The sequence below is a fragment of the Psittacula echo genome (genome assembly GCF_963264785.1).
Source record: "Psittacula echo genome assembly, chromosome: 14".
Lineage (NCBI taxonomy): Eukaryota > Metazoa > Chordata > Aves > Psittaciformes > Psittacidae > Psittacula > Psittacula echo.
Genome location: NC_137750.1, coordinates 7,417,549 through 7,561,064, shown reverse-complemented (window position 1 = coordinate 7,561,064; position 143,516 = coordinate 7,417,549). Strand labels below are relative to the sequence as shown.

The window sequence follows — 143,516 nt, the reverse complement described above, 5'->3', positions numbered from 1 at the left end:
TTGGTTTACTACATGTCCACATGGGTCATGTCTGGGCAGGCAGTCCTGCACTGAGCTCTGGGATGGAAGGTGAGGACTGCCGGTCTCCCACCATGACTGCAGTGGAGTCTCCCGGGGATGAGGCTACATCCCTGGTGATGCTCCTTCCCAAACTCACGTGCATCAGCATCTCTTAGATTGCTGATCTCTCCATGCCTGAGACCAAGCTCTCCAACCCTTGCAGCTACAACAGTTAAAGAGAAAATAACCTGGTGTAACCAGGCATCACACACTGTGCAAAATTAAGGCTTTGTCTGCTCCTTCCTAGCGTGCTGGTGTTCATGACTAATGCCATGCTCTGCCCTGTGCCTCCTGAAGAAAACCAGGCAGCAGAGGCTCCCCTGGGCTTGATGAGATTTTCTTTCTTCCCATTTATCTCAAGTGTCTCACTACGACGTCATTCCTTGGATTAGCTGTCATATCTGCTGGAAACATGCACCGGTGAATATGGCCATTATCCACCCAGCCAAGGCAGACCAGAGCCCTGTCACTCCTGCATGAAAGGGGCACTGTGGATGGGGAAAAGCAGGACACTGGCCGTAGCGCATGCTAAACCCAGAAATAAATGATAAATAGAGGGGATTTACAAATGGATTTCTTACTGGCCTTACTAATCATGAATTTCTGAAATGCTTTCATTTCGTACCTTAGGAAACACTGGGAGTTATGAAATGCCAATGGCACTTTATTAAAAAGGCCCCAAAGAAATGTTCTAACTTCTTTCAAAGAGAACTTGTAGGGGATAATCACCAGCCCAAGGATTAGGACATCCTGAAGAATGGGGGGAGAGAATTGCATCTCTGCTAGAGAAATCTATAAAATAGTGTTCAGAAACCATGCAGATACAGAAAGGAATTTATTCCCTATAAATTATATATACGTGAGCTCATTTCTACAGATCTGTATTATGCTCATTTCAGCTGGCCTCTATTCCTTTCATCCAGGTAAGGTTTTATTGCATGGTTGCCTTTGGGAATCCATCCCACTTTTGCAATATAAAAGACATCCCTGGAAGTATTGAGCTTTCCCTGCTCAGACAGCCCCTGCCTTTACCCTGGCTCAGGGTGGTTTTCTTGTTACACTGCTATCATCCCTTATTGTTCAGACTCCCTCTGCTTTCAGCTTAACTACACCAACACACACCAGCTGAAGTCTGGCTTGGGGAAAGTTGTGTTGCATCAGGATAATGCTCTTGATTTCATCCAGCCTTACATTTCATAGCCATCGTCATGACTTTTCTCCTCAAGGTGACTCTCACCCACCTTTTCCTGGAGGAAAACTTAGGAGGACTTTGGGGATGACATGGCAAGTAAGGAGGCTAAAGGGATTCCAGGTTTTTGGTCTATCTTTCCAAATACCTGTTATAGGAGATTCCTAACAGCCAGATCAAAACTCAGCCAAGTGTGGTAGGCAATTCAGCAGTCCAAATGGTGATTCCTAGGGAGAAAAATGCCAGCATTGAAAATGCTGTTTTCCACATCATATTCCCCTCTTATTCCTCTTTGGCTTTGTCGGAGCATGAGCAGGCTGTAACAGGGTTTGGGTGCCAGCCAGGCAACGCACACAGGCTGTGCTCTGGAACTACATGAACTCCCCATGCAGCACCACAGCAATTACTGTGCTGCACCATGGCATACCAGCTAGATAAGATTTAGTGTCAGAATGATTCAAACTGAAACACTTCAGTTGGAGTTTCCTAGCAGCAAATCAACACGTGTCAGCAAGAGTCAAATCCCTAAGTTCATTGTGCACAAATTGGGGAATTAAAAAGCGATTCCTCCAAGCTTGGCCCATGGTTACAGCAGGAATAAACCAAGTTATAAACACTACTTAGTTCACAAGCAAAGCCCTAAATAAGAGAAAGTCGGGTAAGTTACAGCTCTGCATAGTTCTGATGCTAAAGCACTTGTGGGTAGAGCAGAGGGAAAGCAGTTCCCCGAGGGGAGGACTCAGTTAATTTTCCCTCATTTCACCATGCTAAAGGAATCTCATTCCAACTAGTGTGAAGTTATCAAAGCTGGAAATAATATAGGAGAAATTGTAATAATAATGATTATTACTACTTTGAAAAAGAGCCAATTCCAGCAGGAAAGGGCCTCTGATGAATTAAAAACTATTCTTGCACTTGTCATATATTTCTATCCGAAGGAGGGGAAAGTTATTCTTAAAGTTATGATGTTTCAAAGGATCATCCAGGCCTCCTTGGACATCACTGATTTTAGTGAAAACTGAGGGAAAATTTAAGCAAACAGTGGCCAAAGGGGTTTCTGGGCCTCAGGTTAGTAAAGCTATGCCCACCCAGTGCTGAGAACACTCAGATCCTGTGCCATAGGCAGGTCTCCTTGCAGGCAGAGACATAGAATAGAACGTATCAGTTGGAAGAGACCCTACAACAATCTTCTAGTCCAACTGCATGACCACTTCAGGGCAAAAATAGAACGGGAAGGACATGGAATAAAAATCAAAATAGTAAGGAAAAAAAGGTTAGTTTGAGATAAGAGTTCAACAAAAGCAAGGACTACATGGAGTTGGTGGGAGATAATTACGGTAATCCTACACCTATGGAAGGGAAAGAGGTCCACACAGACAGCTTGTCCTCCTTAGCTAATCAGACATTCTGCCATGCCATGTGAAGGGGGCACATGTGTCTGAGACCCCTAAGAGGAAGAGTGGCCCTAAGCATGGTGGATGAAGCAGGAAATAATGGCATGGTGGGCTAAGGAAGTATGCCAGGAGACTCCGGTTGGAAGTCTGAGTACATAAGGAAGAGAAGGCACAGCATGGAGGAAAGGGTGGGACGATGCTGGGGTGGGCATCCATGGAGGTAAATAGGAGACCATAATGTGTGAACAAGCTTTTGTGCTCAGTATCATGGGAAAAATAATATCTTTAATCAGTGTATTCAGGAGGAAAGCGAGACCACCTCTTTCATGTCAGCATCCCCTCAACCATGTCCCTACCTGGGTGTCATTCTGCAAAGCGCTGCAAGGCAGCAGCACAAAGGTGTTGCTCTCACACCTTCCCTTCGCAGTGGGTAAACAGAGCTGTCAGACACCAGGGCTCTATTCCCACTAAATATTAAGTGTGAATATTAAGTGCCCCCAGATTTCCCGTGTGCTGGCTGGAAAAAATAGTGCCAGTGTTAAAAGGTTTGGCACCACCTCTGAGGGCTGCAACTGAGGCTTCAGCGAAAAAGTAAGACACCTACTCTTGATGCTGGCAAAACATCTCTGTCATGGGGAGGATTAAACACAGCCTCAGCTGCCTGAGGTACATAAGCTGTTCTCAGGCAAAAGGCATGGGATTGAGCAAACCTGAGAGAAGTCAGGGTTTGAAGCAACAATGATGTGAAACTCAGCCCCTGGCCTGCCAGTTGGAGCTGGTGAGACTTCTAAGTCAAGGCGTTTTTAAATCAGACTCCTTGAAACCAATGGAAATGCTCAGCCTGATGATAATCTGAGGGGTTTCGATCGAAGCACAAATCTTTCAGGATTTTGAAAACAGTTGAAAAATGAAATAAGCCTACCAAAGGAAAAACTGAGAAAAGCCCATTTATTTTAACCATGCAGCTAATCCTCTTCTATTTGAATTGCCAAAGAACTACTTGAAATGCTTAACTTGTCAGATGCCAAAACCCAGAAATGTTTGGTCTTTATCGTTTAGACAAAACTCAACTAATTTTATCTACAATTGATTAACTTCCCCCCATCCCAAGAAATTGTCTTCATCTCATCTATTCTGAATTGAGCTGTGGTGACTGCATCTGCTTGAGACTGTAAAGGCTTTAATAGTACTTATTTGCAGAGGACAGTAGCTCGCATGGGGCAGATCCTTCCCACACACTTGGGACACTTGAGCAGGCAGAAATGTACGTACAACATGACTTTGTTCATAGCAAAAAGCAGGACAAAAGTGACTCTTTCAGGTGGCTGGCACTGGCAGAACATCAGCTATGGACAAGTGCTTAGAGGTGTTGTATCCAGGGAGCAAAGACCTCAGTGCTTAGAAACCTGTGTAGGATGGCTCAGTGGATAAGGATGGTTTGCTGATTTTTCAGCACAGAGATGCAAATGTTGAGCCTGCTGCTGCCTGACCTAAATAAAATCAGTTAATCAACATTGCATGAAACATCACCAGGAAGTACACAATGGGGTTAAGCACTTGCAGCACTGATTTGGTGCGGAGAGACCCTGGATCAAGCCCACAGACCTTCCAACCCCAGAAGGTGCCCCATGTGTTCAACCCCAGTGAGGTCTCTTCTGCTATTTGAGCAAAAGACCTTGAAAAAGCCTTTTAAGTTTTTCCAGATCAGCTGAATTCCCATTATTGTTTCAGTGAAAAACCAAACTGCAATCTCCATCCTGCGCCTCTTCAGCAAAGCATGCCTATGGTCGTAGGGAATCAGTAGGAGCCTTCACCTGCATGAGGACAGGACCACAGTTGGGCTGATGGAGACTATTAAAGAATAGTTCTGTACCAGAGATGGAGGCTGCCCACCATGGAGGCTCTTTGGGTAGTTACCTATAAAAATGCAGACGATGACTTCTTGCCTCCTCCCAACAAGCTCTGCAGCGGCCACACAGCCCCACTGCAGTTCCTTTGGCTGAACCAGCTCTCTAAGATGCAGCTGCTGAGCATCCTGAACCAGCAGCAAGACCCTCTCCTGCAGATGAAGCTGCCCTGCTCTTTCACTCTGGTTTTCTCCTCTAGGAGAAGGGGAATGGTTCAGCCTGATGAGGCTGCTGCTGTTTGGCTGATGTGAGCTGGTTTCCAGGGAGGGAGAAACTCAGAGCTCCCTGTGCAGAGGTTGCAGAGGAATGTGGTCCAAAGCCAAAGAGTTGTCAGGCTCTCTCCCACTGCAGATTTGCCAGGAGGTCTATAAAAATGTCATTGTCTCTCAGCTGCTGGTGATTATATTCCCCTTTACTAGGGCTGCTGGTAATATGTATGTGTATATCTAAGGGGGAATATCATTTCTGCACAGTCTGGCCTCCCCCTGGCCTTTTTCAAACAATAATAGACTAAATATGAAGAGACAGAAGCCGTTCCTTGGCTCTTTAACCGGTGCCAAGGAAAATGAATAATTAAGAGCATATTACTTGCAATGAATTTATACTGATGCTTTTAAGTTAGGACCCACTAAGATCCTTTTTAAAATACATCATTCCCCCTTCATCTTTCACACAGAGTTCATACTCCAACCTAATACTTCATAGCAGCTACTGTTTAGATCTGAGTTATAAGAAAAGCAGGCTTTAGGTTTCCATTACAAGCCAGGAAAGAGCTTGGGGTTAAAGGAACGAGGCAGTTAATCTATTTTGTCTGTATTTTACCTGCCTGCAACTTCACATCGCAACAGCCAGAAAAGATCACTTCGGGATCTTCAGTGCAAGCTGCCAGAAATGTTGTCCTGAAGAGAGAAAGAACTAGCAAAGCTCATTACATTGACACTGGTTGCAGATATGAAGGTGCTGGGGAGCAGCTAGTCCTTGGGAAGCACCAAAAGGTGATGAGCTCAACTGATGGCGTTATTTCTTTACATTTAGGAGCATCCCAGTGTGAATACAGTGAGTTTTATTAAAGAACTAATGCATTGCTCTGTCTTCTGATGCCCAGTCAAGGTTAATACTGGCAGCAAACCTGCCTGGTTGCAGACGGAGGCTGTCCCTGTGCCTTTTCTGCTGTACAACCAAGGCTGTGCCACACCAGCCTAGGAGCATGGAAAAGGGGTTTGAGCAGCTGTGGAACCCCAGGGGACCTTGTTTAGTGAAGGGCTGAAGTCTTTGGGGCCACCCTTTTGGAACCAACACAGAATTAATTTCTCAAGGGGAGAAACTGGTATGTATTAAGGAAAAAAATAACACCCTCTGCTACCTTGCACTAATTGCAGGGCCAGATGAGGGTCTGGTAGGCAGCTGTCTGGTGTAGGAAACTTTGTGATGTGAAACAGAGATGACAGCAAAGGACCAACAGCGGGAGGCTTAGGATGCTCTATTTACTGAGACCAGAGAAGTGATCTGATTGCAAAACCTTCAGAGAAGGCTCTGAAACCAGAAGGACAAAAGATGCAGCGAGGTTTTGTGGCTGTCATCCGAAAGTTAAACAAAACTGTCCAGAAATAAGTGCAAATTCAGAGCTCTCGGCTCTCTCTACACATGTTCAGTCCCACACAAGCACCTTAACACTGAAATGATCTGTGGGAATCTTAGACCTGAATTATGCAGAAGGTCACAATGGATCTTCCCTGGGCTCCATCTGCCCTTGCACAGAGAGTTTTGCAATAGGCACCCTGTTAGGTTTATTCCAGATGGGAGAACCCAGCTATAAGGTTGTCAGTGACACAAACACAAGGTGAATATGTAGAACTCAGTGCCAATACAAAGCAGTGGCCCACACCTTTGTTTGGTTGACAACTCAACATTAATGATAGGCCTTCTCAAACTCATGTTTGCCCAGGGCACTGAAGGTGTGGTAAAAGCTGTAGGAAAAGGACAGAAAAGTCCCTTTTTCATGGTCAGTTCAGCAGCAGCCCCTTGGGATTGCTGCTCTGTGGTGCAGTTATAACTGCCATTAATTAAGAGCCCTTTGTGGTATTTCTCCGGGTAACTCCCTTGCGATGCTCTGAGGAGGTACATGTAAATAGCCATCATTAGAGGAAGCCACAGAAAGCTGTAAAGTTAAAGTGGATTTGTACTGGCAATCCGCAAGGTCTGAGATAATGTGTTTTCATGGGACCCAAAAACCCTTCCAAAGTTTTCCCTCTGAAGTCTACCACAAGGCTGATGAAGAGACCACTCCGCTACTGAGATTTGTGCTTGCACATGTGTGGTGACTTAGCTTACAGAAATGACAGGGAAAACACAAGGTACAGCAGCCCTTCCAGAACAGCAATGAGATTGTTCCAAGTTAAATGTGTTTACATTTGTGGAGCATCATAGGTGACCACCAGACATCTCCCATTCACAGCTGCTTTGTGGCAGTTCTGTTAGAGCAGCCAGTAAAGTACATACATTTAGTGGATATATGAGTTCAGCAGGTCTCATGAATAAAAGGTTCCTCATGAATCTCTTGCTGGAAAACACAAGTTCATTAAGCCCCCAAAAGTTTTGTCTAAAACATCTTCTATTTGAACGAGCTCTTACTGAGATTTTCTTCCTTCCATTCAACTCCATCTTTCATCCACCCCCATTCAGCCCTGGGAATTGCCTGAACCAGAGTAATGCTTCCCTGGCTATTGAGTGGATACGTCTAACCTAAATCCTTATCTTTTGCCATCATCTCAAGGAGAATGTGTCATGCAATAGGCTGGACAAACAGGGATGTCCCCCTCACATGGGGCACTGGTAAGAGCAGGGGACTAAAAGGGACAAAAGGGACACTTCTGGGTTTGATACTAGCTTGGTGCTGTTTAAAAACGTCGATCTCCCTGAAGCATAGTTTTCCCTGATGAAAATCAAGTTTAAAACAGAAAAAACTTCAGCCAAATTCTCCTGCAGCTTAAACTGCTCTGAATATCTTTGCTCTTCAGGTCCCACAAACATCCAAGGACTTATCTGTGCCCAGGATACTGGCGCAACCTCCCACGGACGTGGCATTTAGCAAGAAGAATTCACCTCTCCTCATTCCTTGTGGATCTTGACCTCCCTCAGCATCACCAGATTAGCTGGGTAAAGACACTCTTTGCTGCTCAGAAAGCCCCACATCTACCAGAGGGAAAGCATGTCTGGGGGGTAAACCCTGCTCAACTCCAACAGTTGCAATTCTTGTCTCTTCTTTTTTCCCCCCAAAGCAACTCCATAATAAATAAGGTCTTAAACTGAAATTGCTCTTTAGAGAAAGGCATTTCCACTGGGTGAGCTCGACACACAGGAGCAGTATTTGCAGTGCTCGATGGCTCTGATCCCAGAGGCGTTAACCACACGAGCAGTACCAGGGCAATTTGGAAGTTCTGTTTGAATATTCCTACAAGTGCCACTCCTGAGTTGATTTAACACCGGGGCTGTGGTGTCTAATAGCTCTCCAGTGATTAATAACAGCCATTTGTTCAAAGCTAACAGCCCCAGCGTGACAGTAACAGATAAATTAGCCACATTAAAAATATGCTAAAAAAACACATTTATGTACTGGCTCAGTGTAGTATGTGATAGTAATACACATCAGTTGTGCCAATAACAAGCTATTAATGATGAGTAGTAGATGTTTAAGCAATTTTTGCTCAGTTCTTCTGTAATCGTTTTGACATTGTTCATATTTAGCTTGATAAGATGGGCCAGTTCTTATGGGCATGAGCATTTTGTACATGCTCGGGCATGAATATTGCAAGCAGATGGTGGCAGGAGGGAGAAGAAGGTACGGCATTGTATCCCTATCAATATCATTTGTCACGGAGGAGCCAATGTGCCAAGGAATATTTGGGCATAAATTACAAGGCTGTTTACCAAATTCCATCCCCTGCATTAGATGACATGCAAAACATTTTAATAACGCAAATTAAAACTCTTCTGTTGAACAGATCCCAAGTGCTTCGCTTGCCTATCAGAAATCACTGCAATACACTGCTGTCCCTAGGGATGAGCAGCAGCCAGTTGAGGGCAGCCAAGCCCATACCCTGGATCCCAGACATACCCTAGGCCAGAGAAAGGCTATTTAACCTTAAGTCAGAGGGAAGCCTGAAGCTGGCCCGAGCCTCAGGACAGGCTGAGAAGAGCAATAGGGCATGTCTTCACTTGATCACATGGAGCCTGCCGGAGTAATCCCAGGACATCACAGCACCCATGATATAAAGAAACTGGCAACCCAACTGAGTGCCCCTTGTTCTTATTATCTGCTCATGACATTAAAGAAAAACATCAAACTACCGTGTTTTCAGCTGTGGAGGCAAGAAAGGAAGGTACTTTTGCTGAAATCACACATTGCAATAACCAAAACCCTGTAGAACTTTGTGTATTATTGGGATGGATTGGCTTTTACTACTTTTGTTTCCACCGCTGATATTCAGGTGCATGCCATGGGACAGCACAATCTTCAATTTTCCCTGTACATATAACTCACAGCATGCAATTGCTGCTGCCAGTTGCCTCAGTTTTGGTGCAAACAAAACTGTGCAGGTGACAATAATCCTGAGCAAATCTTGCAAAGCAAGCATAAAACCTGAAATTTAGGACTAAAGAGTAGAAAACCTTCAAAACAATCCAAATCCTGCTCCTAAATCCATACATACAGGCTCCAACCATGCGAGAAACAACCGCTCATGCAGTCTGAGAGTAAAAAGTACCTGTAATGTGCAATTCTGCATGGCCTCTCAGGAGACATGCCTCCAAATGGCTCCAAATACATTACTCAGCATGTATGTCAGCACACACACATGCATGCAGAAGCTGGGTGCAGGGGTGGTGCTGACAGACACATGAGCTCATTGTTTTGAGCAAGCTGTTATACAGAGTTCAGCCTCCACTCAACAGGCCAATTGCAGCTGAGATGCTTAGGAACTATTTCTCTCTCTTGTCAAAAAGTAATGGACCAGTATGATTAGGCTTGTTTAATTTCATCTAAACACTGCCTCCAAGTTACAGCTTGCTTGTAGGTGTTTGTTTAAACATTCCCATTTTGAAAATACTTTCGGGGAAAGGAAACCCCAAACCATTTTCAACCATAAGCTTCCCATTGAGCCAATCATTGATTTCTTATTAAGAATATTACTTCAGTGCAGAACTTCCAGCTACCTTCTACCTGGGATGGTGTCTTCCTTGGATCTCTAGTGGCCTTAGGAAGGGAAGGACTAAGTCCAGGATGGGGAAGAGCACAGCCTGCAGCCTATCCGCATCACCACTGTCAAACAGAGCCACCTGCTCCCCATGCACTTGCCAACTCAGCCGAAAATGAGCTCATGGGACAACCATCCCCTTTGCAGCACGACCTCACATGAGGTTTAACAGCTCCTTGGCTCCAGCATGTGGGAAAATGTGAACACCTCCCTCTGCTCCTCATTTTTAAAGTCACAGCAGCCAAAACGACCCCTGATGACTACCAAGGAAGTGGCATGGTCTGGTGAACAGAGAGACAAAGACCTTCACCTGGGCTTGCTGTGATTTACAGCAAGGAGTTTCCTATCCCAAGGCCTGATTTTCCCACCTGGTCACAGTAGAAGCTTCATCACAAAGACTTTGCAACCTTGCCCTGCTTAATGCCTCAATACTGTCATTTACAGATACAATGGATTGTCATTGCCTGTTCCAAGGCTGCTTCTGCAGAGACATGGAGATGTCACCTGAAACTCACTCTTGAGCTGCATATGAAGACCTGAGGCCCCACAAACACCAGCTTGGACCAACAGAGAAATATCAATGAGTCACCCCAGAGTCAATGCTTGCATATTTTTTATTAACTCACTCTCACAAGCAGGAGAATCATCTTTGAGAAGATCTGATTTGAGGGAGAAAAGGGCAAGGAAATACATTTACCTAAGGAGAGAGCAGGGGAACAACAGAGCAAACAATGGCTGAGTAAATGAACACTTACAGATCACTGTGCTGGACAGTATTAATCTTGCAAACAACATGTTTTGCACAGTTTTTCTTCTCAATTACATGACTCCAAGTCTTTTCGAAACCGGTGGTTCTGTAGCTTTGTTTTCCACTAAGGGCTTCTGCCCAGACACAATCCAGCATGTCGAGACTTTGCAGTGTGCAATAGTTTGCCATCTACCCAGAGCAGAGCCTCTGCACTTCCCCACCCCTCCCAGCACTGAAAGGGGATGCCCTGTGATTCAGCATCTCTGCTGTCATGCAAAGCTGCTGTCTGCTCCCATATTTAACCCCACCCCAGGCTGTTTGCACGCAGTTGAGCTCTTCTTTTACTTGAAAGATACCCCCTTGGCAATGCATCCCTACAAGTCCTGAGCTGCAAGGAGCTTTCTGACACATCTCACAGGATGCCTTTTGCAGATTAACGTGGGGCACATGTTACGTGTTGGCTGAGGTCGTTTGTTTGCTGTGGCAGATGTGTGGGAAAGGCAGCTGTGATCAAAAGGATTTGGAGGGGGTATACCAATAGTGACAGAACCTCCTCCAGATTTAGTGGACATGAGGAACTGCACTGAAACTTGGCAGTTTGGGTTTGCTTTGAAGGCATGAGTTACAGCTCATCCCAAACAAGCAGGGGCAGATGTAGCTCTAGATACAGATGGTGCCAGAACTCAACCCTAAATAACTCAGTGCTGTTACTGACCACGGCTTTAGCTGACGGACACTGGGATAGAAAGAGCCAGCAGTCCTGGAGGCCACTGTTGTGCAAGTGAGACAGGCATGGACTCAGATGGCAGATGTCTACCTCGCTCTCACACAGCCTGGTCCTGCTATGCCTTTACTTTGTCTCTGCTATCAACCCAGCCAGAAGCTGCCGCTGGCCATGCTGCCACTCAGGAAAGAATCCCAGATTTCATTCATTCAAGCCAAATCTCAACCTGGCAAAGAAAACACGGAGTGATGCAGATTGGGCCTATCAATCACTTGGGTTGGCTTTCACATGTCTTGCAGGCAGCAAAAGCTTTAATAAATATCAACTGCTGGAGATTTCCAGCATCTCTGGAGAAGTTTTCCAGGTTAACCAGAATCCAGTACATATTCTGGAGCCTCAAGGCTGAGGAATGGATTGGACCGCAGGGAACTGAGCTGCAGCCAAGTGCACATAAACCACCCTCATGGTGTGCAGGAAGGGAGAGGAAAGTGAATAGCTTAGAAGGCTGGAAAAAGCAGCCCAGGGAATTGCATGGTGGCATTCGAAGACAATAAAATCCCAAAATGTGTTGTTCAGATTCAAGTTAACTCTTCATTGTGAAGGAGACGGAGTCAAACTTCTCCTGCCTCCTCCTTGAAAAAGGAGTCTGTTCTTTAACCCTGAGCCCTCAAACAGTGAATTTAAGCCCTTGTGAATAGTGAGTTTTAGTCACCCAAGCAGAAGCTCACTCAGCCCAAGCACAGACTCAAAGCACAGACCTGTGCACCCAGCCAGGATGGATTTTATGCCGAAGCTCCAACACATGCATGGGCAAGACCTGTGTTCGGAACACCAGGACTGGAGGAGCTGAAGCAGCCCCTCACCACCCCCATCAGCCCCGTCTCCCTCCTCTTGCTTCACACACAGGCATTGTAACACGGCTGATCAGCGAGTGCCCAGACATTTCCTTTAGCATTATTAGGCAGGAAATCTGCCTATATTAGTGCTGCAAGCTCATGTTGCAGACCTTTGCCCTGACGGTGTGAACGTTGCACGTTCCCCTCTTTCCCTGTCACTAGTTCTGCTCCATATGTGAGCCCGTGCAAGATGCTTACTCTTTTCTGCCTTGTTTCAGTCCGAGACTCATTTGCAAGAGCTCAACTGTCATCACATTTATTTTTCTTCCTCATGCTTTTCTTGGCCTGGCGTGCCGGGCAGTGATGGTATGTGGACCCAAGGGACCCCAGATGTGCTATGAAATGACGCGGAAGCATCAATATTTTCACTTCGAACGGATGGGGCTTTCTGATGATCGCCAGCTCCTTGCAGTCAAGGTTGTTTAAGGGCTTGGGAGAGAAGAAAAGCACTGGTGGAAACAAAAGAGGGGAGAAAAGCTTGACTGTGATGGTCTGGGGGAGATCGCTTCATTTTAACAAGGCTGATTACGATGCAGAAATGGAGTTGCTGAAAACCAGCTCCCCCGGCTTCATTGCTGATAAATCTCTGTGCTTCACTGTGAATGACTCAGGCAGCAAATCTGACAGAGGCACGTTCCTTGTAGCTTTATTTTAAAGGCATTGCTGCTACAAAGTGCACTCTGAAGGCTCTGCAAAGGGGCCTGATCCTGCCCAAACAGATTCCTGTGCTGATCTGTGAGCCTGGGACTACCCCCATGGGGGATGTAGATGGGTGTTTTCTGGTAGGAAGCCCGAATCAGTATATTAAAGGTAAAAGGAGGTAAGGGTGAGAGGCTCGAGGGCAGGTTTGGTGCTCTGGTAGCTAGGTGGTTTAAAGACCAATGGCAGCAGCTGTTCAAACTTTATAAAGAAGATAAGTCATTCCCCTGCACAGTATTGATGGATTGACCGGAATAAAAGCAGAGTAAGCAAACCCAAAACCCCTCAGGCTCACAGTCACGCTAACCGCCTTGTTTATGATGAGACCAGTTTGGTTCAGCTAAGGTAAGGCTCATGTGTGCCAGGTCCTGTGCAGACACACCAGGACCCATCCCACCCCAACTGATTTATGCCATCAAGACAGAAAGGAGGTGGGAGAGGAGGAGCACACGTACCCTCCCAGGCAACTTGACATGCAAAGTCTTTCCCATGCCTCAGTTTCCCATTTAGTAAATGAGGATAGCAATACCCAGCAATTCTTAGCAGAAACCAAAAAGCAGTGTGTTTGATTCATGTGTTTTTATTGTCAGTGCAATAGTGTCATATGCAAGGAAAAAAGCTATGCTATAATTAATTAAAGCAAAACCTTGGGATCAAGTCTAGCTTTGATATAGCTATATAAGATATTCTCTCTTGAAAGAGGAATTGATGTTCATGTAATAGAGCTCTGCTCATCTTCCAGCTGTCAACTGTGTGAGGGACCTCAGAGTGAGCTGAGTGATGTTTTCCATCTCCAGCACTCCCAGGATTATAAACCATGGTGTTATTTCTTTTGATTTACCTATTATAGAATTTGCTTTAAAGCCTCTGATAGTTTGGGGTTTATACATCAGGTGACAGCAGCTAAGAGAAATTGGGGCTGTGCAGCCTACTTCTAGTGCAGTTCCAGGACACATTAACACCAAGGGCGCGAAAGCATTCCTAAGTAGTAATAACTGTTAAATAAAAGGGGGAAAAATGCAAGTTGGAAAATGGAGAGACAGAAGTCTATCAAACATATCATTCAAAAAGGAGAATAAATACACTGAACAGCCTCTTTCAAAAGGAAAACCAGAGACACTGCGGGCACTTTTCCTGCTTGCAGTAAATGGAAGGTGTCATGAATTGCTACATGCCATCAAGGGGAGCACTGGAGTACACTGAAAGCTTGAAGCCACTGGATTACACTGAGAGAAGGCTTATGCCCAGAGCCAGGTGCTGTGGACAAGTGTTAATAATTACTCACTCATTGTTAAGCTTTTCCATTTCTCCCTGCACTGGCAAACTCAGACTTCCATGGGAATGGACCAGACATTAAGGATGCTGGGGATGGACTCTTCATCAGGGACTGTAGTGACAGGACAAGGGGTAACGGGTTCAAACTTAAACAGGGGAAGTTTACATTGGATATAAGGAAGAAATTCTTTACTGAGAGGGTGGTGAGGCACTGGAATGGGTTGCCCAGGGAAGCTGTGAATGCTCCATCCTTGGTGGTGTTCAAGGCCAGGTTGGATGAGGCCTTGGATGCCATGGTTTAGTGTGGGGTGTCCCTGCCCATGGCAGGGGGGTTGGAACTGGATGATCTTGAGGTCCTTTCCAACCCTAACTGTTCTATGATTCTATGATTCTATCACCTACTTCACAGACGGTCTCTGAAAGAAACTTCCCCTTCCCAGGCTGGGGCTTTATAAAATACATATTCTAATAAGAAATAAATACAACATTCCTGTGGAGAACAAAAAGCTGGTTTGAGCTCCCACCTGGAGACAGGAGACCGGCAGTCAGGTGAACAGCAGAGCAAACTACTCTGTTTTGCTACGGATGCTTGTCTCTCCCTCGACTGATTTTGAAGCTGAATTAGGCTGAGGTTTCTGTCATCTCTGCCCATGCCTATAAAATCCCTCTCTTGTTCCTTGTACAACTCCTCTTGCAGAACAAGTTGGCTGTGATCTATCAGCCACAGGAACCAGGCCAAAGCGATTACAGCAAACTCAAGGCTGTCCAAACCTCAGCAGGGTTTGGGTTCTTTCCCCCCTTCAGCAGCCCATTTCCCATATAGGTACACAGATTCATTATTTAAGTATTTACCTTCCTGTGGAATTTGGTTGAAATCATTCGGCCCATTCAGGCGTGAGAAGGGGCACAAGGACAGACAGAAATGCATGGCTCTCAAACAACTGACCTCCCAGATGTCCTGTCCCTTTGCCAGGCAGACTCAAAACATGATTTCATTCTGATATAGGGAGATACGTTTCCAGAAAGGCCTCTGGTCTCACTAACAAAACACTAACAGCCATAAGCATCCCTCCTGGAGCTCCAAAGGGTGCTCCCTTGGTTCCCAATGTCAGCAACACCTTCAAGCATTGTGGTAAAACGCTCTTTATCTGCAAACAGCATTTCCCAGAGCTGAGACTGTTTCAAAGAGCTTAATTTTTCCCAAATGCTGAGAATCTGGCCTATGGGGCAGAAAAGACACCTTTGTGCACTGGAGCCCCATCCTGCCTTGTATGTGGTGTCCAGCAGTGCCCAATGCCTACACCTGGGGAAGGATTATAGGAAACAAGACAAGAATAGAGCTCTGACTCTCCTGGACAGGCCTCAGCTCCCAGCTGTCACTGGGATGGGAATTGTTGATCTGGAGACTGTCTTTGAGCCTTGGTCCCTGCATAGGAAGAACTCCAGAAACTGGGCTGCTCCCCTTGCTATAGAAAGAGGTGAACAGCTCTTATTTTGCTTGCCAATGTGACCAGCTGGGGATGGAGATGAGAAGGACCCAAAACCAGATTTGATGTCTGGCTTCAGCAAGCATCCAGACAACATGCCCAACCTCATCCCACAGTAACTCACAACATGAGATTTTAATCAACAGTGTGGGATTTTTTTTCTCTGCAACATCATTTTGCTTCAGCTCAGCTTAATCTTCATGACCAAAGAAATGGCAGTGGGAAAAGCAAAGCTTCCCCTTTGAGTTCATGCCTGGCTTACCAACAAATGTACTGAAATCCAGTAATATTCATCATAAAACTACAGAGGAGGAAGTGGGAAGGAACTTGGGGACATCATTCCTCAAGCATCTTAAGCCAAAGTTACAGGTCACTTCCATGAGAATAAAAGAAACTATTGACCATTTGGTGGCTCCCCTTTATAATCAATTCAGAATTAGCCTTTGAATATTCATTGGTTATTTCTGCTCCCCACATTTTGCTTGCTTGAATGGAAATGCATAGAGAGGACTTCTGTGTTGATTTGCAGTCCCTTCACAAAGCACCTTCTGAAACCCTACGACCAGCAGGTAGCCACGCACCACCAGACTGGGAATACCTGAACCAGTCTGTTCTACCTTGTCCCAGTCCAAGATTGACTTAGTACAACCCATTCCTGGCAATAAAGGTAAAAGTCCCCCACTGCCAGTTGCTGGTTGAGGCAACTTCTTGTTTCCCATCCATTCACCCAAACCAGCCTTTTCCATAGTCTCATGCTGGAAAGTATCCCAAGCAGCCAGGTTTTTTTTGTGTGGCATGAAGCAACATCATTTTTTACATCATGCAAATGAGGAACAAGATCCATGTATAAGCTGAACAGACAACCCATTTTTCACCTGTAATTGTTTCTTTGCCACATTAATAAAAATATGGTGTGTATTGTGGTTAATGAATATGTAAATGAGAGATGATTAATAACTCATTTGAAGAGAAATGGGAAGATTCATTCATTTACCTTCTGTAATTCCTCAGTGCTTCCCATCCTCTGTTCGACGTCCTTTCAGCACCTTAATGCCTGAACCAGGCCCCTTTGACACAACAACCTGGTAGAAACAATATTGGCAGCATTAAATGCGAGTCATGCCCAAAGCATTTGGGGTTTTTCACCTCTTCAAGGGCATCTATATTGTATATGGAATAAATCTCCAGTCACCCCAAAACACTTGGGCTAAATAAACTGGCCTGAAGGTAAAGGCCTAGGATCTGCATCCCAGATGGATAAATAACTCCCTTGCCAAGGTGTTCTCCCATGGGAGAACCATGGGGTGTGAGCATGGGCTCGGCAAAAGCTTTTCATTGACAAGCTCCTTTGATAGGTGTCTTTTTCCATCCTTTATGAGATCCATGTCTATGAGCAATACCCCTATTTGACAATATTATGGGGTTTTGATTTAACTCTGGAAGTTTTCTCTAGAAAATACCTGGTGGTGAAACATTTCCCTCTCTCCCACCCCACTTTTGTACAAAATGCCTCTTGTTTGTACTACCTGTCCTGCACAGACCCCTTTCAGCCTTGTTCCGTGATCTCTGGAACTGCAACCACAACATGGACCTCACCAAAACCCTTAGCATTTGCCCTGAAAACACCCATCTCCTGAGAGCTGGGGGTGAGATCTGCGCCCTGGCATGCAGATTGCTTCCCTGGAGCACCAGATTGCATTTATTGGGCAGCTGACAGCCCAAAGGGTGTCTAGCTAGACCACATTGACCCTCATGGTCGTTATCATCTTATATGTGAGGCTGCTTGGCCATTCATTTTTTTGTTGGAATAAAACATCCACACTGAGATCTCCCTGAACTGCTCAGTTCAGAGCACTCGAGTGCAGGCAAAGGAACTTTCCTTTGTTTCACCACACTTTGGTGTATTCAGCTGGGTTGAAACCAGTGGTTGGCAGTGATTTTTTAACACTCTTTGCACATTAACTGACTCTGCAGAGTGCAGTTGAGCTGGTCGGGGTCTTGAGCTCCTCAGGCCACACAAACCCCAGCTGTGCAGCATTTCCAAGGGCCTTGCACTAATTCCTTTGAAGCTCTTCATGCACCTTGTAGCTCAGCTCCAAGGACACACACACCCTCTCCTGGCAGCAGTTTAACCTTCAAAGAATCCAGACTCTGCCTTTGGACCGGCTTTTGTGTTGCCTTGATGCTACTCATGCGAAGGCACCAGCGTGGGACATCTCCATCTTTATACCCATCCTCCCCAGTGTCTCCGCAGCCCCAAGAGCCTTTGTAAAGTTAGGGAAGTTTTCCTGGAGCTGCTGGGAATGGCTGCTGCATGGTCGTTTGGAGGAGTTACTGAACTGGGTGTTCATTCCCTGCAGGACTGTGGGTGCTTCAACTTCTGTAGAATTCAGGGCTTGATTCTGTTTTGGAAAGAAGCCTTCCAGTGCACATTCACATCTTTCCACCTAATCTCAGGTGGTCATTCATCCCTACAGAGCCTTTAACCTTTTCTCAGCCTTCTCACACCTCTCCGCCCAACACTGCAGGCTTATCACAGGCCTCCTAAGTGCTTTCTTCATCTTCCAGAAACAGGGAACCCGTCAGCTTTTCACAAACACACAAACCCTGTTTTTAGTCCTCCTAATTATTGGAAAACACTACCCAAAAGTCAGCTCCCAAACACTGCTTGGAAAAATGCTGTTTGCCTGAGCAGGGGTGATGGAGCCAGCCCTCCCTGCAGCTCCTGGGCTTGCTGGGGTGTCCCCAGCTCAGGGGCAGCAGGACATGCCCAAGCTCACAAGGTGAGAACAGAGAGGAGACTCAAAATGGCTGTTCCGAAGCCCTCCACCTGATTCCCTTGTTCCTCCATCCCATCACCTTTCCCCATCAATACGTCCCCCTTTTGCCCCTGTGAGGGCAAGGGAATGGACTGTGACACCACTGTTTCATGAGGGTTTCTGCCCAACAGCAAGCAAAAGGTCCCACACAGTCACTGGAGACAAAAAGCATGAATAGATGTGATAGGAAGGTTTTGCCCGAAACTTGATTGAATGTTCTCAGAGATACACACAGAAGGAGGCCCACATTAGGGCTTCCCTTCCCACCCGGCTCCATCCGTAATAGATGAGGCTTCAAAAGCCCATAAGGACCTCAGAAGCTAGGTGCTGTGAACCCCGGTTCCCATGCTGCTGGCAAAGGAAGCACGCGATCCAAGCAGGGGAAGGAAACAGGTCTTTTGTCCATCCCATTTCAAGGTGGAATCCCTTTGAGGGGAATAAGACAATTGCAGTAACTGAATAGATTTCTGATGTGTCACACTCACCCATCCATGGTGCTCAGCTTGAGCACGCTGCTCCGTATGGTTATACGTTTTTAGCTGGAGCAAGCAGGCACAGGCTCTCCCTTGTGTAACTGCTTGCACTCTGCTGAGCCAAGCAACATGCAGTGCCCCACACTGAACCCAGCCATTCCCAACTTCCTGGGTGAGCTCAGGCAGGCAGAAGCTCAGCAGCAGGGCTGGCTGTGGCGTCGCCATCAAAACAGGAATTTAGGTGGAGACATGTCACTGGAAATTAGGATTTTTGCAGGAAAAAAGAACCAGCAAACCAACAAAAACCCCCTGTGATCAATCATTTGTTCCAGCTTTTTCATTGGAAGCAAGAATTTTCCTTAGAGTAAATGCTGGTTACAGAAAAGCAGCTGTTTGTTTTGTTTTCTGTAACCAAAACCAGAAGATGGGGCTTGAAAACGTTTTTGAAGACCAACTGCTTTGGTCAGTAAAGCAAAAACAAAAGGAAACTGTTGCAATGACTAAAACAAATGTTTTCCTCTGAACCTCCAGGAACATAAAGACAAGACATGATTCGATTGACTGCAGTCAGTATTTGAGTCACTTGATGCTGCCAAAGGTGATGAGTATTTGCTGCCTGCAGCATCATAGACCTCCACAGCCCCTTCCTGCTCTGGTGTGCAGGCATTAGGATGGGATAACTGCATTACAATGCATATAATAATAATTGCATTAGCAGTTATTATTAGCATCAGAATTAGAACATTTTGCTAATAATTAGAATTATTATTAGCAAAAATAACTCCTGTGCCCAGGCTTTCAAGGACCAAACCTGCATCAGGACAGCGATCGTCTCCTGCAGGTATTACATCTGAAGCCCTTGCAGGCTGTCACCCAGCACAGTGTGCATGGGGAGCATCTGAATGGCTGCTGGGTGCAGAAGGGACCCTTGGAGCCCCAAGCCTGGCTGTGGTTGGGCACAGCTGGTGGAAACATACTGGGGAAGAGGCTATAGGACAGTTGATGTGATCACTTTGTGTTTTCTCAGCTACCTAGACCAGTGTTTCCATCATCCCACACCTTGCATGTGGCTCTGTCTTCCCAAGGCTGATGGAGATAAGCAGATCACTCCAATAGACTTGTCCTTGCTTGGAGCAATTCAGCCATTAGGAAAAGTGAAAGGGAAGGAAGGGAAGGAAGGGAAGGAAGGGAAGGAAGGGACGGAAGGGAAGGAAGGGAAGGAAGGGAAGGAAGGGAAGGAAGGGAAGGAAGGGAAGGAAGGGAAGGAAGGAATTAAAAATCAAGGTGTCTCTCTGGATCTTGGGTTATTTTTATTGATTTTCCAATCTGGACAAAGAAAGTGTCATTCAAACCCCAAACTCTTCCTTGTTAATGCACTTGTGCTGAATCAAGTTCTGTAGCAATCAATTAACACATGAATAATTAAAACAGCATTTTAGCCTCAAATGTTCTGCCCATAAGAAGGCTTGTGTGAATCACAGGGCATTAATTCATACCTGGTTTTCTTAATGGACTTTGACCTTTGGCCTCATGTCTAGCAACAATGAACTGTGAATTAATCCACCGTATTTCATGCGCTGTCAACTCATCCCATCTAAATGTAGCACAACCCCCCAAAAGGTCACCTGAATCTGTGGGGAGAGCAGATGTGGATGGTATCAGCTTTACTGCAGGCCTTGGAAAGGTTTGGGGTCTACTGCATAGGGTGCCCCAAGGCACCAATGGTACCAGGCAAAGCCTCAGACCATCTCTCCCCTGCACAGCCTTGGGCTTAAATTAACTCAACGCCAGGCTCAGGATCCCCTTGCAGGGTGAAAATGCCATCATTCTGCTTAGGCAGAAGCTTGCTTCATACCTTAGCCTGGTCTTACCAAAGTCCTGCAGGATCCAAGCATAGGCTTCTCCTTAGAGATCTCCCACCCTACATCTAGGGCTGCACATCCACTGAGGGCTGGGTGAGCAGCAGCAACCTGTTGGCTCTATGCCCCGTGCACTGGGTCAATAACCATCACAGAAGGAGCAAAGTTCCAGAGCTCAGACCTCCAACCCCTAGAAAACCCACATAGAATCATAGAATGGTTAGGGTTGGAAAGGACCTTAAAATCATCTAGTTCCAGCCTTAGAGGACACTGACCCTATGGACTTCTCCTGGCAGGAAGTTCACTCAGCCTCATTGGAGGGATGCTTCAAAGGAAAGGATGCAAATTCTATTACCCAGCCCTCAAGGTTTCCTCTGTTTAAAATCAAATCTGGGCTGGGAATGTGTCTGTGCTCCTGCACTTTGAGATGAGCTTTAATTAAGAGGTAAAATTATTAAAGCTGCAAGTTATTATAGCCTCAGGACCCCAGCCCAGTGATATGAAGCAGATGGTCCAGGGGCAAGCGAAAGCCCTTTAATAAAGAAGCGTTTGCAATTCATGAGCATTAATTATGTCCACTTCTCTCATTTTAAAATGTTCTGCTTGTCAGGCCTGGTATTGTGTGGAAAGCAAGCATGATGAATTAGGCAAACCCCTTCTGGTTCAGGACATATTCTTTGTGTGCCGAAAATTAAAAGTATTATCTCCCAGAAGATAGAGTGATTGGAATATTTGAGCACTTGGGGTCCCCTACCCTTTCTCCCTACCACCTTTGATTCCTCTTTCGGGTTTTGGAGGGCGCTGCTGGGATGCAGCATCCCCAGGAGGCAGTGGAGGATGCATCACCCCAGTCCCTGGAATGCTGACAGTGAGGTGCTCCAAGCAGCTGTTTAACGGGTAACCAGTGCCACCCTGGGCACTTATCCTTTTGCTTCACCCTCTGTCCACCCCGTCTATTATTTATGAGACTGTAGCCTTTAAAACAAAGAATGAGGGAAAGGGTTGATCCCACTGAAGTCTCTGCTCTGCTGCAGTTTGCCATCACCACCACCATGTTTCCTCTCCTGATTTCCATGCATGTTAAGCGCTACACTATAGAATCACAGAATGGTTTGGGTTGGAAAGAACCTTAACATCATCCAGTTCCAACCCCCTGCCTCACAGGGGACAGGCACAGGGACGCCTCACACTAGACCATGTCACCCAAGGCTCTGTCCAACCTGGCCTTGAACACTGTCAGGGATGGAGCATTTATCACTTCTTTTGTCAGCCTGTTCCAGTGCCTCACCACCCTTACAGTAAAGAACTTCTTCCTTATCTCCAACCTGAACTTCCCCTGTTTCAGTTTGAACCCATCACCCCTTGTCCTATCACTACCGTCCCTGATGAAGAGTCCCTCTCCAGCACCCATGGTACCTGCTTGCCAGGTGCTCTGTCCTGTCACCAGGTCCCTCACTGGAGCTGCAGCATTTCAACAGGACCCTCCACAGCCAGACAGAGCCCTGCCTGCCCAGGCAGGGCTGGGATGAGAAAACCAAGGTAACACCCTATGGTACAGCAATCAGGAGGCCAAGATCCCAGCCTGAACCTTCTAAATCCACACAGTGCCCACCTACCCTGCTCACCTGAGTGATAGAGCAGCTCCAGAGCTAAAGGCAAAGCACCTGGGGGCTGTTAGGAGAGGGAAGCAGCCAGGATCCAAACACATGGATCGCCTTGGCTAAGAGCTCTGCAGCATTGCTGGCACTCTGCTTTGTGCAATGAGAGACATACCTTTAGCTTTTGCTGGTTTGGGCTCTGATATCCCTGCAATAGCACCTGAGTCTCAAAGTCTCAGCACACTTGCACAGGAGAGAAAGGTGAAGGTTCACGCCGTGCTGCCCTCAGGCCAGCTCAACTCTATTTGCTGCTAACACAGCATCCTACAGTTGAGTAAACCCAGCTTTTGGTCTCCAAGAAAGGGAAGAAATACCAAATCAGTGCTACTCTTTTCAGAGAACAGCCATGGCTGTGTGATTTGGGGTAAATGCATATGAGACCCTTATTTTGGATGCAACAGGTAGAGGGATCTTACTGTCTCGGTGGGATGAAGCTCTGACTGAATGCCTGGACCTGTGCTAGGTGGGCTCTGGTTGCTTATCACCATTATTGGTAGACTGAGAGAGTTGAATCTATTTGCCTTGGTGGTAAGATGTAGGTTCAACACTGGTTTGGGCTGGAAAAAGATGGAGATACAGAAAGCACAGGGTGCACTTCAGAAAACCTAGCAGGATGCTCAGCCACCAACAGCACTGCCCATTGAAGCTCAAAACTATGGCATGAATAACTGATCACCTGGCACGTCAGGAAACCCTGCAAAGCCCCATGAAAATGCCAGTCTGTCTTATTCATGTCCTTTGCTTTCCCCCCTCATCTCTTTTTCCCTCTGAGCATTTGAAGCATCCAGTAAGACCACTGAAAACATAAAAGCTCATGATTCCTCCTACCACCCTCAGGAAAGAGGACTTCTCCTTGCTCTGATTCACAGCTTAAACTGCTCTCCTTGCATTTTTCTAGGTCCAAACTCAGGTTTTCCATGCAGAGAAGGTCTCACACCATGCTGCGAGCCTGGTGGGAAAGGGCAAGGGCTACTAATGTGCTCAAACCACTCCCCAGCCCCAGAGGGCATCAGTCTGACCTCACAGCATGAGGCCGCCTGCCCTCGCCATAATAACTGCACCCATGACACAGCCTCCTTAAAGATGACATAGTTTACATTCATAGAGATTTATTGGCTCTTGCTTTTACCCTGAGTTAAGACCCATCCTGGGGCCATTTGGTTTTTCCAGGCCTTAGAAAAGCCCAGGACTGGAGGAATTGTGCAAGTCCCCTGCAAAGTCTCAGCAAGGGCACCAGGCTTCAGGAGGGCACGAATCCACTCTCAAAATGGACCAGCTCATCCCACACACTGTGCTAAGCACCAGTCTGAGCTGGTCTGAGTTGAAGTGAATCCACAGCCTAGAGTCAGAAAGTCAGTGCTTTAAAGTAAAACTGGTCCTGCCTGTGAATCCTTCCACATAATAAGCAAAACCAAATGCTTGGGTTCGGCTTTATTCAGTCAGCCTAGAGGAGGAAAAGGTGAAGGATGCTATGAGTGCTTGTTGAGTGCAGTGATGGCTCAATGCAATGGGTGGCTTGTACCTTGGAGCCTGGGTCAGCCTCGTGCCACTCTTTGCTTCCCCATCCAGCGATCCTAGGGGACAAGTCCAGCTTCCCACCATGCAACACAGGCTGGCAGGTATCCACTGCTCCCACCCCTGCTTTGCAAGTGGGGAAACTGAGGCAGCAAAGGCTCGCCCACAGAAATGCATTGCCCAGCACTGCTTTTAGGCTGACTTTGTCAAACCAACCCAGAAGAGCCTGTGTACGCTCAGCTCCATCCCAAGACGAGCTCTCTAGGACCCTGATCCCAGCAGCCTGCTGCAAGTGCAGTAGGAATCTGCTGCCCTCTCCTGCACGTTCCCAGGGATTTGATTTGCCTGTCAGCTTCTTGGGGCTTTAGTTTTGCTCCATGATTTAATTTCGCCGCAATTTATTTATAGCCACGCTTATAAAACATGTAAGTTCTGAAACCTCTGTCCACATGGATGCTTGCGGGGACTGGCATAATCGCCACACGCTGCTGGGCAAGAACATCCCCAAAGGTAACAGGTAGTGCTGCCAGGCTGCTGCAGGGCTGCAGAGCATTCTCTCCCAAAGCAGCACATTCAGTCATGCAGTCCTTTGGTATTGACAGAACATTTCATGCTTGTGTTCCCATCCCTTCACTGATCATGTCCGGACATTCTGGCTCTCTCCCTGCAAGAAGAAACGCTGCTGGTGCCACCAATGGAGCTGCAAGGTCTTTGGAGACTATTGCCACTGCATGAAGATGTCCCAGCACAATGGCAGTTGTCCCAAGGAGGTCCCCAAGGTTTGCTCTGAGACCTCCCAAGAAAAGGGGTGGGTGACCCTGCTGCAGGTTTCACTACTGAACCCCAAAGCGCTGTCAGTAGCTCAGGGGCATTGAAACAGGCTTTAGGTGTGGGAAGCATCTAATGCAAACTCCTCTCTAGCATGGATCCTACTGAAAGGACCATGAGCTAAACCTGCCAGGAGCACAGAAGCAGAGCTCAGCCCCAGTGTCTGCTCCCTGCTCTCTCCTGCAAGCAACCAGTCCTGTACCCATCCTTTGAAGGATGCTGAATGTCCCTGGAGAAGCACTAACAGACCATGCCCAGCAGGCACCCAGGGCTGGATGCAGACTTGAGGCTTATCCTGGTGCCTGAGACATCCAGCCAGGGCTGAGGATGTGGCTCAGGACCTCCAGTGCCTTTCTGGTGCAGCACCTGGAAGGCAGGCAGGTCTCCAGCCAGCCCACAGCACAACTCTCCCAAGCCAAGCATCAAAGCATAAGCCCCTTCAGCCCAAATATACACTTACCTCCTGCCACCAGTGAGGTATTGTTTTCCTTGCATGCTCACACCTACAATTTGCACATGCAGCTATCCCGTGACACAGGTATCTCTCCATTGTCTTGCTGTCAGCCAGCACAGCTTGCATGTGCTGCTTTCATAACCTGACACAGAGGGCAAAAAGAGGCTTAAATCCCCCCTCACATGCAAACAAACCCCACCATCACCCCCTTTTTTGGCCAAGTTAAACACCAGCATATACCTCATCCCAGTGCACGGCCAAAGGCAGCTCCTCCAGCCCCGGGTCAGGCACACAAAGGGAAGCATTGGGGAAGCAGCCCCCTGCAGAGCTCTAACAGGGGCTCAGGAACCTCTCCATTCACCTGCCCCTCTGCAAAGGGGTCAGGAGCAGCTCCACCTCCACCAGCATGGCCAGGGGCATGGGGGCAAGGCTGGGGTGCCCTTGGGCTCAGGGGGTATCTCATTAAGAGAGATAAGAAGGAATTAATGAGCAAAAAATAATCAGATCCTGACCAGGAGGAAAGGGAGGTGGGAAGCGATGCATCCTCCCAGGCCGATTCAGTACTCCCCATCCCTAGGTGCAGGTGGAAGGAGACCCTGCCTGCACCAGGGCAGATGGGATCACCTCCCAGTCACCTCCAGGTGCTTCACGGTCAATTAGAGGCAAGAGGGGAGCCAGGGAGAGGGGTTAAAGACTAGGCAAAGGGCCAGGCCAGGGACCCAGCGGGGAGCTGCTCTGCCCATCTATATCATAGACACTAATTTGGTTTAATTTACTTCAAAGACCTTCCTGTAGCTGTGGCGTGTGCAGGGTTGGGGTTTATTCTTCTCAAAAGAGGTTTGAAAGGGGGCAGGGGCCTTTTCTCTTGCAAGCATCCCAGGGAGAGTGCTCTGGGGTTGGATTTCTTTCTTGTTGCTTCTTTTACAAGGGCTGTCTCCAAAGGCAGATAAGAGGGAGCCCTGGGAAATGAAAGCGAAAAAAGTCTATATGAAAGGAAACACAAGCGACAAGGACTGAAATGAAGCAGTTAAAGCACTGTAAAATAAAGCCTCTCCCCAGCCAGTGCCTGCAGAGGGGCAATAAAACCATCCTGCAAAGATTCCCCCAGGAAAGCACGCCTCTTGGGGAAAGTTAAAGGTGTTGAATAATCCCCCAGGAAGCGAATAAACCAGGGATAACTCAGTGCTTTTAGGCTTTCATCAGTCCAGGGAGAAGTGGCTTTTTAATGCTGGGAGGCTTAAGGAGAATGTAAACCCAAGCAAACAGCATGGGGCAGGATGACCCCTTAGCAGGGCGGAAGCAAAGTGGGAGGAGCAGGTATCAAAGCGCCATCACCAACCTGCTCCTTCCTATGATGTGGATGAGGCAGAGCCCAAGAGCTCTGCTGGCTTCCAGCTCATCTCTGAGCATCCTTTGAGCAATCACAGCAGCCCTTTCTCCATCCCAGTCCAGGGAAGGGGCATAACCTGATTGGGTGGAGGCAATGCAAGAGCTGAGGGGTGTGAAACCACGCTGGGGGCAGACCCTGCAGGAGCATCCCCAGAGCTGCGCCCTTTCAGTCCCAGCATAGATCACACTTGGCTGAAATCAGGGTTAGACACACTAAACACTCCTGCAGTGTCTCAGGCACCTCCTGACTTCAAGGCAGGGAGCTTCAATGCTTGTACATGGTAACTCAGTGCTCAGCACCTGGGTTAAAGAGCCTGACCACTGATCAGCCCATCCCTGCGAGGAGGGAGGGAGCTGAGCAGAGGAAGCGCTCCATAAATCACTGCACAAAGAGGCTGTGTTCAGGGAAGCATCAATAATCATGTTAAATAATTATGGGGGGGAAAGTTGACCAAGTGAGAATAGGAGGGCTGCGGGGTCAGCGCCGGGGGGCAGAGAGGAGGGAGAGGTTTGTGGGCAGGCTGGAGGATGAGGGCAGCACAGAGCTGGGAGGGCTCAGGGGATGGGAAATGTAGATTAGATCTAAAGCAGAAGCTCTTCCCTGTGAGGGTGCTGAGGCGCTGGCACAGGGTGCCCAGAGAAGCTGTGGCTGCCCCATCCCTGGCAGTGCTCAAGGCCAGGTTGGACACAGGGGCTTGGAGCAAGCTGCTCTAGTGGAAGGTGTCCCTGCCCGTGGCAGGGGTTGGAACTGGATGAGTTTTAAGGTCCCTTCCAACCCAAACCAGTCTGGGATCCTACTAATCTATGGGTAGTGGATGCAAAACAAAAAGCGTTGCTAGACTCTGAAACCAGGCTGAAACTGCTCCAAGTCCTGCATTGATCTAAACACACACTCACTAAACCATATCCTAGCTCCAACACACCTGGGGAAAATTCATCCTTCAGCACCCCTTGGTGCTTGGCAGTTTGGCAGGGGAGGGCTATAGTGGATGGGTTTTAAAGCCCAACTGTAGCAGTGGTGCTGTTATTACATTTGTTTTGATCAACCCAACTACACAGTAGTGATAAAGCCTGGAGGGGTACCCAGGAGGAGAGCAGGGCTGCAGGCTGTGTAAGGAGACCTGGCTATCACCCCAGCCATTCCTACCTGCATCTACAATCAAGGCCAGCCCAAGCACCCTCAGCCTGCTCAGGGCTGCAGGGACACCCAACAGCTTTGCAAACCACTTTCTCCAGGACTGAGCTGCTCCTGCCTGCCCCAGTTCAGAGCCTGGTCGTGCACAGGGGGCACATGGCCCTTGAAGCAGGGTTGGTGGCTCCCAGCTGACCCTGGAGAGCCATAAGCAGAGAGGGAAAGGTGCTGTGAGCAGAACAGCCGCTCCCAGGCACTGGGGTTCTTTATCCCCACCATAATCTTTTCAATTTACAAGGCAGTAAATGAAAGGGGAAGATGAGACTTGCTCAGTGCATTTTCCAGAAGTATTTACTGCCCAGAACACTAGAAAAGCCATTTAAACAATAGCTTTTATGATACAACACACATTAAAGAAACTTCCCTTTTTCACCCCTCTGCCACTCTGTCCCATACTGCTGCTTTTCCATTCAGCTAGCTGGTTTATGGGCTGCTGTGATTTTAATTGGGCTCTAGCCCTAGGGTGCAATGAAATTTTGGAGTCTCATTTAGCTCCAAGTGTGCTTATAGCTAATGGAGCAGAATGCTGGGTCCTGCCTCAATGTCTTCTATCACCCTTGCGAGCAGGGAAAGCCGTGCATGGGGAGCAGGGACGTCATGCGGGTGATGTGTCCCAGTCCGGGTGCTGGTGGTCCCCACTTCCATGTGGGTTTCTGGTGTTGATGGTTGATGGTCACCGGGACACGCTGAGGCCCGGGACGTTCAGGATGGTGGTTGGGAAGCGCTTTTCCACCCCGAGCGAGTGTTCTCCTGCATCGGTCTTGCCTGGTGCCTGCTGTACCGTCTGCAGCCACTGGGAGGCGGGCAAGGACCGCGATCGAGGCCGGGACCGGGGCTCCCCGCTCCCGCTTTGCCGGCCCGGTGGCACCAGACGGGGATGCGTTGAAGGGATTAAAGCAAAAATGGTCAAAAAAGCTCGTCCTTGTCTTGCCCGGCAGCTCCACCAAAGCGTGGGGCACGTTTGTAACCACAGCTGAGCAGCGGGATAACGGAATCTGGCGTTTTCCAACCCAATGGAGTCATAGAATCATAGAATGGTTTGGGTTGAAAAGGACCTGAAGATCTTCCAGTTCCAACCCCCTGCCATGGGCAGGGACATCTCACACTGAACCATATCATGGAGCATTCAAAACTTCCTTGGGCAACCTGTGCCAGTGCCTCACCACCCTCACAATAAAGAACCTCTTCCTTAGATCTAACCTGAACTTGCCCTGTTTCAGTTTGAACCCATCACCCCTTGTCCTACCATTACAGTTCCTAATGAAGTGTCTCCCCAGCATCCTTATAGGCCCCCTTCACATATAGGAAGGCCCCTATGAGGTCTCCACACAGCCTTCTTTTCTCCATTCTATGGTTTAGTGAGGGGGACACAGGGATACCAGCTCTGGCGGCTCCCCTTTGGACCATCTCCAAAAGGGATTCAAAGCTTGGCATTGTTCTGAAGTCATCTTGCACTGCATGGTCTCAAAAATGCATCCAAGATGAAGCTGAGCGGCCCAGGAGGCGCAAGACAGCTCCTGCCCCCTTCCTTTGGGATGTGGCTGCTCTGAGGGCTTTGGGATCTGGCCTGATGTTAATAACTGGCCGCAACAGGCGACCTCGCAAGAGCCATTGTGTTTCTGCCAGCACCAGTTGCTCCATCAGCTCGGATATTTAATAGCCAAATGAATGAGTGAACGGAAGCATCAAGGCTTCCGTGCCAGCCATCCAAGCTACACACGCTGTGCACAATGTGCTAATCCCCCCTGGCCACAATTGCACCCCCAGGCTCTGGGTGCTTTGGCACACAGGACTGAAAAGCTTCTGCTGTTTGTGTGGGGTGGCAGAGCCAGCAAGATCCCCCCGGAGAAGCGATGCTGACCTGAACCATCCCTGCTCCGGAGATTGGGAAGAGTGGTCCTGCCTGCTGCTGCCTGGCTGTGCTCTTTGGGATCTGCTGGTCACATCACAGAGCATCTTAGCACAGGCAGAAAGATAAGCATGCACCAGTGCTATGGCATGAGGCCCTGACCTCCGTTCCTGGTCCTGGCAGTAACCCTGGGGCAGTCCTAACCCAGAGCACACGTACATCTGCCACACAGATGCCCCAGCAAGCTCAGAGCCTCTCTCAGCAGCATGAATTAGCCGGCAAATAAGCTATGTAGCATCATGGAGACCTTCCATGGGCTGGATGCAGGCAGACTGGTGGCTCTGACCCGCAAAAATGCCAAAAAGCAGAAGCAACTGAGTTATTCTTTTATTTCATTGCTTCTTAGTCCACACAGTCGGTATAAAATCAGAAAAGCAAAGCAAAGAAAACAAAAACGAAACAACAAACCACCCCAAAAAACCCCAAAATTAAACAAAACACAACAGCAACACAGTGTCTGGAGTCCTCAGGAGGCAGCCTGGGGTCTGTGCAGGTGCCTGTTCAATTCATGGCCAGACACAGCGCTGACACACAGACAGAGGACAGACATCTCGCTCCGGCAGCAAAGACCAGCACAGGGCTCCAACCAGAGCTGTTTCTGTTCCTCTTGACCACGGGGGGGGAAGAAGGAACCTTGGTTATAAATGCTTTATTAAAAATAATAGTAAAAGCCAGTCTAAGTACAAAAGCAGTTATAGCTCATTTATATTACACAGAATTATTTCTCACTTCTAGCTTTCTCGTTTACCTCAAGATTGTTAACTGAATTTCCAGTGAATAAGGTTAAATGGCTAGCAGTATAAGGAATGGTAAATAGATAGCACCATGTCATATATCTGGTATTTGATTTCATAGATATAACTGGGTTTGCTTCTTTCTCATTGGTAGCTTAGCTCCACGGCAAGGATAAAGCACGTTTCACGGTTGGGAGCATCACTGCCTCAGTGCTTGGCTCGGCATGGCTCAGCACACACCCCAGCCCCACTGGCACAGGGGGCACCCCTAAAGCTGGCCCGGCCGAAGGAGTACAGCCTGTGCTGGATTGCAATTCAACCTAAGTGATTTAAAAGCCCAAATTCCCAGCGGGTGTGGAGGAAAGGCAATGGGATTTAGGCACATAAGTCATTTAGGCACTTGGGGCAAATCAAAGCCTTTGCTCTGAAATCCTTCAAACCTTTCGGAAGCATCTCCCGTCAGATCTGGACGTGCACTTTGGTTACCAGGATCACAGCATATGGCAGGAGCGGGGACCAACCCCTTGGCTGGCGTAAATTGGCGTAACTCCGATTTATGCCAGCCTATAAACCACTCAGAGCTGGGGTTTTCTGATGGTTCGACAGGGGCTGGGATGGGGAAAGGAGAGTTCAGGTCAAAGAGGACTTTGCATAAGAGAGAAAAAAAATCACTGCGCTCTTGTTACACTGTTAGGAGTAATAGTTCCTTAGGCACTTGCTTTAGGCTTTAAAACATAGCGTAGGGTCAACAAAAGCAAACAATACTATGTACATATATGTAAAAAGTGTTATAAATAGGTTTTTTAAACCATAGATACTATATACATCTTCAATTAACAAGTAACCCTTTGAGTGTTTCCTTGGGGGGCCGGTTGGGTTTGGTTGTGGTGGGAGGGTTTATTCCTTTTCTTGGTTGGTTAATTTGCTTTTCCGTTTTCTCGTCTATTTTCCCCCGCCTCCGTCTCCTCCATGGACATCATGAGTGCCCCTTGTCACGCCAGGCCACCTCCCGCAGCATCACTCCCGCTTCCGTAGGATGACGTAGATGATGCCGCTGGCCAGAGCCAAGGGGAAGGCCAGCCACGCCAGGATATAGGCAAAGCCATAGGAGGTGTTTTCCGAGGCTTGGTGCCAGTCCGTGTGCCTCACTGTGAAGATGGCAGCGCCGCTCATCACGCAGAGCCCTGCCAGGGAAGCACAGAGGAGGTTTAGGTTGGATAATAGGAACAGCTTCTTCACTAAGAAGGTGATCGGGCATTGGAACAGGCTGCCCAGGGAATGATGGAATCACCATCCCTGGAAGCGTTCACAAACCATGCAGACAAGGCTCTCAGTGACATGGCTTAGTGCTGGGGAATGGCTGGACTTGAACTTAAAGGTCTTTTCCGACCTACATGATCCTATGATATAGAAATGACACCATTCAAGGAGCAGTTCCTTGCTGGAAAACCAGAGCTGGAGAGGATAGTACCCAATGCCAGCATGGGAACTGTTTTTATTATTGCCTTTCTGTATCCTGTCTCCTGGAAAACTATGGTATGATTGTGGGGGGTGATGCTTTGGGCTCTGCTCTGGCTGCAGGTGAGTGGGGATTGCTCCGATAAGCTCAGCCAGTAAACCAGAGCCCCTGGAGCAGGCAAAGCTGGGGCATCACTGGGGATAACCCATCCCTCAAGCAAGCACCAGGCAGCCCTCAGCTCCATGCTGCTGCTCTGGACCAACCCCACTCCTCTGGGTGGCTTGTTTAAAATGCAGACTGTATCCTGAACCACCCTACCAGATGTGCTGTGAGAGCTTAGACTCAAACCCTGTTGGTTTTCCTAAACCACAAAAGTTTCTTTACCACCTTCCCAGGCAAACAGAGCTGGGGCTGAGGATGCTCTGGCCAGGCAGGATTTGTGCCCTGCAATCCCCTGTCCTCCTCCAGGGCTGCATGAGGAGCTCAACTGCAAATGCTGTTCTTGACAAGCCCCACAAGCCAGTGGCTCATCCCTTTTCCCTGGATCCTGGCATCCACCCTCATGAATCAGTGACCAGCACAGGTCCCCGAGGGCTCTCCGGCCAGACCCAGCTCCGGTAGGCAGCATTTAAGCTTTGTTGCAAAATCAACCCATCAGCATTGGGGACTGCCCAGAGCTAACACAAAGCCACCTCTATTTCTGCCCAAAAACAAGCTCTTTCAGTCAATCCCAGCAGTTCTATTCTGAAGTCGTGGGGCTGTTGTCAGAGCCGAGTTCCAAATCCCCTGCACGGACCTCGGGACCACCTACATTTAACCACCGTGATATTTGAGCTGTAATTCCACTTGACACTGCTCCTTTGTTCTGGGAAAGTGCAGGAGTGGGAATAGGCTTCATTAACGCGCCGCTGGTGCAGTTTCCATTCTCTGAGCATGAGAGCCAACTCCCACTGCCCCAGCCCATGCACAGAGAGCACAGCGATTGTCTGCCCATGGTGGTGGGACAGGCGTGCGGCCATGCTGCTCACCTACAGACAGTGGAAAATACAGCGGCAATTGTCCCCATGAGGAATCTGGCAGCATGGAGGCAATGGTTACCCCACAGGGACAGCAGCTTTAGGGTGGGAGAGATGAGAGAAAAGGGATTAAAGTGATGCTGAGGGTAGAGAGAGCGATGGGCAAAATGGGTCAAACCTGGAGAGGTGATAGATCCAAGACAGATGGAGGGGAGTTATCAGGGGTTTTTTGATGCTTCTGTGATAGCTGAAGTTCCATCAGAGCAAACTGAGCTAGACTTCAGAGCCTGCTACCAAGCAGTGTGGAGAAGGTGCTGGGGATGCATCCTGCCACTGCACAACAGACCTGACTGACCTCGTGTATCTCTTCTTGCCCTTTCTTCCATGACCCAGATCCCCTCAGCCACGGCTGAAGTCATAGCACAGACCAGCTCCTACCCTCCTGCCTGGCTCTCAAGGCACCACTGCCTGGCTCTGCCACCCAACAGCACCCAGTGGTCCTGCCCCTGGCACCCACTGGTTCAGGTCCAGCACTGCTGTTGGTCAGGCTCCAAAACTGGAGACCCTCAGCTTTGCCTGTACCATCACGGGGTGATGGAAAGCTCCAGGAAGAGCCTCAGAGGAGGGAGGTCCTCTGCAGCTCTGCTGGAGCCGAGAACAAAGCACTCAAATGGGTAAGACCCTGTCCCTGGCAGACCAGTACCAGGGCATCGCAGTGCCAGGGCTTTGCAAGGCACGGATTAACACCTTCAAAGCCTGAAGGCCACAGGAATTTCCTCTGTTGGCTTTAGATAGCAATGGTCTTTTATAGCAAGCTGCAAGGAGACCACATTAGGTTCAGTTCCTTTGACTGGAACTGTCTCTACCTCCAGGTGGGATCACCCAGCAGCACTACCACCATGTCCTGTGTCCTACCAACAACCCTCAAGTTTAAGATCACAAAGACCACAGCTGCCCTGAGCCCACTCCTCCAGCCCTGGCCGAGGAGAACAGTGAGGATGGCCACCAGTGCCCACGGCTGCATGATCCATCAGGACCAAGAACTCTGCCTACAGGTCCCCCAAGCCATGAGGAAGTCTCACGGGGACCAGGTCACACTCTGGAGAGGGGCTTTTTACAAAGGCATGTAGTGATGGGACAAGGGGGAATGGCTTTAAACTGACAGATGGGAGATTTAGGTTAGATCTTAGGCAGAAGCTCTTCCCTGTGAGGGTGCTGAGGCACTGGCTCAGAGAAGCTGTGGCTGCCCCATCCCTGGCAGTGTTCAAGGCCAGGTTGGACAGGGCTTGGAACAGCCTGCCCTAGTGGAAGGGGTCCCTGCCCATGGCAGGGGGCTGGAACTGGATAAGTTTTAAGGTCTCTTCCAACCCAAACCATTGTACGATTCTCTAAATCCCATTATCTCTTCCTCCGAGAATGTTTCACCAATTCAAGAGAGCAAAGCCTTCTGCTCCCACATCTATTAGACAAGCTCTCAAGCACATAATTGCATTATTAATGCCCATTTCCCATCCTTGTCTCCATGGCTATAATGGGTTTCTACACATCTGTCTTTCCAGCGATGAACTGATCTGAACTCATCACCTGCATTATGGCCAAGCAGATACACTCCTAATAGATTTCATGCCACTTGTGCCAATAACGGTTAGCTCTGAGCTTCTGAGGTTTGTGAAGGCCAGGTCACCTGGAGGATGCTCAGGAACTTTGTGTAAATTCAATGGGTAAGTTTTTCCACTGATGGCCTAGGGCAGCTTTTAGTCTAACATCTGAAGTCACTGATCAGGCTCCTTCCCAGACAGTCTGTCATCATTTAGCCAGAATCATATGGCACAATAGTTTTTCTAGTCTCAATGCTTGAAAATCCTCCCCTCTGGTTTCATATGTGGAAACATAAACGGAGCCAGTGGCCTTACAGCATCTATATTTGGAGGACTGCAACGCAGGACGTAACTATGGCTCATTTCCAGCACTGAGTCCTTTAAGAGTTAAAAATAGAGGCTGACAGTTCAAAGCCAGCCGCTCACCCTGCACGCTCCAGTGGCAATTTGCTGATGTGGAAAGCACCAGCCCCCGTATGGCAAGTTATAAATAATCATCAGTCCCTTTTCACCAGAAGAGGATGCTCGCTGCTCCCCACCCCAACCTCACCCAGCCCAGCAAAGGTGGATCCCAGCACCAGAGCAGCCACCCTGGCCCCTCAGCGCTCCATCCTAAGGCTTCCCATTCCCTTCCCATGGGAAGAGGAGACAGAGCCCTCAGTCCTGCAGCCCTGATTGCCCCCAGCCCTGCCTCTGGTGGGTTCCAGCACCCCGACCCTCCAGAACATCCCCAGCTGGGTCAGCAATCCTCTTGCACTTCCCATGATGCCAGGGAAGAAGGGCTGGGATGCATAACACCCTGATAGACAGATCCCATCCCAGGGCGTGCAAGACCTCAACAGACTCATCTCCTATTCCCTTCACTGAGCCACACAGGAGCCAGCTCCGTGATGCTCCTGCTTCGGTACTCAAGAGCCTGCTCGTTTCCACCATCACCCTCTCTGCTTGAAAGCCCTCTCCCGACCGGTGACAGCCCCATGGATCAGCCCCCACTTACCAGCAAGGATTTGGAAGATTCCAGTAACGTAAAACCGCCCGCCCTTGGTGAGGGTGAAGAGCTGGCAAAAGAACAGGAACAAGGACAAGACGCTGAAGATGATGGAGAGGATCATCATCGCTTGGACAGACTGCAGCCATTCTGGGAAGAGACAGACAGAAACCTCAGTGCGGGCACCACAGTTGGCAAGCCCCCAACCATGGCCCATGCCCTTGGCATCATTCCCCATGCCACCATCCCACCCCTGAGTACCATGAAGTTTCTTATCAGCTGGGAGACGTGGCCACATCCAATGCTGTGTCAGGTGGTGAGGTCCTCAGCACAGGCATGACATTGCCCAGGATTTAGAAGGATGTGTGCATGGACCAGAGTGCTGGGATAAAATGAATTGCAGAGCCACGCTCTATTCTCATAATCAAACACGAGCAGAGATCCCAGCCCTGACCTGAAGCCTGCCGAAACCAAGACAAAGCCTCTCCCCAGCTTCACATCAGTTCAGCTGCCCTAGAAACACACAAGCCATGTGCAACAAGCCATGAGACACGGAGCGGGCCAAGGTGCGAGCTAAATAAATACACAGGGAGTGAAAACACCCTCTGCCCTTGCGGAGTCAAACCTTTGAGAGAGAGCCTTCCCCAGCTGCCAAAGAGCAGCTCAACCAGCCCCAGCGTGAGTCACTGCCCAGCTATTTCCAGGCTCTGTGGGTGTGGAACTCCCCTCGTAAAACTAAGATAAATAAACAAGCAAAATGCTGCTCCATCCCATGAGCTGCTGCAGCGGGACACAATGAGGCAGTGCCTCGCAGCGCTGGGATGGGCCATGCTCACAAATGCCTCTGCCTTTCCCTTGCCTTTGAAAGTCTGAGATGAAAACGGGTATTTGCAGCCTTCCTGGAGAGGTCTTTAAGGATGCAACAGGGATTAATTCACCAAGAAACCAGGCAGGATGCGGTACAGGTAAACTGAGGCACAAAGCACTCAGTGAAAGGCAGGGGAATCGTGCTTTGGGCTGGATCCTGAGACAAGGGAGAATCAGGCAGGACCAAAGTCCCTGTTCCACATTCCTGCCACATTCTTACTCCACCAACTTCATTTCCCAGCTGCACACTGCAACAACCACTGGCTTTCCAAAGCAAATAGTTGAAACCCAACCAATCCTCCAGCTAAAGGTATCCTTCAGCTTAACAACTTTCAGTACCTGATGAAGAGAATTAAGCCATTTGGGACTGCCCAGAGCAGCGCCTGCTCCCACAGAACTGATCACACTTCCCACCACATCCTCACAAGCTGCACTCATGGAGGTGAGAGCAGAACTGGAAACAGAAAGTGAGGTACAGCCTTCAGCTGGGACGGGAAGGATGATCCACGCCTGAGCCTTTCCAGCAAATCCATGCCTGCAGGGAACTTCCTGTGCAATTTAGTAACGTCTGGAGTGTTTGGCTGTGGACCATCAATTCTACCTCTCGTCTTTGCATCTTGCCTCTGGACATTCATGCAATGGAGCTGAATTTGCTCACCAAAGTAGACTGAAACCACCCAGAGCAGCCTCTGCTCATTGCAGACAGCTTTCTCCTTCCCCTCCTTTTCCCACTTCCTATGCCAAACTACCCTGCAGCATTAACAGGTCCTGCTAAGGACCTGCTGCGCTTCACTCATTTCAGTGCTGCTGAGTTTCCATCCATGAGCATCAGTTGCTGCCGTTCCTTAGCAAGCAGCAGCTGTCACTGCTGCCACTTCGAGGAGATCCCAGTGTGGTTTTCACACTGATGGGCACACAAAATGTCCCATGTATTTCATCTCTCTCTGCTAGCCAAGCAGGAAAACCCCCTATCTCAACCGTACCTGACTTGAGCACTGGCCACACTCAAGCAGAGAGGATGAAGCACCTCAAGTGCTGCTAAAAATCAGGTCATAAATCATTGCTCAGATGGGATTGGAGCAATACAATTACACAATGTCCAGCTGCTGAACTACAATCTCCTCCCACACTTCAGCACAGAAAGGGCTCCCATCCCAAGTCTGGGAAGCTGAGTTTTCATCTCACCCCATCCCAAGCCCTAAAGCCATGTCCAGCTCCATGCACCGGCTGAGCCAAAGCCTGCCCAGCCCCAAGCCCTACAGTTTGGTCCAGGACCCAGGAAGCCAAGTCCTTTGTGATTCCAAAGGCCACAGGATCCGGCCCAGAGAGGAGCTCTTTCTGCTCGGAGGTGGATGTTCCAACTGCCGGTTATTTTAGGAGAAGCCTGTCTAGACGGAAAGCTGAGCTGAGCTGCCCTTTTAATTGCATCCGCCTCCCCGTGCCTCTTCTTTGGTTCTGAATGCAAATGATTTATCCAGGCTCTGCAAAATCCCATTGTAATAAAGAGCCGTGTCAGAGGAATATAAAGGCAGGCACTGAGAGGGAGGGAAGAGCTCACCGTGACCAGAGGGCTTTCGGCAAGTAGCCACATGAGCAGAGAAATCAAGAGACGATCCCATAGACCAGAGTCTCTGCTCACATCCAGCCCTTTGCTTACTTCTGTTGGCCTCCTATGCAAGAACAAGGGGCAGGATCCCCAGCTCGTGAGTCAGAGACCCACAAGTGCAAGCTGCCATACTCCATTAAATCCAAGCCCAGCTGCCCACAGCTAATACAGACTTCAGCTATATTAGCTAATTGCCTTTAATTCATTTGAGAACAGCACTATAACTGCAGATAGGATTGCTGCATCCTCAACCCCACATGCTTTAACTCCTTTGCTATTAGTGCTGTGTCCTGCCTATAGGCTTCTTCTCTTCCCACAGGGAGGTGTGGGCTCTGTGAGCTGTACCATGGGGCTGTCAGCACTGTTTACTCCCAGGCTGTTATTTGTGGTTTCCCCTGGGCAGCGCATTGGTTGTTCCATTTTTCTCCTGCATCTCGTCTGCTCTGTGTTTATATCTTTGCTCTTCAGGAGGAAGAAGAAAAGGAAGCAGAGTGGAAAGGACAGATAACACCCTGCACGCTGCTTCCGGAGAGGACCCGTAGGGAGTTTTCTTAGAGCCCTTTCAGGCCGTTAGAAACAAAGACAGATGCTTTTACAAAACAAATGTGACATTTTCCCTAAACTCCGCAGGCCCCAATGGGCTCACGCCACCACTTGTAACAGCAGAGAAAAGCCTTCAGCCCTGGGATACCCAACCCCACATTTCATTGCCCTAAAGTCTAACACAAAAGAAAGAAACCTAGAGCAGAAACTGAAACCTGGAGCAGAAATTGCAGCTGAACACCCCCAAATGACAGTAGCTAACCCAAGCCCTTCCAATAAAGCTCCAGCCCTGCTTGCAGGGATGTTTTACACCAGGACAAGGGATACAGCAGAGCAGACATTGGCTCCTCACTGTTTAATTCACTGCTCTGTCATTCTGACCCAAGCCAAGGAGAATGAATGAAGCACTAACTGAAGAGAAACTTATTTGAGCAACTGGGCTATAGACTCAGTGTAAGACACCACTAAATTAGTGCTGTGCATCAAAAACACCTCTGTGCTGTGACCTGCAGCTGACGGTAACATTCTGCACGTGTAGCTTTCCCTTTGCAAACCACGTATGAGTGTACACTTCAAAAGCAGCCACTTCTTTGGAAGAAAACATCCACTAAGCCAGTAACTGCAGTATGCAATAAATATAGAACAAGAGGGAGGGGAAATTCATGACCACATCTGCATGGTAAAACCTGCTCCTTCGATGCTGCCAACTAAATATCAGCAGGGTCAGGAACAGCACAACATCTGCTGGTACAAAGGTACCAGAACAGGTCTGCCAGGAAGAGCCATGGGTTTCAGCAGGGCTGTTCCAAAGGAGACTCTTGGGCTTCAAGGTCTGGTCAAGAACCTGACCATGGCATCCTCACCTATGAAGTGGACAGGTCACATCGTAAGTGCTGAAGCTTGCAACAGTTTTAAACCTTGATATTCAAACACTCCTTAAGAGGGCTGGAAAAGGGTGAAATGAAGATGCGGCAGCATTAGCTCAATCACATAATTTGTCTGGGGCTGAGCTTCGGACCACTGCCCCTTGGCAACTCGCTGCAGCAATTCAAAGGCAAACCAGCTCAGCTACCTGCAGTGTTATTCCTGGCAGCACAGACCCCACCGCTGTCACCCACATTCCCATTGCTTGCAGGGAACATCTCTCCTGTTGGGGAGAACAGCGTCACAGTTCATCAGCCACATCCAGCAGAGCTGCTAAGCTCTCCTTCGGAAAATCCAGCTCCATGACATTGCAACTTCCTTCTGCTTTGGTCCCAGATCTCCCACCAGCATGAAGTCAAACCTTCCCCAGCTGCATTCCAAGCTGCTGGATACTTGAGCCAGGAAAAGCAGGTTTTACACCCAATGGTTGCTGCTTTCCTGTTCTATGTCCACTCCCTGGAGAGGACCACAGAGAGCTGCTGGATTGAGGTATCCCTGGAAACCCCACGGGAAAAGGGGGATTTTAAAGAGCTCCCAAGGTGTTTGTAATGGCCAGGGGATGAGCACGTGGGAAACACTGAGGCTGCAGGGAGGCTGTGAACGAACGCAGTGCTGCAGTTCCTGCACAAGACTTCCTGGTCCTCTTCTGTAACTCCTTCAGAAGGAGATGAAGCCCTCACGGCCCTCTTGTGTCCTCTTTTGTTCTCAGTTGTCCTCCTTCTTGCCTTCTCCTTGAAGCTCCATTTAAGAAGCCCCTGAGGCTGGGAAACAGTTGAAAGCTGTGAAAACAGTTGAGCTGTGAAACAGTCCCTGAGTTGGGAAACGGGAGAGGTGCCTGAGGACTGGAGGAAAGCAAATGTCACTCCAGTCTTCAAAAAGGGCAAGCAGGAGGACCCGGGTAACTATAGACCGGTCAGCCTCACCTCCATCCCTGGGAAAGTGATGGAACACCTTATCCTTGATGCCATCTTAAGGCATGTCAAGGATAAGAGGGTTATGAGGGGCAGTCAACATGGCTTTACCAAGGGGAAGTTATGCTTGACCAACCTCATAGCCTTTTATGAGGAAATAACATTGTGGATGGATGATGGCAGAGCGGTGGACGTGGTCTACCTTGACTTCAGCAAAGCATTTGACACAGTCTCCCACAGCATCCTCATAGCTAAATTGAGGAAGTGTGGCCTGGATGATCAGGTAGTGAGGTGGACTGCGAACTGGCTGAAGGACAGAAGCCAGAGAGTTGTAGTCTATGGGGCGGAGTCCAGTTGGAGGCCTGTATCTAGTGGAGTGCCTCAAGGGTCAGTACTGGGACCAGTATTATTTAATATATTCATCAATGATTTAGATGAGGGAATTGAGTGTACTGTCAGCAAGTTTGCTGATGACACTAAGCTGGGAGGAGTGGCTGACACGCCAGAAGGCTGTGCTGCCATCCAGCGGGACCTGGACAGGCTGGAGAGTTGGGCAGGGAGAAACTTGATGAAATATAACAAGGGAAAGTGTAGAGTCCTGCATCTGGGCAGGAACAACCCCAGGTTCCAATATAGGTTGGGGAACGACCTGTTAGAGAGTAGTGTAGGGGAGAGGGACCTGGGGGTCCTAGTGGACAGCAGGATGACCATGAGCCAACACTGTGCCCTTGTGGCCAAGAAGGCCAATGGCATCCTGGGGTGTATTAGAAGGGGGGTGGTCAGTAGGTCTCCTTCCCCTCTACTCTGCCCTGGTGAGACTGCATCTGGAATATTGTGTCCAGTTCTGGGCCCCTCAGTTCAAGAAGGACAGGGACCTGCTGGAGAGAGTCCAGCGCAGGGCGACAAAGATGATTAAGGGAGTGGAGCATCTCCCTTATGAGGAAAGACTGAGGGAGCTGGGTCTCTATAGTTTGAAGAAGAGGAGACTGAGGGGTGACCTTATTAGTGTATATAAATATATAAAGGGGGAGTGTCATGAGGATGGAGCCAGGCTCTTCTCAGTGGCAAACAATGATAGGACAAGGGGTAATGGGTATAAACTGGAACACAAGAGGTTCCACTTAAACTTGAGAAGAAACTTCTTCTCAGTGAGGGTGACGGAACACTGGAACAGGCTGCCCAGGGGGGTTGTGGAGTCTCCTTCTCTGGAGACATTCAAAACCCGCCTGGACACATTCCTGTGTAACCTCATCTAGGTGTTCCTGCTCCGGCAGGGGGATTGGACTAGATGATCTTTTGAGGTCCCTTCCAATCTCTAACATACTGTGATGCTGTGAGGCCAGAAGGTTCATAGCTCTCCAAAGCTGCACATTCAGATGCTCCATCAGACCAGCGAAGCTCATGTCCCACAGAGGCAACCCCTGATGCTGCCGAGGCAGCAGAAAGCTGCTGGCACCAGGAAAAACACCTTCCATCAGCTCCACCATGCCCTAGGCAGCTCCTCTCCAACACCCTCAGCGCAGTGGCTCCTTTTGGTTTGTGCTTCAGAGCGAGCTGAGATGGTGCATACATCATTTCAGGCTCAGGTGCTCCAAGGGGCTTAGGTACCAACTCCCAGTGATTTCAAGTCCAAGCACCAGGAGCAGGGATGGGGAGCGGTGCTGCCCTGGCACATTGCAGGGGTACACCCAGCCTGTGGCCACCGGGACATCCAAGAATCTCAGCAAGGCCAAAATCAATGTTAGTTTAAGGGTTTTCCAGCACTGTGCTCTGCAGTAGATTCCCCCATCCATTCTTCTGGCTTTGCAGTCATTGCTTGCCCACATGTTGCGTTCTTCCTCCCTTTTTACTCCTCTTCTATGGGCCAAAGCTCCCCATCCAGCAGGGGAGGCTGCCTGACCCCCTGTATGCAGAACAACAGGAGCTAAATTGCTCTGGAGCAGCTGAGAGAAACACAGCAGCAGTTCCCTACCTCTCTTTATCAGATGCTCTTTGTAAGAGGAAAAAGCAACAATAAAAACCTGGGTTTAAACAGAGGAAATCCCTTTCATGTCATAGGCAATACAGTAATGGGAGAAACTGATCTGAAACACAGCAAGCTAAATGCCACCTCCATCTCTCCAAATCTTTTCTGTGTCATTCGGGTCCAGCATTGCTGGAAGAAAGAGTCTGAAAGAATAAGGGCAGCAAAGCCACTCTGGGGGCACTGACAGAGCAGAAGCAATGGGTTCAGATGTTTCAGTTATGCATTTTAAAGCAGAGAGGAAGCAGTGCAATTCCTGCAGGGAACAGATGATGGGTCAGGGCACAGATGTTGCTGCCTCATGCCAAGGAGGAAGAACTCTCCTGCCTCCTCCAGAAACCAAGAAATGGATTTCAAGCACCAGCAGCGCTGCTTAGGGTCCCATCTGCCACAGCAAAGATACTCTGGAAGAGGAAGAAACAGTGTGCAGGAGCAGGGCAATCCTCTCTTGCCTACCCCATCAATGGGAGATCCATCCCTGTTTCCAGGCAGCCCAGGACACATCTCTGCTCTGGGCAACGCACCTGGGCTTTGCTTGTGGCCAGCAAATTAACAGGTACATCATATGGGCACAGCGCTTAGTAACCATGTGGATTGGCAGCCTGAGCATTTCCCAAGGTTTAGGGCTTTCTTTTCCCTTTAAAAAAGCCCAAAACCATCAGTCTGCCTGTAAACAAGCTGGCCAGGAGAAAGCCAAAGGGCAGTGACAGGAGAAACTGTAAGAAGACAACAGGAAAAACATCTCCTGACATTACAGAAGGATGTAGGGATCCCAACAGAGGTTCCCATTGCTTCCCCACCAAAATCACAGGGAGAGCAGTACAAAGCAGCAGGAAAAAATTCTTGCCCGCATAAAAAATTCATTTGTGGACAGAAAAGGCCATTTTTAGAGGAAAACTGAAAAATCACTGTCTGGAAATTTGGGGTGGAATCTACTCCAAAGCGCTTGAGCGGCTCAGGTCCGGCCACGTGCCCTGTGTCGCAGCGAGCTCACACAGCTGGGGGCTGGCACACGGCCCTGCCGACGCACAATCCCGGGATTCAGAGCTGGATTCTTCAGATAAGTCTTTTCCAGGAATGTCTGACAGCGCAAACGGAGCAAAGATTGCAACATTTCTTCCATAGTTCTCGGCCTCTTGGGGAAAAAAAAGGCATTATCTAACGGGCAAAGGCAGAAATCAAAGCAACAAGCAGGCAGTTGTGAAAGGCGAGGAAGTGGGCAGTGGCCCCCGACCTGGTGTTTCCTCCTCCTTCCCTGTGCTCACACCCCTCCGGACTGCTCAGCCCAGAGCAGGATCAAGCCCTGCCAAGAGGAATTTGGGAGGTGGGAGCTCAGCCGATACCGAGGCCGGCTCCACCCTGTACCCAAGGTCAGCTAATGTCTCCGGAATCCACGCTCTGGCATTCCTGCAGCCAGCCCTTGGGTTGTTTTGCTGCTTATTTCACTCCCATGGGATAATCTGTAAGGTCAGGAGCACAATCCCAAACCTGCCCCAGCGTTCAGTACAAGCAAATCTTGTGTTTTAACACTGGGATATGGGTTTAACCAGTTCAGCTTCTCATTGGGCATCCTCATGACGGTCATCTCAACAAAAGGGTCCCTCTGTGGCAGTAGAGTGAGAGGAAGCTCACCCATCCTCACCGTGCTGCAACCAAGGGGAACATATCACAGCACCACAAACCCATCCATCCTCATGTTGCTGAGACCAAGGAGAGCATCACAGCACCACAAGCCCCTCAAAGCCCTCATGCATCCCGAACACACAAGACCCAGCCCTACCAAATTCCACATATTCCAAGCACCACTCCTCTTCAAAAGAGAGGAAGAAATAACTGCACTACAGCTGCCACTGCAATGACCAGAAGACAAACTGCCTCTACGTAAAGACCAAGTTCAGCTAAAACATCCCAAGGAGGATTTCTTGCTCTTAGCCCGCAGCAGACCTTGGCACTCTGTGTTTAACCATTAAGTCCCATCCTTGGCTCGGGCACAGAGGAACAAATTCCTGCTGCTTTCTACAACCCAGTGTAGCAAAACACAGCCTGTGTTTTGAATGAGGTTTAGAAGAGAACGGTTTGTGGGATTTGCTATAGGATGTTTCATGTTTTTGAAAGTAAGCAGATTCCCAGCAAAGAGCATAATAAGGATGAGGCAGGGGACAAGCGTGAGCCTTAGAGGTGGCTCTGTCACAGCATCCTTGCCCCATGTACTTGCTATTGCTTCAGATACAGCCTGACTGCAGTGGACTTGGCAGTCCAGAGGTGATGGGAGCAAGAGGGTTGGAGATGGGAAGTGGGGAGGGATGGTGGTGGGATCCACTGGAAGTGATGCTGTGTGGCATTTCTGCTCTACTTTTACAAATAGATTGTAAAGGCCTTGCATAAGCCTAGGAAATAGCTTTTGATTTTGTGTTCCTACAGCACCAGTGAGCTCCGGATCCTGCACTCAGGGTCCCACCACATGGAGGCTGGTCCTCAGCAGCACTGCTTCCACATCCCTGCTGTGGGATGGATGGAGCACAAGCTTTTGCCCAAGCAAAACCCCCTTCTGATGCTAGAACAGAGCCTTCACAGAAATCAGAGCTGTCAGAGACTTGAGCACAACGTCTCACTGCAGCACCTTATCAACCACACCAAGCTGCTTGACTGCATTTTCAGCAGGGTCATCTTGACTATAGTCCCCTTAAGGATAAATAAATCACCACTGGAAAGGATCCAGAGGGAAGCCCCTCTTTGAGGAGTTTCTGGAATCATGGGAATACCGACTCACAACACCCAGCAGGACAGTCAGACGTGGAGGAAACCATCCCAACCACGTGTTGACACTGATAACTCCCGGACACACAGCATCCTGTAAACACCCAGAAAAAGCAGTGCAGGTTTGAAAAGCCAAAGATCTGGGGAGGCTTTAGAGCCCTCTGGGGTGCAATCACTGCCTTTTATTCCAAAGCACAAGGTCAGCAGATTTGGTGCATGCATGAATGGCTGTGAAGCAGCCTGCCTACGCTGCAGATAGCCAGCAACTGCTGATGAAGGACATGGCTCCAGAAGGCTCCTCGGCTGGGATGGGATCCAGCCAGCTCCTGGCCAGCCTGGACACCACCAGGCGTCAGCAGAGACCCGCGGTGAAAGCTTTGCTCCCACCAAAAACCAAGGCCTGGGCCCAAGCAGGGAAACACAGCACTGCTTATAGCCCAGGGAAGAGGGAGAGTGAGCACCAGCATCCACCTCCCTGAGAGGGGTGTTCTACTCCCAACAGGCTGGGGATGAGGGGGACATAAAACTCCAGAAGCCTCCAACAGTCTCCCATTGCTGCTACACCCTTCATCAGCATTTAGTGCTCTCAGTGTGACCGTTCCCTCCTTGCCAAGACCACGTGGCATCGGTTTGCTCCTGCGCCAGGACCATGTTTCCGGCACAGTGTGACTGTGCTCCCAGTGACAGGCGTGTGATTCACAGCGGGTTTCACTGGGAGAATCTGATCCATAGGAAAGCCAAACCCAGGCTAACTGAAAACAACTGGACACAGCACCACTGGCAATAGCCCTGTCCTCTGGGGAAACTGAGGCACGGGCATGCCTGACTCCCTGAGCACGGATTTCTTGTTACTGGTGCCACTGGGTGCCCTGGAAACTCTGTGTCACAGTGTCTTAGGAAGCACCCTGCTGACCTCAGCAAACAGCCTGATGGGTGATGACACATCAGCCTTCACCCAGCTTGGTCCAGAGCTAGAGTTCAGCCATTCCAGATGTGCAGGTGCCACAGGGCTCTTTCAGCAGTGGGATGAACAGCTTGAGCACTCAGCACATCCAACAAATAGTATGTGACAGCAACCCACAGGGTGAGGATTGTGCCCAAGAACTCAGGAGGTCACAGCAGCCAAAAGCATGGCAGGGTGTCCTCCAGAGGCAGGCTGTCCTTCAGGCACCATGTGCATCTTTAAAACATCCTCACAACCAGAGCAAGAGGGAAGCAAGCCAAAAACAGCCCCTCTGCTCCCAGCAGGGTGATGGTCACTTTGTACATCCAAGTGCAATCAATATGGGCTAATAGTGGGAGACTACTCAAAAGGGCTCAAGTCACTGCCACCCTGCCAGGGGCTGCCCCACAGCTTTAGGGCAGCAGGACAGAGTGATGGGCACCAGGTCTGGTACCTGCGCCAAGCCCCATTGCAACTTTAGAGACTGATAAGGCTGCGGGGAGCCACCATGTGTCCCCCTACCAGGACACCACTACCATGGTGGAGCTCTGCCCCTCCATCTGGGAACAGGGAAGAGGAGGCAAGGGAAAAGGTGGGATGGAACAACTTCAGGAGGGTGCAGGGAAAAGCAAGAGGCACTCACAGCAAACCTGCACAGGCAAATCCCCCTTGATTCCATAACTCTGGGGAGGAGAGTAATGCAACAGGCAGCAACATCCCTGATGGCCAGGGAGCACTCACCATTCGTGGACGATGTCAGGCAGTGGAAGATGGTACCAGAGGTGCAGTTCTGCCAGAGGTCCGCTGTGTGCCCGCCATTCACCAGCCATTGCTGCAAGAGAGACACAGCCCTGTAAGCAGCACCCAGGCAGGAGGCAGCCTGGCCCCCCCAAGGCTTCAACACCGGCACGTGTGTGCCCGGCCAGGCACTTTCAGGCTCATGCTCTTCTTTAGGAAGGGGTTTGGAAAGTACATCCTGATATTTGCTTTTAGCTGCTTTCGCCTCAACGGTGCTAAAACAGAAGCTCTTTATTCTCTTTAAACATGGACCAAACCCCGGGGGAACATGCACTTCCCTCCCCTCTGCCGTCCTCAGCCAGAGCCTGGCCGGGTTATTTGAATGCTTCCATGTGATTTCCAACCACTTGGAAGATTCTTGTAACAGCTCCTACTGCTGCTAGCACCACCCCAAAGGGAAAAAGGGGAAAGAAAATACAGGGGGGAAAAAGGACCCGGTGAAGCAAGTCTGGAACTCACCAGCTCCACAAAACTGCTACCTTAAAACCAAGTCAACCCTCTTCCTAAGCAGATGACGTGGTAACTGGGCTCTAGACCCGGAACAGTGCCGGGAGCTCTCTGTGCAGCATCCAGCCCTCAATCTTCCACTCATGCAAAGCTTAAGCCTTGAAAATCACCAGCAGGAGCCCATCTGGGTTAGGAAACGGATGCTGCGCATAATTCACAGCCCCAAAGGAGCAAAGCTGGGGGCAAACCCATTGGTGCTGAGAAGCCAGAGCCAAAACCACCCTATTTCAAAGGGGTTTGTTCAGACTGGCTGCACTGGTGCTGTGGCTGAAACCTGTTAGCAGGTGGAGTGCCTGTATGTAAGGGGAGCAAAGCATCACCCCCATGAAGCACATTTTGGGTGCTTCAAAGCTGCTCCTGAGTAGGGATGATGAGGAGATGGGCTTCAAGAGCACTCTGCTCTGTACTAACATAGGTGCCCTGAGCACCCACTGTGGCACACATCTGACAGCACAAATGCTCCAAAATCTCACTGTTAGACCAGCAATGAGCTAGTAAAGGTTTCCTGCTAAAAGCCAGTGGTAAAACAACCCACAAATGCAAATAACACTTTCTGGCCATGGCATGCCCCCACCAGCCACTCCCTGCCTTGCCAGTACTCTGGTGCCAAAGGAAGTCCGTACTTACACTAACGATGGTGGAGACGAAGAGCAGCACCAGCACGGTGACGTGGAGCACGATGATCCCCAGCAGCAAAAGCAGCATCTTGGCGGTGTTGGGGGACAGAACTGGAGGGGCAGAGGGATGATGCTAAGTGTGTGTGCCTGTACCGAGCCCGGCCCCGGGGGGCGGCAAGAGGCGCTCCGCCGATGGCAGGAGCCGGCTTGGCTCCGGGGGATGCCTGGGCAGCGCCCAGCTCCCTCTGCCCAGCCCCACTGCCGGATACCCCCGAGGGGTCCCCCAAGCCCTATCACCGAGACGGGGCTTCCCCGGCCCTTCTCCCTTGGGGACCTCCGGGAGGGGGATGTCCCCCCTAGGGGGCTCCTATCCCTCTCCCCAAGGGGGTGTGCTCCTCGGCACCCCTAATGGGAGGGGTCTGCCTCGGCGCATCCCAGCCCAGCTCTGCCTGGAGCGGGGTTCCTTTGCCGACAGACCCATGAGACCACCGGGGGTGATTCTGCCCGACCCTCTCCCCAGGGGAGGCTTTCCCCGGCTCATCGGCCCTGGCGAATCCCGGGGAGCGGGGTAATGGGGGGGCACATTCACCTCACCCCGTTTCACCCGACAGGGCTACCTCGGCCCCGCTTCTCGGCCCATCTCCCCTCAGCAGTCCCAGCAAAGCTCATCTTAGATCCTCTCTCCAAGGGAGAGGGAGTTTTCCAGCCCGTCTGCTGTCGGGACCGTTAGATAGGAGGGAAGGTGGCTGCCCTCACCCTTCTTCCCAGCGAACCCCGGAGCGGGGAGGCTCCCCCCGTCCCTCTCCCCTGTGCACCCCGGAGGATCTCTCCGGGTACCCCCAGCCCGGTTAAGCGGCGCAGCCCGGCCCGTACTCACGTCGCGGCGGAGCCGAGCGGCGCTGGATAGCGGGCGCTGAGCGGAGCGGGCGGCGGCGCTGTCAAGTTTCCCCTTTAACCGGGGCCACCGCCCCACTTGCGTCTGCCCGACGGGGCGGGCCCAGCGCCGCGCCCGGGGCTCCTCCTATAACAGCGGCAGCGCCCGGCCCGTCGAGCTTGAGGCCGTGCTGGAGGCAGCGACAGCCCTGTCGCCATCGCCTGCGCACACGCACGGCCGGTCCCGCCGCGCAGCAGGGAGGTTTAGGGGGGGACGGACACAGAGGGCACCCCCGCCGTGGCTGCCCCCCTCTTCTTCCCCACCACGGCACCCAGCGAGGTGTCCCCGGCGTGGGGAGTCCCCGCTGCTCTCCCAACACGTGGAAGAAGCGGCGTAGTGGAGGCTCTGCCCCGCTCTGCTTCCCGGAGCAGCTGTGCGTGGCCGTGGGGGGGTCCTTGAGTGTCCTAGGGTGGCTCCTGTCCCCGAGGTGCGAGGCTGCGGGAGGTCAGTGAGACCCTGGTCAGGGATCCATGGGACAGGATTTGGGGAATGAAGTGGAGGGAACATCATCTCTGATTCACACAGAGAGGCTGTGGCCAGGGAAGTGACACCTTTGCGATTTGCTCCTGCTATAGGCAGTGTGATTCTGGCCCTTGGGCTGGAGGTTTTTAGCACCTGAAAGGAACTGAGTGACTTTTTGCTAAATGGAGGCTGAGATCTTCCAGAATGCTGGAGGATGGAGGTGCTTGGGGAGGCTGCACTCGGTACAGCAGCCTTCACTCATTCCTCAGTCTGATCTGTTGAAATAAACTTCCCCCAACACTCCTAAGGACCTGCACGCTCCTGGGAATCCTGAGCACCAGCACCAACCTCCCCATCACCTCTCGACGCACCAGCTCCAGACTAGTCCTGCTTTGCTGCAGAGACGAGGGGATTCGGCATCCAGCCACTGAAACTGAATCTTGGGAGAAAAAAGGGAGAGGAGCGTGCTTGGCTCCCTCCTCCTGGCAAGCAGAGCCTGTTCCCTGCAGCACAGGCTCTGGCTTGGCTGCTCAGCACTTGCGTAAGTGGTCCCATCACACGCATTAGGCAGCAAGTGGGAGTTTAGAGCACTCTGAGGGTGGGAGGAGTTGGTCCAGTGGCAGAAACAAGGTCCCCAGCCTCACGCTGTGCTCAAGCCCCTGTTCCAGTGCATGCCTGCATGTCCCATTGCGATGCCAAACCGTGCTGCAGCAGCACCAGCTCTGCCTTGTGCCCAGCCTGGCTCCTCCAAAGGATGCAGTTTGCTCTCCCTTCTGAAAAACACCCACCCATTTCCCTGCTGCTGCCATCCCCCTGCGTCACCCTGTGATGTTCCACATGCCGCCCGGAGCCAGTGCCATCCGTGACTGCAAGCTGCAGAGGGCTAAAACATCTGGACCAACATCAGTACATTCCTCTCTAATGAGGCTATTTCGGGCTGTCTTGCCTCTGTGGGCTGAGCGCCTGTGCTGCGTTCAGAGCAGAAGGAGCCACCATGCTCAGGGCTGTGCAGATGAGGAGTGAGAAGGGGCAGCTTCTCTGTGAATATGGGAGAGCAAAACCACCTCGGCTCCAGTTCTGAAAACTGCCAAAAGCAGCCTTTTAAGCACAGGAGAAAGATCTGAAACTCAAATCAGGAAACAAAGTAGCCTGCGGGTAATAATAAAGCCTGGTTTGGGTAGGAGTTGTGGATTAGAAACAGTGGAGGAAGCCCGAGAGAAAAGCACAACACTCCCGTGCTCCTCAGACACTTTCCCTCTTGGAAAAGTGCATCGTCCAAACAGAGCAGGGCCTTGGAAAAACATGTGCTGAGCATGTGCTGTGATGGCAGTGCTGGTGATGGGGGTCTGTGCTGATCCAGGGAGCACAGTGAGTTCACATGGAGCTCGTCTCTGTGCCTTCCATCAACTGGAGGTGATGGATGGCCACTGGCCAAGCCATAAGATGAGAAAGTGAGGATGTGCACAGCAGCGCCTTTGAGGAACTGCTGGAGAGACAGCATCAGTACTGGACCTAGCATGGCCAGAGCATCACACAGTGCTGCCCACCGAGGAGCTCGAAAGCTGCCCTAGCTCCTTGTCCATCTAAGCATGGCTGGCAATGGTCATCACTGCCTAAATAAAAGTAGGAGCCACAATACATTTGAAAACTGGTTTGTGTAACAAACCAAATCGGCCACTGGCTGTGCTGGGAATAGCGTAAGATTGATGGGTTGTATAAACACTGGGTAAAAACTTGTGGATTTCTCACTTCGAGTCTATTCCATGGGATCACTTAAAACTTGCAATGCTTCAGCTTGAACTTCTAGACTAAAATAATGAGAATTCATAAGGGAAAGTGGGTTTTATATTACTTTAAGGGACAGTGATGGACTTTGTGGACTGCTAAAAAGGGTCTAAGTTTCATTTAACTCTGGCTGTGGCATCATGGACTCTGCCAGCGGTCCAGCAGACGTGTACACCAACCATTCTATTCCCCAGCCCAGGTGAACAAAACCACTCTTAAGCATTTTCAAGCTACACAAAAAGACAAGATTTTCTCTGGATGTCTTCTTGGGGATGAACTTGTTTAACCCCAAGATTTTGCTCTGTCATCACAATTTTAGGGCCTCGCTTCCTGTTCCCTACCCTGGTGATGAAGACCATTAGGACCTGAAATGCAAAGGGGAAGGGACAGAAATCTGACTGCCATCAGTGAGCCCGCAGCTCGTAATGGATAATGGGGGGGGGGGGGGAATCCTGTCTCCAAACAACTGTGTAATTAGGAAAAGAAGAAGAGCAAGATACGACTTGAATTGCATTTTACAGAGACTTATAGTGCCCCCCATATATATATATATGCCCATCCGTATATATACGAATACACATAGAGAGAAATAACAGTCTAAATAAGCATTTCCAGCTGAAGAGCTCTCTCCACCTTTAGAGCACACCCCCAGCTGGCAGCGAGTGCAGGGCTCAGAGGGCTGCCAGGGTCTTGCCCTTTCCCCAGCACACAGAGGGACATGCACCAAGCTGGGTCTAAGCCAGGCAAGAGGCAGCTGCTGTGCCCAAGGAAGAGGTGCCACTGCAAGGGGAATGGGTCTTTTCTCTGCTGTTTGGATCAAAATGCACTGAGAGAGTGTGGGTTTTACCTTTTCTGATCGAGCCACTGGCATGGCTATCTGAAAAGCCACTTCAAGCATTAAAAAATGAGGAGGGGAGGCATTTATATTGAGCAAACTTCTAAAACAAGAGGTCCAATACATCTTGGAGACATTTACTTCCTTTTCCTGACATTTGCTTTCCACCAAACCAAGAGGAATTTACGAAACATTTTAGTCCTGTCTGCTTTCATGCCCAAAACCCGAAGTCATCCAGCTTCTTGCTTTCAGCTCCAAGGCAGTTGTCATCACTGATAGAGTCAGGCTGAAATCACTGGAGAAAATCCCACTGGCTTCAATGAAACCAAAATTTACCCACTGACTCCAAAACCCCAATGAAACCAACTGAGCTTCCCAAGTGGGACACGACTGTGTGTCAGAACATAGTCAGATGCTTTCAGACACTGTGATTTGTGCTCATCTCCTGCACGCTGACAGCATATAGAAGGACACAACCCACTATGAGCTCTGGTGTTGAACCTACAAATTTAAGCCAGCTTTGAGCCACCTTTTTTGCCCAAGCTATTGAGTTTTACAGCTTTGGCTTCAGCAGTCCCAAGTCTGGTCCCTTTTTCAGCCTCCTCCATGGTCCCAACAGTGACCACTGATGCTGCGAGGGTGATGGTGCTCCATCCCCTGCAGGTACCTGTTAAGGGACACAATGATGCTGCAAGTCTACACGGGCTCGAAGAACTGGATCAAGACCATGTGAAACAAATCCATGGGGGGATATTAAATTCAAGGACAGCCCTGTCAGCTCAGGAAGTCCTCGAGATACTAATTGCTGAAAGCTGGGAAAGTGGACTGGGAAAGTATCACAGAGCGCTTGCCTTGTCCTGGTGCTTTTATCTAAGCATCTCCTACTGACTCTGTTAGAGGCTGAATCTGGCACTTGCTGGACTTTGGTCTGAGTTAGCACAGGCATTTCTATGACCCTATTTTCCTTATCTTTTTCTTTAGCATTTTGCCAAAGTTTTCTCCATTTTTTCCTTTTTATTGTTTTTTTTTTCTCCCATAATAATGATGAGTTTGGGGTTTTTTCCTGACTACTGATGCTGTTTTGGGAATTCTCTCTCCCTTGAGCATAATAATCTGTGTTAGTTATGCAATATACCATTAACATGGGTTTTTGGCAAGCTTTCATTTCACCCACATTCATAACAGAGTCCTCCAGGGCATTCAATAGTTTTTCTTTCCTTAGACAAGAAGCCTTGATAGACTGGCCTTGACTGTTCAACTGGATCCTGGACTGACATGAAGCTTAGCTTGCATGAAGCAACACTGTCCTGGCTTTATTATTTCCTTTCCTCCAGTCAGTAAACAATCAGTTTACAAACCTGGCCCTGCAGGGTTTATTGGGATGATGCAGGAGGGTGGGAATATGGCTGTGGGATGCAAAGGAATTTCTACAAACGAACTCTCTCAGCAACTTGGCTGCTAAAGGCAGCAATAAACCACTAAAAGCAGGCACAGCATTCTTCAGCCTGAAGGCATTTGAAAGAAAGGAAACATCAGTGTAGAAAGGCAGCTGAGGCAAATGGGGGTTCTACTTAGAAGTGATCTGTGAAAGCAAATCATGTAATGGTACAAAGGCATCTTGTGCATCAGAAGGAGGAAGGCGGGACAGGACAGTTGTTTAATGCCCCTGGTATATACATCAACCATAGAGGCTGCTCAGCTGCAACCCCAACACTAACCCTGCAGTGACTGAATCGAGCAGTTCAGTCATGGGAGGCAAATCCATCCCTGAGCCGGAGATCCTGCCACAAGCCACGTGTCTGTTGGAATTTCCCACAAATCCCTCTCCCTAGAGACCCATTTTACAGGAGTTCCATGGCAGGGCTGGCTCCCATCATGGGATGCACCCAGGACACAGTGCAAGGGGGGAAAAAGAAGACTTAAACTGAAGCACATGCGGAATTAGACAACCAAAGTGCTTGGGGGGGGATTTTAGAGTATCAGTTACCAGAAGAAGTAACATCAATATTGTCGACTTGTGGAAAACTGGTTTGGAGGGAATGAAACCCCAAAGGGACCAGGGAATTCTCTAATGTCTGGGAAATCTGCTGCAGGAAAGCGGAAAGTATTTGTGAAAGAAATGAGAGAAGCTGCAACTCAAATTCTTCTGGTCACAGCTCAAATGGAGGAAAGAAATGCAGTGCCAATATTGTGTAAAGAGGCATCGTGGGTAGGGCAAGATAACATTTAGTTGGGTAACTGCGACACCACGTAAATGCTGTCAATTAGGAGAAAGCCTTAAAGGAGTTGGGCTACCGGGAAAGATGAGTGTTTGGGGTGCTCTGAAAGCAAAACTGGAGAAGAGACTTTGGGGGCTGACTGTTACTGATGTGCCCTCACAGTAAAACAGAACTCGGCTATTTCATGACTCAAAACTGAAGGTGGAAGTGAAGCAATTGTGAAGCTGCTGCTGATGCCAGGACTTTGCTCAAGTTACTTAAAGGCTCATGCTTTTCAGAAGGGGACTGCAGGTGCCTCTGCTTCCCAGTGCTCAGCTGGGGACAAATGTGCGGGGCCCATTTCTCAAATCAGAAAACAGTTCTGCCTGGAAAGCAGCCGTCTGGAGCAGGGCTTCAAAAGAGCAGCAGCACAGCCAAAATCACCAGGGTCTGTGGAAGCCTTCAGTAAACGAGCATGGGGAGAGTAGCAGCACAAAGGCTTGCAAGGATGCTAACAACAACTGCAAGTCCTGATGGTTCAGTATGCCAAAGGCTTACTTTGGGAAGGGAGATAAGTGGAGAAAGGGAAGGTGTGATGGGCTGCACAGTTTTTCCTGCTTACGGCTTTATGTTCTCTCTGGAAAGGGTGGCTGCTGTCTCCAACGGGCTGCAGCTCCAAGATACACACGAAATAGAGGAAATCTATTTTTAGTCTCCATGAGGCAGAAGTGCTAGTAAAAACATGGTTAAAAAGACAGTTGCTTCCTGTTTAGGGCTGCTGCTGTGAAGGGAGATCCTGGCGAGATGCTGAGGCCAGGTAAGGCATGGGCGCAGGTTACAGCTCTCTTTGGGAGAGCAGAAGGGCAGGTCTGACAGGAGCCGTGCTGGGAGATGGAGTCATCTGGGGATGTGAGACAAGGAAAGATGCTCTCAACTCCTGAGAATTCCCCATACTGGACCAGGAGGTCCATGCCCTGGATTCCTGAGGGAGGAGAAGGGACTTGAGCTTCTGCTCCTTTGGGATTCTTGGTGCTTGCAGGCTTTAGGCTGAGCTCAACTCTGCTTTGGTTTAAAGATTCAAGAGTGTTTAAGCGAGCCTAAGGAGACACTTTGCAAAGTGAATTTCATGCTGAACCTCAGATGGATTAAAGACTTACCCCTCTGAAAGTTCAAACACTTGGTAAAATAGGTCTGATTTGCAACAAGAGACCAGGTACCGTGGCAACTGGGCAAGACTGATGCATTTCTTTATCTTCAAAGTGCTTTGGTGCTTCCACCAGCAAACTACATGCAAGAGGTTACATTAGGAACCAATCCATACTCACCAAAGTGAAACCCACAGCAGTTTCTTCAGTTAGCTGGTTGAAAGTCCTTCCTCATTTGAAGATATTTTAGATGACATTTAAATCCTTTCTTAAAATTAAGAAATTATCATTAGAAATAAGCTTAAAATGCAATTTTTTCTGTTTAGGAACAGAACATACTGCAACGCTGCACCATTAAAAACACATTATGGATGTCAACAGTTAATTACTCTGATAAGCAGCTTTACTTCCCCTTGTGCTTTTCCCACATCAGACAGCCTCAAAAGGAAGAAAGCATGGAAGTTTTTCTCCTAAAATCACAGACTGCAAGCGTAGGAATGAATCCCCCTGGGTGGATTTACTCTTAGTTGCATACCGGGTATTTTCAGCTATTTTCTGGCAGTCAAAAGAGAAAAAAAAAAACAAAGGAAAAAGAAATAATCCTGATAAACCATAGAACACACCAAGTGATAGTTTAATCTCTACTCAGGATTGCCATCAGGAAGGGAAGGTTTAATAGTGTATTTTGGAAGCATCTTGGCGAAACTGGGGGTGCATCCTAGCAAAACTGGGGATGCGTCCTAGCAAAACTGGGAATGTCTCTGGCTGCAGGTACTGTGAGTTTGGCAGAGCCCAGCCTAAACGTAACCCACCAGCCGTGGAGTGATGGGAAAGGTCTTGCGCATCCCCATGCACTTCTCCTGGTCAATGAAGAGGGAGTTGGCTTTGACGGCCAGGTCATGCTCCAGGACTGACTTGGCACGAACCAATGTTTGCAGCATGTCCTCGGCATCTCTCAGCCGCTGGTGAAGGTTCTGAATTGTCTCATCAAGTTCATAGACCTCGTTGACAAGGCTGGAAGACAGCGAGAAACCCCGTTAACAGTCCTGTCACAGGACTGCTGCTAGCAGGCCCCTTGGGCACAGGATTTCCCCCTTCAGCCTGTTCAGACTAACTCTTAACCCGCATTTCTGCCTGATGCATGGGAAAGATGAGGGCAGAGCTCCTCTGGACATCAGTGGGTTTGCTCTATGGCTTTAGCAATGCACAGCCACATCTCCCGGAGCAGCTCGTGCCACCGAGAAGAGTGATGTGGTTTCCTGTTTGGTTTTGCGGGTTGGTTGGTTCACCCTCCTGGATTTCCCTGTTCAAGGGTCCTCCCTGCACCTATAGGTGCACACATAGTGAAAAAGGACAGCTGGTAGAGGCTAAAAGTGAACGTGAAACAAGTGGATCATGGAAAACACAGTGGTGAGTTGGAGATGCTCGACAGGCTCCAGGGCTGGGTTTAAATGGCCTTTGAAAAGAGGCTTCCCATAAAGTCATGCCCAGAGGGCTCCAGGAGATGTGAGGTTTGGGGTCTCTCACAGGGGGTGCTGCTGGGCACTCAGGGAAGCCTGCTTCTCCACAGCCCCTTGGGGTGCAATCCCAAAGAGCTCACAATGTCCTTGAAAGGATTTCCAGTGTCCTCAGGGGACGGTAGAACAGCCCTTACTCTTTCTCCATACAGTGCACCCTTTCTTGCAGTTACCCAAAAGGAAGGAGCTAAATGCTCTCAGAACAAGCCTGGTGGAGAATAAAGGGCTTATGCATCAAAACTGAGCACTCCAGCCATTGGGAAGCAGGCAGGAAAGAAGATGAGGCTTACCCAAGTGGGAAAAACTCAGCCCCTGATGAGGTGGCATCAAGCTGGACCCAGCCATGGTATACAGTCTCTGTGGCTGCAGAGCACCCAAAGGCTGGGATACCTGCTCACTGCTTCTGGTTATATCAGTGAACTTATAGAAGGACTATTTAGGAAAATAGATAAAACCACTTTTGTCACCCAGCGATGCTCCTTGGGGACCCTGTGCTCCTGCCTTACCGGAGCTGGGGAGGGTCCCGGCACAGCTCCATGTTTGGTCTCTGTGTGCGCTCCTCCAGCCGGGTCTGAGCCACTTTTAACGGAGCTCCTTTGTCCCGAATGGCTTTGCGGATGGCTGCTATGTTCATCTCGAGCTGAAAGATTTCCTGCAGAGTCTGGCGTGGAAAACGAACACATGCGTAAATTAAGAATAAGAAATAATAAATTAAAAATAACATTCTCAAGTGACAAAATCATTTCCCTTTTCTCTTGTCTGTCTGCAGAAAAAGCCACGTTCAATAAGCAAACCCCGGGCTCAAACCATTGTCACTCTGCCACATATCAAGGCACAGATCCAGAAGAGATTTCTCCTCGGGAAAAGCCATTCATTGGTGTGGCTGTCACATCAGAGGAGGTTTTGGAATAGTGATGGATCTATTGAATTACCAGCTTCCCAAAATTACTGCTTGCAGGAACTGATCATCCATCAATAGCAACTAACAGAGGGAACGTTTTTAATGGATCCTCATTTAAGAATGTGGCATCAGTCCACAGTGCTCCAAGCCCAGTCTCTGCTCGGTTAATCAATGCTGTGTTGAGCACTTTTCAGGAAGCTTTCCATGAGACCCACTGGCCAGAGCCAGGTGCCCATCACTGATCTCTGCTTGGCAGAGAAAACACATGGATAACCGTGCAGCAAACTCATAGCGCTGAGACTGAAAGCATGTCCTTGGGGGAGAAGCAAGCTTGTGAACCCCACACAGGCTGAAATAGCTACCAGGAGATGCAATCAGCATCACTAGAAATGATGGTGTCACACCAAAAGGGAGGAATTCAGGCTACCTTGGCCAGGTGAGTCTGAATCTTGCTCTTGGCATCGGCTGTCTCAGAGATGCGGTTGGTGAAGGCGACGTTGACCGTGTTGAACTGGCTCCACATCTCATCGGCCGTCACTGCCAGCAGGGTCTCGATGTTGTCCCGCAGCCTGGCAGAGACTGCGCGGTCGCTCTGGGAGCGGAAGATGTTGGTGTCTGTGAACTTGGCCCATGTCTCTGGCACTGTGATTCTGGGAGGGGAAAGGAGAAGCCCCGGTGAGCCCATGGGCAGGCACAGACCCTGCCATGGGACCAGTGTGGTTAAGTGTAGATTAAATCTGTGCTCTTTATTTGACCAGATGAAAGTGAAACATCTGGACACTATTTGTTCAGTAGCGCTTATCAAATGATGACATGCTCACGAGGACAGCTGTGGTACTTATGAAAGCTCAAACAAAAGATTTTCCCAGAAAAAATAGAGATATTAATCAGGCCTCACATTTACACATTTGAGGCATTTAAGTGCCAAGTGATTCCCAGCTACACAACAACGCACAGTCAATTAATTTTGCTCATAACTCGTCTCAGTTTCACATTAAACTGAGTGAGCATTAGATAATATTCCATTCCCTGTCTGTGTATTCAGGATGAAGCTCACGCCTGTGCAATAGTCCAGAACAAGGTCAACAAAAGACTTAAATACCACATAAGCTCCATTTAAAACATGCTGATTCTCGGCACATTTTACCCCCCTCTGAATTTTAGCATCAATCCTTTGCAATTTATTTGCCTGTCTAAATATGCCTGAGCTCCACTGTGAATAATTATTCAAACATCAGAAAAATTGAATCAGTCTATGCCCTGCCATAAACTGCATGTGTCTGTGTGAGCAGCAGTTATTCCCTCAGCCCTTTGCCACTTAGGGCATATCCCTGCGAGTGCTGGTTGAGGTCATCATTCATTTACTGCAGAGCCAAAGCCGAATTCCTGGCACCCAAAAGCAGCTGAACTCTATCCCAGGACTGTGCTCTCTATTTCTTTATCTCCTGTGTCATTTCAGCTCCCTGCCAGGCCCTCTCCAAGCAGGGGTGAACCCCCCTGACTTTACGTCAATGACGAGCACTCAGGCAAGCACTGACACATCCTTGAAATATGCATTAACTTAATGAGCTGTGCAGAGGTGCCGGGCTGAATTCGTTTTTCAGGCTGATCTCTGAACCCTGATATAATGTTTAATCAGATGGGACTCGCTTTCAATGGGGTATTCGACTTGCTTTTGCCTGCAGGATGTTCAGCATCCAGCTGAAAGCAGAGGGTTGTTCTCCCATTATGGTGAGTGGAGAGAAAGGTGGGTGTCTCCAAGCAGGGTGGATGTGCCATGCATAGACACATGCCTTTATAGCGGGCTGGTGGAAACCAGCTCCCTGCTAAGGAGAGGCACCATGCCCCTTGGGGCCAGCTTGCCACCTGTGTGCTGCCCAGTGTGTACTCACGTGGCATCAATCCGCTCCACCCCTCGGTAGTAGCTGATCCCATCGGAGGTGTTCCTCAGCTGGTGGCACTTGTCATCGATGCGGTGAGCCGCCTGCTTGTTGGCCAGGTCCCTCTCCAGGTCGTGCTGGGCCCCCCTGTTGGACCTTCAACACACAAACACTAGCCATCAGTGGGGAAGCTTGGGTGGAATGGTTTCCTTCCTGTCCCTTTCCCCACAGCTCCCGCCTGGACAGCTATGTGCTCCCACAAGCATCACTGCCAGTGTCCCATGGAGCCCGCAGGGGTTTTGTGCCTGCAGAGTGTGGGTAGAGGTAGGGGTCTGCTGGGGGTGCACATTAGAACTGCAAATCAGCCCTGCAGCAGGGGATAAGGAGCTCCTCCTTACATGAGCTGGGCTTTCGCCTTATCCAGGTACTGCTGCATCCTCTCCTGGCAGGACTTGATGATGTCGACTTCCTGGGCAAAGGCAAAGCATGACCCCATCAGTGCGCAAGCTCAGTCCTCCTGGCCACACTCATCCCCTCACGCCTGTTAAACCTCACACACAGAAAGAATTTGCCTGCTTGTCTTTCTGCACATAATAGACAGGTAGGGAATGCAGAAAGGGCCCCCCAACCCCACCGCACCTGCTTGTGCAGCTGAGCCTATGCATAGCAACCAGGAGGGGACAGGAGGGTGCTATGGTTGCTGCCATGACCTCTGAATTTGCTTTCTGGGTAGGTTGCTAAGTGGTTTTTCATCTTGACATCAGTGTCAAGTCCTGGTTAGTTCCACTATAGGGAGACAGGGACAGATCCTGACTCGATAGGAACAAGCACAGTGGTTTCCTGCACCAACAGCCCTACACATCCAAATCCAAATCTGCCCTTCCTGCTCCCAAAACGTTTTCCTCCCCACGAGAAACGGGACAAGAGGAGAGGAACTTTATTTTGGTGTAAATCCCCAGTCATTTCTAAGAAGCATTGAGCTCCACTGGAGGAAGCCATGCGTTGCTCTCAGCCCACTTGACTTCAGCACAAATCTATGTATTTGAGAAGCCCCAGCAACCAGAGGCTCCAGATTAGTGCTCCAAAACCAGGAATTTTTAAGCCCTCCTGTCTGCATTAGCCAGCTGAAAAACACAGCCTAAATGCATCCCAAACACTTAAACCTCAAAATGCCATTATGGAGATACCAGCTTTGATTATTTTCCAAAAATCTCATGACCTTTAATTTAATCTTTTAATTTGTTAGGGCCTGACTCATAAGAAAAGATCTTCTAATGGAGCAGTGGCTTCACAGTCCCAGGGGCCACAATTTCCTTCCCAGTTTCGTGCTGCCTTTGCAGTGATTGTATTTCACTGTACCCTGCATTAGGATCCCATCTTCTGTGCCAGCTCTCAGCATGTTTGCTTTTTATACATAATTTAAAGCAGACTATATAAAGGCAAGCAGGAGTGCACGTTTTTATGATCTCTATAAAATCCATTGCCTGAGCACACATAGTCCTACTGCAGCCACACTGCTCTAAGCAAAGCAAAGCTAAGCTGGGGATAGATGTAATATCTTTTATTAGAGCAGCTAATATAGTTGGCAAAAGCAGACAAGCTGTTGGGCACACACTGTCATCTCCATATCTGTGTGCGCATGTGTGTTAAATATATATAGATATATGTATGGGATATAGATATAGACATACATCATATGTATGTGATACAGATACATATAGATCCTGAGCTGGCAGGGCTCTAAAAGGCAGGACAGACTCATAAATTCTCTAAAGAGGGACAGAGGACCCCAATATGTTACACAAACGCACAGCTTGTTTTCAGCTATTCCTTCCTCTGTAAGGGCAAGCCTTGCCTACCCTGCATGTTCATGCTGCTGCATGGGGGAACACAGCCCCAGACCAGTGGATTTTGGGGGTTTGAAGAGTTTTTAGCACCTCACCAGCATTAAGGAGCCAATGAGGGATCGAGGCTGCAAAACCTATTTAGGGTAGTTAAGGTAAAAATAACTTTAACACATGATCTGCGTTGCCAAACTTACTCTGAAGAGCTGTTTCTCCACCTCATCGCAGACAAGGTCAATGCCCATCCTCTTCTCCCGGTGAAGCAAGCACTCCCGAGCAACCTGTTGAGGACATGCATCAGTGCCAGTGTTCCCTACAGGGGTGGTCCCCATGTCAAATAATGTAAGAAGAGAGATTATGGGTGGGCATAGAGATGACATCATGGGTTAAAACATACCCAGGGGAGATGGTTTAGCTGACAATGAGCAGTCGAGCTGCTACATCAGCATTAAATCAACATGAGGGAGCACACGTGTCCCTGGTGCAACCACAGCTGAATGCAGGGACCTGTGTCAAGCTTCATGCTGACCCCACCAGAGCCTTGTAGTAGGACATGAGCTTTTGTCTCCCAAACCAGGGTTTTGGATATACTGATTATAAAAATATTTGGTTAAGCAAATACTGTTCTGATGTGCTCAGCATGTGCTGAGAGGGGATGCAGCAGACAGCAAGGGATTTGTTTATTACAAACTTAACTAATGGTCTCTTAATAAAAGCTTTCTAGATGTTACAGAGCTGTAATGAAACTTAATCAGATGTTTGAACGGCTGCAGATGTTTTAGCTGTAGGTTACAGCCTGCAGCCCATTGGACAAGGTGCTTACCTGGAGAGGGGCCTCCGTCTCAGTCAAGGCTCTCTCCAGTCGTTTCTTCACATCTGCGAGTGCCCTGGTCTCCTTGATCATCTCATCTAGCTCACGGCAGAGCTCCGACTTCCAGAATCCTATATCGTTGACGCGTACTCCCAGTTTTTTGGTGCTCTCTCCTTGGGTTTTCATTGTCTGCTGATGCTTATCCTGAATCATGCGGCAGGTGTCATCTCTCAGGCGCTCCGAGTTTTGACGCGAATTCTCCGACTCTTTGTAGTTGGTCATGTTGGACCGGTACCAGTCCTCGGGGGTATAGCGGGTGAAGAGGTCTGTTCTGTTGCACACAAAAGGCAGTGTCTTGCCGGGGGTTATCCCCTTGGTACATTTGGTAAAGGGAGCCAAAGTTGGATTGATGGCAGCTGTTTTATAGTAGCTTCTGGGCATCCAGGGGAGGCTGAAGGTCTGAGGCAAAGGGTAGTAAGGAAAACGGTTCTTATAGCTTGAAGCCATGGTGCTTATGGCAGGCAGAAACTTGTTAGGTGTTGATCTTGGATGGGCATGTGTTGCAGTTAGGGGACAGCCAACCAACTCCATTCTTGAACACTGCTCTGCTACTCGCGTATGTGTCCTGCACAAAGGAGACAGAAGATGACAACCTCATTGAGTAAGCTCCTGCACTTGCGTTACTTCTTACAGCAACATATGCAGCTTATAATACAAATAGCAATGCACACAGCACCCATACATCCCCTGCACAGGCCTTCAACTCTTTATAGCAAATTTCGTCTGACAGAATCCCATGCACTTGTATACATAAGGATTTGACTTTGTTGTTAGTATCTAGCATCAGGTCTTGAAATGTGGAGAGAAACAAATCATCGCTGCTAAGGAGAGTGACAGATATTATTCCTTCATCTTCCTTAAATCTATCAATCTAGTGTAACTGTAGTTGCTGACTCAGGGCTGTTCATTTGTTTCTTTTGGCCGGCGTATCTGCTGATCTTATAGTACTCCAGATACTATTTTCTCTTTAAAAGTTCCATTAAAAGCCCTGATAGCTTTGGACACACAACTGCAACCAACACAGCATGACTGGTGTGTGAGGGACTTCATCCTCATCATCCTCATCATCTCTATCTTCAATTGCACTAAATGCTTAAGAGAGGAGGCTGCAGGTGAGCTGAGCTTTGCAGGACTATACCCAAATTTGAACGCCTCCTCATGTATTTCAACCTAAAAGGAACAGCAACATCTTGGCTTGCAAAGGAAGAAAAATGTCTGTGGCTCACCTGATACACAATAAATGCACTTGGAAAGGAAATATCCCTGTCTCTTTTCAGAGCAGTTCATAAATGCCACCCTTGCAGTAACCCTAGGAGGAATGACCACACAAGAAGATTTTGCTACCAGTAACTGCATACGGCACTGTGGGCGCTTATTGCTCTTTCCAGATTCAGGTTATCAGTCAATTATAATCAGCAACATAATGTAAGGGCCATCAAATGTACCTAACACGCCTAATGTGAGGACACTTGGAGGGTATGTTGTGCTCGGTATGAAGCTCTTGTGTGGTCACAGGTATCCCCCAGTAGGGCTCTTGCAGCCAGCTGCCATGTTGCAGGGACGTGTCCCTCCACTAAGATCAGGACACTCGTGTGCTACAACAAGATCCCTGGATGGGAGTAGGGTTTGACGTAATGCACGTGCTGAATCCTATTTGTTATAAGATGAGATCAACTTTAATCCTTTAAAAGTGGGCTGTTTGCATGACATAAACTCACTTTTATTCTAGAACAAAGCAATCGCATGACTAGAGGTTCAATGGCTCCTCCTGGCCTACCCTGAGCACTTTGCATCTGTAGGTGAGCAGATTTTTAAGTCATAAAACCCTCGATAAAGAGCATTTCATCTTAGTCACCTCTGCAACAAAGAACGCCTCTTTCTGTGCAAGGGCAGGACCAAGTACTCACATTTGCCTACTGGAAAGCTTAAAAAGCAATGGATGGGAGGAGACACACAGAGCCAGGCAGGCTCTGCCTGTGAGCTGCTGTTGCTGTAACCCTCTAATGGCAGGCACTCGCAGCTCACTGACTTTCTTGGAGCCATTCCCCTTTACCCCAAGCAATAAGCAGATCACACAACTCATTAAAGTACATGTTTTCTAACATCTAGCTATGGGGAGAGGTGACCTAAGCGACTTCTTGTGTCACCGGTGCCTGTAAAGCTTTGATGCGTCCAGATGAAGTGCCTCAAAATGCAGTATTAAATAAACAAATGGCAAATACAGGAGAACAACTCCTTTAGCTAAGGCAAATTGGAGAAAAATAGGGATGAGTCAGAGGGGAAAAGTGCACAGCTTACAGCTGGGAAATCATTGAACTTTGAGGACTGCATTCTCAAGCCTTGCCCAATTTTGGCCATGCTGGCATGGGCTGCCCCAGTACCTGACTTGACAGCAGCATAGCTGCAGGCACTGAGTCTCACCCCCAGATCCAGCCTGGCTGAAGGGACTGTGGGATCAGCAGCGGGAAACTCACACCCTCGCATTTAGCAAAGAAGCTTTCACAAACACGACCCCTCTGAGCCAGTTTGGCAGAACCGAGGGCGAAATGTCTGTGCTCAGGTCCAACAAAAACCACTCTGTGTGCTGGTTCCCACAAACCAGTGCCTTCAGCCCTTTTGTCCCTGCGAGGGATAAACCACTGCGCTTGCCCGAGCTTCGCACCACTTATTTATACCTGAGAAACTGCATTCAGAGAGTGGGAGACGGCTTCCCTGGCTCCCACCCCTGGCTCTCACCCCTGCAAATAATCCCCTTTTCATACACGTTTAAGAAAGGAAGGGCAAAACCTTGGGAATGGACTGGAGTTACTATTCCCTGCATTCCCAGCTGAAATAAACACCTCTGCATCCCGCTCGGGATAAGCAATCCCAGGGTGATGCTTTCTACCACCCCTGAACACTGGCACACGTCAGGAGCCACCAACCACCTAGTCTGGGCACATTTGGATGATATAAGAGGTACTGGGGGGGATTAGGAGAAATACCTGCTGTTTAGTCCCAGTTAAAGCAGACTCTCACCTGGGTGTAGGATGCACTCCAGGGTTTGGGGGTGTCTAGGGCTGCTACTCGCTGCTGTGCTGTCAGGCTCGGTGGCAGCACTATAAGGCACTGAAGCATCCCTGGTGTCAATGACACAGAACCAGGGGAGCATTGCCATGGGCACAGGGTGCTCAGCAACCAGGTTCTACCCAGGGCAACTCCCTGCTGCTGCTATGGCAACCTGATGCAGCCGTTGGGCAACGCAGTGCTCTCGATGGGCAACATGGGGCCAGCCCAGGGCAGCCCAGTGCAGACTCTGTGCCTTTGTGGGCAACACACCCCTTGGGCATTCTAGTGCCACCTAGGGCAACCAATTGCTGCCTATGGGCAAACCAATGCTCCTAATGGGAAACCAGTGCCCTAATTGCTTCATTTTACCACTTTAGGTTAACCGTGAGCTATGTGGATGGCTCATTAAAGACTCAGACACATCTGTGTTCTCATAGCCTTTTTCAGTCTCATTTTCCCAGCCATTCCAGCTGCAGATTGAGCCTGTACCAGTGTTTTACAGCTTCTCGTGAGAGCAGGGACACCCTGCCCCACCACTCCTGCTCTCTATGCACGCACACGGAGCTGGCCTCCTCGAGAAAGCCATGCCTCTGCTGCCAAAGATCTGACACACAAAATAACTCCAACTCTTTGGTGTATACAAAGCTTAGTGCACTTTGATTTCACTTTAAACACACATCTTGCTTTAGCCGAGTGAAGAATCAGCTTAATCAAAGCAGAATAAAAAGTTCAGCACACAAGTTGTTTTTCTAGAGCTAAATCAGCTAAAATAACTGAAGTTAAAGCAAAGCAATCTCTGCCCCTGGGCAGGACACGCTCACACCCTTGGGCCAGCCCTGCTGTCTGGTCCTTGTACATTCCCAGCCTCCATCTACACCCGCTCTCACTCCCTGCCCTGAGCCAATTCTGTTCAGCTGAATCACTGCACGATGAGGAACACCACTAATTGCTGGGGGCAACCACATGATTTTGAAGAATTTGCTAAATTAAGCAGTAATAATTAGATAATATTGTAATGGCTTATGGGTGCTCTGCAAGCACAAAGGCTTTGTGGGGAAGCATCCACAAGCACCGAGATACAGAGAGACAGCAGGGGATGTGAGAATGGACAAAGCTTTGGTCCCTCCATAGCGTCTGGAGTGGCTTTTCAAGTGAAGGGCTAATACCATGCCTAAAAGCTATAAAGACAAGGAGACTTGGCAAGGGTAAAAGAGTCAAATTCACAAGCCAAGTGATTCTCAAACAAGAAGGTACCAATTGCACACAGTAAAAGGTCCCCAAATTCCTCATGCTCTGGGTACCACACAGAATTAAGTACTTATATCACCTCCACTTATTCAAGGGATTAAACTGGGTTCCAAGATTGTGACTACAACTCCAACAGCAGCAAATCCATTGCAATTAGAAAACCAGCTCCCGGTTCTGGTGGGGCATATCCAGATTTAATGGACACATGAGAACACAGTTTGTCCCCAAGCCTTGACCATTTTAGCTCAGAATCATCAAAGAAAAACAAGGGTGAAAACATGATGCTGATGTTAAGAGGGTGCCAATTTTCAGCATGTCAGCCCAGGTTTGTCTGGTTGCCTAAACTGGAATTTCGAGGGATACATTTAGATACCTAAGTACAAAATCTACTGCCAAAAGCTGTCAGTCTCTCTGTCACAGCTCTGCATTCTCGCTGTCTATTAATATAGCATTACGCTGGATCATAAGCTGCCCTTCTGAAAATACCCATATCCAGATCTTTTATAGCATCCATCATGAGTCTACATGTACCCATAGCACTGCCCAGTCGCAGTTTTACCTCACTTTTGAATATCCCTTTCTCTCCTATAAACACTGAGCCCACCACTGCCACACCAGAGGCAAGGAATGGCAGGAAGAGGGCTGAGGGGTTGGATATCAAACCTGAAGGAGAGGGATGGGAGGCTAAGCAGATTGGCAAGGAAAAAGATCGAGCTTTGGACGTGGGAAGGCACTGAAGATCATTTGGAATCTCCCTTCCTCTGCCAACAGCCCCTCGAAGAGTTTGTGTCCTTTTTTTATGGCTGGAGAAGCTCAGGTGTTTGTGCCAGCGCCTGCACAGCCACATGCAGCACATGGAAGCATCACCATCGTGGTTGGACTTGGAAAACCCAGCTCGCCAGTCTGCTGGCAGACACTTTCCTGTGCTCTGCGAGCAGACAGTGGAGCCCCAGCAGGGCAAATATCCACCTGTGAATAAGAGGCAATGCCAAATTCAAATCTGTGGTTAATTCCAGCTCATTTGAGTCACTTCCTTGGGATCCTTAAATGGCTACAAAAATGCAGTCTATCAACAGATTACCCCAGCAGGATCTGACACGTCTCCCTTGCTCTGGTTTAAGGTGGGGTGACATCTGCGATGTCCAAGAGCCTGTACTGGAGTAAATATAGCATAAAGTGAGGAAGAATCAGCCCACAGTTCATTCTGCAGTGCAGCCGGGATGGACTGCATGTGTTGACAAAGGCTTGAGAAACGTTGTCAGCACATCAGTGCAGTCTGTCCTGGGCTCAGCTCTGACACAGGAGCTATTCATAGAAAAACTGTTAAAAATGCCTGTTGTTGAAAGCATTCCTGACTTTGAGGTGGAAGCATGCTCTATTGCATCCTGTCCCCTGTTATCCAAACTGTCTTAGGTGCTTCTTTAGGATTAGGCAAATGGTGCAGAAGAAGGTGAGTTTCTTCCATGCCCCATAAGAGATGCACAGAGTGATACACAGGCTTGGATGTTGAACTGACTGAGGGAAGATGAATCTGGACTCCCTCAAAAGCACTCCTAGTCCTTCAGCAAGACCAGACCTGCTGAAATCCTACTGTCAAAGTTTTGGTTTCCAAAGATACCAAGGATATAATATTGTCTTTAGACTAAAATGATCTTCACCTCTGAACATGAGGCTCTTAATCAGGAGAGAAACCAATAAAGAGATCAAGAAGTGGACTGGCAGATAAATTATTCAGTCTAACCATGGTAGCATTGGTTGAGCTTTCCAAACAATAAATGTGGCATGAATAAATCATTACAAATCCCTCCTTGAGCTCTCATCATGAGTCACAGCCACTAAACCACAGAGGCTCAGGGCAGGCTGCTCTGTGCATCCACAAGGTTAAGATATGGATAGCTCCTGTAATCACAGCAACTGTGATCTCAGAAAATGCAGTAATTTACTGATGATGTTCCCAACAATGCCCAACTATCGGAAATAAGAAACAGTCATTTTGGGGAAAGCCTCCCTGTAGCCACTTCAGCACACCAAGGGCTTGCAGTGGGTGCCTGGATTTTGCTGTCTACATTGTCCTCACCGCAAAGTCCAAGGCTATGGGGAAGGTGTGCTTTAAATTGCGCACAAGAAGCAATGGGTTGTTCACACCATAAAAATCAACTAACTGAACAAACAGATGTACAAGCAAGTAGGAGACAGTCCTGTACACACCCACTGGTTCACAGTCATGTGAAAGGTCTGGACATCAGTATAAAAAGAGGTGAACACATAACATCAGAGGGTGCAGAGCACCACACATCTCTGGCTCCCTGCAACCTGCCAAGAGCCTGACAGGAGTTTTGGTCTTCCTACCAAGTTCATACTTGGTCTCTTTCTGGGGTCACCTCCTTCGCACACAGAAAAGGCCTTAAGAAACCATCCCCAGCTCATTTTCCCTCTGTTAAGTCCCATCTTGCTCTATCCCCTGATTTATCAAAGGTGCAACCTTACAACCACCTGGGGGGCTGACTTCTTTCCAAGGAGGAGGCCAGGCAAAAACTCCTCACTGTGGTCTGATAACTGATAGAGGGGGGAAAAAGGAAATTAAACCAGTTTCTCTATATTCGCCTTGAAACATCCCACCTGAGAAAGCATTTAACCATGTGCTGTTTATTAACATTATGACCAGCCCCATTATTTCAGTGCGATTTAAACACCAACTTCAAATTGAGCCCCAGCATCTGAGGTCTGCTGAGTAGAAATAGATGGCTCGCGTGATTGATGCTATGCACATGCTTTTGTGCTTAGCCAAAGTGAGTTATTGGTGGCCTCTCCATGCTCATATACACTCCTCATTGCTGAGCCAGATGTGAAAGCAATTAGCACAATGGGAAGGTTCTTTTAAGTCTGTGGAGCTTTTTATAGGTTAGTGTTTATTTTTGGACCTACTTTCTTGAGGTGAATTTTGGCAGGCCCCTCAAGGACTGGTTTATGTCATGACTGGCTATTGTTTAAAGTTCTTTATTGCTTTGGCAAGGACTTGGGTTGGAAAAGGGAGGGGAGAGTCACTGTATATTTTTTTCTCTGTCATCATATTCAGGCTACTATTTCAGAGACAGCAAAGGGATCACAAAGTCTGCAGAGCCGATAGGAACAACCTCAGCTTCTGACTCCTCAGGAAATAGCAAGGGCTGAATGCAGTCCTGTTGTGGAAGTGCCCAGAAAGCTCGTCTGGAAAAGAAGCCAGCCTTCACGGAAATTGCTCCTAAATAGAAAGACAGGAAAATAATCTCTCTCCTTGCTTTTCAGATCCCCTTTGCAGCACTGCCAGAGTGCTCTTTCCATGGTCATATAAACACTTTTCCTCACGGCACTAAACCTTTGTGGAGGGATATGCTTCTGCACCATCCTATGGCACTAAATCTTGCTTTTCATTTGACCAGAGAGGAGGCAGAAAGGCCACCAATTCCTAGGCTGTAGTGCTTGCCTACATGGGGAAATAAAACCAGACAATCCCAACAGGCCAACTACCCATGAGAATGATGGAACTCCAGAGAGAAAGGACCATGCAACACCTCCACCTGTGCAGCGCAATGCTGGCAAGGTGCTGGTCTGTGGTACCCTTCCCCATTGCCATCACACTTGTCCAGCTCAGGGGGAGAAAATACATCTCCCAGTGCACAGTCACCTGAGTAAATACTCAGCAAACACAACAATGTTCCTTGCAGGAATGGTTGAGGAAATCTGCTGGGCATCAATAAACAAGGTGAGACCTGGGTGCTGTGTCCCTATGCACAAAACAGACTAAGTGACTACAACTGATTTTACACCACCACCCAGACTGTGCATGACTGCTGCTAACACTTCTGTAGGCAATCACTGCAAAGAGATCACTTACAGAGTTACTCCTGCTGAAAAGGAAGCAATAATTCCACGTTCCAGCATCAGTTATTATTCAGGATCACTCAAGGGATTGTCTAACTCCAGACAGAATTTCCTTTTATCAGATCTGGCTACTGAGAGCTCTGATAAACGTAAAGTGTGTGTATTTGAGAGCCATTTTGATATGCAATATGAAAAACTAACTACATTCAGTTGCTGGATAAGGACAGCAAAGCATCCTACCTCGCTTGGCCAAATATTGGGCTGGAATTGGAGCCTGAATCTGAACCACCTTTTCCTTTCAGAAAATTTGGCTTTATTACCACATTTGTGACTGCCCCTTACAGCAGTCCCAGCCCAAGCCAGGATGCCAAGATGGATCTGGCAGCAAAGTATGGGACGAACTTGGACCCAGTCCCAGCTGCAGCCTGTGACGCTCAGGGCTCTGGGTGGTTTAGGTCAGCATCGCTCTCTGGTTTCCTCACATCAGCAGCTGCTGAGATTTGAGGATTACAGAGGATGTTTACTACTTCCAAACAAAGGGAAACCATTTCCATGTAAAGCTGGCCAATAGTGAAGACAGCTTTGATCAGATTAGATCCTGTAAATTACTTGATATCAGTTGGCAGATTTTTTCTTGCTGGAAAGAGCAGATCAGATTTCCTATTAAAATCCCCTTTTTTCTACCCCCGCAAGTGTCTTTCATTGTCCATCTGTCCCCCCATGACAAGCCAGCAAGAGGAGCATTTCTTATCTGCCATGCCCTGCTGCAGACCTTTAGAACTACCACTGAGGTTTCATTACATAAATATTTTGCCTGATACTTTATCTCATATTACATGTAACTTTTATCCTTGGAACACTGTGGTCCACTTAAGTCAGATGGAGTGCATGGCGCCTGCTAAAGAAAGTGGAAAAGCAGGGTTGAATTGATGGGTTTCTTCCCCTCCAAATGCAAATATTTTCAAGCAGTTAAAGCAAAAGGTGTTTTCTGATTGTATCCTGGGCAGCCTTCAGGAAAAGGTTAATTCCGGCATGTTTTGGAGAGATGAAAGTTGATTAGACTAATAGGTAAGAGGATGAAAGTTGCCAAGGTCTCTGCGTACTGAGCCCTCATAAAGGTTTGCTCCAAAAACCACCTACAGGCCTTTTTGGTTTGGGGTTTGTGCCAAGTATCTGCATACCATGGGGGAATCACAAGGACATCCTCATGGAGAAAGGCCCCAGTAATGATGCTGGAGCCTCAGCAGGTACGTGCTGCACAGGTCCTTCAGTCCTCACTGCTCAGCTTAAGAGGTTTGCAAGCAGGACTCATTCCCTACCCAATCCAGACTGGCTGTATGGGAGACATCTCCCATTCTGTTCTTCAACCTTTTTCATGGCAGCTTTTCCTATGACCTTAGATACAGACTGGGCTTTCCCAGTGTCACCAACAGTTCTTGGAAAGAAAGAGGTGGACAGAAAAACATCACACAAATGAACCTGAGGATAAGCTGGAGGGATGCTATGCTGGTAAGCTTGAGCCAAAACATGATCTACCTTCATCTGTCAGCTATATGAAACGAAACAAACCACACTGATTTCCCCTTAGAACAATGAAAATAGATAAAACCAGATAAAGACCAGATAAATAGATAAAACCAGATAAAGCCAATAATAACCAGAAAAGATTTGCAATAAATCATGAAAGCCAGAAAAACACACCAGGAAATTTGCATTTTCCCACCCTTTGCCGAGAAAGGATTTTGTGATGTGCTTGCCCTGACTGCCTGCAATCACTAACTGTAATCACTACAGAATCTAATTCTAGTCACTATAGAAGCCAAAGCATCTATAGAGACCAGTAACACTTGAGAAGCCAGTAGCAAACCTCAGGGCTTTCAGTGGGGCCGCTGTTCATCTGAGAGCAGCAGGACCTGCGGGAGGCTTCCCAGTGGTGCCAGTTCAGCAGCAATACCTGCCAGGGCAGGAGCCACGGGCAGTGAGTCCTTAAAAAGAGAATTCCAGACTAGGGTGAAAAACACGCTTATCCTGAGCCAAGTAGCTATAAAAACCCAGCGCAGGAGTGCAGGGATCACGTGCTTTGCTGTGGAGAATCCCTTTGCACCCACTTGCAGGGATAAAACATAAGGAAGCACAAGTACTAAGACACTGATTTATCTATTGCTTTGTGCAAGGCTGGAGAACATGAGCACTGCATTATCCCACCTGGGAGATGAGGAGGGATGTTTTTCAGGAGCTCAGGGGATTCCTGAATACAAGAGAAGAATTGGTGACTAAAACCTGGGCTTAGAGCAGGGGGGAAATAAATGGTGGATGGCTTGGTGACAGCAAGAGCCAGATGTACAGTTCTGCTCCTTCTGACCATGTGCATTGGCCCCAGGTTTTCATCTTCCGGGTGAGCTGAAAGGGAGACTTATGGAGATGAAACTGAGTGATCTTCTGGAGATGATTCCAAAAAGAAAGCCAAAAAGGGAATGGGATCAAAGGAGATAACCTAGCACTTTCATGCCCTTGTTTTCCCCAAGACATTTCAGCAGCTGGATCTGAGAACAAGGGCAGGAGCATCCCATAGATCCAGCACCCTGATCAAAAACACCCCAAAGGGCATCCCTAAAATGAGACCTCTGCATACACATGGAGGGGAAAGATGCAGCTCCAGGACCCACAGGTCAGGATGGACCTCCTCTGCGATGGGCACACAGCATGGACACACAGAGGGGTGTTGGAAGCTGTATCTCAGCGGAAACGCTTTTCCCTCTTATCTCAGTGGAGGGTTTATTCCTCAGTGTGTGCGAGCAGCAGGAAAGAGGCAGCTCGGGCTGGACCAGCCCTTCCCACAGTGGATATTCTGGCAGGAGCTCAGCTCTTTGGCTTGACTCTGAACAAACAAGCACTGGGGGGGTTCAGGTTTGCAGCCTGGTGGAACTCACATTTTTCCACCTTATTATTTTTCCCTCTTTCCGGAGCAGGAGGTTCGGCTCCGAGGGGCTTTGCAGGGTTTTGTGCAAGTTATCTTTCAGATTTGGGGTTTGTGGTTCTCTTACACCCACCTTGAGTTTTAGTTGAGAAGGACCCAAAATATAAGGTGAGTAATTGGCCAAACCCAGTGGGTTTTGCCTCATTTTAGGCCAACATTTTTCAAGCCACCTGAATACATAAATCATCTCAGTTGTAAAGCTGGGCTATAAAAGCAGAGGCAGCTCATTCACTTTCTTATACAGTTAATACCATCACAGCAGGGAATGATTCTGCCACAAAATCGCCTATTTCTTTCCATAAAGAACCAAGGGAGTCTGCACAACCAGCTCACATGGAGACACTTGCCCTGTAGACATGAAGTAAGACAAACGACACCCTCCACCAGGCACATGGCAGCTTCCAGAATGTTGTTTTTAAACTAAAGATGCAATTCTTTAAAGCCAGTATTGTGATATTTAAGGTACATGCTCCTGAAAAACTTGGTATTATGTTATTTAGTGCTGAGCATCACTTGAGCCCAGCTAAAGCTCAATCCAAGTGCGACACCAATCTCACACAGAGAAAGCTTCAAACACAGCCCGAGGAGGGATGTACCAGGAATAGGTACAATATATAGGAACTGGGAAGATGCACTGCCAGGATATCTTAAGCTCTCTGCATCTGAGGGTTTTTATAACTTGAGAGACTGAAATTCCACTGATAGCATTGAAAGAAAGGAAATGAGGGCGGAAGGACCTGCCCGTGCTGTCAGGTTTTATTGTTGCATTAGAACTTCCATGAAAATTCCATTAATTCCTGGAGTCATAAGGCTATATGAAAATCTCATCTCTCACTCCAAGATTCCTCTCTAAGCCTCGTATTTGCATAGAAAATGTGACCTCAAAATGGGAATATCAAAGTCAAAATTGTTCAAATGATGGAAACCTATATTTTCTAAGGAAAAAGGTGTGGGACTAGACCCCATCCATCCAATCTCTTGCGGAACTTCATGGGAGCTGGGATAACTCAAGCATTGCATTTGTTAAACCAAAAGAGATGGGAACAAAAGTCCTCCCTGTCCCTACCCCTTCCAACTTGGTAGCACCTGATCACAGAATAACTCACAGTGGAAGAGTCTTTGTTAGGTCGTGTCCTCCAGGTACCTTTTTTCATGGGACACCTTAGTTCATCTCTGTCAGGAGACAGTAAGCGCATCTGGGGCATCCTTTCCTTGCTCCAGGCTGTGGCCCTTGGGATGTGCACTTTCCAAAGCCACACAATGGGCTCCAACAGCAGCAAGGTGGAGGACACCAATGCACAGCAGCCTGTAGATCTCTAAGGAATGGCTCCATCAACGCAAGAATGCAGTGAGCCCCTCCGATCCCGGGTCCAAGGTGGCAAATCCAAGCCATCTCAATGGGGTGGATGCCCTGGGAATGATCATGGTCAGAGGTGAAAACCCATCACTTCACTATTACAACCTCAGTATTTAGGGACAGCACTTCTCATTTCCCCCAACCCTTTTTCCTCCTGACAGCATCCTGCCCACGACGGGGAAGGGCTATTCTTAGAGACGTCTATTTTGGCTTGGAATGCTGGAATTAAGATCCTTCCTTCCTTTAAAGAAAACATGCCAAGCGATATTTAGAAAGCTTCACCCCAGTTTGAAGGCTACGTTCTGGCTGCTGAGCAAAGCACATTTATTTGTTAGCTTAACATTTACCAGGGGTAAATGTGATGTGCCCAGCCCACGACCACCCAACCACCCTCCTGAGGCCTTGGGAAGGCAGGTGGTGTTACTTTTAATGTGCCGAGTAGCTGCCTATGGGGTTTATTCATCTCCTCTTTTCTTGGCAGCGCTTTGTATCGGCTTCGAATAGACTTAGTAAAATATTTTCCATCAAAACTTCTTTTGACAGAAAATGGCTTTTGGATACAATGGAAACTTTTGTGGAGAAGACAAATGGAAATAAAACCTGCTCAGCTGATGGTGGAGACTTATTAAGAACCCAAAGTTGTTTTCCTCCTTGACAGGTTTTTGGGAAGGTAGTGCTGATGCAAAAGATGCTCTTTTTTCCAAGGTGAACGTGAGTTTGTTGTGGAATTATCAGAAAAGCTCTTATGCAGTTATCACTCCTGGACCAGGAATCACTTGTGAGTGGGTGAATCTGATAGCAGCAGCTCGCAGGCCATCAAAGGAGTGGACCATGGGAACATCTCTTGACTTTAGGGCAGTGTTTGCTGCCCCAACAGAGACGAAGTAGGAGGCTGGAGGAAAGACTCCCACCAACTGGTTTTGCCTCCTGGCTGGACCATGCTGCCCCAGGCTCAGGCATTGCAGCCCCAGGCTTTCCTACCCAATCCTAGGGCAATAAAGCATCTCTGTCCCTTCTACATAACAACACTCAAAGCTTAAACTCAGGATGAAATGCACATTTCCTCCCTAATGCAGGTCATTCCCAGGGCTACAGATTGTCACAGGGCCGTTCAAAGGTGTCTTAAAGGCTAAAATAAATGTGGCTTTTTGCAGGCAACAATGCAGAGAGATATCTGGAAAACTGTGTAAAATAATGTGTATTCAGCTTGGGTTTCAAGTCTACTATCCCAAGGACCTGGAAAGGTCACTAGGCTTACACAGCAGCTGAGATACTGACGTAACAGGACTCCAGGATCCAAAGGCTTGAAAGGAACAAACCCAAATGTCTCACCATAAAATCAAATTAGCTGGTAGCAAAAACCTTGCTTTGAAAAGGCTTAACTTAGAAACCTAGAAACAGCAAGTTTGGGACCAAGCAAGCAGCTCTGTCAGCACAGGGGCTGTGTCAAACTGATGTGTCTCCCCTGCGGAGGCCTCACCTGATCGACACCGACCCTTAATGCATCTTGCCTGGCCCTAGCAAAGCATCAGGGGGGGGCTGGGCTCTCACTCCTGCTCTCTTCCACATTTTCCCTTTCCAACATCAATGCCAATGCAGAGATTTTTCTTGGAAACCTTGAAAATAAACCCTTGCCCCTGCCTCTTTCTCACTGGGTGCTGGAGAGACCCAGTGTTGAGGCTGTGGGTGTCTCCTGCATGCTCCTCATCACTGGGCAATGGTCAGTTGAGGTGAGTAACCCACACACACATCTTCTATGGGGGTCCCTATGCAAATCAGCACAGAGCGCTGCTGCCTCACTCACACACACTCTCTATGAGGATTTCAGTATTTTGCTAAACAAAGCACACAAAAGCTGATTTTGGCTCCTGGCAGCAGCAGCCCCGTTATTGCTTTAGCAGCGGCAGGCTGAACCATTGCAAGGCAGAGCCAAGAGCCACGAAGAGCTCTTCAGCCCACATCAGGGTATTATAGCATTCAGGTTGGGTCTCTGTGGACACACACAGATCTGTGGTGTCCTCCAGCCCCATAGGGTCACGCATGACCCCTCTACCAGTAGAGCAGCCTGTCCATCCCTAAGCACTATAAGCCGCGCATCCTCCTCTGCTCTATCCTCCTTTGCCCCTGGCAAGCCTGGGGATGTGACATGGCTTTAAAGCAGTGGCGTTATCCCAGATGTCCTTAAGTTATCTCCTATTATATCTGACTTCAATAAATAAGTAACACAGACGACATCCTGAGCAGAGCTGGCTGGGAGCTGTGATTTCCATTACTTGGGAAATCCTGACATTAAGGGAGAGACTGATTCTGATTCAGCATAAAAAGCCAGAATTCTTGTGTTTGCCAAGAAGCAACATTTCCTCCTAGCCATCAGATTAGGGCCATTACAGTGTTTCACTTCAGCGACTCTTCATTCTTCCTTTTGCTCCTATGCATTTCTACCTGCACATGAAATTATACAATCTATAAGGACAATATAAGATCAAAAGTCACAGTCTACGTTACATGAAATTCATTAAAGTGACAGAACAGAAACATTCTGCTTCTGCTGCAGTTCTGACATGGTCCAAACCAAATATTTCAACTTCTTTTTTGCTGCTAGGAAATGTTGTTGGAATCAGCACATTTCTACTGCATGGCTTGGGTTCAACTAACCTGCTCCTGCCTACAGAAACTTATACTGAGAATAATTTTTCAGTGGCCTTAAGAACTGAGATACTCCCATCCTACTCATCCCCAAACCACTCGCACCCATCTATTACTTGCTGATGTTAAAATGCAATGCCAACAGATAAGCAATAAAGCAACTGAGACTGTGTTTTTCCAACCCCATACTCCAAAACCGAAAGTTGGCACAAAAAAGCTATTGAGAGGCTCAGAGCAATTTCATCCCCATTCAGTTCTCCATGGGCTACTCTGGGTTAAATAACTAAGGGCACCTTCGAGTTAGAGATGTCTCCAGCCACAGGAGATGTTCCTTCTCAGCCTGTGGCTAAATCTTTATTGTTTGCAGGAACTAAGCACAAGTTCAGTTTTCCACAGCTTATTTGAGCTGCTGACAGACATTCCTGCGTTAATCCTAGGGAAAGGAGAACCGGGAACCACTCTCCAAGGTTGGGTTGCAGCCCAAATGCAGTACTTTGCCAGCTTAAAGGGACACATTGCCTGCAATGTGGTGTGCTTGGTAACCAGCCAGCCCAAAAATGGGGACATGGTTGGAGTAGAATACAGGGCCCAATCCTGCAGGAAAATCACATTTGGCAGCAAAGGCAGGATAAAAGCAGGTTCTGCCTTTCTGTATGCAGAAAGATGCCTGCATCCCTCAAAGCAACCAACAGTACAGCCCCGGGGGGCTGCAATGTTGAGAGGACAGCACTGAAAACACAGGCATGACTTTTAACCATGTGAGGAGCACAATGTCCCAGGGTTCTTATAAGAAACCTATGGAAACAGAACTATTGGCACAGAACTCCACTGGGACACAGTCAGAGCTGCACAGTGTGGTGACTGGGTGCTGAAGGGCTGATATGGTGGCATGTATGAGGAGCAGTGCCCCAGCCCTGCTCTTCCCAACAGCTAAACCCTTCCCTGGAAAGCTTCCAGATAAAGAAAAGGGAGCTGACACACAGCATGAAGAGTATAAAAGCCAACGGCCACACTTCAGCAAGATTGTAATCAAATGAAAACATGATGGACATTGTTAGGCAAACACAGCCAGAGACGTTGCTATGAGCCCCACCTGCAATAAAGCCTAATCTCAGCACTAGAGACAGTTTATTTGGAGGGCTCATAAAGTGCCAGCATACACACAAACCACACTGTAAGGGCTCAGGAGCCACACCAGAGCCAATGTCACTTTGCCTCTTGTGCAGAGAGGAGTTTCAACACCCTGAGCTCCTCTCTGCCTGTTCAGTATGCTCTCCAGGAACAACAGCTAAACACTCCCAGCAGAACACTATGCACACCACGGCTGCTATGGCTAATTGGGGTTTTAAACATAGAAACAAAGAGTGCATCACCCCATCCATCCCTCCCTCCTCCCTGCTGTGAGGACACGGGTTCTAGTGATGGGGACCACAGCAATACTCATACAGGAGTATAGAATTGTGGAATGGTTTCGGTTGGAAAGGACCTTCAGATTGTCCAGTTCCACCCCTCTGCCTTCAAACCTCAGCAGCCCATCTCTGCATAAAGACTTCTAATAACTGAAGCAGCATCTGGGGGGCTCTGAATCCCACCCCAGGATGGTGAGCCTGGCACAGAGAGGGCTCATCCATATCAAGCAGCGTTGTCCTGTTGTCTAAGCCCGGCCCCATCCCCAGGGACCCCACTGCCTGTACAACACAGCCCCCCAACCCATCCCCTCACAGTAGTCCTGCAGGTATGGATGCACCCACAAATCCATGGGCTGGCTCTCTGGTTCCTGCATGCACCCACTTTATTTCTATCTATATGGCTTTCTGGAACTAGTATCCTCCACTGTTTGAACCACAATGCAAAAATCAGAGTGTCTGGGAAGGAGCCACATCCCATCTGCTTGGCTTAAACTTCCCAGGGTGGCTTTAACTATCCTTCCTGCCCTAATCTGCACACAATTTTGCTCCTAGGAAAAGCCCCTGCATAGCCCAAACTTCTCATTGCATCCTTTAATTTCCAGAAAGCTGTCACTGAATCGCTCCCTGCTGCCCTGAGCAGTGGTAATGGGGGATTAAAACAGTTGCTAAAGTGCTCCAGTCATAGGGAAATCACAGCACAGAGATGTGGGATGCTGATGCCACTACTCAGCCATACTCACTATGTCTGATCTCCACCAGGCCACGGAGCAGGGAAGAGACACTGCAACCCCTCCCAACATGCTGGTGAGGAGATAAGGGAAATAACATCACCTCAGCAGAAAACACCAGGTTAAAAGAGCTATATCAAAGAGCAAGGACTGCTGTTGAATCATCAGACACCAGGGAGCCTGGTAAACACAGCAGCAGTAAATAGCTGAGGAGCAGGGGGTGAGTTTTCTTAAGAAAACCTCTTGAAATCTCAGGTGCCTTGATTCAAGGTGGATTTGAGGGAACAGCTCGCTCTGTTTGAAAAGGAGAGGAGGAGAAAATGCTTGTTCCAGGCAAACTCATGCCCCAAATATGCCTTTTTACGTAGAACAGCACGAGAGAAGATAAATCCAAGTACGTGAGGAGTGTGTGCAGAGCGCACGGCAGGAACCGCTGGGAGCATTACCAGGGCCTGGGAAGGATCAGCGCAGCCCTGCACAGCACCACACAGAAGCAGCTTTTGTTCCAGCAGCAATTAGCACATTCCTGCAGAGCCCTGGGAGGGAGAGAAGAGAGAGGCATCTCTTGTCCCAGCCTCCAGCCCTGTGCTCCCACCCAGACACCCAGGCCGGAGGCGGGGATGATGGACAGCATCCCGAAAGCAGGCTTGGGGTGGTGCCTCTGCCAGGGAATGCAAGAAGGACAGGGCAGCAAGGCATGGGGGAGAACCACAGTCGAGCTGGGGAGCGAGGGATGGCATGGGGCTCCATAGGGACTCTGTGCTGGGACGGGGCCAGCTCTTGGTGGGAGAGTGGGGCTCCTCTCTCCTACCTTGGGCCACCTGCAGTGAAGCCCAGTCCCCAACCTCTTCAATCTTGTAGCGTCCACCAGGAGACACATAGAATCATAGAATAGTTGGAAAGGACCTTAAGATCATCCAGTTCCAACCCCCCTGCCATGGGCAGGGACACCTCACACTAAACCATGTCACCCAAGGATCTGTCCAACCTGGCCTGGTCACGTACATAGTAAGTGACTGAGAAATTAATAGAGTCGCTAGTCTCTTTCCAGTGACTGTGAGTCCAAAAGGGCAGAGTGGATGAGCCATCCATGTCTGATACCACTGATACGCACTCAGAGGTGGATAAAACAGAAATTATCCTTCCCTCTGTACATTTGATATCCTATAAGGCAGCATCTTCCTAAAAGCACTGCTGTATCTGACGGGTGTAGGAGGTCCCAACCCTGCCACGCACTCAATTCATCTGTTTGCCAACAAACAGATTCCCACTGCACCCAGCAGAACCAGTCTCTGGTGTGAGTAGAGCTGCTTGCTGAGATCAGGTGAAGGGCTGGGGGGTCTGAGCTGCTAACATAGTGCCCTGCCTCAAAAGGCTGGAGAGATACCATCTGCAGAGCATTTAGGAACCCCCAATAGAAAGCACGTTAGAAACGCACTTCAGAGTGGAAAATACTATAAAGCCTAAGCTCCTAATACGACTGAAGAGGCTGTTATTGAAAAGACACATATTTGGCTTCCACTTATCTACAGTATTACTGAAAAAAGGGGGTTTTCTTCCCCTGTGAGGTGCAAACCTTGTGCTGCTCTCCACACACAGCCAAGTGCCAAGCATGCAACTCACCCCCTCGACTCATCCTAAACCATAGACACCAGTGAATTCTGTGCTGCTCTTTGCCTGTGTTTCCCAGCAGCACACCTCCAGCAGCTCAGTAGCACAATTCCCACTTTCTATGAGGAGAAATCTCTGCCTCCAAAGCAAAAGCAGAGATGTTTTGCATTGAAACAGCTTCTTCACGGTTCAGTGTATGATGTGAGCAGGGTCAGGGCACAGGGCTCACAGCTCCACCCCAGCAGTCCCACACAGCACCCAATGTCACATTGGCTTCCAGCTGGAATGACTGTGGTGGGTCACAGGCAAACTAAGAGAAAGACAAAGCGTGTCACTAAGGGCAGGGCCTTCAGTAGTGCTCATGGAGACCCATCCCGGCTGTCCCTGGTGACTCACATCCCTCCATAGCACAGAGATAGGCTGAAAGGTCTCTGTCAACTTGAGGTGGCACCGAGAGCAACTTGGACATGTGAGGCATCAACTGGGTTGTGCCAAGTGGCTCCCAACACTGGTCTTTCCAAGGAAGAATGAAGGAAAACCTTCTGCTGCAGCCCTGAAACCTCACCTGCATTTCGAACAGCTACATGGGAGTATCACTAACACCATTGTCTCATTTAAAGGCTTTGCTGCACCAAAGCTTAACCACCACCATCACCACCAGGAAGGTAAAGGTTATTCCCAAGGGGGTTTGGACCTTCTCAGGCTTTGGGATCTTTTCAGGTCCTGTGCAGCCACTGCTGCCTGCGGCCCTGGACACCACTCATGACGGAGTCCTGTATGTGGCATAAGCAACACATTGACCTCAAAATCAAGGAGGAAAGTTTATCTAACAGTGATGTAGGGGAAGCAGGAAAACATGTCTCAGAGGCTGGCACAGTGAGTGACATAAAGGTGAAGTTGGGGATCCATGCATGGAGCTATTCAGTCATGTACCAGCAAGATTTCCCTGTTTAGGAAAAAAATCACACTACCCTTATAGGAAAGTGGTCTGCGGTGGCATCACACACATGAACACCCCTTTTTGACCCTGTTTGTCAGGTGGGTTCTTGTGTGCTCACGGAAAGGGTCATAGCACCCAAAGCACAGCCTTGGGTCACAGCCTGGCATCCAGAGCTCCATTCAGGCAGATCGGATCTCATTGTGCCAGTGATTTGATTTGATTATGCTTTTGCTTTCCCTAATTCACTTACGCTCTACTTTGCCATCCATCACAGGGCTGCAACTGCAGCAGGCCTGCAATTGCTATCTGAATACATGCTATGCAAAGCTGCCTGTGAGTGTTGTACTGCCAGCAAGCAGATTTTTGTGCAAGCCCTTTCCAGCTGACCAAAATGCAAACAGGGGCAGAGACAAGTCCAGAAGTGAGAGGAACCCGGTGCCAAAAGCTGCTGCAGATTCAGAGGCCGCTTGATGAGCTATTGCACCAATAGTGTTTAGATCTGAGGCTGTCAGTGAGCATTGGTACGGGTCTCATGGAGGTGAAAAGACTCCAATAAGAATTGGCAGGGTTGCCAATTGCCCTTGCACCATCACAGCCAATGGAGTCAATACTAAGGGTTTTCAGCTAACTGCACCAGGGCTATCTGGAGTGGCCTTTATGCAACACAGTGAAAACACCTTTAATAAGCCTCCACACATAAATAAGCAGGGAAAAAAACACAGAGAAAGAAGAAATCATGATTTCTTCAGATTTAAAACTTTCATCCCTTCAACCCCATCAAATAATTATTGATAAAAGCATTTTCCAATAGAATAATATTCACATTTAATTAGCTCTGTTTTTTCCATAGCTAATAACATTATTTTGAGCGGCTGAATCAAATTATTTCCATCTCTGTACCAAAGCAGCACACTAACAGCACATATGCCATCTATGGGATCAGTACTCAAACCCAAAAGAAACCTCCCAGATAGACTTAGCAATTATTTCCCTTCAAAAGCTATCTTATCTATTGGCATCACCCTTGCAAACTGGTTTATTGGGATAATCGAAGACAGAGCCCAAGCATAAATCCCAGCCCCTCCTGTCTGTCACCAGCACACACAGCCAGCATGATGATGCTCCAGAGGGAAGGGCAAGGGTTGAACTGAACTGGCACTCCTTAGGGAGCTCCCCTGTGTTACTATCAGTGACACAAACACCACTGCTCCCAGTGAGGATCAGCATGCATCAGGGCAGCAAACAGCTTTAGCTGGTCCCTCCAGGTATAGCCTGCCTGGGAGGGAGGTGTCTAAGCATTTTACCTTTAGTTCAATAGCCCTAAGCCACTGCCTTGAGGTGTGGGCAGCATTATAAACCACTGAGTCATGCAGTATCTCAGGGAAACTCCCAACTCATACTGACAGACCTCTGCTGCTTGAAGCAAGCGTGAGCTGTCCCCACTACCCCATCACTGGTGCTGCAGGGAGATGCTGCATGCACCCCACATAGGGCTGCAAGAACATTAGGGATGGGAACTCTGAATGTCAGGGCAGGGGAAACCAGGACAGCTGGGATTTCTCTGGAGGAGGTTCCTGTTCTTGCAGGGTCGGGTGGATGAAATATTTTCCTCTTACAACTCATTGTGTTCGGGCATCCCAGAGTCGCAGGGCAGCCTCACACAATGACAGAGGCTTGGGAAAGGACTCTGCTATAGGCTGTGATAAGAGAGCTGAAGAGCAATAATGACAACTGTTTACAAAAGGCTTTGATCCTATCCACACAGAAAGGACCCAGTTTTGCTATGAACTGGGAGTGTTTGAGAATTTATGGCATTTTCTGTGTTTGCCACCAGAAAACGCTCAGCATGGCTTTGTAGTTGTTGAAAAGGGATGCAGGCAGCCCATGGGCAAAGATTCCCTCCTGAGCAGAGGCCAAACACCACGTCCTGGCTGCGGGGTTAGGCAGGGATAGACCTCAAGGTGTGAGGAACCCCAGCTTTGGAGACAAGGTCTCCCTTGGAGGAGGCAGCTCGGTGCTGTCTGCACTTCGGAGCTGGCAGGGCACAGTGAACACCAGCGAGCTGGCTCCTTTGCTTACTGTTATTTTGACCAGCTCTTTAGTAAGGTTAAAGATCAAGGCCCTGCGACCCTTTGGGCTGAGCAGTTCACATCTGAGTACACATTCAGGAAGGCTGGAGGGGAGGCACCCACAGGCAACTGCCAAAACAAATGGTTGTATTATCCAACAGTTTCCTCCCCTGAGACCTGATTCATGAAAGACGAAATCCAAGCCAAGAAGTCTTAGGTGTGGAGCAGCAGCCCTACAACAAAAAGAAGGGGCCATGAATTAAGTTATCACACCTAACACCTCTGGTTATTTTCTTCATCACATGCTTGTGATTAAAAACATGTGCACGGTGAAATGCAGGTTTCTGGAGGAAAATGAGGTTTATAAAGGGAAAGAGGAAACAACAACAAAAATATACCAGAGTGGGAGAGTGAAGGTGACTGGAGATGGAGCCCTGGTCTTCAGGGCTGCCCACCCTGCTCAGTCAAGCATCCTGTGGCCACCTCTCCCATTGCATCCTTCTCCTCAGCATTGATGCTCCAGCCACAGGCATCCCACACAGTCCCCACAGGAGTTCATGGTCCATTTCCCACCACCTGCACGCTCGAGTGACTTCCTCACATCTCCGTGCTTGCAAAGAACCCACACACGCATCAAAATCAGCTGCCTGCAAGAGAGAGGTGGTGAGACTGGATGGGGTCAAATGTTATGACAGCAGTACGTTACCAGTTGGGAGATGTTTTCATGTCAACAGAGGGATGATGAAACTAATGCATTAAGCGTTGGTTCTTCTATAGTTCATGGTGACATCTTCTAAATGCTTTGTGCTAATGGTTTTCATCACTAGTTCTCCTGCAGAGATGAAAATGAAACTGCACTGAGGCAAAAGATTTTTGCATTGCTAGAGGGAATCCTGGACTCACAGTATGTTTTGTGCCAAGAAGATAGTCTCACTTCTGCATCTGCTTGCCCTTATTTGCCCCAACAGGATTGGGAGGAGTTGCCTACAGGCAGCACTGGCCACCACAATGTGCCTTCCCTGCCTTTCCAGCAGGCCAGGCACAGAGCACAGTGCCAGGTACAGTGTCTCCATCCCACACCAATGTAGGAGTTCCCTCAAGATGGACTTTTATTAAACCTCTTTGCTGTCAGACCAACCCTTTCACTTGACATAGGGAACCCAAAGGAGGAACTAGAGTAGCACGTGTGGGCGACACAGAAGGGAACTCCTCAATGAATCACATGCTTCCATCCATGAAAATCCCTCACCACTGTCATGCACATAATTAATGCCTCTCATCCCAAAGGTCCCTGAATTGCTTGAAAGATACTGGATATAGTATCTCTCCTGCAACAATCACACAGACATCTCTGGGGAAGAAGTAACAGACTTTATAATGCTACAAGACACCAATAGCTGGAACCAAATTACTAGGAAGGTGTACAAGCATTTGGCCATAAAAATGGTCTTAACATCTCCATTTTAGCAAAAGGCATCTTGGTGTTTTTAAGGGTCGAAAGGACTTTGATTTTACCTCATCTGAAAGACGGTACCTCCCCCTAGCTCCATGCTGAGGAACTGGTTCAGTAATGGCTATCAGAGCATCTGCCACTTGGAGATCCCCTGAAGCGTCTGGGGACTTCTCCAGAGCCCCCATACCATGACGGGATATTTCCAGCCAACCCCCTCAAAACCTTTGACAGGGAAAAAGAAAGAAAAAGCAGATGAAAAGGTTTAGTGGAGCATAGCGGGACAACAAGGCCTTGGATGCCACAAGTGAAGAGACACAAGGTGGGTATCAACTTCTGAGGCTCTGTCCCTGTACTTCAGCTCATCTGTGCCCATCTACACATCGCTTCCCCAGGTCCTGCACCAAAACAGAGCCCAGAAGTGATGGAATGGAAACAAAAAACACGGTTCAGAGAAAGTTGGACTTCTCTTGCAACAAGAACAATCCCAGAAGCTCAGCCTGCCCATTGGAAATCCCACAATGCTGGAGACATCTGTACCTTCAGAATACTGAAGGCAGACACCCTCTCCAAAATCTAAATCGCAGTGCAAAAGCACTGATATTTAATTAAAGAGTATCTTTCACTTTCATCCCAGACTTCACTGAGGACTGGGTCCACACAGATTTGTCCTCAAGTTCAAGACCCACATTGCTTTCATGTTCCATCTTCCAGTCTCTCCAACCTCATCAACTGACAAGAGCTTCCATAGTGCTCATTATTCACTTCTCCCTTTCTAAAGAAGTAGACAAATCAAACAGATGAAGAACATGAGCAGGGTATACTGTATTTTATAACAGCTGGAATACAAAACAGCGCCTCATCTTGTGTGGAACCAGCCTTTGAGGCCTTTAGCTTCAAGAGCCGACACAGCAATGAGGGGCTGGCTACCTGCAAACTGATGAGTGCACACCTGCACTGATTCACCCTTTCCAAGAGAACAAGGGTAAAAGGGTGGAGAGCATCCACCTTGTTCCATGTGTACATCTTGAAGAACCAGTATTTATTGTCAAAATAAACTCCTGTATCCCATGTATCAGCCAGGTTTTCCAGCTGGAAGCCCAGTCAGTCCTATGCAGTTGCTGTATGACCCAGCTATACCAAGCGACAGCCATATTTCTTGAATGTTTAGTTGCTATCTTTTCCATTTGACTTTCTACATGACCTCTGGTTTAGGGACCGATTTTAGACTGATTGCCACTGGTGATACCCATAATAGAGGATACAGGCATGAAGGCAGGTTCACTGAGGAGCAACCAGTGGCACTACACAGCTAGGCTACTGCTCGTAGTGCTCAAAGGATGTGACCAAGGCCACAGCTGGAGGCAAATTATTGTCACTGTGGGCAGGAGCCCCATGACTTAGTGAGACTGGGACTTACTTTTGAGTGAAAAGCCTGTACAGAAACACACAAGATGCAGTGTTCCCAGCAGACAACTCACACCATAATCTCTCACCCCAGCTGGGCCTGGCACTACGCAGGATGCAGAGATAAATCCTATCCTACCAGATATGAGGTTTTCCTCAGCCACGCTTGCAGCAAAGAGAATGGAACAGCAAGAGCTCTGTGAGGTGTCCATGGGGTTTGAAGCCAGAAGGCACAGCACACGCCGGAGCGCCAGCAGGACATGCCATTCCCTGCAGGGCATCGCCGCCCGCCTACAAAGCCTCCTCAAAGGTCACGTCTCCCTGCGATGGATGGCAACAGTTAAATTCGTTCCATGCAGTGGGGCCGGGTGGTGATTCATGAGGCTGTGCCTTGGGTTATGCTGGCAGGACACAGCTGGAACAACAGCTGCAAGCAGAGTACAGCGTGCTCCGGGCGGCGGGGACCGTGCCACCACCGAGGGGTTACCTCTGGGCAAAGAGGGGAGCAAAGGAGAAGTGAGGATAAGCTGCCAGCACAGCACCTATGTCCTGCCAGCACAGGGAGAAACAAGAGCTGAGACAAGAAGATGATGCGAGGATGCTGCAGCATCCCTCAGGGCAGGGCATTACACAGCCAGGAGATTCTCCTGCTCTGGCAATTCCCATCTCTCCCCAGCACTGTGGATTATGAGGACCTATAGTCCTTCCCTCCTGAGCCTGGTTATAGAATCACAGAATGGTTTGGGTTGAAAAAGACCTTAAGATTATCCAGTTCCAGCCCCCCTGCTATGGGTAGGGACACCTCACAGTGTTGCACCTCTGACAGCTTGAGAAACCAATTTGTGGGAGCAAAATGAGGTTCCCAGGCTTGCTTTTGTTCCAGTGCCTTTTTGGTGAAATCTTGGATGTCTTTCACCTTTTTCAGGCCTTCTCACCCTCCCTTGCAAGAGCAGTGAAGGACAATGTGGACATGGCAGACCTCAGCAAGGACAGAGAGCTGGGTATGCCTGGGCACAGCTCCTGTCCCAAGGCCAGTCTAACCACTCCACCTCTCCCTCTGCAACAGTCTGCTCCAGCTCAGAAACCTTCTGAACAAAAACATTTCCAGGTCAGAGAGATTTCAAGAACCTGATGTCTTCCAAAGAGGTAAAAAATCTGTCAACTACTCCACTTCAGGGCTTTTTGGTTTATTTCTAAGAGACACCTCTAATTTAAATACATGAAAATTCATGGGACTCCGCAAGGCATCCCATCCCTCTTTGGAAGACACGACACATTCATATATTCCCCATTGCTATTTCCACCAACAGACCTCACTCTGCATCCTCCCTCTTCATTAGGTGCTCTGCATTACTAACAATGTGCCTGCTGTCCCCACACGAGCTCACCATGGCCATCTTGAGATAGTGGAGGGCTCTCACAGCCAATGGGCTGGGGAGTCCTGAGGGTTTTCCATCACCTTCCTGGAGCTGGTCCTCAGCACATGAACATCTGCACATACCTCTGCAATGGACAAACATTAGCAGAGGGAAACGAAAAGAAGAAAGCATCAGAAGTTGTGCTAAACTGTCCCCCACAGGAAGCCTTTTTCCCACAAATACCCTGCTGACACAGTCAAGCCTGGACCAGCAATGCCTGGGGAAGCACGGCTGGAATATACCCACCCAGGGGCACCTCTGAGCATCTCTGCTTGGGTCACAACTGAAGTTTGGTCTTAAATGACTCAGTGGACCGGATTTGTCTTGTCTTACTTTAGGCACTTTGCTAAATAAGGAGGCATGGTTCCCTGGGGAGCACGGGAGTCAAACACAGACCCTGCCCCTGAGAGCATCCCTTCTGTCACACACTCCTCCCACTGCCACACATCCCTTCTCCTCATCCTCTGCTCCATTTATAAAGGAAAAGAAACATCCCTGCAGCACAGGCAGGGGCTATGCTGTGGTTTGCATTTCACTACGGGCTTTTTATAGCTTCCAGTGGAAAAATAGCCCTGTAACGTGAGAAGGTCGGGGTAACGCAACCAGTGCGCTCAGCGCTGCCAGAACCAGGGCCAAACACTGCCAAGAGCAGCTCAACACACAAACACAACCCTACCACCGGCAAAGGTTGACACATCCCTGCGCAGGCCCCTGTCGGGTGCAGAGCTCATGCCTTGGGGGAAAGCAGCTTCATTTCGCATGCTCTATTCCAGCTGATGTGTCAGCCTCGCTCAGTTCATGAGTGCAATTACACCAGTGATCTATTCTGACACTGTGCTGGTGTTCTGTAGCTTCAGAGTTACACACTTGAGTAGCTGCTCACAAGTATCAGGGCAGGACGCAGGGTCTAGTCCCTCATTTGAGCACTGCAAAGCACTTTGAAGGAGCTGCTGGCTCCGCAGGTATTTACATTGGATTGTAGAGAGCATATTTGCGCTTGAGTCAATATGAAACTAATTGTTTGAGAGAGTAAAGAATTCAGACCCTGGGTTCTGCTCCCCTTTACATTGGTGGGGCAAAAAAAGCTTGGGAAACAAGAAAAATTATCCAAATTCTTTGGAATTGGCAAGGAAAAACTGAAGACACGAGGTTAAATCCCAAAGCAAGACACAAACTGCATGGACTCCCCTGTTCCCAGCCCACGGGCTCTCCTGCCTCACCAAAGTGCTCATTCACAAACTGCAGCTCAAGCTGCCCAGGCTGCCACAGCAATGAGCACTTCAGGAAGTCTAAAAGGGTAACAGGAAAAGCAGCAAAGGCGACAGCACCACCCTCCTGGATGTGCGCTCACCCTCCTGGATGTTGATGCAGCTCCATGAAATCCTATATAACCCAACGGGGTTTTGCTGATGTCTGAACCATTTGTGTCATAACAGAGCCCCATTCATCACGCACGTTGCTAATGAATTTTCCACTGAGCAAAACGGGGGATGTTCTCAAGGACAGCTCCTGAAACAGCCTGTGTTTGGATCCAACCACTGGCCAAAATCGAGTTCCTTGTTTCATGTTGGGTTATAAACCACAGCATCCAAGTGGGGCATTCATCCCCAGCTTCATCCCTTCCAAAGATGAGGTTTTTACCTGTCTCAGTGGAGGTGCCCACTCTCCATTTCTGCAGAGCCACCCAAGTCTTGCAGATAGCCAAAGGAAGGGAAGTCACCCTAATAGTGACAGAAGAACCCCAGGCCCACTTTTAGAAGTGATTTAGGCACCAAGGAGCCTGCATTTGAGATTTAGATGCACGTTTTTCTTTCAATTTCATACAAAGTGAGAGTGCAGAGCATTTGGTGCAGAAATTTCTTCACCAAAGCAGGACCTCAGCCAGGGCAAGGACAGAGGAGACGCTTGGTAAACCCATGCTGTTTGGCCCTTTGCCTCTCTGCTTACATCCTGTTCTCCAGCCCACTGCCTAGGTCAAATCCTGCCATTTGGCCGATCACAGCAGGAAAACCAATCCCCCATCACACAAACCTTGTTTCATAAGGAATTTGCATTTCAGAACGAAAACCTCTGGCATCTGACTCCACTCCCCTATGGTGAATGAACCATGTGGGCAGGGTCCTTGTCCAGCCCAGGCCAGAGGGACGTACCCACACACTCATTCCAGTGTCCCCACCACTGTTCCCCATGGGAAGGCAGCTCAGTGGGATTTACAAGTATTGCCAGGAGTTCTCACGAAGGCTACAGCACACTGGGATCAGTTCCAGTTCCTGCTCCAAAATATCCCTTAACATTAATGCTCCAGGCATGCCACAAAACAACAATTATGCACAGGGACTTGTAGCAGGGGCTGACTCTTGGGAGTGTTTTCTGCCCATTTTTAGCCTGTGTATGATTAAAGCTATATTGCTCTATGGATATTCTACTTCTCCCTGCCTCTTAATGCAATGCCGGTTACATCTTTTAGGGGAAGCTGCTTGTAGATGCTTAATTACAGTTTTTTTCTAAAGGCCTGGATTACATACTTGAAAGCTTTCCCCAGCTGGGAATTACCCTTTCAGACCTCAGATGCAGAAAAACCCAAACATATAAAAGCAAAGAGGCAAAAGTGAAAGGAGGAGAGACAGAGCAGGAGCCTGAAAGCCCCAAGAAACACCAACATCCTTACAAACCAAACAGCCCCAGCAAAGTTCCTGCAGGTACATTGGTGACATGGGTTAGTGGTGGACTTGGTAGTGCTGGGGTAAAGGTTGGAGTTGATGGTCCTAAAGGTCTTTTCCATCCTGGCTGATTCTGTGATTCTATGCCTGCAAATCAGCAGTGGGATGCTGAATGGAGGCAGCAAGCCTCCTTTGAAATGCCTCCTTAATGGACACAGGTTGCACATAGGGGTGATCAGTCACCCTGGAGGGTCAGGGAAGAGCCCTGGGCAGGGAATATTGGTCTTGATGCTGTCGGGATACCCACATCCTCGTTTACATCAATGGGAAACCCCTGGTTTGCCACAAAGGAACAGGCAACACAACCCCATCTGAGATGACCTCAGTCAAACTGTGTTCAGTGTGACCCCAGCTCATCACCAGCCACAAGACCAGAGGTGCAACCCACCAAGTGTTAGCAAATAGGCAGTGGCTTCTGACTGGGAGCTTGCAGTGCCCTTCCACCCATGGCAAGGCACCCATAGCCCCCAGGAGACCTCCATCCCCACGAAAAGCTGTGTCAGCCCTGGGCAATGGCGCACTGAAGGGATGGGGAGGGAAGGCGAGGTGGCTCGCCTGGAATCTGGGCAATGTGGCCATTAGCCTTGGAGAGCTGCACTGCTACAAGGAGGGGGAGGAAGTTTTCCAAGGCAAAAGTGCTTATTCATCACCAGAACTCATTTGGTAATTGTCCAGATCCCGGCTGTTTGAACCAGTGAAACAGCTCCTCAGCACATCCCTCTTCTGACATAACTGTGAGGAAAGGTTTCTCCTCCCTGATGGAGGAGGGATCGGGAGCAGAAGTTCACTGTGGGACTGTCCCTCCCAGGCAGGGCTCCCTCTCTGCTTCTTGGCTCTGCTGCTTCTTTCCACAAAGCTTGTACCAGGCTCAGCCTCCTCTGCTGCAGGAAAAAAACTGAGTTGTTGGGAAATACAGGGGGAAATCTCTGCCTATCCCCGGTCCCTGTGCTCAGGTGCAGTGCTGGGGAGCACACACATGGGCTCAACACTGTCATCAAGCTGCCGTCGCCAAGGGGTGCCACCAGCACCTGCAGAGCTGCTGGAGCACAAGCCCAGGCTTGGACAAGGCTCAGGGATGGAGGGATCTGTATGGAAAACAGAGTGAAAGAGCAGCTGGAAACTGCAGGAGAAAAGAACTCAGGGATGTGTATCCAGGTAGGAGAGGGGCTGTAGCACAAGGTAAGGGGAGAGAGCCCATTGCTGTGCTCCTGCCTGTAGCAAAAGGAGCATGTGTAGGAGAAACTGGGGCTTATAGGAGTAGCTGCTTTAACAAGGTTAATTTATGCCAGCAACCAAGCTGCTGTCACAAACAAAATGCAGCCACGTTAGGGTTAAATACAGCTTTTCCTATTCTGTCCTGTCCTTAACCACAGGTTCTGGCTCTTCCTCCACCCACCTCTGGTCTTTTCTCAGTTTCACAAGGGTACAGCTGGGGTTTGTAGCCAACATCTCAATATTAACATGCAGCAACTTTAATATCTGCCTGGGACATCCCTAGTTCTCCACGTGAACCAACCAAGCAGACCCCAGCCCAACACACAGGGCTGGGCCAGCTCAGCCTCAAGGATCAGGCCCAGGGGGGTTGGACACCAAAGCAAACGTATCAGCCACATCCCTCTTGCTCCTGGCATCTTTCACTGGTGGAAACAGGCTTTAAAAGACAGGGGAAAGTATGAATCTTCACCTGCCCTACTGCATCATTATGGAGAAAGCAGAGTTTGCATGGCGGCAAGCACCAAATTCACTATGAAATCTCCCTATCCCACTGACTGCAGGCTCCTCAGGGGTCCAGTCGGACCAGCTTTTCCAAGCCAGAGCTCTATATAAACCGGAGCATTGCACACTGGATTCCACAAGCCTTTCCATAGCAATCAAAGCAAGCAATAACCCCCACTCTCTGGGGAGCAACACAATCTCTGCTCACTCCCACTTGCCAAGTGAATGCCAGTTTCCAATCCCTCTGCTGAGCAGACAGGTAAAACACCACAACTGCTGTTATCTGGTGTCAAGGTCACCATTACAAGAGGTCTCCTTTAACTCCTGCATGGCCCAGATTTTTTGGGCTCACCCTGTCGTTTCCACATCTTTGCGCTACCAGATCCTCCAGGGAGGAGAGTTCCTCGTGGAAGCGCTGACGCATCCACATAACCCCACTACAAACTGCCTGGCTTTTCACAGCAGCACCTTTCCCTGTACGCCCTGCTTGGTCTCAGCACTGGAGCGTGCACAGAGCACCCCAGTTGATCCATTAGAGAGTGAATCAGCAAGTCAAGAGCCCTGCTTGTTGTGGATTAGTTCTCATTATTGTCATTAATCCATCCAAAGGAGCCTGGCCAGCAGCCCGGAATGGCTGGGGTAGCCACAGAGAGGTTCTGTTCCCTGAGCATATTTTCACCTCCACCACGCTGAGCTCCCTATGGCCCCGCTAACAGCCTCAGCTAAGAGCAGAGCCTGCTTCCAGCTCAGAGAGATCAATGGCAATGTAATTGCTAGAGCATCTTCCAGGAAATGTGCTGCCGGATCCACGTGTGGTTAGAAAGGAAACAGAGAGGAGCAATGGTGAGCATCACAACAGGGCTAGCCTTGGCTGTCACCCTGCTATAAAGCACCCAAATTCAGGTACAACCCTCTGGGGAGAAGAGATTCTCAGTCTAGGTGATTGCTGGCTGTGCTTGCTGCTGCCATGGCTGCCAGCAGCGGTGCAGACACATACAGCTCACCCCCTTAGTGCAGAGATGCAAAGAGATCCTGGTGCACACAGGGTCTGCCACATAAACAGGGCTGCCAACACCATGTTTTGGTGTGTTTACTGAGCTCGTAGGGCAAGGCTGGAGATTGAGAGCAGATCTCTTCCCTTTAACCCCCCACCATGCCTTCAGACAGCAACTTCTGAGAAGGGCCTGGGTGTTTTGCCACCCTCTGCTGAATTTTGCAAGCAAGATCACAACATTTTCTCTCTTTAAAGCCTTTCACAGACTCTTGCAGGTCCAATAGAGTCAAACAAGCAAGAAAGAGCAGCCTTAGGGGAAGGCCACAAAGGGACAAAAGCACAGACATAACGTATGACGGGCTCTTTTCTGCTCTGCAGCACCAAGTGTAGGATGCAAGGGCAGACAGGCACATGACTTAAACTCCCCAGTCTTCTGGCTGCCTTTAGCTGCCATGACTTCAGTGGGTAGCTGGAATGCCATCTATCTCCTGAGGCTGCTAAAAGGGAGCCCAGGATGCCAACACCAAGGGGGGGAATCTTTTGAGCTGCAGCAGAGTGGCATCCACACACCCTGCCAAGAGGCTGACAGGTCCCTGCGTGAGATCTGGGCACAACCACCCCTCCCCAGAGCAAGAATTGCCAACCCTGATCCCAAATCTCAAGGCTTTTCCCATCGGCTGCTTTTTGTGCCATCCTCCATCACAGCTTTGGCACCTCATTGGCATTTAGGGAGTTCTGTTTGGAGAGCAACAGGCCTGGTTCTGGCTCCTGATGACGGTAAGAAGTAACCTGTCATATGTGGAGAGCACCATAGGCTAAAGCGTAACCACCACCACTGTTCTTCCTGCATGTGCAGCCCTGGGTAGTCCCTGGCATACAGTGAGTGCAGTCAAGCAGAGAGCATCAAGGCAGGACTGCAGTGCCTCATAACAGCAGTTGGTCCCACCTCTACAGACAAGGACTGAGTGATTCGCTGGCCTTTTCCCTCTCACTGCTGGTGTTTTAAGCTCCAGCCTCCCTGCAGCAGCTCCCTACTTGTGTGTGAGGAGCAAGCACCCGGTACCTCCTCAACCCATGGCAGTCCCACCAGCACACCCCACCTCAGAGGATGCTACTGCGTTGTGCCAAACGAGTCCGTTCATCTCTAGATGGCAGAACCATCTCCCCTGCTCCCAGCAGAGCAAATGGTAGAGCTGCTGTGAAAGGAAAGGACTGGGGGGAAATAATCTGCATTTTTTAGGAGGCATTACATTTTCCATGCTATTCATCCTGAAAACGCAGAATCTGATACCAGCACAGCTAAAGATCTAGGAGAAAGGCCAGCTCCCCTTCCCCCAGGTTCACTGGGAAGAGATCTTTTATTTGCCTGTTTAAAAACTGAAAACCTGTGGGTTTCAAACCAAAATCAGTTTGTGGGTTTTAGGTTTCTAACGAGAAACTGTAACACCTTTAAGAAAGCATCCACTGTGCATTAGGAAAACTGTCAAAAAGCATCTCGCAGTTTCATCTAGTGAGGAAGAAAAGTGGAAAAATCCCTTTAGGAGATTAGGAGAAAAGTGAAAAACATCCCTTGTTCAACCCAAAACGCACACTCAAAATTCCCACTGCAGAACTTGGACTCGAAGAAGCAGAAGCCGTTCACTGAAGACAGGGACTAAAGGCAGCTATCCTTGGAGTTTTATGGGAAGGGTTGTAGGGATTCATCCTTACATTTGAGCCAGAGAAATCTCACCCAGCCTTTAAGCTTTGCTCCTGTCCTTGCTGTGCCAAGATGAAAGATGGAGATAGGGAAGACAGAGAGAGAAGGAACAGACGAATGATCAGCCTGGAAGGACTGAAATTACAGTGCTTGTGCTCTCCTTCCCATGATCGCCATCCATGCTACGGTATCCAGATAATCCTTGGACACAGATAGAAGCAGGAACACAGTAAAATCCCTGTAGAAGTGTTGGTTTCACTGGAGTGGATGGGGTTTGGGGGTGGAACTGCACTTCCAAGCTACTCCTTGGTAGCCGCCCAGAGCTTATGGTGCAGAGCTCAGACCTGAGCAGTTCAGTAAACCCAAACAGGGATGGTTTACTTCTGCCTTTGCATCTGCAAGGGATGAATCAAAAAGGCATTGCTAATGCAGTGGAGGCTGCTTGAGCAGGGCAGGGATGTGCAAGCAAGGGGGGCAATGCCAGCCTCTGTGATTGCAGCAGGGGAACCTGATGAGCTGTCACATGGCAGGGCAGTGTGAAACAAGCCATAGGAATGGAGTTTATTGTTCCGCTCAAGCAGCTTGGAGAGCAGGCAGAGATTTGATGAGAAGTAATTTGAGGTGAGATGGAGATCCCTGACAACGCTTTGGGAGCACACGCTGAGCACTGTGTCACGGTGAGCACTACACAGCGTGCCAGGCTTTAAGCCTGTTGCTCATCAGGATTATTTTCCCTGCCTTTAAGGCTTTCAAGTGCAAAAGTTAAATCCCCCCTTAGATCACAGGAGGGGATCCAGTGAAGCACTGAATGCTACGCACCTGCAGAGACTCTCATGACATACAGACATTATCAGCCCCACCTTTCTGCCCACACATCTTTGTCATATGAAAGCCCTGAGGGTTTTACTCCCACAGAAGTCAGTGTTGACCCTCCACCAAACTGCTTTTTAAAGCATCACAACAGATCCATAAACACAAACATACAAACCCCAGCCACTCTGATGAGCATCAAGCGATGAAGCCCTTCAGAGCACCATCTCTCTGCAGTTCAGATTGCAGAGCATTGCCAAGAATAACCAGTGCTTCCTGCTGAGTGGCAGCAGGACAGTCTGCTTGGAAAACACAGTTCACACAGTATTTGAAGAGCCAGTGCTGGTCTTTGAAACCCCTTTACCTGCCACCCACATCTGAGCTCCCATTCCTGCTGAAACAGTGGAGGAAACAGCAGCCAGAAAGCTTTAACACATCATGTGAACAGATCCAAAGCTCCTTGAAAGCAAGGTCAGACCTTGAGAGGCGGTTCAGACAACAATGCTGTGAAACATCACCTGAGAAGGTCTCAAAGCACTTGAAACTATGTGGTAAAGACCATTATTCAAATCCCATAGATGGGGAAACAGAGGTAAGGTGAAATGCAGTGAATTCGACCCTCTGCACCCACCAGTGAGCGAACTGATAAAACCACCCTGATCACTGCCCTCATTATGCTTAATTATGCTTAAAGTTGAGGCTCAAACTCCAGCGTGCTGCATTCCCACCCTGCAGATGATCCAGGGATCCAGCCCCCGAGCACCCCGAGATCTTTGTGGGTGCTTCATGCCTGGACTGGAGAACACTTCCAGCACTGTGGTATGGTACACGGAGACAGAGGCTCCCACTGCGAGAAGGTCAAAGCTGCTTAGAGCAGCCCTGAGGCTGGAGAACCCGAGGGTCCGGGGGGGGGGGGTAATGTGCTGTGTTGCAATTGGTAACAGACTCACAAAGAGAGAATTGTGTTTATGGGCTGGGCTATAAATATTCCTTTCTGAAAAGGCATAACTGGAAAAATGTCTAAATGTCTATTTTTGCCTCCTCTGCTTCACCCACTCGAAACATTGACATCATACCAAGCTCCTACTGAGACAGTCATTCCCAAGACCCGGAACAGTACAACTGTACTCAGCACCAATGCCAGGGAAAGGAAAATGAGCATCTTTGTAGCCTGGGAGGATGGGCAGAGCAGCGCCTCGGGAGGGGGAATTCTTCCATGCAAATGGCAGGTTTTCCACTGCTCTTTAATTCCAATAACAGTGACTCAGCAAAGGCCAAGTCCAGGCTGTCACAGCTTTGCCCGAGGCTCACTCAAGCTCCAATGCTATTCCCAAGAGGCTTCCAACTACCCAGGTTCATCCTTAGGGCAAGCAGTTGTCTCCAATCTCCCCCTCAATTTCATATAACCCCACTGAACCCACCCCAAGCTGCCTTTAAGGAAAGAAATCCACCTCTAAGCAAGAATAAGGCAGTTGACAGCAGGCTGTGATCCCATGGCACTCGCCACAGGCTTTGTGAACTGCTGCAAATGATGGAAGTGCAGCAAACACCAGCATCTCCCCTCTGCCTACACGGGATGGTGAGGACAGGATGAGCACTGCTGGCAGTGTTTGGCATGAGCCATAAGCTACTAACTGTAATTGCTGGCAACAGATCAGATGCTCCAGGGCTCAAACATGAGCACTTGTAGAGGGTAATGGCAGTGAAGTGCTCCCTGCCTGGAGCTGCTGCTGGCAAAAGGGGCTGTGTAATGAGAGATGAGTCAAGTGGTGAATGCAGACACAAAGCAGTTTGGGGAACACCTTGGTGCAAGCTCTGTTCACAAGCGACTCTAATTCCTACCTGCTGTGCTCCCAACTGCGGTAAAGCACCCTGAGGTGAAAGGTTCTCAGTGACAAACCTCCAACACAAAGCTCCATCTATGAAGTTAAAATACTGGGCTAGAGACACAGGCACCCCACAGACCTGATCTAGGGACTAAACTGCAGCATCCTCTCAGAATCAGCACCACTGGTGCTGCTGAGGGTCTGTCACCTTTGCACCATGCTGTAGGTCCTTTCAGCAGGGCAGGTGTCTCATCCAGAGACATTAGTGACATGCTCAGGGGACAACTCTGGAGCACAGTAACTACCCCAAAACCCTCAGCAGCTTTGCAACCAGTCAATCCATCAGCCAAGTCCCAAAGCAGCACTAAAAGCCTCACCAGCGGTCCCCAAACCACAATGGCCACCATTCTCCTCAGCCTTCTCATCCCATCCTTGGGTGCTGGCATATATATGACCACACTCAATCCTGCAGGAAATCAACTCCTATTTTGCTTAAATAAGGCAGTCAGCAGCTGGCTTCTATCTATTTAATAACCTGGGCATCTGGTTTCAATACAGCAGGCAAGGAGCAACCACAGCATAATAAAAGTCATTTAGAGCTGCAATTAGCTCTGGGCCCCCAGTTGCATATTATAACAACTAAGTAGGTGCTGCTACATCTGTTGACAGATGCAGGGGGTTTCAGTTCCTCCCCACCTCCAAGAGCCACCCTACATCTCCTGTCCTTGGATTCCCAATGTTCCCTTGTGCCGCATCCAACATTCTGCTGATGCTCATCCCTGCTAGAGAGGAACCGAGGCAGAAAAATCAGTTAATGTATCCAGTGAGGAAAAGAGGAGAGAGAAGAGCAGCCTGCAATGCCTCCACCAGCCCTAGACAGGGACAGGGTTCCTCACCCAGACAAGACACTACTGCAGGGATGCCCTGGGACACATTCCCACAATGAACTGAACACATTCAAGCACTTGTGTAAACACTGCACGTGCAAAAGAAACAAGGAAATGTTTTCTCAGTCACCTCAGCTGCCAGTTCTGGCTCTCTAGGGATGGCTTCAACCTTTTTCTATACCATTTCTCGCCACAGAAGTGCCCATAAATAACTCTGGTCTTCCACCTGCAGAATAAGAAGCCATTCCCCAAGGGAGGGGGTGTAATAGTGAAAATGGTTTAGCACAGCATATGAACAAGGCTTTACCAGCCCTAGTAAAGCCCCTGTGCAGGGGAAGGAAGGTGGGTGTTTTCCTTCTCACCATTCCGGAGCTATGCGAACACATAAAATTCACCATTGCTTCAGCATCCTCTGAACAGAGCTTACCTACAAGGAACCTATAGAGAAATCAGTGCTGTACCCCCTTCACTGGGAATGTCTGATTGCAGAGCAAGCCAGTAACCCTGAGAAGCTTGGACAGTGGCTCACATCTCATCATACACCTCTTCCACTTGCTTCAGTACCCCCAAACAACTCAATCCTAGCCAGTTATGTATGCTATTAAATAGAAACCGTCAACCCCTTTACAGATGGTGCTCCCTGCACATGGGGTTTGGTGCAAGGGGACAGTGCCCGCAACCCTCCTCATGCATGAACAGGAAAGTCACAGCCCCAGCTGGGTCTCCCCACTATTTCTGCAGTCACCCCATCAGCAAGGAGATAAAGTGACATCAACGCATCCCTTTCAGCAAGGAGATAAGTGACATCAATGCATCCCTTTTCCAGGATCCCTCGATACCAACAGAAGAGGCAGAGGGGAGAGCTGGAAATGAAGGTTTATTTATTTCTTCCCAGTTCTGTGGCTTGTGACCAAAGCCACGGGTTGGCAAGAGAGACACTGCTGAGCACAGGGCTTGTGACGTGCTGCCTCTGTGCGCGAGCAGGAACGAGGGGGGTGAGTTACCCAGGGCTCAAAATAGGGCAGGAACAGATTTATTTATACATCCATAGAAAGCAGTGATTCCCCTTTTGTTTGCATTTTCTAGTTCTTTACATTCTTTTCTTGCCAAGGCCCAACATTGCTTTCAAAGCGTTCAGCCAAGGAGTGGCACTAGTCCCATCTCGAAGTCACACGAGCTGACAGCAGCACTTGGGAACAGCACATGAGATGCAGCACCAGATATTCCTGATTATTAGACAAGTTGTCTGTAACTTCAGCAAACTTTTCCAGGGCAAATGACTTCCTCAACCTGATGTAATTTTGGTGGAAAACAAACCACATCAATTTATTTCTTTCACCGCGGACACACACTGGTGGTGGAGGTACCCACAGGCTCTGTTACACAAGTTGGAAGGTCCGAATGAAGGAAGATGGCCATAGAGATGGTACTAGAAAACTCGATTCTACCTCTGTCAGCTAAAGAATAATGAGATTATGGTTTTGCAAATAGTTTTAAGACATTAAGCAATATTCCCCAGCACCTAAGCTCTGAGCTGGCATGTACTAGCATTGGAGACCCTCAGTATATGATTTCCAGTATCACATAAGGTTAAGCACTTGCAGAAAAAAAAATCACATCTCCCAGCAGTTTTGACCTCAGCATCTCTGCTCATCTGTAAAAGTGGGAAAGGAGTAGCAGGTCTTCTACCAGCTGGCTGATCAGCTTTGCTGCTGCATTGCTACTGACTTTGTATGCATGAAAGCATCACATGCATAGATATATACATATGGAAAGTCTAGTAAATGCAACTTGAACAGACCTCACACCCTAAGGACAGGCAGGCCATGGGAAAAGGGATAAAAGTACAAGCAAATGCTCATTGTGAACTCCTCTCCTTTCTAATCCCTGCTCCTTCAACAACATACAGCTTCCATAGACCTTCTCAGTGCACTTTTCCTCCAGTGACCAGCATCTTGAGTGGATGCAGATGCACAGAGTCCCCAAAGGCCATCTCCCCCCACTAAATCCCCACAGTGGCTGCTGGCACTCAGCACTGATGCCAGCAGGGTCACAAGATGCAGGAGAGCAGAGAACTGGGTCCTGTGTGTGCTGGGCTGTGTGGGCACACAGGCATCTCCATCTCCATAGTGTGTCTCTGCATTGCACCCTTTGTGGGGCATTTGCAAGAAGCAAACTGCAAGTGATGCATGTGAAGCAAGTTCAATAGGAAGAGGTTCTTGTTTTCTCCAGACCTGAGAGCAGACAAGCACAAAATGCAGCACCTTCTGTGTTTGTCTGCTTTCACTCAAATAGGGCTTTCACGAAAAGAGTCACAAAGTTAAGTGCTATTTGCATGCGTAGTTTAATGCACTCTGAAAAAGACTTGAGAGCATCTTCCTTTCTTTGTTTCTAGCTGCAGACAGGTCATTTCTTCTTGCTGGAACTTGCCAAGGAACTACTTCGTGGCACACACAGAGGAGGTTTTCTTGCAAAAATAACCCTATGACAACCACTTGTTGATGGCAAACTGCTCTCAGGTGTGTGTACAGAACCCCCCTCAGCCCTGAGGATGCTACCTCTCCTCAGCTTTGACAGCACTTGGGTTTCCTCCTCAGAACCGGTTTCCCCAGGCTCTCTGGTTCTGTCTGTCTCTTCTGAGCTGCTGCATAAACCCCTTCTCCATTCATCCTGCTCAAAGAGCATCTTGACCACGGGGGCTGTGTGGGTGACATAGGCAGGCTGTGGCCATTGGCGCTGGATGATGTGGCTGGGCAGACCGAGGTTGGCTGAGGACAGCTCGTGCTCTGGAACCCAAGAAACAGACACCATGAGGGCACAGACAGTTATCTCCTGGCTTATTCCCTCTCAGGGAACAGGTAGAAAGAAGGATGCCTTTGGTGACACCAAGGATACTCTTTGGAGCCAAAGACCATGGTTAGGATCACTGATGGCTTTGCTATAGCCAGGCGGCACTAAGGGACAGCAGTGCCGTAACAGGTAACTACTCTGCATCAAGACTTAAATAACCCATGCAAGAAACAGATTATGTCCATCCTATCTAGTTTTTGTACCTTTATACTTGAGAACAGGGTGTGATTGCATTGACCAAGGAGGAGCTGCAGAACGTCAGTATTACACTGGGAAGCGTAGTAGGGAAGAAAAAGGGGTAGAATCAGCAGTTTTCATTTCTTCACACACAGCAGGACAAGACCACACTGAAGACCATCCCAGTCTCATCTTTCTGCTCCAAACCCCCTAAATCTTACAAGCATAAAGCCACAAGGTTGATAGAAATGCCTGGAGGGGTTAGGCTGAGCCCACTTGGGAAGATGTCTGTGCAAGGGAAGCTTCAAGGCAGAAAAGCCAAGGCAAAAGCATCATGCAGAGCAGGAAGATGCATTCAAGTAGATCTTGGAAGGTGAGACCATCAACATTAGTATTTTTAGATACAAGGCTTTTCCTAAAACCAGCTTGTTTCCCCTTAGATGTCATTAGTCCTTTAAGAGTTACATAGCACAGAAGCAGAGTTTTGTCTCAAATACTTTACTTTTCAGTAACTCTACCTAATGCAACAGTTAATTTTGACTGGTCAAAGTAGTAAAATGCAATCTTGTTCAGCCCAAACCACCAGAAGCAGATGGTAGGAAAGTCCTGCTATACAGGCTCCTCTGAAGGTCCATTTCTGTCAAAGGGACGAACTTCCATGCTACAGCATACTTAAAATGGGTCCATAGCAAGCTCCAAACAGCAGCCTGCAGGTAAGAAAAGAAGGAAGAAGAGAGATGGAGCAACCATCCTGCAATTGGGCTTTTCCTTAAGATATCCATCCTTAGAGTTTGAGAGCCCTCCATACATGGTGAAAACAGCAGACCTAAGGCAATGGGGTGATTCAGGTGCCCTCAAAACAGTCAAGGACAGAAAGTGGCTGCTGTGGAGGGCAGCAGAAGCAGAACATGGTCCTATAAAAGAGCAAGGCTATTTGGGTTACAGATGTGGAAAGCCTGGTTCACAAAATGCTGCTAAATATTATTCTTTAGATGCTTCATGAAGCATTTCATACATGAAGGCCAAGAAATACTTGTCACCTCCATAGCCCTGTTCACCAGATGTCTCCGGAGGGTACAGCAGCCCTTGGTTATCCCTCCTGGCTGAGCCAGGAGCACAGGGGAGCAAGCTGCTTCAAATGGGGTTTGCAAACCTGCCCACATCACACCCACCTCCCTGTTCCTAAATCACTCAGGTGCAGGTGGAAAGCCTGGTCCTACCTTTCATTGGGCACTGTTTTCTTCCAATTGAGAATCATCCTGCCTTTTTTCTCCCCTTCTCTCCTGCAGAGGATCAGTCCTTTGTGACCAAGCTATGGGAAACAGAGGGAAACACCCAGAACAAAGCCACACCAATGCTTAAAGCTCTGATATTCATCTGGGATACCCAGGGTCCTCACCAGAAAAGCCTGCCGACTTCGGGTATTCAGAACAGGGACGTGCAGTGACAGAGCTGCAGCCACTTCTCCTAAGGTCCCACCACAAGCTCCTGGTTGAAGTTAAATACTCTATAACTAGGGGCTCTAAGTTTTGTGTTTTCAAAGAAACACGCTGCTTCAGGTTACCTTTTGCTAAGCCTTAGGGACAGAAGGAGGAAGGAAAAGGATATTTCAGTGGCTTCTGCACCAAGAAGCATCTTGCAGGCTCACAAGCTCAAGAACGTGTGTCTCAGCCATAGTTCCTGCACTCTCTGTCCATGCTGTGAATGGTGCCAGATGGTCTCTGGGTGTGCAAAACATCAGGAATTTGCTTTTCCATAGGCTTTGTTCACGCTGAGCTCTGCCTTCCCACGCTCCCCTGCCCAGCCCCTCTGGCTCTCCTGCTAATGCCCACTGACAATAGCTGGTTTTCATCCTTTCCCAATGGCTCATCCAGCCAGGACAACCCCATGAGGCTGATGGCCCAGATCAGCCAACGGGCACAACCCAGGCTCTTCCTCAAGGTTATAAACAGCAGCAGCATGACACGTTATCAGCGAAAGAGGAGTTTCCATACCAAAAAGGTTTCCCTGCAATCGTATTGCTGTGAAGTTGTGCTGTTCTGTACCTGTGCTATACACACACCACACACACACTGCTTTACCATCAGGAAAAGCCCAACTGGAAAGAGTCTGACTTTAAATTATGAGCTTTCAGACAGTGGCACAGTCTGTGCTTAAAGGAAATGTTTATTTTGACAAGCTGAGATAGCCCATGTCTCTTCAAACCTCTGTTCTGACTCACCACTTGTGGAGCTTTTAACCCTTGTTACACGACTGGTTTACAGTTCAGTTCATCAGGCTGATGCGCACAAAGCAACTGCAAAAGGGTTAAGAAAGAAACCTTGTTAAAGGACAATTCAACTCTCTTGTGTTTCTGATGACTGGGAGCTCTGACTGAGCCTGTCCTCCGCAGACTGGAAACACAGCGTGGGACCCCCAGCATCAAAAGGGATCCACATGCATGAGCTGCTCTGAGCAGCAACTGCAGAAGACAAGTGAGAGCTAAAGCAACCTGGTGCATAAAACAGCCGGCCGGGCACCAACCACCACTGGTGAAGCACAGAAGGAGCTGATCTGGATCTCCTTTCCCCACTGTTACAGTCTGCAGCTCAGGTCTTTGTAAGATGAATAAACACAGGGAGTGAAGCCTGGGCACGCAGCCACCACACGGGGCTGAGCTGTAAATTCAATCCAGCAGCAACAAAGCCCATGGAAAGAACACCGTGAGCCCCGGAGGCACAGCAAAACCTCCCCTCCTGTTCCTAGGCCAGCTCCAAACAGCTGCGAGATGGGTGCAAGGGCCACAATCATACCAGTACCACCAGCTCCTAACACACAACATGTGGGTGAGGACCATGGTGAGCTGCTTCTGCACATAGCCCCAACACAAGATGTGCTGTGTGTTTTGCAGAGCAAACCAAGATCCAGCTGAGTGCCTTACCCAAACAATTGTGCAATGATAAGGCAATGAGTGAGCACAGCAAGGTGGTGGAATAGAGAAGAGCAAGGTTTACAATGCTGAGATGTGGCTTCAGCCTCTTTCATGCTTAGAACATTCACCTTTGCTGTACTAAGCCAGATGTTCCCAGCTCAAAGAGTTCCTGATGGGAAGAGGCTCACTAAGCTCACAAGTTTAGGGCAGGAGGACACACACATGCATTAGGTGTGTATCCCAATATTTCAGTGTTCACACAGTATTATTTGATCCTGGATAAATACTGCTACTTATGATATATACCTGATTGGTGAGGGAAAACAGCAGTGTGATGGACAGAACCCCAGTTGGGATATTTGATTAAGTGAGAACATTAGGTGACAGGATAAAGTTTGGATACCCACCGGGTGACTTTTCCTGTGTAGCTGTGGGTGCTCAAGAACCTCAGATAAGGCCACAAGATCTGCTTTCCAAGTTGCCCATGCTTGAGTGCTGACACACACACTGATGGATGCAAATCCCAGACATTCCTCCTCTGACCTTATCTCCAGCCCTTCTCAAGCTAGCAATGACCAGAGAGGCCCCTGGGAGAGAAGACACAAGCATCACCCAGATCACAGAGCCCAGACCCATCAGCTTTCCCTGCATTACATCCCTGATGAGGTCACCACAGAAGTGACTCCTTCACACCAACAGCATGCGAGGAGACCGCCAAATGCCACAGCAGCACTGGGAGCTGAAGATGGGAATGCAAAGCACTGGAGAGAAGATGCCAAGGGAAAGCCCAGAGCTGACAACATCCCAGCAAAATGAGATGGGATCATCGGTAACCATTTGTTATTTACAGCTTGTGCTTGGCTACTGGCCTGGAAGTGATTGCAGAACCCAGGGAGAAAAGGCTCCACAACATCCCAGGAAACCTCTAGGCAAATCAGCTCCTCTGCTTCATAAGCACCCGCTAGTGAAACCTGTCTCCAGGATTGTCCTGGTCAAGGCTTTCCAGAGCAGGACTGGCTCAACTTCCCTCACGTTACAGTGACAGGGTTATTGCTTGTCTTATCCTCTGCAAACCCTGTCTGGGGTTTATCTAGGGCTGTCCACACTGCTTTGTTATCTGCTTCTGAACTGTTTCAATGGGAAACACTCCAACACTCTCCTCTCCCATCCTGATGCCAGCTCAGCATCTCGCTGGGATGCACCGGAGAGTTCCATGGTGAGGTTTTCACATTCCCTCCAGACTGTGGTTTCCAGTAACAACCCTGCCTCTAACACAGCACACCCTGATAACAGCATCAGGTCAGGCCTGCCACATAGCACCTGATGCAGCTGAGACAAGGCACACATCTTCCAGGACCACTGTCACAAGCATCAGCCCAGCCACTAGACCACCTGCAGACTAACCACTGGGAAACATGGCTTCTCATGTGGAGTACAACCATAGCCATGAGTGCCAGGACTTCCCCCCACCCAAAACCACCCATTTCCCTCCCATTTCTGCTTCCACCTCATGTTCTTCACCCTCTGCTCTTGCTGTCAATCCTTGGCAGCCAGTACACTGTAAGAAGAGACTATCAGGTTCTGCAAAGCTCCCCATGCACATCCTATCCTGCATTTTTGTTGGGTCTTGAACTCAGTCCACATCCAAATTCACTGATTCCCTTCGCTGGGATAAGTAGCCAATGCCAAATATAAAGGCAAACTCTGACTGAAGCAGCAAGATCAGACAATGGCTAAAACCAGCAATGAGAGCAAGAGCATCAGGCAACCTCAGCTGCTCAGGTGCAGCTATAAAGCCAGCTTAGTATTGCCTTTCTCTTGGGACAGCTGAGAGATGAGAGCCAGGCTCTTCCAGCACGCAGGCATTCCTGAAGAGCTCAGTTTTGCAGCATTCATGTGCCTTTGCTGAGAATGGCAGCCCTGAAACATAAGACCAAAACAAATCTGCCACCTGGAAGCGTTCCAAAGAGGGCCCTGAAGGATGGAGTACCTAGAATGGGACTGCAAAAACACCTTGTGTTAGCTTAACTTTTTCCTCCTGAAATAAAAGTCATCCAAACCCAAAAATTCCCTATTGACTTCAGCGGGAGTGTTTCTGAAACCCACAAAAGCAGCGTTGATCGAATTTGATTTTCTTTTACTGTCATCAATGGAATGGTATCTGAATGGAATAATTCAGGAAGCTGACTTAACTTCCCTGAGCAATGGACAGCCGTCCAGCGTCACCCACCCAGCCTGGCAGGGAACAGCCGCCTGCCACCAGCTATGCAGTGCTGGGGTCTCCATCCTGCTTGTGGGACAGATGTTACTGAGCAGGGGCCAAATAGCACATCTATCCAAGGTGATTAAAAACATGTCATCCTCCGTAAGAGAGAGGGTTAAGCTTTTTGGGCTTGTAAGGCTTTTTCTTACAAGGCCTAGACTGCAGCTTCCTAACATTATACCCAAACAGACTGTCATCTTAATGTCATGTAGAATTTACTTGAGGACAGTACTAAACTCAAGACATGAATATACAGTGTTTGACAAGGATGCAAGCTTTATACCTGTAACCGTTCTTTCAGGAAATGTATTGTCTGCCAGCCTTTTGCAACTCCTTCAATGTTAAAGGATGGCAGAGGAGGACAGTGCCTTTCCCACAGCCCTACAAAGGCTCCCCATCCTCACCCACAAGCAAAACAGAGCGGCAGCATTTCAGAGACATCTCAGCATTTACAAATACATTCAGCCCAAAAACTCAATTCAAAAAGCCTCCTTTGTTCACAAGAAGGTGCCACCTCTGCCCAGCTTTGTGGGCCTCCAGCCTGCTCAGTCTGACCAGGCTGTTGGATCAGATTCAGGTTGCTCAGGTGCCAGAGTAGCACACTTCAGAGAGTGGAGTTTAAAAGACCCCTCAAACATTAATCCTTGCCAGTCTCAATGAAAACAGGCAATACCAGAATTTGAGCACAGAAGTCACCAACAAGAACTATGATTCCTATAGAATGGGGACACATGTGGCCAACTTTAAATCCAAACCAAATGTTCTGAGCTTTAAGGCATTGACAGTCAAAGGTCCAGATTTCTAACTGCACCCAAAAAAGCAGCACCACCAAAGCCAGGCACTTCCATAGGCAAAAACTGAGATCGTGTTTACAAAGAACACAGAGAAACAACATCATGCAATGAGCACAGCTTTTCTTTATTAACCAGAACATAAAGTACATGCTAAGTTTTATTCAGGCTGACTATTAAGGTTTACCCCAATTGTGACATTCTTATAAATTCACTTTAAATTAGCAGGCTATGCTATATACCTGTCATTGTGTTCTGCTTCTTGTTGCTCATTGTCTTTATCTCTTCAGGATGGAAAGCAAACCTTAGACAAAGCTCTGTTGCTAAACCCCTCGGTCAATAAACATCTCCCTCATGACCTACAACTCTCAGCTGCTAGCACACAAGGGAGCCAGTAGCAGGGAAGCAGTAAGGAAACAGCCACTGCTTGTTCTGTTCTATTTTCTCTAAGTACAGGTTGAGATATACTGGGTAATAAAAGGAAAAATCATCCCAAGAGAAAGGAGGGAGGTTCCTTTTTATGAATGCCATTGAAGTCATAAAGCACCCAGCACTTTGCTGCATGCTCCAGCTCATGTGAGGCTTAATTCTAAGAGCCTTGCTGGCAGCGGGACAGGTTTCACACTCTTATATTTAGAGAGACTCGCCTGAAAAATAGCCAGAGCTGTCACTTATAAATCAGGTTGTTCTGACAGTGCCCAGAGCAAGTAATAAAAGCAAATGGGGGGAAATGAAATTACACACTGCAAAGGGAACTCTGAATAATAAGCTTTTATTTTGTGTTTTTAGAAGTTCACAACAATTACAGCTATTTTTTTTTCTCTCTGTTCTTTCATTTGTTTTTAAGCCAGCCCCTGGGCCCCCAACCTCTGGTTCCCATTCATTTGGCTTTGGCCATGTGGTTCCCATATTCTTGGCTGGGGTACACTGGCCTGCAAGAAGAGACATCTCCAAAGGCTGGGGTGGGGAAGCTACAACACTTGATTTGCTCTGGACATGGGAACCCCTGCAGCACATCCCTTCTGAGCAGCTTGCAGGCACACACATTCCTGCAGCATAAAGCTGGTCCACAGGACACCCGAGTCAGTGGGAAGGGTCTTGCCTACAGCAGGCTTGGCAACAGGGACCATGTCATCTTCCACTGACATGGGATTTCTCATTTGAACTGAATCTGGTTTTCCTACAACCAAATAGAACTACAGCACTGAAAGCTACTGATCTAAGTCAGGAAGACATCAGCAGGGGGACAGCATCCATTCCTCCAAGAAAGCTGACAAACTTATTAGTGTTGTATTTTACCACCTTAGCCTGCATTGCTGCAGGATCCTCAGGACAGGAATTTCCTGCCTCCAAGATTCCTGTCCAAATATTTAACCTCTTAGTTTAACCAACACAAAGAGAAATGAGAGCTACTCTGCCAGAAGTCAGCCTCAGACTTCACTGGTCCTGTACAGCTCCACAGCAATTTGCTCTCATCCTCAACAGGATTTTAATCTGACCCTCAGTAAGAAGCCAGATGGAATGGCAATTGCCAAATGTGCCGCTGGGAACCAAATAAAGCTGATGAAAGGATAAGAGCAACAAAACTACCCTTTATTCATTCATTCATCTGATCTTACTGTTTGAAGTTCTCCATTAACTGCTTCCAAACTCCTCCCCATACATGTGAATTGGGAAGCTATGCAATGAAGATGGAAAGAGATGATCACAGGCTCCAAGAGGGCTGGAGGAGTAAGAGATCAACAGAACAGGCAGCAAGGCTATTTGGGAACTGAGGATCCCCATGACAGATCACAGGGAAGGGAAGAAACCCTGCCTGGATGCTAGGGTCACAGTGAAAAGCCAGGGGAAGAAACAAATAGCTCAACAAGTGTTTCACTTCTGTTTATTCCAAAATGGCCTTAATGTAACATCATGTAGAGTACTTACCAGGTGCCCATCCATTGCCTTCAAGGGGCTTTGAATGCACAGGAAATTGAGCCGTGGGGTAAGATGGCCCAAGAGCAATTAGCCAGGAGGTACCATCATACCTATTTCCAAGCACATGCTGAGGAGGGTAAGGCACTAACCCATATGGATGACATCCCCTTCACCAGCCCACATCTCTCCAGAGCTGCCTTAGCAAGCACTGCCTTAATCCCAGATCCACCTTTGGTCACCAGAACCAGCTTCTACCCCCAACATCCAGGGTGGAACATAAGAGAAAGAAGCCCCAGTGTTTTCACAGCAGCAGGAGTTCACGGGCTCTGCATCCCTGAATTTCATGGGACATGTTTTACAATGCACCCAGTGATATATCGAGTTACTCAGTTGAGAACAGGAACACGGAGCAGCACACGCATGCGGCACAGCTGAATGAACAATAACCACAGGAACGCTGCTGGCACTCACATTTCAGTCTAATTCGGTTTTACTTTGCAGACACAACATTACAGCCCTTTCTTTGCTTCTATTTTTCCTTCTTACAAGGAGGAACATGATAGAAAAAAGGCGGACTCCAAGATAGAAGTCCTCAGTGTTACACCCGAGACGCTCCAGTGTGTATATGCAAACAGCAACTAAAATAGAAGGGGCAGTTTCCCAGCTGCTCTGATCTGTGCAGTGCTGTTAGTTTGACAGCCACTTAAACCAAGGGAACATCTGACCCCAAAGGGATGGGTGATGCCCTGGCAACATACCAAGCCCAGGTGGTGTAAACAGGGATAGCTCACCAACCCCAGGTCTGTAAACAAGAGCTTGCCCCCTGCTATCAGACAAGCAGCAGTGCCCTGAATTGAAAGCATCTCAAACTATTCATGTCCTTCCAAACCCAGCCTAAGCTGCCTTTCTTGTTACTCTCTGGCCCACATCCCCCTGACTAGTCCTGCATCTCTCCACCAGCACAAGCTCAGCCAGGATGAGGACAAGGAGGCTGGGTTGTCCACCCCACAGGCACCACTGAGCAGGGAAATACCAAGCTGGGAGCAGGCAGAGCATAGATATTCAGGAGAAAGTGCTTGTTTATGTGAAAACACAAGGAGGCAAATAGTTGACATTAAGATTTCAGGGAGGCTGTGGGACTGGGCTATTTCTTTCAGCCCTCACACAAAGGGACCTTTATTGTCCTCACTGTAAAACAGAAATTATATTGAAGGGTCTGTGGAATTTCTGGGCATTTTTTCCCCTTGGAGACTCAATGGCTCGCACTCCAAAGCGACAGATTAAGTAGGATGCAAAGGACAAGCTGTTCATATGTGGCTCTGCATCCACCTCCTGCCTTGCTACTGCCACAGCTCCCCCAGACCTTTCACCTGAGAAACCCCTACTGCCTGCAGCAACCAGAGGGGCATAGGCCAGAAGTGTCCGACCAGGGACCAGGGTTCATGCATGCCTAAAGGAGCTGCTCCACAGCTCCCCATCCTTTATTTCTCCCAGCTCACAGGTTTTTCCATGGACACCCATTCCCTTTTAACTCTTGATCACCCCTGAAAAGAAGCCCAGATGCAGAGAAAAGCCACCTCCTCCAGGAAGCAAGAAGAGCCCTTTCTGGTCTCCAACATCTGGCCATAAGCCATTCCTACAGCCAGTTTATGCCTCTGATCCCTTAGGGGCACTGTACATCCTCAGGGAGAACTTAACCTCCTTGTCCAGCAGGAACAGGATGACAATCCATCAGCAGCTGCTCTCTCTATGGAGTGTGGAGGAGGAAGCAGTGGTGGGGTGAACAATGGGCGCTTTGTCAGCCCAGGCAAGGGAGACACAACAATAAATGTTACATGCTAAGCTGGTGGGATGCTTCAAACAGATCGGCTTGTTCATCCTTCGCTTCCCGGAGGCCCCTGCAAGGAATTCTGGCATTGCCACTTCAAATCAGTGCTTAGCTCGAAGAAAACTTGTTTCAAACGTCCAGCAAAGCTTTCCTACTGGTTGGAGCTCTTAATTCCCAGTTTGAGTTTCCCTAATAAATCCCAGATTGCTCAGCTTCCATAACACTGGTCTATGAGCTCAGGCAGCAGTTAACCCTTTGCAGCCCCAAATAACCTCCTTCTCCTGTTTTATTTGCCTTCAGTGCCTTTTTCAGGATAAGCTGCACACTAGGGAAGGAGAGCAAGTACTCAAAGCCTGTGCACTGCATTCCTGTGCAGTATTCCTGTGGGAGTGCAGTATCTATCCCCATCCAAGACCCATGCCCTTCCAATACAGCACACGCTTCCTTGCTTGTGCTAACTGTACAAAGCAGTGCTGTGAGGAATGAGTGCAAGGAATGCAGCTTCATCTTTTCCACGCAGTAACACCAGGCCACCATGCGGCATCATCCACATGTGAGACACAGACACAACCCACCTAATTATTGCGCCTAAGAACAGCAAACTCTACAAAGCTCCATGAATACGCACAGTGCCTGTTTGGGAATGGTGCTGTTGCACACTAAAAAGCCAGGCAGCTTTCATCCACATCAATCTTTACCAGAAATGTACTTTCAGAGTAATTGGCAGCGTTACCAACACTTTCTATGTGTATATGAATATTCATGAGGACATCTACAGATGCTTCACGCAAGCATGTTCGGGCAATCAAGTCTGATGTTCTGCTTCCTGAAAGCATCTTTTCAAGAAAACCTATGAAATTCATTTTCAAAGACAAAAGCATGATGATTTCTGCTAAGAAACAGAACAGGTCAGAGCATAGCGTCAATCCACCCAGTGCTCAACGCTAGCGCAGGGCTGTTTGTGGCAGGTAAGGGATGCAGCCAGCATCGCATCCCTACATCTCTGACCTCCTATTGCACCTTCCAGAGGAGCTGCCTGGAACAGCCAGTTTTCCCCACACTTCTTCCCTCCATTATTATGACACAGGCATAACACCCTCCTGCTCAGAGAGTGAGTGCTGCTCCAGAGCTCTCAAAGCACTGATGGCCATGAGCACCTTCTAAACCTCTACAGAAAGAGAGGCTCCTCAATGCTGCCTTCTCCACCCAGGCTGCCCTTCAGTCTGCTTCCACCCCTGGTTAGACCAATGCAGTGGGCATGACCTGGGAGGAGACTCCAGTACCTCAACACTGAAAGAGGCTCCTCACCCTTCCGCACCCCCAGCTCTGTCAGGGAAGAGCCACCACCATCACCACCCCCCCGCAAGCTCAGCCTGGCCATTTCCTAAGGCCCAGTCACAAATCTGTCCCAACACAAGCATCCTGCCAAGCTGCATTTCCCCACCTGACTGACTCCAACCCCAGCAACCTGAGGGGTTGTTATTGATGTTTCCACTTAACCCATGTTTTATTAACACCACCTCAGTGCTACCTTATACACTGTAGTTCCTCATACCCCCCACTTCAATTCTGATGCTTATAAACACCCTGCTAATAATAAACCCACTGCAGTAGAGCCATACACCTCAAATCACAGCTAGAGCAACCGCCTCAGAAGCCCTATGGAATGCTCTACTCTGGAGACTGAGCAAGGGCCAGGATTTCATGTGTTTATGAGTAAATACATTTGTAAAGACTATATGGTTTGAGCTACACCTTGACTCAGCATGATGTTGCCTGGAAATGAGCTGGCTTGGGAAGTTATTGTAAGTGCAGCTTCTGTTTTAATGACTCTTACAAGACTCCCAACAGCTCACACTGACTAAGCAACACAGGAAACCTTGTTGTGAGCTGGATCTTCCAAAAGGCTTAATCACACATTTCACCCATATCAACGCTCCCAGAGAAGTCAGATTATGTTCCCTATGTACAGAAGATATCTCAGTTGGAGATTTAATAGTTTTCCTGCCCTTCTTCCCTCCACCAGCATGTTATGACACAGGCATGACACTCCTGTGGTAAGTTTGCTGGAAACCCCACCATAAACCCAGGTGGCTTTGGCTTTCAAGTCATTTGAGGTTAATATTTTCACATGTTGTCTCCATGTAAATCCTCCAGGAATGCCATGGCACCTTTCCAAGTGCTCTGGCTGGTAACCCAAATGTGCCAGAGCAGAAGAGCACCAGGACACATGGTGGCAAGGTGCACAGAATCACAGAATCCCAAGGGTTGGAAAAGGCCTCAAAAGATCATCCAGTCCAACCCCCCTGCAAGAGAAGGGTAACCTAGAGTACATCACACAGGAACTTGTCCAGCACACCAAATAAGAAGGCCACCCTGCGACAAGTCTCAAGGGGTGCCTTGTTTCTGGCATCCAGAGGCCATGCTTTGGAAAGCTTTCTGGAGAAAGTTGTTGATCCCAACTCCCCAGTCCCAAATCTCACCCGCTTGCTTTATCAGCAACAAGCTGGCACAAGTCTTTGCTTTCTTGGTCCAGCATCACACTGTTGATCCTACTTCAGGTGTCTGACAGTGGGCAATATCAGAGCTGAGTCTTAACACTACCAAAGTACCAATAATGACCACATTTTTGCTAGTAATCATTTTCCTAAGACACCAGCCATGTCTTAGGGAAGGAAAGCCATGAAAGGATGCTCATTTTTCACTGCAAGATGGCCAGTCCAATGCAACATTTCCCAACCAGATTTCTCTAGTAGAAAACACCCAGTCTCTTCTGCAGGGCTCACATGCACCTCAGTGGTGATGCTCTGAGTCTTTTAACCAGAGTAAAGCATAAACACGGGTCCTGTCTCACCAAGGGTGCCTGCCCCGAGCTCCTCTCACACAGGGAACACAAATATATGGAGTTACTTTGCATCAGGGAGGCTACAACACCCATGCAGTCACCTGCAATGCTCTTCCAGGCATCCTGCCACAGCTCCAACATCCCTGGTACTCATAAGCAATAGAAAAGAGGGTGCTGGTGGTTATAACGCGCCATGGTTACTCTGCACACAGCAAGGACTGGATCTGGGATAGATGCTATCACAAGAATGAAGGAAGAGGATGCAGGCTGGCAGCAGAGGCAGGCAGGGATAGCAGCTTTAAGTATTAGTCAGAAAGAGTCAAAAGTTCATGGTATTCCCACAGCAGAGAAGTGCTGCAAAGGCACTGCCCTCGGGTTAAGGGCTTAAACACAAGGGGAATGATATTCTCAGCAAGGGCTTCCTCCTCACAACAGACCACTTGCTCCCTCTCCATGAATATGAAGCCCCAGGCAAAACTTGACCCAAGGCAAGCCAAAACCCAAAATCCAGGTAGAGATCAGCTCTCCAGGCTAAGACCCCATGGCCAAAGTACTCTTCAGCAGCTCAGTTTCATCACCCAACGGCACGCAAAGGGGGTCACGCACCGAACCCATATTACACCAAACATTTACGTAGCACCATGTGTAATACACGTAGCTGAGTTACATCCAGGATGTGCCATGGGGATGAGACAACCTCAGGGCTAATACTTTGGAGCCTGGAAGCTGAGCATAAAGCTTGGTTAAAGGCCAAGATGTTGCTCTGAAGTCCATCCTCATACAAACAGCTCAGACCCCAGCTCAGAAGGATGCTCACAAACCTGAGATGTATCCAAGGTCTTGTTGAAGCCTGGCTCTGCTGAAGAGGCTGACACACAAGCAGGCACGCTGTGGAAAGAGCATCTCAGGCATAACTAGAGCTGACATCAGTCTGTGTTTCTCAGATGGCAAATAGAAGTGATGAAATTGCTGCTGTGGAGGAGAGCAGTGAGCCCCAGGGCATGCACTGCTGCTCCCAGAAGTCCTTCCTACCTTGGGTACTGGCCACCCAGAGCATCTGTGTCCTACATAACAACCAAGCATATTTGGGCTATGGTGAAGGCAGGCTTTTTCTTTACCCAAAAGATTTTCTCCCACATTTAACACAGATTCAAGCTCAGATTGATGCTGAAGTACAACAAAAACTCCAGTCTAGGCACAGATGTGGCCTCATTTACAGACAGATCTATCTATAACAGAAAACAAGGTATTTTCTCCCTCCTCACAGCCTCCCTCCTACTTGGTTGTCCTCAAACACCCCCCAGCAAATGCCTGAACAATACAGGTTACAGCAACACAGCAAGGAGACTTGGCCCAGATCCTCACCCAGCATAAATCAGTGCTCCATTAGTGGAGCCAGAGCTTTGTGACAGCAGCAGATCTGGCTCAGGCTCAGCCCACAAAACCAGCTGCCATCAGGCTAATGCAACACAAATTAAACATCAGGTTTTCCAGTCGAGCCGTACATCAAAAGCAGAGCTCTGTGATCCAAGTTACAGGCACAGCTTCAAGCTAATATTTGTTTTTCCTTAATTACTGTGCTATTAGACTCTGCAGTAAACTTCACTCGATAGGCAAGGTCCTGCTGGCAGCCAGCATGAACTGCTGAAGATTCATTTCTGTTGATGCCCACTGTTATCTAACGCCACAACCACAGTGAGCTCTATCTGGCCAGTGAAATTCAGACCACCTTTCCTGTGGAAACACTCCTGGATGGGATCGTGCATATTCCAAACCTGGGAAACACGACAGAAGTACCAAACACCACCAAGGGGTGCACTCTGCTGTTTAGTGGTGCCTTTCTGTGATGTAAAACAGCCATAATGTTGAGTATTGCTGGGCTTGTGACTGTTCCTGCACCCCACAGGAATAAGAAGGATGCTCTGGGCTCCTCCTTGCTCCCCCTCCCTGCATCTTCCTCCCTATTTTGCTATCTAGATTCCAAACAGTTTCACAGAGAGGAAGCAGACACTCAGGGAAGCCACATATTTCCCTTTTACCAAGACATCTTACAATATGACTCAGCAAAACACAACACAAGCACAGCACATGTGTAGCAACCCTGAAAGGATGGTGCAAGACTCCCAGGATGGCTTGGATCCAGATCCAAGTTCAGCTTGATAACCCAGGGGAGCTCCCTGTGCTGGCAGGAGCACTCAGAGCTCAAATCCTTTGCACTGAATGGTTCCTCAGCAACTCAAACACTGCCCTGGCAAGACCCCACTTACAGCTGCTGGAGAAACCTCCTCCAGCGCTCACTGGAACGGACATCCCCACTGCTGTGAATGGTTTCTCAGTTGCAAGCTGATCAGAGATGATCAGATCAGAAGTTAATGCAGGAGACATCTCCTTTCTCACCCAGCAGCCTGGTCTGAGAGCCAGGGTGATACTTGCTCACTCCCAGAGGGAGCATGAGAGATGCCACCTCTTTAAGGGAATACTTCCATCCATGTCATCAACAGCACTTCAGCAGTGTTGACAGCTGCTAGGAAGAGGCGCTTTGCTATAAGACAACTGGGACATGGCACTGGAGGTGGCAGCATGAAGTGCTCTGTGGTCCTGCATCAATAGACACAGTCTAGTAATCAGGCCGAGCTTCAGCCTACAAGCAACCTGCTGATGGTCAAGGCACTGAGCTTTAAATTCATCTCAAAGAGGAAAGAACCTCATGCAGCTGCAGTCTCCAGTAGATGAGAACCAAAGGATGGAGCTCCTCTTCCATAGATTTCCTGGAAGACCAAAACAGCGATGGAAATCAGCTTCTCCACACCTCTATGGCTAGAAGCCGGAGGCAATGCTTTTAACCAGGCTTTCTCCTCCTTCTTTTCTACCCAGACTAGAAGCAATCTAGGGCAAGGATTACATTTAGCTAACAGACCCCAGCCTCTGCAGCACATCCCACCTTGCTGCATGACAGCCCCCTTTTTCCAGATGGGTTTGGAAGCATCATGAAGGGGCTGTGCTTGCAAGCCTCTATCTCTAGCAGTGGCCACAAGGAATTTCACTGAGCAAGAGGTCAAGCCTCTGTGGTTTCCAATACTTCCTTTTCACAGGGCAGATTCTAAGTCTTAAAGCACTTCATTTGCAGTGATTCACAGAACTGCTGAGGCTGGAGGCACCTCTGGAGATCACTGCTCCAACCTCACAACAGGGGCAGTGGCAGCAGGTTGCTCAGGACTGGTCAGATCACGTATAACTCAGAATGGACTCTTCTGCTTTAACTACCATCCCCTTTAATCATGGAAAAATGACTTTCATACAAAGGCACTCAGATCAAGCAATATCCAACCTCCACAGCAATAATGACTTGAGCTGGCTGAAAATGACTTGGGAAGGAAAGAACTTCAGCTCGAAACTATTTTGCTGGAATAAATCTGCTTTTCAGAGCCGTTGCCTTTTTGACAAGATGAGAAACTTCAATTGGAAAAGAGCCACTTTGAATCAAAAACCTGATCAGGCAGGAGAAGACTTTGCCTTTCACTTAAAACCATCTCAAAATGGAAAGTTCGCACTGTTTTGTCATGGAATTCTCCTTAGCACAGGAAAATGTTTTCCAGCCAGCTCCATCCATTCTGATTGGGTTACTCCGCCAGTGACACCATGCCTCAGGCACAGCATTCCACGCTCACCCCAATGTGCCTTAGCTCTTGGCTGGGGCTCTGCACAGCCCCAGACTGCCTCCCACTGAGCAGCGCTTCACTCCAGCTGGACACATCATTGCCCAAGTATCTCCCCATCTCCAAGCCAAAAGTATTGCTTTGTACACAAAAATCCTTGCTCCAGTGATGTCCAAGCCCATGTTTTGGCTTTGCTGGGCTCAGGGTTGCAAACCCCAGCCCTTCATGAGCAACCTGGCCCTTTGAAATGGAGCAGGAGCGGACAGACAAGGTCATCTCGCCACTCCAACGTGCCTGTTCTGAGAGCCCAGCACACAGCCACGGCACACCCCGCATTCCCTGGAGATGCCATGCAGGAGGAGCAGGGTGTGTGCGCGCCTTTCTGTCCATGAGCTGTCCTGCATGCAGCCTGCAACGTGAGCCAGGGGCTGAAATAGCATCTGCTTTTAGCAGGAAGATGCTACGAGGCTGCGACACCCGCCTGCCACGCCAGAAATGTGAGGCGGGAATGTTCAGCATCCAGCCAAATCAGCCTTGAGAACAGGAATACCGGCTCTGTACAATTAATCTTCCAGGGGAAGAGAACATCCCCTCGGCCCGCCCTTAGGAAACCCAGGACACCGAAGAGGGAGCTTCCACATCCCTCCCTCCTGAACAACAAGCAGCAGAACAAAGGCGAGGGCATAAAAGGAAACCCTGCATGGACCCGGCACCAAATATAACTCAGGAAGGGGACAGTGTCTTCAAGCAGCAAAACCTCTCCTGCACGCGGGGTGCTTTATGCCCACGCGGGGTGCTTTATGCCCACGCGGGGTGCTTTATGCCCACGCGGGGTGCTTTATGCCCACGCGGGGTGCTTTATGCCCACGCGGGGTGCTTTATGCCCACGCGGGGTGCTTTATGCCCACGCGGGGTGCTTTATGCCCACGCGGGGTGCTTTATGCCCACGCGGGGTGCTTTATGCCCACGCGGGGTGCTTTATGCCCACGCGGGGTGCTTTATGCCCACGCGGGGTGCTTTATGCCCACGCGGGGTGCTTTATGCCCACGCGGGGTGCTTTATGCCCACGCGGGGTGCTTTATGCCCACGCGGGGTGCTTTATGCCCACGCGGGGTGCTTTATGCCCACGCGGGGTGCTTTATGCCCACGCGGGGTGCTTTATGCCCACGCGGGGTGCTTTATGCCCACGCGGGGTGCTTTATGCCCACGCGGGGTGCGGCACTGAATCACTCAAAGGACCTTCTCAAGTGATTTAGCTACAGCAGATTCTTTTGAATGTATTTCCCCCCATACAACCCACCACGGCCTCCCCCAGCCCCAGAGCCTGCAATGCTCCTGTCAGAGCAGTCTGCACACAAGGATAAAGGTTTTACACGTCCAGGAAAGAAAATCCCTCCAATAGGTGTGGTTGCTGAGTTATGGCAGGGTTTGTGTCTTTGAATGACTCAAGTGATGGAGGTCACTTGGAGCAACCTCCTGATGAGTTCATTTTCTCACATGTTAGCAAGCCCCTGGCCTGAACAGAGCTGAAGGAGAACATCACAGAACAATTTATCTGTCTTAAAAAGCAAAACACAAGCCCGTATATCCATCAGGAATGTCAAAGGAGCATAGCCGAACAACCCCACAAGAGCAGGCTTTGGGTTCAAGCAGCCCTTCCCTAAGCAAACCTTTCCTTCAGGATCCAGAGCTGGGGGGTCAGTTTTAACTAATGAAGCTGTGAATAGCTCTGACAACAAGGAAAGAGGCAGAGCACTAATGTCATCACTTGTGTGACCCTTCCCATAGCTGCCATCTGGGATCACTTTGTCAACACTTTCACTCAGCACAGGAAATTCTCCCTGTTTTTAGGCCACATCTCAAAGGGGAAAGCAGCCCTCACCCGGTCCTAACAAGCCAATGACTAAACCTCTGACCACTTCAGTGACACGTTCAAGCTTTTAGGCAGTCGGTTACTGATTCAATGTCACTCAGCACTGCTTTTAACCACAAGCTGGAGATTAGGCACAGGTTTTGCTCAGAAGAGCATGAAGCACACACCTAATCCCAAAGAGACCTTTGCAGACATCTGGACCAGGACACACTGACTCAGTGCACACCACTGCAGCTGTAGAGCAACCCCTTTGTGCCCTTTAGATGGCAGCAACTTTCTCAAAGCTGTGGACACACATGGATAAGTGGAAAAAAGATGTAAGTCTGAAGGTCACGGGATGAATCCAGGTGAGGAGGAGGTCAGGAACAGAGCTAAGCATGCACAGACATACACTTCTCAGATACACACACCTGAAGGCTGCACTGTTACAGCCAGCAGCGCCAAATAAAGGTAAGGAGTGGATGTGAAATGATGTGAAGAGATTTGTAGTGATTTCTAGAGCATCTGCCAGGGAACTTGTTAGCCCTTTTCTGCAGATGAGGTGCTGCACACAGGCTGCTCCATCAGCAGGACTCAGCCCCGGACCCATCTGTTGTCACAGGGCCAGCAGGCATCCATTCAGCAGGGACAGAGGTACCAGCAGGACACACGTGCTCTCACACTGAAGCCTTCAGATCATCATCCACAGTCAAAGCCTTGTGCACTGCTTTTCTACAATATCCCCAAGGTATTTGCTTGCAAGCTCCCTGCATTCCTCACACATTCCTGCAAGGAAGCTTCTGATAAGATTTCCAAAGGAAAGCAACTCCAAAGAAACCTGCACACCAGTTCCTTCAGAAATACAAGTGCTCATCACTGAATTAAATCTTACAGCACTCCTTCCTGAGCCATGAGCAAGAAAGTATGCCTGGAATTCCTATGTAGCTGTCCCTGGAGAACAGCTCAGCCCTCTGCAGTGCTCTGCTCATCCCTACAACACCCTCTGCTTGCTTCTGCCCCCCCATCCACTGCGGAGAAAATGAAAGCAAGAATCAGAACACGATCATCCCAGAATCTTCCCTTTTATTCCCAAAATAAGAGGGTAAAAGCCAAAAACCAGGAGCAAGGAGTTGCTGTAGCAAGTACCCCACAGGGCTGCCGGTTCCCTGAGCTGGTGGGAATGAGGTGTTTCAGATTGAGCGCTTCCTAAAGCTGCTTGATGCCAAAAAAGAGGTACCCTCAAATAAAATAGAGATCACTAATTCTATAAGCATCCAGAGGTTTGTGTTGCCAACCAGGACACACCCTGGGTTGGAGTTTCCTTAGCAAAAGGTTAAGCCCTCTCCAAGATACTGGGCTTCCAGAGTGAGGTTCTGTCTGTTCTATCAGCCACATCCAATCCATCACCTGTAGGATTCAACCCTATACAAAAGGCATTTAACTCCCCAAACCACCCACTGGACTTGGGATAATCCATGTTCAGAAAAACAAAATCAGGGCATTTGGATTCAATTAGTGCTTCTAATCTGTCCTGAAAGTCATCCAGGGCTGAAGCTGTTCCAGCCACACATATGGCTTAGAGCAGGAAAGGCATAAGGCCCTCGAAGCATCCTCTCCAGTGCTGCTCCTCACTCTAAAAGGAAAATCACTCCTATGGGTACCATGAAGTTTTCTCTCTCAGCAAAACTGATCATGCCTCCCCTATAGCAACTCTGCCTGTTCTCTCCAGCCACACATTATCAAACCCCTTTGTGTCTCTACGGTAAGTGTCTATGGGCAAGGCAGAACAACGGTATTCCTTAATTCTTCAAGGAGCAGAGAAACCTGAGGCTGCAGAAAGGCAGCAAGCTCACACAGACACCTCCCTATTCCACAGCAAACGTTCCTTTGCCACATCCAAGCTGGAGGAATGTCGCACCCCACCACAGGACACAGGCTGCAGTGTTTGGAGCCCAATGGGGCTCTCCCCATCCCACACCAGCACCAACCCAGCCAGGCTGTAAACACACCTGGGTCCCTGCACACCTGGAATCACTACAGCTTGTGTTCTGGGGAGAGAAAGGGTTCTTTGCCCTGTTTTAGCAGCTCCTCCTCTTCTTACATTCATGCCTTAGGGCCAGCAAACGATGTCAACCCAGACCCAAAAGCTCACTGCTATTCCCCAGACACAGGCTGCACCCCTGTTTTGATGCTGCTTATTTGCCCTAGCTCAAGCTTACCTGGGATGCTCAGGACATCACACACTACAGAAACTCTGCCCACGCACCCAGCCCCAACTGCTGCATGGCCCTGAAGAGTTTAATAGGACCCTCTGACATAGCAAGGAGCAAGATATAACATGGTCTAGTGAGCAAGTGTTAGGTGACATAACAGAGCAACACAAAGGAAAAAAGTCAGGTATCTCCTACCACTTCTCTTATAGAATTCCAAGTTTGAGCTCAGGCAAGGACCTCACCTACTTGGGTCTCATTTTGGGTCTGAATTTCAGATGGATCTGAAGATTTGGCTCAAACCTACTTTCATCCAGTCTGTGGGAAGATGCAGAAGGACCAGAGGCTGGCTCCTAAACCCAGATAACCAGCATCGGCCCCAGGTGATGCCTAATGAATGAATGGGGATGGCTCTGGATGGGCACCCAATACCCCAACTACCTCATGCTACCCCATGGTCACCCCAGGATAACTTAGAGCAGCCTCCAGGCTGCCTCAAGGATAGAGAAAAGTAGTGAGAGCACCTTGATTTCCTCATCATGCTTCAATCCCTTTTAACGTGACTCCTAGATGTGTTTTTCCACTACACAGAGTGCAAAGGGAACAGACCCTCCTTTCAGCCAAACCAGCCAGGGCTGTGCTGAACTCACCCGAGCCTCTGCAGTTACTGACTCCAGCTCTGTCCAAGCCAGACCACAGAGGCACAGGAGGAAGCGAGGGCCCATCCAACAGGTCACCGGTCCAACATCTGCTTTCCATGTTCCCCTGGGCAGGGCTCCAAGTGCACAACATACACATCTGCCTGTCTGTCTGTCTCCATACAGCACATGCCTTTGTCCCCTCCGACGCTGCTGACCAGTGACCCCAGCAAAACTCAGTGGAGCACAGCAAAAAGCAGCTCCCCAAGAAGCACACCTCATCCCTGGGGACAAAGCAAGGTTGCACAATAAAAGCCACAAGCGGAGCAGCCGTGATCCCCACCCAGAAGCAGGGCTGTAGAGCAGCAAAACCTCCCCAAGTACAAACTAGCAGAGCCATAAAGAGCATCCCTTCACTGCAGCAGCATTTCTGCTATCCACAGCCTGAGCACAGCAATCAGTGCTGTTATAACCCCTCCACATGGGTGGCAACAGACACCACCAGCATGGACAGGGTGGAGGAACCAGGGGAAATAGGTGCTACACACTGCGAGGGTGCTGAGGCGCTGGCACAGGGTGCCCAGAGAAGCTGTGGCTGCCCCATCCCTGGCAGTGCTCAAGGCCAGGTTGGACACAGGGGCTTGGAGCAAGCTGCTCTAGTGGAAGGTGTCCCTGCCCGTGGCAGGGGTTGGAACTGGATGAGCTTTTAAGGTCAACCCAAACCATTCTATGACATAATTCTATGACCACTTAACATGTTCACTTCCTACATGCAAGTGTGCACATCACACACACGGGCAGGCTGTCATGCCTCTGCTGAGGCTGGTTGAAGCACACAAAGTCATGTTTAATGTTCACCATGTTTGTGCTACATGCACCGCACCAAGCTACACGCGTTCCCTGGCCAGCACCACCAGCTCGACATCACACAAGCAGTGAAGCCTAAAACAGTCAGCCTGAAATGAGCCACTGATGGCTGTAATTAGCCACTAATCAAACTCAATTGCTGGGATCAGTGGGGAGGGAATTTACACCCGGGGAAGCAACCTGCCCCAAGCAACTTTTGAGCTGCCCACAACAAAATCCTCCTATTTTCAGGTATTTCAGGGAATGCATCACATTTCCCAAGGAGGCAACTCCTGACTTCACTGCGAGCAGCACAGATTCAGGGTGAACAGAAAGGTTCCCCCAGTCCCTAAGGACATGCACAGGGAGCATTGACCCCAGCGCACTAACAAGCCAAGAGCAGAACTGACCAGTTAGTTAAAGCAAGTCAGTCAAACATAATGCCAAACAGTCACGTTTAGCACAACACAGCTCCAAGCACAACCTCAGTCCATCTCAACTTGGCCAGCTGCAGACATGGAGTTCACTGGTGTTTCTCCAGTTTAAATTTCAACCCAGCGGCTATTTAAGCTTATAAATAAGAAACAAAGATACTGCAGGAAACCAATGCCAGGCAAATTCCCACACTGGAGGTACACAAAGCTGGCATCCTCCCTGGCACAGGGCACTCCCCAGCCCTCAGCACTCCTTACCTGTACATGGGTTTCTGAAGCTGTTGACAGAAGGGGTTTCCATCCGTGTCAGGCTGTTGAATGTGTCCTGTTCTGAAGGCTCCAGGATGTCCTTTAAAAAAGCATCCATTTTTCTTACCTGGGGATGCAAAACTTACACACACAAATAAAACATCACTTGACGCTATGGGGCCAAAACACTTTTCCTCCCATTTTTCTCCTCTGGGACACCCAGGCCAGGAGCAGCTTGTAGGAAGCTGCTTCACTGCCACCAAACACTGGGTTACTATAGAGACACGATGCAGCCACTCTGCTGCCTCACACACCACCCAGCTTCGGAGAGCCCTTGAAGTCAGCGGGAGCCTGACTGAAAGGATTTCAATCTGGCTTCAGGCGTTAGGCACTTCACATAGAGCTCACTGCTTCAGGTAGCATTGGGCAGGATGCAAAGCCACGCATTTTAAAGTAAACACCACAATTACAGTTAATGAGATATATTTAAGCCCCATCCTCCCAGTGCTGCACATACACAGGCCAGCTGAGCTCTAGGTACCTGCTGTGCACACTCTTCCACAAGCCCTTACCCAGTGCATTCGGGGTTGGTTAACTAAATAAACAAGTGTATAAAGGAAGGGGCTCCTTTACAGAAGCCCAGTCTCACCCACTGCAGAAAGTGGGAGCTGTGCAGTGGATACAGGCAGGGTTTGCCCACAGCCCTTGTTTTCCTCTTTCAATATCTATTCTATCTCTGTACTGCTGATTCCCTCAGTTCATCATTCCCCTTTTCAGGTCTCCTCCCTAATTTCCTGTCTCTGCTTTCTCCTTCCATCCCCATTTCTACACTTCTCAACCCAACCTCTCCTGCCCTGCCACCACTTTACCAGCCCCAGTACCTGGATGGGGGAGCCAAGCAAGGAGCAGGAGGGCAGCTTCTGCTTGAGGCAGGACAGCTACTGAACCCCGGAGCACACTCAGAGGCAGATCTGGCCATTGCTGGGTACTTATGACAACATAGAGCACCTCAAGCACCCACTAAAATGGGAAGTGAAAGCTCAGCCCGGCTGCTGAAGGTGCTTTTAACCCCTAAAGCCTCCTCCTCAATCAGTGCCACCAGCTGAGCATCACACAGCACACCCTGGGAAGGGCCTTTTGAACGTCAGGGGTATTTCTCCTTCTTTGATGAGTTCCAGCTGAATCAACCAGCTGGTTTCAAAGCTACCAGTGGAGACCCAGGCACTGCATGCACTTACCCAGAGCTCATTTCCTTAGGAAACAAGCCTAAAATCTGCCTCCAGTCATTCCTGTTGTCCTGTACAGGCTCATCTGTCTCTCCTAATGTTTCTTTGACCCCTCACTACCCACCCCCAGGGGTGTATGTTTTTCTGCACAGCTGATGCAAGTCCTATTGTTGTGACAGTGGTGGTACCATATCCCCATCCTCCTCCCACACCAACACCACAGAAACTAGAAAGAGTCCTCCTGGTCTCTCTGGTGCGGCTCCATCCATCACTCTGTCCCTATGCAGTTCAATTGCTGTCATCCTTCCCATAGCTTCAACAAAATACCCACATCCAACCCTCTGAAAGACACACCAATTCAATGCTCAAAACAACACATAGCCCCATGCCAGCTCCATTGGTTATCTGCTCCATGCAGTACTTAGTGCCCCATGGATAACGGAGATGAGCCTTTCCAGTGGTTATCACACCCATTTGGGTGTCCAAAGAGCTGGAATTAATCCCTTGCTCCGTGCAGCAAACACACTATTTTGCTGACAGATGGGGAAGTTTAATTAATAGCAGGAACGTGTTTAAGCCGCTCCAACCAAACAGGCTCAGTTCATCAGATATGGTACATCCAGAAGATTCGAAGCAAAACCAGAATCCCTAAAAAACCCCAAATGTTCTCATGATACGAGCCTGTGCCCAGGGATTGATGCTGCTCCACGTGGTGCTGACCCAGCTCATTCCTTTGGCTCGCAGAAACATGGGATTCCCATTAAACCCAGCGTTAACCAGAACCTACTCATTAGACACCAGAATAAAAGGCAAATTTGGCCCAGGTATTCCATGAATCCCAGGCACTTTGGCTGGCAGACAATCTCATGACCTTTAATAGGGAAAAAATAAAAGAGAGAGAAAGGGGAGAAATTTCTTTTACAGGAAGAAAACCACTTTAAACGCCTTCTTGTCCTCCCAGCAGCTCTTGGTTACCAGCAGCATCAAAGCCTGCCTTTAGCTGGGGAAGGGTTGCTGCTGGGAAATGCTACTAAGATCTGTGGATTTGGCTTGAGTCATCTCTGTGCCAGGAGGAGAGGCTGGAACTTCCAGCACAGAATCCCTTCATGGGCAGCTGATGAAGGCTGCTGGGTTTGGATGGGGTGTTGGTGGTGGCTGGATGCTGCCAGGCATCACTGCGGTCCTAAGGATGGGTTTGCTGCTGAGCATCCCTTGCTGCAGGTGAAAGCCAGGGGCTGTGCTGAGCTCAGCCCAGCGAAGGGAAGATCTTGTTATTTGTTGTTACTTTTTTAATCATAGAATTGTTTAGGTTGGCAAAGACCTTTCAGATCATCGAGTCCAATCTTTACCCCAGCACTGCCCAGTCCACCACTAACCCATGTCCCTCAATGCCACATCTACACGTCTGTCAAATACCCCCGGGGATGGTGACTCCAGCACTTCCCTGGGCAGCCTGTTCCAATGCTCAGCACCCACTCTGTGGCCCCTACAACAGCCAAGGGGTCAGGGATGGGTGCTATGGGGACCTGGGTGGATGCTGCCTGTGGCTTTTGCATTCACATATGGTTTTTGTCAAATTAACCACCTGGAGCTGGGCAGGTCCCATGCAGGGAGTTTCTGATCTAAACACAGGTACTAAGCTGCAAGTGGGAGAAGGGGATGTTATACTCCATCCCTGGCAGTGTTCAAGGCCAGGCTGGACAGAGCCTTGGGCAACATGGTCTAATGTGAGGTGTTCCTGCCTATGGCATGGGGTTGGAACTGGATGATCTTAAGGTCCTTTCCAACCCAAACCATTCTATGATTCTATTCTCATCTTGCTGATAGGCAAATATAGTAGAAGAAGGTGAAAGTGTTGGATACGCCAGGGAATTTACTGATGCTGCTGTAGGAAAACCACGATAACCATAACATCCACACACAAGCAATGCACTTTCCTGCCATCTTGACACTGGGACAGGGCTAATCCTGTAGGCACAGGGAGCTGATCCTAGGCCTTATAAAAGCTGGCTACTGGTCTTAACCATTAAATAACAGCTCAGCTGGTGCTTTTCATGTGCCTTTGCAACCCCAGCAAACTGGGCACTGGTGTGCACATCCCTGCAGAGGATGCAGAGCAGCACATGCACCGACACAGCCGCAGAGCATCACCTGCATACGTGGATTGGTGTGACCTGTGTATCATCTGGCTGACCCTTAGGACTTCTAAGCATGCTTTTACCTCTGTATTTGTTAAAACCACCCAGGCAGGCAGCAGGAGCTCCAGCCTGCTGAGGCGGGAGGTGGATTTCATCACACATTCTGTGCATTATACTGCAAAGCCACAAAGGAACAGGTTTTGCAATAGCAGGAGCAAGAACAGGCTGACCTCATGGATATTTTCTACACAAAGCTTTGGGGAGCTCGTGATTCCTCTCAAAGCTTCCAGTTTGCTTCCTATGACAAAGTGCAGGAGAAGAAGAGTCCGTGGGAGGAGGCTGGGCATGAGCCTGTTCACCAGGGAGTTATGAGGGTTTCAGATCATCCCTAATCCTCCTTCCCTTCAGCAATGGCATGAATCTGTGTGCTCTGAGCACAGAGCTGCTTCCCCTCTGCTGGTCCCTGTGTGGGTGATGAGGGACAGGGAGAGAACTGGACCACATCCCATATAGCCCTGCACACTGCGATGTCCTGACAGGTCAGTCCCTGCCACAAGTGCCTTTAGGTGCAGAACTGATGTTTTCTAGCTGAAGCTCAGATCTCACATGGAAAGCAGTTGATATTCACCTGCAGCAGGTGGGTGAGGACTCCCTGTGGGAATCCATGTGTAATTCTTTACCCAGTTGCACAAGGGAAAGGGATTCGGACACTCGCGCTATGTCTGGGTTGAGTAATACCTCTGGCAAGCAGCAGACGAGCTTGGGAAGTGTGTAATGGTGCCTCTCGTGCCATGAGAGCCTCAGGGGGCTGCATGAAGGGAGGGGTGGGTTGACCACCCATGCAGGCATTGCCTGCTTCCCTCTGCCCTCCCCAGGGCTCTCCCGTGGGGCAGGAGCTGGGAGTGCTGGGTCACATCGCACAGGTCCTGCCTCCTCCCTGCTTAGGGAGCCACCCTGTTGGAGGAAGCGGTGTGGCCCCTCTGTGTCCTCGAATGAAGGGTGAAGGCTGGGGAGGAGGGAGAGCACAGCTTCATGTTGTTTAGCAGCAAGCTTTAACGCTCCCAGCGTTGAGGCTGCAGTCACAGAGCAGAAGGGTGGAGGCAGAGGATGGGAGCCGGAAGGCATCAAGGTTGGAGTTGGGGCAAGATAGGGAGGATGCGCCCCAAACGGCAGCCAGAAACCAGCACATGTGAGCCCAGCAGCTTCACCCAGGTGCTGGGAATGTGGCTGTTCATCACCCCAGAGCAGAGCCTCTCATGGGATGAGCAGTGTTTTGGGGCTACATGAGCCATCCCCATTCCCGGTGCGTGTCCTGGGACCTCCATCCCTCTCCTCCACAAGCAGCAGGGAACCTGCGTGCTCCTGCAGCCGAGCCTCTGTGGTAGTGACAGTAACTGTTTTCATGGAGCATCGTAAATAAAGATGTGTTTGGCGAGCACACAAGAGGCAGAGCCAGGAGTTTCAGCACTGAGGTCACTTTTTCTGTTGTCCCAGCCCCAGCGTGTCCCAGCCCTGTGCTGGGAGGAGCAGGGACAGAGGCAAGGAACGCTGGTGGTGCATCCAGTTCCCACCAAACCAGGGAGAGCAGAGGAAAAGGGATCAGAGTTGAGGATGATGTTGTTCCACCTGCACCATGGATACTGGTCCCCCACTCCAGAGAGACCATAGCAGATGGGTGGCTGAAGGGAAGAGCTCTCATCTAGGCCGGGTTGGACAGAGCCCTGGGTGACATGGTCCAGTGTGTGACGTGCCCCTGCCCATGGCAGGGGGCTGGAACTGGATGATCTTAAGGTCCTTTCCAACTCAAACAAGTCTGTGGTTCTATGATTAGGAACAACCAAGGGAGCCATGAGGAGGAGGTGTGGCAGCAGACAAAACAGGGTGTCAGTCCTGCAGGGATGTATTAATGAGAGGATGCAGGCTCACAATAAGCAAAAAGAGGTTTTGTTCAGTGTGTAGTTATACTGTGACATGTGTTGGCACAGGAACTGCAGATGCTGAGTGTTTTTGCTGGGGTAAGGGGGAGCAGAGGAGTTCAGGGACAAGGTTGTTCACCTGCACTGCTGTAAATCCCGGCTGGAGCAGTCCCTGCCCTGGGAAAGCCCATCCTTGCAGAGGTGGTGTCCTGCAGGCCTGGCCGCTCTTGGACAGTGCCATTCCCCTATGCTATTGCAGGGATCAGCCCAGCCTGGAGCTGTGCGGGCAGCCCTGGTGGCACCAGGCAGTGATGCAGAAGGGCTCACTGGCCCCTTCCTACACAGAAGTCACAGTGCGGAGGAAACACATTGACATCAAGCACTGAGGAGGCTTCCAGGAGCTTTCTCTGGTTCCAGTGTTCCTGGAAATGAATAATCGCTTCCTCTGGGAGCCCCCTGCCCTGGGGAGAGGCGCTCCAGCCTTGGCTTGATACAAGGAGACAATCTGACCCATTACAGCACCAGGCAGGGCAGGAAGCCAAAGCCATTGCTGGTGTGACACAGATCCGGCCCGTCCTGACCAAACATTGCTGTATCACTTACACTAAACCCTATTTGTATAAACCCGGGTCCATTGCGCAGCCTCACGTATAGCGCTGGCCCAGCACCATCTTTCTCACCTGGCCCTTTCCAGATGCCTTTGCTATGAGCAAGGGCAACGTCACCATTTCCAGGGTTTCTATTTTATAGGCAGAGGTGCTAATTCTGTGCACAGCCAGAGGGATCCAGCAAGGAAATGCCTGTGGAGGTGTCTCTGAGTCATTCATCGCCCAGGCTGGTCCTTGCTCACTTCTCAGGCTCAGCATCGCATCCAAGATGTCTCACAGGCAAGGAAACGGGTTTGCTGGTGTGGTCCAAGCATACCAAATGGAGGGAAAGCACAATGGCAATGTGCACAGCACGACATTGTCCTTGGCAAAGTGCTTGTGTGAGGTGGATACACTGAGAGCCCTGTTGGGGGAAACTGAGGCAGGGAGCTGAGGCCACCGAGCTCCTTAGAAAGGTTTGAAACTATGATGGAAACCCAGAGAACTTGTGTCGTGATCAGAGAAAGCTGCAAGTCAAAGGGCAAAATGTTAAATGTTTCCCTCTCTTCCTTCAGCTGTTTTTAACCCCAGAGGAAAATACAGCTTCTGAGGGCAGCAAAAGCCATGTCCATGGCCACCATGGACCATGGTAAGAAGTGATGCTGAGTGAGGCTGGTAACGAAAAAGCAAAGGATAGACGCCTGGAATTAGAAATGGGTTAATGTCACAATTCTAAATGTAAACAGCAAGATGGTGCAGCCCTGCCAGAGCCACACGCACGGGCAGTGCTGCCCTGGACCCCCAGCTCTGCCTTCGTTTGATGACGATTAACAGTGATGCCGGTGTGGTTCATGTCATGGCACGCTCGCATGAATGTCCCAGAGCTTTCAGAGGGGTTTGCTGAGGACGGTGCGGGATTATTTAGCCATGCCCATCCCAACATGACCTTTCCTCGCCCGGTGGAGCTGAGCTCCCGTGTGTGGGAGCCACAGAGCCAGGAAGCCTCCATCGCGCTGTGAAAGGGCAGAGGGCAGCCTTTCCAGGGCTGCTGTTTCGCCCTCGCTGCCGAGCGAGCGCTGGGCAGGACGAGATAAGAGCATCTCCAGGAAACCTGAGTCACCCCTGGCTGTTTGGTGGGATGGGAGTGATGGAAACTTGTGTGTGTCTCAATGAGTGCTTCAGGCAGCCCCAAGCACCTCTCCCGGCACATCAAAACAACCTCTTGGCTTGCCATGGGCCAGGGAAGTCAAGGGCAGTTTTCCTGCCTTGGACCAGCACAAGCTGCAGCAAAGAAAGTGCCTCTCCAGGGTGATTTCCTCCCCTTCTCCTTGTACTGACTCATTTATTGCCCATAGGAAACAGCCCAATGAGAGCCAGCCCATCTTCCCTCTCCCAGTTCATGGCTGGGACTTTTGGGGGAGGAAAGTGCCAGTCTCGGACTCACCGCCCCATCTTGGCAGTACCATCTCCAAAGGATGGGTCAGGAGAAGGTTTGAGGGGTTTATACAAGGACCTCAGCATCCATCAGCTCCTGCAGGCAGCTTTGTGACCTGTGACAGTGGGCATGGCCTTACTGCTTCCACCCATGGTCATCGTCAACCGCTTGTCTCCCATCTTGTGCATCAAGGCAAAGCCTGTCCTTTTGCCTCACATTTGGGGAGCACCCAGGATAAAAGGTTCCAGTTTGATGTCTTCAGCACTGGTCCAACACAAGCCCATGATGATCTGCAACACTACAAGCCCACAATGACTTTCCTCACCATGGAACTATGCAACAAGCCAGGTCTTCCCCCAAAAAGCCCACAGTAGGCAGTAGAGCCAGGAACTTTCTTGGAAAGCTGGGATGTGCCCTGGTTTATTGGAACGTCTACTTCTGTTGGTAGGAAGGAAAGGTGCAGCAAAGGGATGCACAGCTCCATCTGGAGTAACTAGATATTGAAAGTAATGTTCTATTCTGTTCTAACTGGGGAGAAACAGGCTCTTTGGGACGTTTGTCACACCCCAAGTTGGACATCTCAAACTCATCTGCTGAGTGCTCCTGGGGTGCTGCTGCTTCTTGGGTGTCCCATATGGGTGGGTGTCTTGAGGGATGCTCATGGGCAACCCATGGGGTCAAAATTACGTGAGCTTGACTTCACTTGAAAGGGGTTGTTTTAAATCAAAGTACTAAAACAGTTGATTTAAACCAGCCACTTTCGTTACTAATGACCAACACTCTCCAGCTACCAGTGAATGTATGTCTGAATGCAACAAACTGCACATCCTGGAGTATTGTGTGCAGTTCTGGTGTCCTCAACATAAAAAGAACATGGAACTGTTGGAACAAGTCCAGAGGAGGCCACGAGGATGATCAGGGGACTGGAGCACCTCCAGTATGGAGACAGGCTGAGAAAGTTGGGGCTGTTCAGCCTGGAGAAGAGAAGGCTGCGTGGAGACCTCAGAGCAGCTTCCAGTATCTGAAGGGGGACTACAGAGATGCTGAAGAGGGACTCTTCATCAGGGATTGTAGTGACAGGACAAGGGGTAACGGGTTCAAACTTAAACAGGGGAAGTTCAGATTGGATATAAGGAAGAAATTCTTTACTGTGAGGGTGGCAAGGCACTGGAATGGGTTGCCCAGGGAAGCTGTGAATGCTCCATCCCTGGTGGTGTTCAAGACCAGGTTGGACAGAGCCTTGGGTGACATGGTTTAGTGTGAGGTGTCCCTGCCCATGGCAGGGGGGTTGGAACTGCATGATTTTCAGGTCCTTTCCAACCCAAACCATTCTATGTTTCTGTGATCCTATCTTACAGTTAAGCATCCAGCCAGCGCAGTTTCATATCAACATCCTGCATTTCAAGTTCTCTCCAGACACTTTCCCCTTGCAGCTGCTGTGTCCTACAGAATTCCAAGGTTTCATCCCTTCAGTTGTGCTCATTTTCTTTCACCCTTTCCTTGAAGGACCATGACACATCCCGCAGCCATGTGTTCGCAGGACTCCTCACTGGACACACTCTCACATCATGTCTAAAGCAAACATCTCGCAGCGCCCTGACACACGTACTTAGTGTCTCAAGCACCAGCCAGGCTTTTGCTTTTCATTCCCAATGACACAGGGAAAACGGAATGTCTCACCTCCGACCCCGGGAAGGGTCACACAGATGGCTTCCAGGCCCAGCAAAGCTTTAGGACATCGGATAATTCCCATGCACATTAGCTGTGTTGCTTCCTCTTGTGTAACTACAAGATATTTGCAGCTGTAAGTCAGAGGTCCTGCGTGCTCAAACCACAAATGCACAGCCCGAGAGCTCTGCCAGGAGGGGTCTGAGCTGGAATTTCCTTCCAGTACATATTTAGACTGGGAGAGACCTGAGCTGAGGGGTTCACATCTGGGGCTGAGGGCGCTCCCAGGCTGGCAGGAGGATGCTCAGGAGGCAGAGGTGGCTGTGCCTGTGCACTGCCGTTATCCACCCTACGTGGGGCTTATAAGATCCTGGTGCCTCTGCATCTCTGAGTATCCCTGAACCAAAGATAAGCAGCCGCTGAAGCTCAGAAATCCATGAAATCCATACTGAATCCATGAACACTGCACAGGGGATGGCCACGACCCCTCTCTCACTTGGCAGCACCCAGGGGTTGAGCGGGCAAAGAACGGAGTGAAGGCTGTTTGATGTTGAACCACTGCCTGATGAGATGGCAGCCACCTCCACCACGGCTTCCAGGGCTCGCAGAAGGTGGAGCCTCACTCGGCCTGGCTGGTGCTGAGCTCATCCTCTGCAGCTGGAGGCTGTTAGACCTCCCTGAGGAGCCGCTGACAGCACAGAGCCCAGACCCTGCCTTTGGCTCAGGAATGCACAGCAACCGCAGCCGGGTGACACAATAACTGTGCTGCTGCGGAGAACACATACATGTGTTTGTGTGCTCGTGTGTGTGTACACATGTGTGTGTGCATGTGTGTGAGCACACCTCGAAGCTGGGAGGATGTGTTGCATGTGGGATCTGTGCTGGGATGCTTTTTAGTGCCCAGTTGTGCCTCTGTGCATCCACACGTGTCCAACACCAGGTGCCTGGGCAGTGAGTGCTGCGTGGATGCCTGTGCCATCTGCTTGGGCTTCCCTGTCCTGGTGTGTTCAGGGCTGTTGCTGTGTCCTTCTGTGCTTAAGGGTATTTGTCCATGGTGTCAGGTATTACAGCTGGCACAAAACACAGGAGGAGATGAATAAAGTGGCTGTTACCAAGGGCTGCAAGGGTCTGCAGGGAAGCTCCTGCTGTGGGGGAACAGCAGCACCAGAGCCCTGTTCCATGGGGTGTCCTCTGCCTGTCTCTCCGAGCCCCACACGGGCATGTATCCCCTGAATGATGTGTACTCCCTTGTCCAGACTTCATTAGCCAAAACAGAGGCATGGACCTATTCCCAAACCATCTTTCCCTGGGAGCAACTGCAGACGGAGCAAGCTTCAGCCAGGCAAAGGCATACACAGGGAGGGGAGCAAGCATAGGGTTGAGCCGGTCACCACGGTCGGTGTTTTGCACATCCTGCTTTGGCACAAGCAAATCACTGGGCAGCCCTGTCCTCTGCCACCAATGGGCTCATCCAAGCAGTGAGTTTCTGAGCTTGCAAAAGTCCATCCAGATTATGTGCACGTCCATCCCATGCACTGACACATCAAGAGCTATGCAACCCGCCAGGTTAGCCACGGGAGTGTTGTGCTGCTCTGACATGAAACCTCTCTCTCACAGAGGAATACAGCTGGGTACACTCTGCTTGTGCCTGCCCTGTGGGGCTGCCCTGGGTTACCAGTTTACCTGTCCCCAAACCCCCAGGGATCCCAGCCCCTGAAACACCTTGATGCAATGGAAGTGCAGAACGTTGAGTTTCTCCTGCTGCCAGAGTGCCCTAAGCATGGCCAATACATTATAAGGACTTTCCCAAGAGGAGAAAAAGGCAAACTTGGTGTTCTATAAGCGAGGACACCCTCTGTTTGCGTCCCACTGGCTGCCATGGTCCCCCAGCATAGCACAAACCCTTGGAACCAAAGCACTGCTGTGGTAGCAGGTTGCTGCACGCTTTGCTCTCTGAGGTCTTCACTTGTCAAAGGGCCATCAAACAGCAGGGAAATCTTTATTCCCAGAGAAATCCACCTTCTCCCACCCAGATCTACTGCATAGGTCAAGGTGGAGCCAGGCAGCTACAGCCAAACTCCTTGCAGGCTCCTTGCTGGGCACTAGTATGGATCAGCCTGCTCCTGTCCATGCCCATTAGTCATTCCCTGCACGGGCTTTTCTTTGCAGAAGTATTTGGAGGATGACTGCTCTCCCTACAAATGCCCATATTTGCTTCCAAACTTGGATGCAGATGCAAAATCCTCCCTTAGTCATTCGGACTCTCATTTTTCATGGAGTTTTGACTCGAGTGCATTCATTTGAAGGTGTCCTTAGTACAAAATGACTAAGCAAGGAGGGGGTGATTCGTAACTATGCAAGAATGGATTGTCTGAAAGCAGAGGCTTGATTTATAGCTCTGCTAGGTGAGTTTTGTGCTTGAAACACTTTTAATTTCAAGCGCTCAATAATGTGGTGTGTTTGGGCTCTGATTTTCCTTGTATGAAAGGATCTCACTCAGTTGAGGGTAAAAGGCAGGATACCTGGCCACTGAATCCCAGGGGGAATGAGGCTGTGAGCAGAGAAGAGCTGCTGCTGCTGTGTTTTAGGGAAGACAGGCAGGTGGGACATGCCTGAGCTCTTCAGTCATCATCTCCTTTAGAGAAAAAGTACCCCTGATCCCTGTCAAGCCATGAAGTCACCTATTTAGAGTGACCAGCAGGTCGAAGGAGGTGATCCTGCCCCTCTACTCTGCTCTCGTGAGACCTCACTTGGAGCATTGTGTGCAGTTCTGGTGTCCTCAACATAAAAAGGACATGGAACTGTTGGAACAAGTCCAGAGGAGGCCACGAGGGTGATCAGGGGACTGGAGCACCTCCAGTATGGAGACAGGCTGAGAAAGTTGGGGCTGTTCAGCCTGGAGAAGAGAAGGCTGCGTGGAGACCTCATAGCAGCCTTCCAGTATCTGAAGGGGGCCTACAAGGGTGCTGGGGATGGACTATTCATCAGGGACTGTAGAGACAGGACAAGGGGTAACGGGTTAAAACTGAAACGGGGGAAGTTTAGATTGGACCTAAGGAAGAAATTCTTTCCTGAGAGGGTGGTGAGGCACTGGAATGGGTTGCCCAGGGAAGCTGTGAATGCTCCATCCCTGGCGGTGTTCAAGGCCAGGTTGGATGAGGCCTTGGGTGACATGGTTTAGTGTGAGGTGTCCCTGCCCATGGCAGGGGGGCTGGAACTGGATGATTTTCAGATCTACTTTCCAACCCAAACTATTCTATGATTCTATGTCTCTATGATTCTATGATTTCCAAGAAAAAGAACAACCAAAGGGAAAGAGGCTGAATGTTTAATGTGGATACAAACCAGTATTGCCAAGAGAAAGTCCTGGGAACTGCAGTCCTTGCAGGGCTCCTTCCTCTTGTCCAAGTAATCAAGAACCATTTTCTGCTCTGGCTGTGTCTTTGCTTCCAGTGTTTGTGGGGTGCCCACACGCATTGTACAGAGCTGGGGTGGGTAGGCACTCTCACAGTGCCATAAGCACTGAAGATCTGGGCACAGAACAGCCTGCATTTAAGTTTAGGAAGGGAATTGATTTTCTTTCTTTTGCTGGTGTCCTATGGCCTTGCAGGTTGGCCTGCAGGATGTGTCCATTGAGTCCCAAGTCTAAAAGCTTACAATGTAGTGTCACACCTGCTAAAAAAAAGAGACCTCAAACGTGGGACTGAAGACCAAGAATTCAGGGTTCACCCCAGTTGCTGTTGTGGTGGGAAAAGGGCAAGATACTGCTGTTCTCATCAGTACTGGTATCCACAGCCATTCATGTGCAGTGATGGCAACAGGTCACAGGGGATAGGAACTCATTTCTTGCTACTTTTAAGGAAAATACAAACCCACAAACCCTACTGAGTCCAACCCCTGTGCTACACACACATGGCCCCACACCTGGAGAGAGACCAGCAGCCATGAGGTGCATGACCATGGTGTTTGCCATGCTGGAAGATGATGATGAAGGATGAGGATGCTGCAGTCTCTGCATGGATGGGGAGGAGTGATAGCAGCTGGGTGAGGCTGCAGTGTGCAAACTGCAGTCTTGCCTAGTAAAAATGAAACCCAAGGCCTAGATATCAGGTTGTTGTTTTGTGGATATCCTAAAATCATGGAAGAGCACTTCAAGGTGGGAGTGTGGCCAGCAGCTAAATGCAGCGACAAGTCCTGTTGATGTATCTGAAGCCAGAAACATTGATGTTGCCAAAAACTACACTGGGGATGTTTGTACTCCACGTCTCTCTGTGAGACCACCCCAGTAGAGGGGCTGAACTGTTTGCCTGGAGCACGAGGAGTGAGGAGCAACTGCAGAACCAGGCTGTGATGGACTGGGGAGTTCATGGGTAGGAACAGACCCGATGAGGGGTGGGGGATTTGAAAGTGTGGCTCTGCATTGAAACGTCACCAAGCAAGTGACAGCTGTTCCTCACCCAGCACCAAAACCAGCCAGACCCAGTGCTGCAAATAGGAGGCTTGGGAAAGACTTGAGGGCACCAAGTCCTTCCCAAGGACCTTCCCAACACACAGGCACCTGCTGCTGGGCTGAATGGTTTCCTATGGAGTATTTATGTAAATCCCAGTTTACTCCCTAAAATCAGAGTCTGTTTGAGGAGACAACCCAGCGGCTGGTCCCCATACACACATAGCTGGGAAAGAACTTGCTTTTTACTTACTTTTTCCAGCTCAAGCGTTGCTCACACCACCCTATAACACCAGGGAGGTGAAATCATGTTCCCTTTATATCCCCGCTCGGCCCCAAAAGCTCAGAGGGAGCACTAACGGAAGGAGAGGTGGGTTTGGTTATTGTTTTCCTCTTTGTCACCCCTGCGGGCAGCCGCAGCCAGGGGTGACACCCAGGGTGACACCCTCCCCATTGCGGTCCCATGCTCGCACGGTATGTGTTGGTTGCTCCTGGTGCTTCCCACATTACAGGATTGATCCTCGGAGGCGTTTCCAAAAAGCCCTTCCAGAAAACTTTCTTTGGTGCATTTTTACTTATTTAATGAACTAAAAGAAAAAAGCATAAGAGCTCCCTCTGCCGCCAACAGAGACTTGGATGGGAGAAGGATGAAGTCTGCGTTGCGCGGAGGCTGGCTAGGCTGGAAGCAGGGTCAGCCCAGTAGTGCTGCTCCAGATGTTTGCTGATGATGCCCTTAACCAAAATGGGAGATTAAGAGGCTTTTGTCCAGATGTGCTAAAGGAAGGGCTGATTTTATACCCCAGGCTGGTAAACCCCCAGGGAATGTTGCACTTCCCACTGAGCCACACAGAGGAAAAATCCCACAGGGATGTTACCACTTTCCTCCTGCTGTGCTGAGGCTGCTTTTGCAGCAGTTGGGAGCAGTGGGATTTGGGATGTCCCCACTAGCAGCAGTGGCAGAGGAGCTCAGGGGGATCAGCCCATGTGTGGCTTGTGATGGCTGCTGAAGGACCCAGACCTCAGGTGTTGGGGCCAGATGCCCCAGCCTTCAATCAGAGCTATGCCACACTCCTGCACCAGCTACCACTGTCACGATTTGGTCCTGACCTGGGGACGGAACAGGATCCAAGCAAAGTCTCCATCCTTTTCCCCAAGATCCTCATTAATCCAGGGAATGGCACAGGTTACCCAGAGAGGTGGTGGATGCCCCATCCCTGGAAGGAAGGTCAAGTCCTGAGCAAACCTTATCTAATTGAAGATGTTCCTGCCTGTGACGGGGGGGATGAACTAGATGAGCTTTAAAGATCGCATCCAACCCAACCTATTCTATGATAACCCTGCAGTCTAAAACATAAGAAACCAAGAGCTCACACACCCAAAAGCTGTGCAAAAGAGTGTTCAGTTTTTCCCTCATCCAAAGAGATTTTGGGTGAGGTTTTGGGTCAGGATCTCTGCTTGCAGCTGGGCTTGGGCACCTCCAGCCCAGTGGGCTTCCAGATGCTGGGAAGAGGGTGTGGAAGTTCACAAGACCAGAGCCAGGTTTTGGTGGGCAATTCAAATTCCTTCTGAAACAGAGTCCAGATGTGAGGGAGGGCTCCAATAAAAGCAAAATATAACCCAGCTACTAGTTACAAGAAACTTAAATGGCATTTCAAACCTCACAGCAGAGGGGACACGACAACTGTGGAAGGTCCATGGGTAGAGGCTCTAAAGGGGGGAGAAGCCACACAAACCATCAAAAAAGGGCTGGACTCAACATCAGTACACTCAGCAGGAAACCATGAGTAACCACCTCAACAGCTAAACCCTCCTTTAATCTGGAAACATAACAGTAGGCAAAGGCAAGTGAGTTTGTCCTGTGGCAGAAGAGCTGAATGACTCATGTGCTCCAGCGGTTACTATGGAGTTGTTTACGCATTGCTTTGTGATTGAGAGAGGAAAATCAAGCTGAAGAACTCACCCAAAATGAACTAAATAGGAGGAGGTTTGCACAAGCTGGCAACACGAAGAGGAGGAACTCAGCAGGCTCCTTCTAGGAGGAGTCCAAAGTGCTTAGGGATGAACCCACCAAGTCAAAGCGACTGCTTCTGATGCCAGATGGGTTGAAGGTGGCAAGTGTGAGACTGGGACTTGAGGTTTTATGGATTCTGGGAGGAACGTGAGGAACAACAGAGCAGAAAATCCAACTCCTCTGTTGAGCAAGCTCTTTGGACTTATATAGATCAGGATTCACAGAGATAAGGAATAGCTGAAGAGCATCTATGTGGCTTTTGCCAAGAGAAGTCCATCTAGCTATGCTTCCCCGACACCATTAGAGGGAAACCAAACATCCTCCCTTCTCAGGAGCTCCAGAAACCTCTTTGATTTAAACCATACCCACCTTCTGGGGATGGCAGGCTTGCTCTGGCACAGACTGCTGGCCCTTGAAGTGTGCAGGGTTCATTTATACAGAAAGGAAGTAGGATAACACATAAAAACCCTTCTGCTTTAACCTGCAGATAAAACCTGCTCTTTGGATACTTCACCATGCTCTGAAAGCCCAGGGGACAGCTGCAACACTGACACTGCTGTAGGATCTTGTCGTTAGGAGAGTCAAGATGAACTCTTTTTCCATGAACTTGAACTTGGCCAGCTCCATGCAGCCCTCACAGACCTGCCACTGAGGATGCTGCTTATCAGCAGCATAAAACATGCCTAGCAGAGACCCAGTGCATCATTAAAAACTGAAACCCCAGGCAAGCAGGACTTTGTAACAGAGACACAAAGACCCTGGGCTTGCAGGAACCTGCCCTCTGAAGAAACCCTGCTATAAAGGCAAGTGGATGCTGAGCTTGCCCTTAAACAGGTGCCTGCGTTAATTTGTGGAACTCTCTGCCACAGGACACCACAAATACTAACAGTGGGTGTGGGCTCAGGAAGGAATCCATCAAACTAATGGCAGCAAAACCCATCAGGTGACATAGAGTGAGCCACAAATCTGGGGATACAAAGGGTGCTCCTGGAAACCTGGCTGTGAGTTTGCCATTTCCATGCAGTCTTTGCAAGGCACACAGAAATAGCTGCTGCTAGAGGCAAGCCTTGGGTTTGACAGGTTCAGTCTGACCCAGAGATGCATTCTCACAGATTCAAGACACAGCTGGGAGCACACGTAATGTGTTGCAAGCCAAGGAAGAGGCTGTCCCCAAGTACTCAAAGGCAATGCTTCCCTCTCAGGAACAGGAGTGGAATTCAAGCAGCTGAGCACTGCAGCCCATGGCTGAACAGCAGAAACAGCACAGAATGTCCCCAACGTCAGCTGCCCCGAACCATGTGCTGGCACACATGGAGGAGATAGGAAGGAACCCAGTTTGCATTGGGCACACACAGGCGGATAACGATGGGCCCATGTGTCCTCTGTGGTATAAAAATGCTGCTATCAGTAAAACAGAAATAGCATTTCCTTTCTCTCTTCCCTTCGCCTGTCTTATCAGGGCAGTGGGGAGTCTCTCTTTGCTGGGGGTTTGCAGGGTGGGAAGGGATGCCTGTTCCCATCTTGGGGCTGTTTGCGCAGAAAGGCAGGCGGGAAGTGAGAAATTCCTTCCTGGAAGCAGCACTGGGTCCTGGCCAACACCCACCCTCCTCGCCCGCATCCCCACTCTCTTTGGTCTTCCCAAAGGTCACTCTTCATTAGTCACTGCAGCTTTTTGTTTAGGAAATACTAGTTGGGATGTCCTGTCCCCATGTGAGCAGGGCTGACGGTGGCCTCTGCCAAGCAACTACAAGAGACCTTTCCCTGCAGCCCTCCCAGGCCCAGCAAGTCTCCAAGGAATTCATGGATGAAAAGACAGACAGGCTCCAAGAGCCCGGGGCCAGGTTGTCCATGCACAGTCAGCATCCCTCCTCCACTCTTCCCTGTGGTTCTCCCCCAGGGCAGGGAGCAGCACAAAGGGAAGGGGAGATGCTCCAGACAGAGCAAAACTGCTTCTGTAGCAGCAGAAAGGGACAGGTCCTGGCTATGGCCAAAGAGCAACAGAGCAGCTCATCCCTAGGACACATGGGAAGGATGAGGCTTTGTCCACCCCAAAGCAGACAGCAAATGTCCCCCAGGGCCTATTCTGTCCCCAGCTCTGCAACCAAAGCTCCCCACTGGCCCAAAACACTGTCCTCCAAGGACTCAGAATGGCTCTTCCTGTTAAATAAGGATGATTTCAAGCCCATCTTTCAGCTGTGCTTGCAACACCCAAGGTGTGCTTTGTTATTTCAGAGCAAAGAGTGTTTTATTATTCTTGGAGTATTCCTGCTTCTGTAAACCCTGACAGTTCAGGCACCACCCAGGTCTGAGGTGGGGCCACCATTACACAGCTAATGCTCAAGGAACTGGCTTAGTGTGGATTCCAGAGGCTTGTGAAAAAAGCACATTCAGAGAATTTCCCCATTCCGTGGCAACTCCCACTTCCTGCTCCACAGGAAAGCCCAGCACAGCGTGAGTGAAAATCAAATGAGACTCACACCCAAGTGGGGCAGTGATAAGGAATTTGGTTCTGATCCATGTAGAGAAATGCACTGAACTGCCAGCTTCTCAGGAGCTCAAAAGACTGAATGTTTGCCAAGAGGCTAAAAATAAGCCAGAGAAGGCTATATTTAAAGGCACGTAGTAATAAATGCCTCTGTCCTTGATGAAATAAACTGCAACTTTCAGAAAAACACTCTATTTTCCAGCAGTTTAAGGGGAGTTTTGGCAGCAGGAAAACAAACAGTAAGCCCAAAACTTTCAACACATCTTAAAATTACCTCGTGGTTGGAGCTGTGCTAGAATCAGTGCTGTCCTTCGGATGGCAGCATCAAACTGGGGCTCGTTGGACTGGAGCAGAAAGGATTCCCATTGCACTTGTGCGTCCCCATGTGGCTGCAGCAGCACTTCATTCCTTAGAAATAAACCATCCCTTCCATGTAAACGGGGCCCAGAAGTTCTCACTGTGCGATGGCACAAGCATTTACAGTAGTGTGCTGCCACCTGCCAGGGACAGCTGGGCAGAGGAGACCTCTGAGAAGCATCTCATCCACTTCACATGGGCCTTACAGTGTCAGTTGCTTCACCTCTGCACAATAACCACTCCAACACACTTCAAAACAAAGTGTTCACACAGAGCAAACTGCTTAAGACCTCTGGGTGCAAGGAACTGTGCCAAACCCAGCACTGTTTAACCTGACAAGTAACCCCTGTTAAAGCTATGTTATAAGAACACAGTGTACGGATAGAGCTCAGCCATGAATCATAGAGGGATATCTGGTCTGGTTAAACAAAGCATCATTTTAATTTCAAGATTGTATAAATACATATTTACAAAAGGAAGGTATCAATCCAAAGAGTTCAACAAATGTACAGCTCCCAAGTATTGCTACAGTACAGGGAGAGAAATCATGTCAATGCAATCCCAC

The 143,516-nt window shown here is 49.2% G+C and overlaps 3 protein-coding genes across 5 annotated transcripts in view; all 3 read right to left on the bottom strand.

Moving 5' to 3' along the window:
* Positions 1-30,067: 30,067 nt before the first annotated feature.
* Positions 30,068-48,979, bottom strand: PMP22 (peripheral myelin protein 22). The gene is made up of 5 exons (XM_080629214.1): positions 48,896-48,979; positions 48,029-48,129; positions 46,838-46,928; positions 35,532-35,672; positions 30,068-31,645 (listed from the first exon to the last, which is right to left on the bottom strand). The coding sequence occupies exons 2-5, from the start codon at positions 48,104-48,106 to the stop codon at positions 31,479-31,481; spliced, it is 477 nt and encodes a 158-aa protein (XP_080485340.1). The 5' UTR covers positions 48,107-48,129; positions 48,896-48,979; the 3' UTR covers positions 30,068-31,478.
* A 6,741-nt stretch (positions 48,980-55,720) lies between these two features.
* TEKT3 (tektin 3) lies at positions 55,721-124,726 on the bottom strand. Its single transcript, XM_080629209.1, has 8 exons — positions 124,691-124,726; positions 62,343-62,955; positions 61,717-61,800; positions 60,074-60,144; positions 59,688-59,831; positions 58,223-58,445; positions 57,401-57,555; positions 55,721-56,391 (listed from the first exon to the last, which is right to left on the bottom strand). The coding sequence occupies exons 1-8, from the start codon at positions 124,696-124,698 to the stop codon at positions 56,175-56,177; spliced, it is 1,515 nt and encodes a 504-aa protein (XP_080485335.1). The 5' UTR covers positions 124,699-124,726; the 3' UTR covers positions 55,721-56,174.
* An 18,257-nt stretch (positions 124,727-142,983) lies between these two features.
* The window catches only part of LOC308226977 (Golgi apparatus membrane protein TVP23 homolog B-like), a 6,962-nt gene continuing 6,429 nt past the window's right edge, over positions 142,984-143,516 (bottom strand). For 2 of the 3 annotated variants that reach the window (XM_080629212.1, XM_080629213.1), the window contains exon 7: positions 143,369-143,516. This exon is cut by the window's right edge and continues 1,222 nt beyond it. The gene's annotated coding sequence lies outside the window, so the exon portion shown is untranslated. Of the gene's footprint in view, positions 143,003-143,368 lie in introns of those variants that run through there. The other variant, XR_013957992.1, reaches the window with a different exon arrangement.

Excerpts from the sequence above, each read along its gene's own strand:
- TEKT3 (XM_080629209.1), bottom strand. Across the intron at positions 58,446-59,687 it reads GTGGAGCGGATTGATGCCAC|AATCACAGTGCCAGAGACAT; the intron begins GTGAGTACACAC and ends TTCCCCTCCCAG. Across the intron at positions 57,556-58,222 it reads TTCAGACTCACCTGGCCAAG|ACTCTGCAGGAAATCTTTCA; the intron begins GTAGCCTGAATT and ends TTTCCACGCCAG.
- PMP22 (XM_080629214.1), bottom strand. The coding sequence starts at position 48,106 with ATGCTGCTTTTGCTGCTGGGGATCATCGTGCTCCACGTCACCGTGCTG. Across the intron at positions 46,929-48,028 it reads TCGTCTCCACCATCGTTAGT|CAATGGCTGGTGAATGGCGG; the intron begins GTAAGTACGGAC and ends TCTCTCTTGCAG. Across the intron at positions 31,646-35,531 it reads AATCTTCCAAATCCTTGCTG|GGCTCTGCGTGATGAGCGGC; the intron begins GTAAGTGGGGGC and ends CTTCCCTGGCAG.